Source organism: Diplotaxodon limnothrissa, linkage group LG2, assembly GCF_057381915.1.
Source record: "Diplotaxodon limnothrissa isolate DT_005_m linkage group LG2, D_limnothrissa_male_GT1.1, whole genome shotgun sequence".
NCBI lineage: Eukaryota > Metazoa > Chordata > Actinopteri > Cichliformes > Cichlidae > Diplotaxodon > Diplotaxodon limnothrissa.
The window spans coordinates 25838801-25982979 of record NC_140597.1 but is presented as its reverse complement, the minus strand read 5'-3'; the positions used below and the strand labels follow the sequence as shown (position 1 = coordinate 25982979).

General features: G+C 40.4%; 1 protein-coding gene across 2 annotated transcripts; it reads left to right on the top strand.

Moving 5' to 3' along the window:
- Positions 1-67224: 67224 nt before the first annotated feature.
- On the top strand, positions 67225-140010 carry gria1a (glutamate receptor, ionotropic, AMPA 1a). 2 transcript variants are annotated; one of them, XM_085369021.1, is made up of 16 exons: positions 67225-67312; positions 67465-67599; positions 87725-87964; positions 93111-93295; positions 98276-98329; positions 101600-101758; positions 102056-102223; positions 103142-103246; positions 104006-104113; positions 111484-111690; positions 112383-112828; positions 126113-126311; positions 127034-127281; positions 131005-131119; positions 137886-138020; positions 139843-140010. In XM_085369021.1, exons 1-16 carry the CDS (start codon positions 67225-67227, stop codon positions 140008-140010), a joined length of 2760 nt encoding a protein of 919 aa, XP_085225147.1. The 2 variants fall into 2 exon arrangements, with proteins under 2 accessions (XP_085225147.1, XP_085225143.1); XM_085369017.1 differs by lacking the exon at positions 131005-131119 and adding an exon at positions 130160-130274.
- Positions 140011-144179: the final 4169 nt, after the last annotated feature.

Here is a 144179-nt window from a genome sequence, read left to right as displayed (position 1 = left end):
TCAAAGTAGACACACACTCACAGTCACGCATACACCTCTCCATTTACGACTGCTATGCTTGACAGTACAGAGAACAAAGTTTTTCTTCTCTCATTTATGTCTTTTGTGTGGTTGTACATGATGACACCTTCATGAAGACTCTCGCGTAGTGTTCAAATGGTCTGACACTGAAAATGTCTTATTGTTTCATCAGCCCATTTACCTCACCTTCTAATGAAGCAGCTGGTAGACCTGTCACTTCTTCTTTGTATGAAATGTGTTTGCCTTGGTTAGTCTTTAATCTTCCCTCCTCCTTGTGCTCTCTTCTTCTGTTTCCCGCTTTTGATTTTAACAGGCCTAATAACAACCTTATCTCTTTCTGGGGGAGATCGTGGCTCAAGAGTTGGGAGTTCGCCTTGTAATCGGAAGGTTGCCGGTTCGAGCCTCGGCTTGGACAGTCTCGGTCGTTGTGTCCTTGGGCAAGACACTTCACCCGTTGCCTACTGGTGGTGGTCAGAGGGCCCGGTGGCGCCAGTGTCCGGCAGCCTCGCCTCTGTCAGTGCGCCCCAGGGTGGCTGTGGCTACAATGTAGCTTGCCATCACCAGTGTGTGAATGTGTGTGTGAATGGGTGGATGACTGGATATGTAAAGCGCTTTGGGGTCCTTAGGGACTAGTAAAGCACTATATAAATACAGGCCATTTACCATTTTCTTCCATGCAATTTATCCCCGTCTTCGCCCAGTGTGTGGGCAAACAGGCACAAGCACACAGCACGCTGCTTGGCATAGCTCGCTGACACGCGTTAATGAAGGTCAGCGGGCCACTTCATGCTCATGGTTGCTTCCACTGGGTGCTCACCTACCAGATACCCTCTTCACTTCTCCTCAGCCCTCAGACAGATCTTCTTGAAGACTCTGTGATGACTCCCTGCCTCATATTATCCTATCAGGTTAATATGAGCTGCAGCCACTAAGGAAATTCTTAACTTGATGCTAATAAGACAAGACACTATGAAATAAATGAGAACATTTTATTTTAGCTTTCATTTTTCGTTTGTCTTGTTGCAAATTCTAAGGGTGCTCTGCAGAGCAAGCTTGCCTATTAAAAATACATTTTAAATGGACTTTAGAAAGACTGATAAAAATTTAAGTACAGACGGACATTTAAAATTGGAAGATGCACCCATCTATCATAACAAACACTGACTCCAGTAGACATGCACTTTTAATTTATTCACATCTTACATGGAGAAATATTGGCATTCAAACTGACTTGAAATTAGAATTATTTCATGATGATGCACATTATAGTGGAAGTAAAGTGTCTTGAATTTATCATCAGTTTGGTAAGTGCACTGTAACGTAACTCTAACATAAAGGCCGTCTACTTGAACAACCAGTAGGAAAAAATTGCTGTTGTAGTGATTTTTTCACCAAAAATATCGATAGTTGTTTTTCTGTTGATAAAAGTAAAAATTAACGTTGAATCCTAATGTTAAAGCTGCTCCATACATACAGGGAGTGCAGAATTATTAGGCAAATGAGTATTTTGTCCACATCATCCTCTTCATGCATGTTGTCTTACTCCAAGCTGTATAGGCTTGAAAGCCTACTACCAATTAAGCATATTAGGTGATGTGCATCTCTGTAATGAGAAGGGGTGTGGTCTAATGACATCAACACCCTATATCAGCTGTGCATAATTATTAGGCAACATCCTTTCCTTTGGCAAAATGGGTCAAAAGAAGGACTTGACAGGCTCAGAAAAGTCAAAAATAGTGAGATATCTTGCAGAGGGATGCAGCAGTCTCAAAATTGCAAAGTTTCTGAAGCGTGATCATCGAACAATCAAGCGTTTCATTCAAAATAGTCAACAGGGTCGCAAGAAGCGTGTGGAAAAACCAAGGTGCAAAATAACTGCCCATGAACTGAGAAAAGTCAAGCGTGCAGCTGCCAAGATGCCACTTGCCACCAGTTTGGCCATATTTCAGAGCTGCAACATCACTGGAGTGCCCAAAAGCACAAGGTGTGCAATACTCAGAGACATGGCCAAGGTAAGAAAGGCTGAAAGACGACCACCACTGAACAAGACACACAAGCTGAAACGTCAAGACTGGGCCAAGAAATATCTCAAGACTGATTTTTCTAAGGTTTTATGGACTGATGAAATGAGAGTGAGTCTTGATGGGCCAGATGGATGGGCCCGTGGCTGGATTGGTAAAGGGCAGAGAGCTCCAGTCCGACTCAGACGCCAGCAAGGTGGAGGTGGAGTACTGGTTTGGGCTGGTATCATCAAAGATGAGCTTGTGGGGCCTTTTCGGGTTGAGGATGGAGTCAAGCTCAACTCCCAGTCCTACTGCCAGTTTCTGGAAGACACCTTCTTCAAGCAGTGGTACAGGAAGAAGTCTGCATCCTTCAAGAAAAACATGATTTTCATGCAGGACAATGCTCCATCACACGCGTCCAAGTACTCCACAGCGTGGCTGGCAAGAAAGGGTATAAAAGAAGAAAAACTAATGACATGGCCTCCTTGTTCACCTGATCTGAACCCCATTGAGAACCTGTGGTCCATCATCAAATGTGAGATTTACAAGGAGGGAAAACAGTACACCTCTCTGAACAGTGTCTGGGAGGCTGTGGTTGCTGCTGCACGCAATGTTGATGGTGAACAGATCAAAACACTGACAGAATCCATGGATGGCAGGCTTTTGAGTGTCCTTGCAAAGAAAGGTGGCTATATTGGTCGCTGATTTGTTTTTGTTTTGTTTTTGAATGTCAGAAATGTATATTTGTGAATGTGGAGATGTTATATTGGTTTCACTGGTAAAAATAAATAATTGAAATGGGTATATATTTGTTTTTTGTTAAGTTGATATCCCCCTAAAATAGCTAAAACTAAAAACTACTTCCAAAAACATTCAGCGTTGATATTAATGAGTTTTTTGGGATCATTGAGAACATGGTTGTTGTTCAATAATAAAATTATTCCTCAAAAATACAACTTGTCTAATAATTCTGCACTCCCTGTATAAGACAATAGGATACTCCATAGCTTGATATTCTTCCCATAAATTTAACATTTTTGAAAACACAGACTGCACAAACTGTGATGGTACTTGGTACTAATATGCTGTTATAACACTATTCATTAGTACAAGCGGGGTGCAATTTTCAAGGCCCCCCAGTCTACATGTCTCTGCCTCGGCTATATTATTTTTTTATCTGCTGTTATGGCCCTGTCCATAATCTGTTTTGGTGGCTGTTTTTGTCTGTGTCTTTAAGTCTTTGCAGGCCCCGGATTAGATGAGCTGACGGCTGCCGATTGGTCCGCTGATCATGTGGTCGCATTCAAAATCCATCACCAGCAGTTGTCCCGGGGCAGCCACTGACAGCAGCAGCAGACCTGACCCTGGCCTCCAAAACCTGTGACATTTGTGCCTGTGATTTTTGCGACTTTTCTCAGTTCTGTATATAGTGTGTACATTAGTTTTCATTGTAAATAGCACATTGTAAATAGCACTGGAACAGAAGGGGTGAGCTGCCTTATTGTTTTTCCTTGCACTGTTTTCTCCTGTTTATTTCAGTTAGGGAGTTAGGTGTAGCGCTTGTCTTTTGTTTGATGTTTGATTTCACATAGGGTTTTAGATAGCACCTCCTCCTGACTTAGCTTGTTTAGTTTGTTATTTTGGCCTTCGTTCACCCCGGAGCTTCATTTTTGCAGTGTAGAAAAATAAACCACCGTTCACTAAGAAATTGGTTTTCCCTCTGTGTATGGTTTTGGGGACCAGGGCGGGGCAGTCTTTTCAAACTTATGTTGCGTTCCTGTACCCCTAGACTGGGTCGTAACACTGCAGTGAGGATAAAAATTTATCCACCACCTTAATATTTAGTGTTGTACCTTGAACTGTGAACAGCACAATCAAATCAGGAACTGACTTTCACTTTCAGCCATCAAGATGACACTGCACAGAGAGGGATGATCCAGACCTCTTCTGTTCCAACTTTTCACTAAGCACCTGATGTTTCAGTGAAAACTACCATTAACTAAATAAAAAAGACGATTGACATCAAAATTCCTTACAAGCTGCAATGGACTATCAGTCCGGTTTAGCTACAGAAGCCAGTCAAGCACTTACAAAATCTTTTTTTTTTTTTTGCATAATTTTCCAGCAGTGTGACATCATCTCTTTTGACATTTTAACTAATGAAGTTTTTTTTGTTTGCTTTTTTTGTTTGTTTGTTTGTTTTTAATTCAGATTCTGAAACTAAAAGCTAACTAAAGATAAGCAAAAGAAGTTGGAATCTAATTTTGGGATGTGTACTGTAAGTCATGACTAGTTAAAAGTATGAATCTTACATGATGCAAAAAAGGAAAAAAAGTTTTTGGAGTTGAGCCTGTAATGAATTTAAAACTCAATAATCCAACTTTTGAGTGGAATTCATCACTGGGTTATGACTAGGCTATTCCTGCTTTTCTTTTCTTTTTTTTGCTTTGTCTTTCCAAGCCCCACTATCCACAATCTTGATGACACTATGTTGATACTCTACACATCAACAGAAAGGCTTTCCTAGGATGTACCTACTTTTTTACAAGATCCAATCAGACATTCAGCATAGAGTTTACACAACATCATGGGATTTCTTTCTATAGTAGTCTGACAAAGTCTCTTAGTATGCTGATATGATAAAAATCAGCATAAATATTGCACACAGTGCTAATTAAAACATTCTATTAACAATTTACATTTTCTTGAATTACAGCAAATCATTTAAGATCCCAGATTAATTTTGTATGTTTGGGACAGTTTTTAGATGTTTACATGGTCAGTTGGGCCAACAGTGAGGACAAGCAATGTGAAGAAACTACAGAAGGATTTTAGTCTAAGAAAAGCTTCACTATCTTATAACTAATAACTAATAACTAATAACTAATATCTTTATACAGATTTAAAAAATGGTCGTGGGTTAATCATCAGATAAATTTGGGAAACAAACAAATAATAATTAAAAACAGTATTATGAATGGAAAGGTCTCCAAAAAAAGCTTTTCCTTCACCCTATGTGATTATAGTAATTAGAGGATTATGGTCCATGACTGCTATAGCTTTTCTAATGCTTGCTATTCATTTAATTGGTACCCTGACAGTATAGATTTCACCATGCTTCAATGTAATCAGATGATGTTAATTCATTTATAGTGGTTTGGATGTGGCAGAATTGCTTTGTTCCCCTAATTGGTCTAATTCAGATGTAAATGGAGATATGGATAGTAATGAGTTCTCAATGGATTAATGGTCTGTCGCTACCACTAACTTGTTATTTGAGGATTATTGTTGCAGCAGGGAATGTCCCCTTTATTTTCTTCAACTGGGTCCTGCTCTGACTGGATAAAATTAAAAAAAAAAAAAAAAACCTCATAGAAGAAATCCTGTTACACTCTGCACATCCGAATTATACATACTGTAAGAATATTATTCACTTAAGGTTTTGAGACAGAGATTTGTAAGCTATTAACACAGCCTCGACCTTTCCTTTGCATCACATCACCTCAGGGAGAGGAGGTTGAATGGTGTGCGTTTGATTTAGCTACAGTGACAGCTCTGGATTCATGTACACTTCAAGGCTTTTCTAAAAGACAATACAGCATCTCTTAAAGCCTCAAGCTAAAGCATGATAGGTTGGTGCATAGCCCCATCCTCTCTTCTTCAATAAAGACTGTAGCTCACTGGAGACGAAGGGAATGAGATATCTTATTTCTTAAAAACAAACCTCAGTATACAATGACAGATTTTTTCCCCCCATTTTGGTGCTGTAAAAATTCACCACATGCTAAAGTATTCATCAGACTCCACCCAGATTTGTAATTTTCAGCAGTGTGCGAGAAGTGTTTGTTGCTCCCATGTGTTACTTCACCTAGAGACAGGCAAGCACGAAGCCTCGTGAGATAAGAATGATGAGATAGAAGAAGAAATGTATTAACTTAACAAATCAATAGTGCAGTACACCCTCCAGGAGAGACCCTAAAAAAGAATAATACTCAAAGGCAATAAGCATAGAGTACCCAGCCAACTTTAAAGCACTCACACACAAATGCCTCCTTGCACAAACACACAAGGCAGGAAAACTTACCTTGATGGTCCCACAGTAGCTGACTTTGAAAGCTACTGGCACAGTAAATCTGATGAAGCAGGCTGTGTTCGTATGTGAAATGGACGAGATCTGTTATTCCAGTGACAGCAAATTTTATTACAGGGGCAATGAGAGGAAGGGGAGATGACTACTTTGTACTAGTTTAGTTTCCAATAGGCTCTTTTCAGAATAGTTAAAGGAAAAAGCAGGACTGTGTGAGAAGTAAATACACCCACAGTCACACGATAGTCACACAATGGTCGACAATCAGATATGATTCATAATTCAGACAACTGTTTGCTATTTATTACTGATAAATCACCCTTAGCGTTGCTTATTTTAAGTGTTACCAAGTTAATCATTTAATTGTAGCTATGTCTGAAAAAATTCAAATGATGTTTTTTTTTTAGCTTTGATATTTAATGTAGGGAGAAACAGCACACCTGAAGTAATGTCACTTTGAATGGATTCTCTGTGATATTTTGGAAAGTAATTAAACTAAAAAAGTAAACTGATTTTTTCTTTTTTTTGTTTGTTTTTGAGAAAGTTCAGTAATTGCGGTGCATCACAATAGAAATGTCTAGATAGAGTTTTTCTTTTGCAATAAAAGCTTAGCACTTGAGTGATAGTTTGGGTTGCCAGAATCTATTTTTCCCCCTATTGTGTTTTTCTCATTAAAAACTATAACTGTGTGACTAAATAGATGTGTCAGTTAGAAGGTCCCGAAAGATAAAAACAGATCCTTAGTCGTAAGCACTTTGTGACTCTGAAAAATGAAGCAAAACAAAAGATTTTTCGCAAAGGAGGCTCTATAGAAAACCTTCAGTCAATAATTAAAAGTCGCTTTTGTGCATTCTTGTTTGCATTTTCCACGACCTCATGTAAATCAGGAACATTAGAAAAAAACAAAAAACAGGTTTATTATCTGTTTATTCTGAGTGGATTGAAGTGTGATGCAAATGATACAAATCCAGGTAGGAAGAGAAACTAAAATAGTTTCCATAATGCATTTTTCAAATTAACAATGTGGTGACTCTGTAATATTTTCTTAAATGAAACTGAAACTTTGATTATGCTAAGATCTGTTCAAAATACAATAATGATTTGGGGTTATTAAAATATTTCTTGGACTCATGGGGAGTTCTTGCTGTTGGCTAATTGAGTTGTTTTTGTTAGATATACGATATACTCACCGGCAACTTCATTAGCTATTCTGCTCAACTGCTCATTAATGCAACTATCAAATGAGCTAATCGTGTGGCAGCAACTTCATCCATTTAGTAAAGTTCAACCCAAGAGAATTGGAAATGTAGTAGAGCCATTTGCGTGAGATGGACTGGTCTGACTATTCCACCAAGGGTTGAAGAAGAGCATCTCTGAATACACATGTTGATCTTTAAAGCAGGTGGACTAGTTGAAGACACTGGGTGCCATTTCTATCAGCTAAGATCAGTCTCCAGATTAGGAAACTGAGGCTACAGATGGCACCAGTTCACGGGAATTTGTATTAAACACCATGAAGCATGGATCCACCCTGGCTTGTATCAGCATTTCAGGTTGGTGTAATGGATTAGAGAAAGTTTTTCCTTAGCAAATTTTGGAACCCTTAGCACTAACTGAGCATCGTTGGCATTGTTCAAACACCACAGCCTACCTGAGCATTGTTGCTGACCATGTCCATTCCCTTATGAACACAGCGTACTCATCTCCTGATGGATGCTTCCAGCTGAATGACACACCACAAAGCTCTTGTCACTCAAACTGGCTTCTTGAACATGACATGTCATCAAGAATGGAGCACCTTTGGGATGTGGTGAAATGAGAGATTTGCATAATAGTTCCCAGTGAGGTTTTAACTAAACGGAGTGAGTATATAATGCAGCTGTTTACTATCTGCCATAAAGTAATGTAAACAGCCACAGATGTTTTGTCAGGGGAGAAGGCTCAGCTCCGTGTCTTCTTGTGTTAACCTGAAACATTTTCAGCACCTTCACAGGACATGAACCCAAACAATGAATGCTGTTTCACTTTTTAACACATACTTAACTCGCCTGGGCTGCTGCCACTGCTGATTTTACAGAGCCTTCTCAGCCTCTGCAGTCCTATATGTCAACACTTTTAATTCTCTCCTGCTCAGCCTTGGGTCAGCTCTCTCATATAATCCATGGCCACCAAGAGTCTCGCTCCATAGAAGAGTGCTCTACACTTGTGTAATTACCCAGGATTTTTTTTTTCTATGTTCCCCTGTCTGTCTCATGGGGTCTCCCTCTGTAGCAAAAGGAACAATTAATTTTGGGTCACTGCTGTGGGGCATCTGGAAATTAAAACTGTCTCCCTTGGATTATTCCTGCTAAAATAAAACAGCTAGATTACTCCCTCAAGAATTTTTCTTCTCTCATTTCCCTAACCTCTAGTAGCCTTGATAATGGATGACCATCCCCTTGATAGTTTTTGAGGGGATATTCCTCTCATTAAAGTGTTTTGTTTTCTGTCAGTAGTTACATGGCTGAATCTAATATGTCATGGCTAACATGCTTAACAGAGTAAATAATTACCGGGGAATATCCAGAGTGTAGCCTGCCTCTCACCGAGTATCAGTCTCACAATGAGCAGGTGTTGTACATGAGTGTCTTCTAACCTTGGTCTTTTGTGAACCTTCACACAAATCAAGTCCATCTAAGCATGCTTGCCACATGTGAAATGTTATTCCCTGTTGCTTGATTTAGGCATTTCTGTTATTAGAAGCACAAAACTTTGTCATACAGGAACGGGTAAGAACCCTTAGTCATAGATAACAATAGCAGAGACACATGTCACGAGTCAAAATGAGGCTTCCCTGGCCCCAAATATCAGTTTAAACAACCTCTGCCACATATGCTAACTTTAATAGGGGAAAAAAATGTAGGGTTCCTCGTTTACTGTGGAAAAACCGAGAAAATATTATGTTCAAATTACCCATGGACCAAAACAATGCAAGAACAACAGAACTGGTCATCACCTAAAACTTTTTTGTGGGCAGCTGTGGTAGAACAGTTTGTCTACCAAATGTGAAGGTCAGTGGTTTGAGATATTGACGGAGTATTCTTGGGTAAAATAGTCAACCCTCAATTTCCCCGAATGTGTACATGATAGATAGAAAGCACTTAAGGCATAGAATAAAGTGCTGTATGAAAGTGTTTGTGTCGGGGGAATGACGCTTGTGTTAAAAAAAAGGGCTTTTAGTTAGAGTAGAAAAGTGCTATACACAGAACAGTCCAATTACTTTTCTTACCAACCCTTTAGACCAATACTCATATTACAGTTGGTAAATTTAAAGGAAATCATTAGATGTTTTTATACTCATAGATGCTTACTTATTTCTAAGGTCTTGCTATGGCTTACGGACGTTGTAATGCAAAGGCAAAAGCCAGATTAAAACCTGGTTTGTTGCAGCAGTTTATTGCACTGCATATATCACTGTCACATGCAAATCAATATTTTCTCTCCACAGCTCAGTGGAAGTGATGAGCGACTTTTGCATCATCAATTGTATTTAGACCTCAGCAGAGTTATCTAATAGCTTTAGAAATACTGACAAAAGAATGGACACTTTTGTCTAAATGACTAGTTAAAGCCATTAGTTGAGGCTCTTTCATTTAACATTCTGCTCAAACAGCCTTAAACCTATCGTGAGAGCAATTTCGGATTTTCTCTAGCATCAATTACCGGGCAGACGCTGTTTATCTTTTCCTTTAGTGTCTTTGGAAAGTATGGCATTAGGTAAGCAGGTAAACTGAGTGTATACCACAAGTATTGTTTGTCTGATTTAATTAGACTGATTGTGATGGCAAAGACACACTCCAAATTCTATTACCAGACCAGGAAAAGGGGAGGGGGGGGGGGGGGGGGGGTTACTCTGCATGACCCTGATGAAATATTTACTGGTGAGATTTACATGCTCCAAGGGGCAGCAGGCATCAGGATCAGGAGAAGACATGGGAAATGTTTCTAGAGGAGGCCCACAGATGTTAATCACCTCCACTTTTATACACTATTGAATAATGATAAATGACATGGGCAGTGCAGGGAAAGGAAGGAATGCAGACTGAAAATGGAAAAAATATAAATAGGTGGTAATCTACTTAAATTGCAGGTTTTTAAGTATAAACAAATTTAATAATCCCTATAATTATGCTAAAATAGCAGACTTAACAGACTGTAAATCTTACTGATGCAGAAATCAGCACAGTGATCCAGGTGTAACTTTGAATTAAGGGATATATCAGGAGTACAGTATGTAGGGTTTAGACTGCCTTCTGTAGACACAAAGGACAACTCTTGCCAAAAGCAATGGCATGGAGTCCGGCTTGTTAACAATGAAGAAAATGTCATACTCGTGCTTTTTTTGGGGTTCAATGATAAAAGAAACAATTCATCTGTAAGGGAAGAGAGCTTGAGTTTAGTTGACTGTTGGTGCACGTTGCGATTACAGCGCGATGCTTTGAACATTTAATTTCCTCGTCTTAGCAGCAATCATTCGCTTTAAAATGAGTATTGAAGCGCTGCCGCGTGAGGTGAAATCTTGATGCGTTGACAGTGCTTGAGACAAAGATAATGGAATTTGAGCTCAAAGGGGAAAATGTAAAAAAAATACCCAGATAAGTATTCCAATTTTCCTATCACACATTTAATTAAAAATCTTCAGTTTTGATGGTTCAGATGGATTTATGGCTTAAATGAGGGTAAGGTGGTGAACAAGGTCAGTCTCAACATTGAAGATCCATCATAAAAATCTCATTATAGAGCCATTCTTATTTAGGGAGGTTTTCTCTTACCCAAAGGAGGTGAACTACATGTTTCGACTGGCGATGATTAGATTCTCTGTGGGGGTTAAGGCTTAATGTGTGCGGATGTAAGTGAGAAAATGTGGGTGCACGTGTGCGTCAGTGGGATGTTGAGATGTTGAATATCTTTAAATGCGTGCGACTGAGACCGTCCTCGCCTTATGTGGTTCCCTAAAATAGAGGCTTGTTGTTGACATTGCTTATGCTGTTTTTTTATGCAATAAAAGATTCATGTTTAGAATGAAAGTCTGCAAATGCGCAAAATATTGCTAACTAAAAATTAGAACATAACTTAAGTATAAAGCACCTCAACAAGTTTTTCAAAGCAAGCAGTATTTTTAAAACCATCTTCTTCTTATATGCATCTATGCTGACAAGCTTTACTGTGGCTAAAAAGATAACAGAAGAAGAAATCCATTAAAACTTCTCACATGCCTTCTGCAGTTTAATCCCTTTTCTGTTGTCCATCTGTGTGCTCAATATGTCCCAAAGAGTTACCAAAATTCTTCACAGTATCCAAGATTGCAACAGCATGACACAGTGTATTTATCCATATTTTGGAAACACTATGAACATTTGTAACTCACCAAGCATAGAAGTGGATTATGCTGCAGCAGCAGTTTAAAACTTCCCCATGGATCTTTTATAGCTTTTTTTTCTTCACATTGTAAAAAGCATGTCATTTTTGGATTTTAGCTAAGTGAATTCAAGCCAGCTGCGTCGTGTCTGTTTTTCCAAGTGAGTGACACGTTCACAAAATTAAACAACCAATAAAGATCAGAGTGTTTCTTAGTCAGAATGATTTTGAAGCCAGTTCAGAATTTGTTACAGCCATGTAAGAGTAAAGTAACAGCAGCGTTTCCTTTGATCCATGCATGTTTTACAAAAGTGTCACAGATGGGAGGGCGACAATATGTAAGAGGGGGTTAGATGGGTATACAGAAATAAACAGTTGGATACACTGCCAGTCGGGGAAGCTGTTAGCACTCAAAAACACTTTGTTCATCCAGCTGTTTGCCTGTAAATGCATAGCCACGATCATATTTACATATTAATTTACATATTATGTGTCAGAGACATTGTGAGAAAGTTGTAGTTGTGTTAAAGTGCACTTGCTCATAAATAAAACAAGATTATTGTTTTTATAACTCATTGAATGGGACCAGTTTCTGCCCACTGATGTGTTCTAGGCTAATGCTAACAAGCTTGGCTATACAGTAGATAAAAATGACATGTTTTGAGACTTTAGACTTCTGTGATATCTGAATCTTGAAACCCAGTAAACATATAGATAAACTACAGCTACATATATGTCTACACCTCTTATCCAGATGGAAGGCAATGAAATTTAATGCTTCATTTATGCTAGCCTCCTCAAAATCAATACCAACAACCTAGTCGCAAAGATAAAAATAGCTGCTTGTGCCAACCATTGGACTGCACACAAGCAGAAACTCAAGTCAGACTTCAAAAAGACTTAACTGCCACTCTGATTCGTTTTAAATGGCAAACATACAGATATATTTTTTTCTCTTCTTCTCAGATGGTCTCTTAGATATGTTACTGTCATGCCAAAAAAGTCTTCCATAGCATGTTGAAAAGTGACTTCCTATAAACAAATTTGAATTAAATAAGCCGATTGTCTAGGAAATTTCCCAGGACAATGAGGCAATATTTAAAAGAATACTTTGGTACATTTTGGAGTTGATTATTTTGGTATCATCATAGTAAAACATGAAGAAATATCTGGTTTGTAATAGCTTAACAGTGAATCCTATATTTAGAATTTCACCTTAATTGCTGTGACTAGCCGGTGACCACAGCTAACCCCATCAGTTGCTTTCCTTAGATCTTGCTGCTTTACTCCTTGGCATTTGTCATACGCCCTAATGATTCTTCTCAACCCAGCAGTTACAATCCCACCTCTTCTGTCACTCCTTTCTAACTGACAGTGACCACATGTTGTCAGCCAGCAAGGGACTGTTAATGAACAAACTCCTGTTAGACCAATAACTATGCTAAACTAGCTCACCGCTTGGGAAGTGGTGAAAGGCAGGAATCTGCGAGTTGTTTCCCTCCCAGCCAATATCCCTCCTGGGGTGGGAGCCAGGGCTTTCATCGCATCCCAGGCTTCCTGCCAACCAAACAGTGAATAATTCACCACCTTCTGGAGGGATCAACTGTAACAAACTCTCTGCCTATACAAGCCATTGATGTCAACATATGACAAAACATCTCCATATTTTTAAATTCTTACTAGTTTCCACAACATTAAAAAAAATATATGCATTTAATTCATCATTATTTGCAGACTTTCAGTTTTTTAACACTAAAACCTTAATTGTTATTAAGCTATCTGTGCCGACATTTGCTCACACTTCTTTCAGTGAGTAAAAGATACCATTAGTTCATTCAACAGAGCTTAAAAACCTTGACTGTATTTAGTCAGTCCTGAAGCTACATAATTTTAACATTAGCTGTTTTTGACATGAACTTGCGACATAAGCCCTTTTCATGTTGGATAACATAGAAGTCGACACATACAAAAAAAGCTGTGAGAGAAAATAAAAGATGGGGGGGTGGAAATATATATAATTACTATGTCAGCACATAACCATATGCTCCTTGGCAGCATAAGGATGACATGCCAGAGATCTAGCGAGAAGAGAGTCAACACTGTGAGCCTCAGCAGTTGTGGCTGCAGGCAGTGGATGCAAACTTCTCTCTGTAAAGAACTCAGTGACCTTGCTGACTGTGGCTATAGTTTGGATTAAGAGTGGGCAAAAAAAATGGAAGGAAGTTAGGATGCCAGAATCAAACTACATAAAGTGACACAGCATTGTGAAAATCCTCCACACAGACAGATTTCATAGGAGCGCTGGGTGTAACATGATGAATGGGTTATGGATTACTGTTTTAGCAATGATCAATTCTGAGCTAGCATTCAACAAAAGAAAGATAAATGGAACTGGGAAAAAAGTAGCAGTACAAGAAAATAAGAGTCAAGACCCTTGTGCTGAATAACATTATGACAGAGCTGTGTTGTAGGGGTTGGTGGTCCTGCAGGTGCTATTCACCATTCCTGTTTAACCACAATTCTTCATGTTTAAAAATAATGTTTTGCACATTGTTGCGAGATAGCTGACATGTCTAAATACCGAGGCATAGATCCTTAGCAAGACTGTAAGAAACTCAGCAAATATATGTTTAATTTTCAGTCATTTTCTTCACTGAACAACAATATTATAATTGCCATACTTAACTACACAGCTTGGATTAAGTGGGAACTGCTGGTAGTGGAAATCTTCCCCACTTCATAATGTTATTTTATAAGTTTGTCTTGAAAACATTAGTAGCTGAAAGTCCTGTGAATTATGGCTCTGCCACTTCTCAAACCTCTTTATGCAAACTGGGAACACTTTGAAATTGTATTTTAGGAAATCAAAAGCCTTGAGTGAATTAAAAAATGTCCTCCCTTGGCTTTGCAACTAGGTCCTTCATTTATTTTTTATTATTGTGTGGGTTTTTATTTTTCACTTACATAAAAATAGACAATTAATGGCCAGCGGTGTAGTCAACACAAACAAATATACACCACTGAAAAGGCACAATATCTTTAAATGTAATTTTTAAATGGTATACTTGACAATGTTTCACTATAAAATTCCAGTAAAGAAATGAAGGACTTAAAATTGTTACGGGAAGTAATTAGCATGAGTTTGTTTATCATTCTAGCTCGGTTGCTACGGCGTGGTTTTATTTTTCTTCATAAAAAAATACCATAAAAATACCATAAAAAAACCTGTGTTAGCACAGAAATTACTCTGATTTTCAGAGTAATTCTCTGCCTTTTGTTTTAAATAATGCCTCGTGCAGAAAATCTGTAACACTTTAATCTTTAGAAAGAGTAAGTTACCACTTGCAACTACACAGACGGTTCAAAATTATTTTTGTACCTGCCAATATTATTAATACAAGAAAAAAGCTTGATCGCTAACTGGAAAATGTAAGCAAGGGTACACAGCAAATCCAGCATGTCCAAATTAACACTGTCGGATTTGATTTCAACACTATTAAAGTGTCTATATGGGTCCACACCAGAGAGTGTTAATTTAACTCTTTTTGGAGAGTTGGTACGTTAACTCTGATTTAGTGTTAAACACCAAATCTGTCTGGAGTTGATAATTTAACACTTGGTGTTAAGAGTTTATATATTAACTCTCAAAGAGTATTTTAGTTTAACTACGTAAGAGTTATCTTCTAATTCATTCTAAAAAGCGGGAATTTTACTGTTCTGAACTTCTAGAAATTTCTTTTGGAAATAAACATTTACTAAAAAGATGCAATGGTTTTTGAAAAACATTTATTCTGAACTGTGCACCACAATTTCAAAACATTTTCTGAAAGATGTAACAGTGTACATGTTCTCACTTTCATTAGAATTTTGTTTATCAAAAGGTCTGACATGGTAAATGCAAATAACAGCATCTCATCACTTATTTCTTCAATACAATATGCATGTCCTTCATTCATCCCTTTGTGGAACTTCAACGCACTTCTGCTCTCCCCCATATTCCATCTTCACAAGCATATCCTGTGTGGAGATCGAATAAAAATTAGTTGACACTAATTAACGGCACAAATAATCCAGTAAACAATTGCAGCACAGTAAAAAAAAAAAAGGAATCCTCTTTGAGCCATTACTTGTGTAAAGTATTTTCCCAAAAGACAAGGACACAGGCAACAGGTAATACTGAACTAAATGTAAAACCTCAACCTTTTTAATTTTTACCTAAACCGTGTGCACAAAACTCTGGAGGGATCTAAATGCTACCGTAGAATCCAGTCAGGACGTCAGCTACTGCTGTTTGCTCGTTTTTTTATTATTTTTTTTATGGGCGATCGTTTTCAGGCTTCAAGTAGCACCATTATACCAACATTTCACATTCTAGACATTGTTTTAGGTGTATTTGACCAAAAGTTTGACTGAAAATTCACATGCAAGCTTTTTTTCAAGGCTGTGGTATTTGCCCGCAAACAATACCTTTCAGCTAGCTAAAACAGAATATTATGCTATCAGCGAGCAACATGGCTAATGCCTTTCACACAGCTTTGTCTCAACTCCAAAGAGCCACAGAAGTAAAAGCTAATAACAATTGAAACAATCTTTGAAAAAATGACTTACCAAGCATGGCAAACAACTCAAATATGTAGCAAATGTTCTGAAACGGCTTCACTTCAGCTTCGATTGGAGCCGTGCTGGGGGCGGAGTCTGTGAATTTACTCTGTTGGTGTCATAGCCCCTCTAGGAGTTCAGAGTTAAGAGGTCAAGAGTTAATGTTTCCATTGTAACACCTCCAGATTTGACAGAGAAACACTCATTTTTAACACTCGATTTTAACTACTATCATTTTACACCTCAGAGTTACATTAAAAGAATGTGACTCTGCTTAGAGTAAAATTAACTCTACTTTTGCAAGGAGACTATTAACACCAAAAAATTTAACACTTTTGAATTTGCTGTGTATGTTTACTTATGTTTGGAAAAACATTAAATAGAAGACATCTAACTTGATCTACATTATAATCTGATATAAAAATGGCTATTAATTCTTCTAAGTTCACTGAGTAGATTTTGTATCAGTGCACAAAGTAAATTGAATTAGGTAGATCATATTATAAGTTTTCTTAAAAGCACACTCTTTAGCTTACCCTTGCCATTAGTGGTGCATTTTAGTTTCCTGTTGTCTGGATGCACTTTAGGATCCATGGCTGACTTCTTCCTGCACATTAATTTGTACCCCAAACATCTCCTGATATAGTTGCTCATCCTTTATTACTGATGATTCAGCCCGGGGCTATTTGTGTCCATCCTGTCCAACAATAAGTCATCTCTTATTGTCTATGCAGAAAACGAACCAGGGGTGCTTTAAATAAGTCCTTCCTTTCATAACGTAAGCACCATCATTCTGCTTGTTGAAACTGTCGCATAAACCATCAACCCCTTCATGCTCAACCCCCAAAAAAGAAACAATTTGTGTCCATTTCATACTTCTCACAATGCTAGACAGGGGAGGGTTCGATAACATCACATCTGTCCATGAACAGTGGTGAGGACCTTATAAACCTGAGCCAGACTCCCAGATAAATCAGCACCTAAATGTCAATATGGCCTTTGGAACATAGTATTTATAGCCAAGCTACGTCACAGGACCCACTCATACTCTGTCTGCAGCTGGCTCTCTGACCTTACTTTTCTCTGAACTTCATGGAAGCATTAGCAACGTGAACCCAGTTGTACGTAAAGACTCTTGTTTTCTTCTTTGTTATTCAAGCACCTTGATTTGTTGAGTGGAAAAAGGAAAAATGCCCTGCTAGCTCTCCATTTTCATGTGAATAAAAAAAATCTGTAAGCCTTAACTTTAACTAGCAATGATCAATTCTCCAGTTATTAACTAGGATGAACTATTTCTTTCTTAATTTTTTTTACTGTTTTTAAGGAGGTGCTGACTTTTGCAGTGATCCAAAGATTTGCTCACAAGTTGCTAATACTTTATATGGTCTAATGCAAGGGCCAATCCATGGAGACCTCTAATGAGGGGATGGGGGAACTCCAGGCTTCAAGAACCAGTGTCCTGCAGGTTTTAGATATCACTTTGGGTCAAAACACCTGAATCAAATGATTAGTTCATTACCGGGCCTCTGGAGAACTTAGAGCCTTTTAAATTTAGAGCCTATTGCATCAAGCTTTACATATAATTATAAAGCCTTTCTGTGATTGTTGTAGCTTAGGTTACATGATGGCTTGCTGTTTGCTTCCTTGGCTAATCTTAGGAGAGGAATGTGATTTTGTCAAAGTGTGAATGGACTACAGGTCATAAACAGCAGGTTTGAAACAGATCAGACGACAACTTTGAACCCTAAAACAGATTGAAAGGCCAATAAAGGTCAGAGCCATGTCTTTGTGTACTGAAAACAAATTATGTGTTTACCTCAGCTGTTTTACCACAGCTGGTTAAATTGTTTCCATGGTTAAGATTTTTTGAAAACAACATAATGTGGCCAAATTTGAGTGTGTGCTTGAAGAGCTTTGGCTGATCTAAACAGACCCCAGGGCCAACAGAAGTTTTCCCAGATGGGCTGCCTAAGGCTAAGAAAGAAAAGAGACGCTGCCTTGGCCAAGATGACCACAGAAACAAGCAAGGAGATTCATCATGCGTATGTGAGCAACAAGTGTAGCAAAGTGACACAGTCCTCCTAAAATATCTTTGTGACTCTGTGTAATATTGAGGGGGGCTTATCAGGAGTAAATCTAGACTTATATTTTTGCCCCTGAAAGTGTTATCGATACGTTTGTTTTATTGTAGTATACATAAGGGAAATGGAAATTTAACAATGAGCTGTTTCTCTTCTTTGCCATATTTTCCCTTACCATCATTCTAATACAGGTTCAATTTTATTTGTCTAAAGATTTTTCATATTCAGAACTGGCAAGACTATTTTTAATATTTGGCTTTATTGCTCTTGAGTGTAAGCAGTGTTTTGCATCTTCCACCTTTCTAGGTTCCCACTCATGAAAAGGTCTCCTCATCGTTGACTCTGATGATAACACACCTACTTCGTTAAGAGTGAGGCTATGGCACTGCTTGTCAGTCAGTTATTTTGACCCTATGAAAATGGGAGCAATGTATAAAAATGGTCGTAATTCCTAATGCATTATTTTTGTTAAACCCCTTGTATTAAAGATGAAAACTTGCCCTTAAATCACATCTTGATTGATTGATTCAGATCCACTCAGGTGGTGAAGAAGGGCAAAAATTACAAAAATCGTGGCACTGCCAGATACTTTGACGTCACTGTATACAGTACAGACTTGATAGGTTTATGTATGTAGGTTTGAAATGTCTGAAACTCTAATAAAATTAAATGAAAATAGATATGATTTTTTTCACCACCATTGGTCTTTGTCCACTGCGGAGCAAACACTGCACCTGACCCCTATGACACGTCCTGTGAGTTGTGGGCCTACAGGAGGATAGGCCAACGTTCCTTCTTCGGGCTGTGCCTGGTCAGGCCCCATGGGCTAAGGTTAAGCCACCAGGCCCTCATCCTCCCCAGGCCTACCCAGGGCGGGGGCCCGGTAACCCTATCCCAGGAAGGTTAAACTGTTCCCTTATGTTGTATTCATGGGGCCATTCTGAATTGCTCTTTGTCTGGTCCCTCATCCAAGACCAATTTGCCATGGGAGACCCTACCAGGAGGCAAAAAGCCCCCTGAAAACATAGCCCCTTGGATCCCTGGAACACACAAACCCCTCCACACAAACCAGGGTAGCAATTCATGGAGGGAATACAAGGAGCGGAAAGGATGGCTGGCCTCTTCTTTAGAGATAGGTTGAGAAGCTCAGCCATTCGGGAGGGGCTCAGAGTAGAGCTGCTACTCCTCCACATCGAAAGGAGCCATTTGAGGTGGTTTGGGCATCTGATAAGGATGCTTCCTAGGCACCTCCTGGGGGAGATGTTACGAGCATGTCCCACTGGGAGGAGGCCTCAGAGCAGACCCAGGACATGCTGGAGAGATTATATCTCTCGGTTGGTCTTGAAACACCCAGAAAAGCAAGAGGAGGTGACTGAGGAGAGGGAGGTCTGGGCTTCTGGGCTTCTGTGCTGCTGCCCCAGTGACCTGGCCCCGGATAAGTGGATGGATATGTTTAGGTTGAGTTAACATTACATCATAGACAAAAAGAAAAGACGAAACAAGGATGAGTGTAAATGACAAACTAGAAATAAGCATATTATGGAATGGAGTCAGTATTGATAAACCAACAGAAGATTGCATTATAAAAGCCTGATGGCTAACATGCCTCTCAGAGAAAATAGTGAAATGAGTAATAACCTAAAAAGAGAGGACATCCTTCATTTTAGTCCCTTGGCACGCGGAGATAGGAGATAAATCTTGTTAATGTTTCAGTATTCACTCAGGTTCAACATCTGTCTTGTGAGAAGCCCTATTCCCTGGGGAAATTGTATTCATATAGAAGTAGCTAGAGCACTGTGTTGATTTAGAAGAAGAAAGACATAGTTTGAGCTTGGACTTTTAAATACTCTTTTGTTCTAAACACAGAAAAAATTGTCAAAGAAAGAAAATCAAAGATCATGTACATTCAGACTCACAGTAGTTAATGAAAAAATCTTTTTTTTTTTCATGTTCATGGACACAAATTGTGTGTGTGTGTCAGCGAACATACATTTGTAAGGAATGCATTTCAGCAGGAAAAACATTTCATATCATGAGCACATCATTTTTGGAGACAAAATTACTTAAACTTCGGTCTCTGTCATTAATGTGTGAAGCTTTTGTGTCTTTTAATCACCTACATATGAGAATGATGAATTGTTGTGTTCAGGGACAAAAAAAAATCTATTTTGAGAAAGTTGGAAAAGACCCTGGAAATCCATATGCAGTTAGTATAATCATTAAATTAAACTTTGTTTCCAGTCTCGGGCAGGTTTGATTTACTTTAAAAAGTACTTTTCATTTTTACATCACAAAATTATTCAATCAAGTGAGATTTAAATTAAACATGGTTATAATTTTAATTGTGCAGTATTAAAATACTTGTTCTTTCTTCATTTCTTTGAATTTCTCACTTTATATCCAATGCTCAGAGTAACATAGTGGAATTACACACAAATGTAGTTTAACTGGTTGACTGATTATTTACTCTTGTACAAAGAAAATCAAATCTTTTGCCCGAGTAAAAGCTCTGTGTTTTGAAGTGAGTTGCCAGAAGCAACGTATTTAATAAGCGCTAAACTAAATAAATACACAAAAAGCCAAAATAATGAACTCTTATTAATAATTAATAATGCTTACACAGCCACACACATTCCAACAGTATCTGGTTAAAGACCACCCTTGATGAGTCTGACTCATAAAAAGGGCTAATTATTTACCTTGAACTCTGACTTACTGCATTGCTGGCTCTTGAATTGACAATAATGCAATTTAAAACCCCTTCAAAAGGTTATCTCACTTAACCCTGAAAAAAAAATCCACATTAGCTATCATTACAGTATATCAGCTTCACATAAAATTCTAACTGGTTGCTACTGACAGAAAATAAAATTGCAGTATGATACTGAGTAATATTCACAAACACTACAAAACAACGCTCTGGAAAAAATGTCAATTTCTTTCTCTCTATTTTCAGCTTTTGCTTCACCTTTGTTTCTTCTTTGTTGTGCCATTTCAATCTGATGGTATTTGGCTTTTTTTTTTTTTTTTTTTTTTTGCTGTAATCAAACACACAGATTCATCTCTGTCATCCTCAGACATGACCTAAATCAATTTCCCAGCACTCTCACATCATGGAGGGTCGCTGTCAGGGATGGCACCTTACAGCTGAGACACACCTATATCGATACACCTACACAGACACTTTCCATTTCATTCACATTCACCCACACGGTTGTTAAAGTACAGAGACGGGTACCTATCTATCCACATACACGCCACACACACACTCATACTGGTGATTCACCACATCACTGTTCTCTAATGTCTTACTTGCTTCATCTTTGCAACTTCCATTTGTCACTGCTGACAGGTCCTGGCAGCAACATCTATCCATCCTACCTTTATCCTTACTCTGTCAGCCCACACTGTTTCTCTCCACCGTGACCTCAGTTTCTTTCTTAACTTGGAGGAAGAATTGAGGCTAGTACACAAATGCCACACTGATGCAAGGCCAGGGTGGTGATACCAGTCATTGTGTTTAATCCCAACACGGGGCTTTGTGTTGAGCTGTAAGCCAAGCGTCCAGTCGGCTGTGATCAGTGGCGCAGAGGAAAGCGTGTGATGCATTAGCAAGGAGGACTCAGCATAGGATGGCACCTTGTTGAGAATCACTTAGACATGGTACCATGATTTGTGTCCGTGTGTGTAAGTGTGGTTTATAAGGGGCTATTGTGGCGCTTACAATACTGTGCAAAAGTATCGAGCCACCTCTCATTTCTGCATATTCTGCTAAGAAAAAGGGGAAATAAAAGATTTATTGAAAAGTACAAACATTAATGCAAATATAGTAAATCATTCAGAGTTCAATTCAGTTCTAATGAGCTTGAAGTCAATACTTGGTACAACTACCTTTATTCTTCAACACAGCTTGAACTCTCTTAGGAAAGCTTTCATGTCATTTTTTGAATATTTCTCCAGGTTTTTCTATCCAAGTATGCTTTTATTGTATTGGCTGTGTGTTGGGGATCATTGCCATCCTGAAAAATTACACTGTTGCCAACCAGAAGCTTTCCAGACAGTTTTACATGGTAGCTCAACATCTGATGGTACTTTGCTGTGTTCATAATTCCACCAATTTTGGCAAGATCGTCAACAACACTGACTAAGATGCAGCACAAACCATAGCAGAGATTTACAGATGTCTGTAGACAGTTGCATTTCTTTCCGGCGCACCTGCAGAAAGCAAAGATTTCAAATTTGCTTTCATCACTACAGAACACCTTTTACGGCTGATTTTTAATCTACTTCTTGCGTAATCATTTCCCTTCCTTAAGATATGGTTCTTGACAGAAACCCTTACCCTGAGACCATTTCTGATGAGGCTTTGGGAAATGGAAGGGCCAGCGGCCTCTCTCAGGTCCTGTACCAGGTCTTTTTTCCAATTTCTTCTGGAAGTGACTTTGATACTGTTCACCTGCTGTAGATATCTAGCAATTCTATTGTCCTCCACCTGTTTGGTTTCCTTAAATTTATGAAAAATAGTTCCCCAAGGAAACACGTTGTTAGTGTAAAACCACTCTTTTATAACTCTGTTGTCATTGGTTATCTTTCATAGATTCAACTATAGAGAAATGGGAACAAATTGTATGTTTACCAAACAAACTGCAAGTAACAAAGTGCCTAAAATACAGTTTAAAATTAATTTTCCACTAAGTTTACTTTTATGTGTAGACACAACACTGGTTTGTCCCTTAGGATTAAGACATTCCTCTGAAAATGGTAAAAGGACTGGACTGAAAATGAAATAAGAAAGCAGCAAACGCCCACGAAAAAAGAAAAGAACTGGAATTTGCAATCAACTCTGTCAATAGGTCACATTTAGAGGTGAGTTTTTAAATAGGCCGCCATCTTTTTCTAGACAGGAAATGCAGATCTGATGAATCATGACATTTTATACCAACATTCATAATCTAAAATGAGGAATCTAGTTGCATATTCATATTCCCTTTAGGTTAAGCAGTACCTTAACCCTTTAAACCGTAACTCGTCGCCAGTGATGGGTTAGAGTTTAAAGCACGGGCGAGCAACAGGCCTCGAGGGCCGGTGTCCTGCAGGTTTTAGATCTCACTCTGGGTCAACACACCTGAATCAAATGATTAGTTCATTACCAGGCCTCTGGAGAACTTCAAGACATGTTGAGGAGGTAATTAGGCCATTCAAATCAGCTGTGTTGGATCAAGGACACATCTAAAACCTGCAGGACACCGGCCCTCGAGGCCTGGAGTTGCCGACTCCTGCTTTAAATGGTAAATTAGGTTGGGGTTTAAAGGGTTAAATGATTTATTTGCTTTTAATCTACTACACATCATGAAAGCCATCATTTTACTTTGTCCCTTACGTCAGTCTCTGAATAACAAAACAGGACCTTTACTCTGTGTTAAGATTTAATTTTCAAATATTAGCACATTAAATGGATATGGTATCATTAGAATTGTCCTAAAGCATGGCAGGCCAACTCCAGGCCTCGAGTGCCAGTGTCCTGCAGGTTTTAGATGTGTCCTCGATCCAACACAGCTGATGAAATTTGCTAAACGACCTCCTCAACATGTCCTGAAGGTCTCCAGAGGCCTGGTAATAAACTAATCATTTGATTCAGGTGTGTTGACCCAGGGTGAGATCTAAAACCTGCAGGACACCGGCCCTCGAGGCCTGGACTTGGACACCCCTGATTTAGATCAAGCGTAGTAACTTTCAGGTGTGATGCAATCCAAGCAGTATGTCCATGTGCTTATGGCAACACAACAACAAGCACACGCCATGCTTTAGAGCAGAAAACATAACCACCCACTGCATGAACTGTTTTCAGAGCAGCTAGATAAATGAATTTGCATTTTAATGGGGGTACAATTATTTTTTTAAATGACTTTCAGCGCTTTAAAATACAAAGTTTTAATTTATAGATCCCATGAGTTGTACAAAGTCATTAAAGTATTTGTTAATTAATGCATTGTATGGCTAAATGAATGACCTTATTACCATAGCTGATTAGGTATAATATATCATGCTGATTATGCCCGCACATTAATAAGATCAAAATACCTTGTTAGGTTCATGTACAGGAGGTGCATGATCCTGGAGAAAATACTGTAAGCAGAAAGGGATTGTGTGAACAGATAGTGAAAGATGTTCAGTTATCTGCAGTCTGGACCAAAAGAGTAGTCCCTCTCTGCCAGCTCATCTATCTCTTCCTAGTTCTTCTGTTGTTTGCCCGACACTGCCACAAACAGTGTGTGTGTTTGTGGGAGTGTGTGTTTGTGTGTGTGTGTGTGTGTGTGTGCGCGCGCGCGCGCGCGCATTTGTGTGTCTCCACTGATCCAGCTAGACTTCTTATAATCAAATATTGATCTGCAGATCAAAAGCAGAAGGAGGTAAAGTTATGGCTTTACCTATACTCATTCCATAAGTCAGCATCATGGGCAAATAAAAAATGTAATAGTTCCTTTTTACTTTTTCCTAGTCAGCAAGATAACAGATGCTGTATTTTCCTTTCAAGTTTTAATTCCATGTTCAGGCCTTTCTTGGCTTTTGGGTCTCATCTTTATTGATGTATGTTTGATTATTTACTGCTCTCCATGGTTCTTTGCAAAGCTGGTGACAGTTGCTTTGTCTTGTGCCTTGCTAAGGTCCTTTTAAGTATACATGGAGGCAGTGTTGTGGTTATAGTTGCCCTCACAGCTTTGAACAGTTTCAAATGTGTGGCATCAAAATTCACTTCAGTAAGCCAGTGAGTCATCAGTGTGTGCTGAATGAAATCTGTCTACATGGCTTTTCAATTCTGCTCACGGTCATAATACTTGTCAACAGTGGGGCATTTAACAAAGGAGCCTTGCCTCTTTCTGACAGCAGGAACAACAACAGGGTACTATCTAGTCTTTCTGAACACACTGCCAGCCTGCTATGCAAATCAAATATATCATTTTTATATGAGAGCTGCTGCTTTTCAAATATATATGTCAGAGTTTTCATGTTGATTTGGATTGGACTGTGTGGCGTATAAAGGAAAAAGAAAAGCAAACATGTATTTAACCTGTCGAGGGATAGGCCACATGCAATGCAAAGTAGCGGCCAGTTATTGTGGTAATCGTGTTGACAGTTATTGATAGCGATGTGTTGAGGCATAGAAAAATCCATCAATCACATGTGACAGTAGTCATGGAGCATGGCTGAAAAACGCACAAGAATGAATGCATCTCATATCTTCAGATGCTGTTGGGCAGTGTGCTGTTTACCCTCTTTATTGCAAAATTGATCCTGTGACCCATGGAAGCTTTTTGGTACCAATCAACAGGAATCTCAGTTCTTGTTTTTTTGTGCTGATAGCCAGAAGTCTTGTAGCTCTGATGTCAAAAGTCTGTATTCTTTAGTGTCAACAAGAGAAAGGCATCGTGAAGAGAGCACAATTCAGATTCAAATTGATGATTCATCCCGATGTTTTTTTCCTCGTTGGCAAAGAGGCTGGCAATTTAAGTAAGCACATATTTGTACTTATTGTTTGTGTTTACAAACCTCAGATGGCTGGCAGATGAATTTCTCTCTGTGTGTATAGAGTCTCCTGTGTGGGAGAAGGATACACTTTTATCCTTGTTGTTAATGTAACAACAAGATTATCAAGAAGCGCTGTAGCATACTCGTGGCTCAGGCTGCCAATGCGGTCTGTCCCTCCACGTATGCTTTAAGATAAAAAAAAGTCACCAAACTCTATTCTACCTCACAATCCTCTCATCCCCTGTAAAGCTGTGCTCTGGAACAGTGATCAAGATAAGTCTGGCAATTTTACACAGCAACACTCCAGCAGAGCCACAGGAGGATACATTTTTACATGTTGTCTGACCAATGTTCTCCAAGGACTGAGAGCTGAGGAAACTAAAAGACATCTGTGAATTAAGTATGCAGTTCTCTTTAACTTATTAGCTGAGGTTCAGGTCTAGGTTTTTATACAACAATAATATAAAGCACACAAAGAGCTTTTGTGGTGTGAGTGATAGCTCTCAGAGCTATATTTGTAGTGGTGACCTTGATGTGAGACTATTATTCTCTATTGTGACTGGAGTATTTTAAAGGGCTCCAAAAGTTTTAATGCCTTAACATGCAACTGGTGCATGAAACCTTTCTCTTCAAAACCAGATGATGTGAAAATGCTGCCTCTTTATTATCAGCTTCTCCATTCATGGAATGGGACTTGTGTGCCTCATTGTATTGCATGGCAATAGACGTTCATGGGTAATTTCACACACTCATAAAAATGTTAATCTACAATGATAATACTGCAAATGGAGCTCAATAATTTGATGTGGCACAGTAAAACATCTTTGTCTGCTCAGCCTTCCCTTCTGTCAGTTGGTGCACTCCATTGCTGGTTGCGGTCTTTTTCTCTCCTGTTGTTATGTTCCCTTAAAAGAATGTTAAGGAAAATGCGTGAGGTTAATGTTTCCGGGTCCTGAACTGAGTCCCACCCCTCCCTGCTAATGGTGGCTGGTGTCCCTGTGTTTCATGTCACTGGCTGAAGTCTGAGTGTGGCAGCCAGTGGTTGCGCTCCAAGGCCTGTATAAGTTGCTTGAAGATACACTTTGGGGCCTTTGGCCATTTTTGTGTTTGTTAGAATGTCACATGTTTCTGGGGGCGCTGATAGCCTTGCTTTGTTTGCCTGTCTTTTTTCATTAGGCTTATGTTTCTGGCTAGCTTGATTTTGGTTGTACCCCACTTTGATTTGTCATTTGTTCTCTACCCTCTACGCTCCAGATTCATCAAATGGAAGCTTTTATGCAGAGTAACTTTAGGGGTTATTTAAGCTGTATATACAGGTTAGCCAGGCTCTAAACATTTGGCTTACAAGGGATGATGATCATAGAGAAATACTGTAAACACTCGAGGGCAGTCAAATAAATAAAATATTGTTTTCTACTAGTACATGCCTATGCTACAGACATTTAATCACAATGAGAAAAGTGTGAAACAATGCTTGATATATGTTGTTTATACGCTAAAAATCATCAATCAGGTCATTTTAGCCTGTTGCTAGATAGTTGCTTGGGAAGTTTCATCCAGCTTTTGTGAATATAAATTAGATGCGGTTGCTCTGAAATTTAAACTATATGACTCTCTTATAAGTTGCTAAATAAATAAAGGCACAAAACAGGTCATTTTAGTACATTGCCAGTCAAGTCAAGTCACTTTTTATATAGCACACTGAAACACAACAGGCTTTGATTAAAGTGCTGCACAATGAGTAAAATCTTTAAAAAAAAACAAACAAAAAAACAATGCAAATGATTGAAGAACAAATGTGCGAAGTTTGGATACTGAAGTCCTGATGGTCTAGGAGACATTTGTGGGTAAAGAAATAAAGACACAGACAGAGACACCGTGTAATATGATAAAAAAAAAAAAGTCCTTTATATTTGGATAATTTTTTAGAGACATTGAAAAGTCAGTGGACGATTATTGCATCGTTCATAGAGCAGTACAATGTACCTTTATGTGCAACATCTGCGATGTGGAATGTTCCGTGTCAAAGGGACCTAATGCTTTACTTCATCCAAAAGAAACAGTTCTCAAGCCCACCATATAAATATATGAGGGAAATAAAAACATGCAGCCATTTAATTTAGTTACACAGTTTCTACTGCATTAAGTTCCAGGTTACCCAGTGTAGTATATTTTTGGGCTACATCCAAATGTCATAATATATCTTAAATTTGGTCCATATAAGAGGTACCAATGGCTAAGTGATATTAACTTACTGTAGATTCACCTGGAGTTAATGTCATCAGTCAAAACCATATGTAGCCCAAACACTTGTATCTGAGTACTGTGTTTGAAGCTAGGTCAGTGGACCGATAGGGTATTCTGCATTATTTGTTCCTTTAGTGAGTTAATTCATTGTGACTCACAGCCACTGGCATCAAGTGAACAGCTCTATCGATTTACTTCCACAGAATAGCTTGACATAACTGAATTACCTAAGAGAATCTGTCCTCCCACTTTTAGACATTAGCAAGCACTGTTGTTTATGTTGAGCACACGGACAGCACAAGGCAGCAGCACATTATGTGGTGTAATAGACAATGAATTGGCCCACCAACAACATGCTTTCATTCCCTGTGTTTGTGTCTGTAGATGAGTCAAATAGACATAAAGTTCTGCAGAGACTGAAGGCTGAGAAGCACATCCAGTCTATCCAAATAATTTGGCATTGTTTTTAGTCACAAAGCACAACAACAGAGGTAAACCGCACCTCTTTGGATTACACAGTAATGAGCTAATCAGGTTTTCTCTTAATTAATTATTTATTGTGCTTTTTTGACATCTATGCAGAGATTTATTTTCATGACATTGCTGTCACAGTCAGTTATTCATTTAAATCACTGGTCCGTAAATGATAAATGAGCACAGGAACATACTGTAGAGCTACAAGTGAAAGAAAAGAAAAATGATGCTTCTCTGGTGATCTTGACTGCCACATTAGATGACAGAAGGTAAGTATTTACTATTGCTGAACATTAAAGGCAGCAAGAAGGTCTTGGGTTCAATTCTAGGAAGGGGTCATTGTGTGTTGAGGTTTCATGCACTCCCCGTGTCTGTGTGTTCTCTGTCTTCCTCCAAAGACATGCATGAGGTTAAGTTAACTCGTCATTTTAAATTGGCTGTAGCTGTAAATGTGATCATGAATGGTTGTCTTTCTCAATGTGTTAGTCCTGCGACACATTAGTGACCTGTCCATCTGTACTGGGTATAACCCGCCTCTCACCCTATGAAAGCTGGAAAAAGCTCCAAGAATATGACCCAAGAATAGTTTTGCTATTCTTGGATCATATGGTTCATCCATAAACTATGGACATGGATGAAGTCATTAGTCAGTGAGAAACTTTGAACTAGACAGTTGTGATACTGAAGAGATTATAAAGGGGGGAAGATGTTAGATGTTTTTCTGAATACCAAATTTTAATTTGACTCGGGGAATTATAGAAGTTGTATAGAAGGACGCACTATGACTAAGTTTAGCCACAGAGTTGGCAGTCTCGTCATTTGTATCTTTTTTAAGTTCTCATGCATTACTGTGGGTGAGCCCTCATGTCTGAGATTGACTGAATTGAAATCTTTTCGTCTGGCCAAATATTGTATGACATACTAAGATTGGCTGTGAGTCACCAAGCTGTCTTTCTTCCTGAGAGGTTGGATTGCATTGCTTAATGAAAGCTTCTCCAGAACTCGGTGTCTAGAGCAGCAGCATGCCATAGAGTCACAGGTGTGTGACCCTGGCATACAGCGGACTTGTAACTTTGGCTTTCAAAAGGAAGAAATTAAGACTCATTTTCTCAAGACAAAAGAGGAGACGTGTAAAAAGAAACAAAAATACAAAAGTCAAGAATTGGAAATATTTTGCAAGAGATGATTGATGAGAGAAAGGATGAAGGACAGACAATATAAATTTTATCTCCTTCAGTCTGCCAGTGGCTTGCAGAAGAGAAGTGAAGCTACAGGGTTAAAGAGGTGAGAAGTCTCCCATTGTGACAAGAGTGCGGCTATTATCACGCAACAGCCATGGGTATTAAATTGAGTTATTTCTACCACGTCCAGCTGCCAGCTGGAGATAAGCACTGTTTGGATGAACCTGTGAACTCACCAGCAACTCTTGGAACCTGTTCTTACCATGTTAATTGATGTATCCACCTTCAGCACTGCTGCCTCATAATAATGCAACAAAAGCGAATGGGCAAAATGTGATTTAAAGTCAAAGTGAATACTGTAATGTATTGGTAATGCATATTAGGATGCACTGAGAATTTAAAAAATACAGACACAAGGAAAGAATCAGGCCTCCAAGCATTTTTGTGTGGCAAAATTGAAGATAATTGAAGGGTTTTTATTACTCTTGGAAAAATCCATGTACTTTATATCTACTTAGTTGATGGGGCTGCTTACGGATTATATGTTTGCTAAAAGAGTATAATATATATACTCCTATATAAAAAGGATCAAAGGCAAGTCTGTGTTTTAACTGTTTAAACTGCAGATTCTGTTATTACATGATGTTGAACAAAATGTATACATACATGCTCATATTTAACACATTAAAGTGAGTTATACTGTCTTTATGTTAATTATGCTATGTGGAAATTTAAATTTTTTTACTCCATAAAAACATGCCAACAAATAAGTATCGTGCAAAAGTCTTGAGGCACACGTCAATCGTTTATAGTTTGCTTCAAAGGAGGGGGGGGGTATTTAAGCACTCAACATTGACCCAAGCATAAAAAAGAAACCTAACTCAAGGGATGGACCACATAACAGGCAACTTAGCAAAGAACTAATTTTAAATTGTATCTTTCAGCAGTATGTTAGAAGTGGACTGTCACAAAAACATATAATTTGTCCCCATTTCTCTAGCTGAATCCATGAAAAATGCCAAAGATAACACAGTTTGACAAGCATAAAACATAATTTTCAACCAACAAAGTGATTCCCAAAGAGCTATTAGCCAAAAACTTGGCATATCTTAGGAAGGTGTGCAGCGTATCCTTAAAATTGAGGAAACTGGACAAAACTGAAGAAAAGTAGAATAAAAGCTTACATGGATAGAAAAGCACGCGATGGTCATGGATTGGCCTCCCCAGCTCCAAATTATTGATGCATTGTGGGAAGCCAACATCCATCGATCCAACTATTCCTGAGGACTACTTAAAGAAATTATAAGAAAGCTTTGACTGTGTTGAAGAATAATTTTGGTAATACCAAATATTACCTTTCAATAGAATTTGAGAAACTCTGTTTTTGCCCTATATGTTATAAATTGGAACATGTTTCAATAAATCCCCGCACCTATTTCCCATTTCCCTACAAAAATATCGACACATTTAATTTTTTCGTTTAATACTGTATAAACAACAGTGTCTCCCTAATGCAGCTTGGGTAGTCTGTAAAAAAGATTTAATGAAAAATGTATGGTCAAAGTTACATTACTCATTACTATAGCAATGAATGACAGGACTGAATGATTTAGGTGCTAAATTCCAACAATATCAACACTGGGGCTGAGTCAACACAAGAATTGTGATACTGAACCATCTATAATCTCAATAGCAATATCGAATTTTCAGTTAATTTTTTTAAAATCTACTTTATATCCATCCAAAAGGTTTCGTATACTTGTGTTTACTAAGCTCTAAAGCATCACAGTTGATCTGCTAAACAGAGATGGGCAGTAACGCGTAATCTGATTACTTTTTTCAAGTAACGAGTAAAGTAAGGGATTATTATTGCAAAAACGGTAATTAGATTACTTTCCCGTAGGAACGCTGCGTTACTGCGTTACTAAAACCGTGAGTTTTTTGCGAGAATGTCTCATGACAGTGACGTAAGCGAGTGCGACGTTCGTGACAACAGCTGTGTGCAGATCAACAATGGATAATATATTGAGTGCGGGAGAGAGTATGAGGTGCAGCGTTTAAAGCGTGGAAGTACTGACCTTACTTTGAGTTTGATTCCATAAAAAGTGACAAAAACATTAGCGTCCGTTGTGCGTGGGAAGAAAACTTATTTTTACAGCGAAAAAAACCCCTAAACTTCCAAGCAAGCACCGAGAGCGCTACGACGTAATGGGAAATTCACAGAGGAACTCTCAGATTCTTCAACTGACCGCTGCGGCACACCTGCACCAGGGTAAACCTCCGCCTACCTCCTGCTTTACAGGTGAAACTAGAGCAACAGGACACTAGTCTTTGACTTTATTTATTTTCTGCTGTGTTTTACTTGCATCTATTTGAAAGACTGAGTGTAAACACACAAAAAAAAATATCTTTTATGTGCTGGAATGTGCAGAAAATAGGTTTAAATATTAAACAAATTTCTTCCAGTCAGAGAATGTTGCATATAATTAAATTTTTGCTTGATGCATGAAGTTAAACGATTAAAACTAATAAAACAAGTGTTAAAAAGAGACTTTTCCATTTGATTACATTTTGTATGATGGATTATGCAGAAAAAGTAGAATTGGGCTGAAATATCTATTGCTTTATCACCTATTCAGGTTGTAAATCGTGTTTTTAAAAAGTAACTAAGTAACAAAGTAATTAATTACTTTTTAAAATAAGTAATCAGTAAAATAACGGGATTACGTTTTTGTGGAAGTAATCAGTAACTAATTACTGATTACTTTTTCAAGTAACTTGACCAACACTGCTGCTAAATACACTATATGTTACATGTGCAGTGTTTCCATCTCTTAATTTTTTGGGATAATGGTGTGCTACTGCCTACTGCGCTCACTTCTCAGAGTTACTGGCCTGTAGCAAGCAATGTGGATTAACTTAGTCATTACATTTTACAGATATGGTTCAGTGGAGAGTCCTGCGCTTCATGATACAGAGAATATAAACTCAGTTGTAAGTAAATTTACATCTAATTAAGGGGGATTGATTGATTGATTGATTGATTGATTAATAGTTAGTTAATACATGTAACAGTGTATGCACTTATGTTTGTGATTATCGATTATTAAACGCCATAAAAATAGAAAAGTAAGTGGTTTCATATATCAAAGTAACACTATTTTAGTAAAATCCCTTTGGCCTCCACCTCAGAACGTATCCTTGAGTGTCTGTTACTTTAAAGGCTACATGGCTTTTTAAAATGTAATGAGGCATTTATCCTTTCTGCCCTGATTGGTGTTATATTTCCTTGAGTTAGGCTGCACTTGATTTTCAAACAGCCCCTTGTTAAAACGCTACACTCACTGGGTTATAACCTTCACTCCCTGCTGTCAGCCTTAGAAGACAGACATCAAAGTAACAGTTTTGTTTTTAATTTCCATTCTATTAAACACCCTCTTGATTGGCCCTGTACAACCAGCAATTACAGCCATGGCTTCAAATACTATTAACTATTTCATACTTGGTTAAGCCACAGGGAATAGGAATTTGTGAATATAGTTGGTAAGTAAAACAATTTAGGTCTCAGATCTGTAATGTGTGCATGTTTGAAATTATTCTTAAAATGGTTTGAGGAACAATGTTGCTTTTGAGGTTTGAGGCCAAGGCTAAGCCTCGGGATAAGCCAAGTCTAGATTGAGGATTTTCTTGAAAGCAAGCATAGCTATGAAGTTAGTAACCAAGGCTAGTTCAAATTAGAAGAGAGCAATTAGAAGCTAAAAATAAGACTCTAATGATTATAAGGTTGAGTTTCAGCACTAGCAACATTAAACTTATTTATGGGCCATCATCAGAAACACTACAGGGCCTAATAATATTTGGCAGTGATTTTTTGGCCTAAATGCTTGTTTTCTTGTTTTCCTCTGCACTTGAATAATATGCCAATAAAATGGTGTAAGTGTTGCTAAGCAATCTCTTGACCTTGATAAGGCAATGAGCCATGATGAGGGGCTAGAGGGGATTAAAACATCAGCTTATCTCAACAACTCACTACTGATGGTTTTCACAGAGCTAAGAAAGGAGGAAACAGAGAAAGGAACGCAAAAATAAACAAAAAAGTGTAAAAGGAAGCATAAAAAAATAAAAAAGAACACATCTGTGCATTTAAAAAGACAATGGAAAAACAAAGTCTGTGTCACTGCAAATGCTTCTTAGCAGTGTATTACACTTGCAATGTGCGATGTCAAACTTTGGGGAAAAAATAGAAGAGAAACAAAGAGAAAAGACTGAGGTATGCCAAATCACATAAAAAATAAACCGAGAATCAATGGCAACAGCTCTTCTGGAGTGACAATCCAAATTAGAATAAAAAAATAAAATGTGTCAATATGTATAGAGCGAATCAGAAAAGAAGTAAAACAGTGAGCATCTTCAGTCATGTGTAGGGGGCTGCAAAAGTTTGATGAATGTAATACCACATGAAATACAACTGACCCACATCTGATCTGATGATCACCAACACTCTGCCAATGCAGTATACATACTGTATATCTGGATAGAAAAACACACAATGGAACATTATGAGTTATGGACTGGCCTCACCAGAGTCCAGATTTCAACATTATTAAAACAGAGTGGGATAATCTTGACAAAACAGAATAAAAGGCATGTAACATCCACAAAGAGCTTTAACTGTCCTTAGAATTGTTAGAATTGTACAAACTCTGTGTAATCCTAGTCATGACATGTAACACTTGTGGTGCTTGAGATTTGTTTTTATTTATACTGAACAGAGTTTTGTCTTCGCCGACGCTGTGGAGCAGCTTTCCAGCAGACTCCACACACATCTCTTGCTCCAGGCCCCGGTGTCACTGAAGGGGTAAGAGTGTGATTACTGGATGCAATGCAGCTGTCCTACCACCCTCCCTGGCACTGCCCCTCAAGCCTGCTGCACCACCCCTCCCCTGCAGTGGAGTAATAGACTACACCTCATACCTTATTTACTGTTTTTCCATTTATGTTTGCACATTTCAATAAATCACTGCACTCCTTTCCCCCATTTTCTTAGCACAGTATAAAGAAACGTGGGGTAACTCAACATGTTTGCACACTACTCTGTGTAATAGCATTAATACATAATCGTTTTTAAGAGTTATTTATTTTGTTTTTTGTTTGTATATGTTTGCACGTTTCAATAAATTTCTGCAAGTATATCTCATTTTTCTAGCAGAGTATGAAAATGAGGGGTGCTCAAGGCTATTGCACAGCACTGTATGTGTGAAAGTGATTTTCAGGAGTGTCTTCCTAAGGCATTCAGCATGGGCATTTTCTGGGTTGAAGTCTAAAACCTTTTCATGGCTCTTTTTCTTAGGTATGAAAAATATATATTTATTGGATTGTGTTATTATGTATTATGTACTATTATGCAAGAAGGTCCTGAGTTCAATTCCACCATCAGGCCGGAGTCTTTCTGTGTGGAGTTTGCATGTTCACCCCGTGTTTGCGTGGGTTTCTTCCGGGTACTCTGGCTTCCTCCCACCGTCCAAAGACATGTAGTTTGTGGGGATAGGTTAATTGATTAATCCAAATTGCCCATAGGTGTGAATGTCTCTGCGTGTTAGCCCTGTGACAGACTGGTGACCTGTCCAGGATGTACTCCGCCTCTCGCCCCATGACAGCTGGGATAGGCTCCAGCGCCCCCTGCGACCCTGAAAATGATAAGCAGAAGAGCTGAAAAGGATGGATGGATGGATTATGTTAATTAGCATCAGTGTATAGTAGTTGAATTTCCAGTAAAATGGCACCTAATTTATCAACATGAGAATTTCTGGGAATACAAGAAGACTAGGAATCTAGAACTGAAAACTCTTATATATCCTTCTTTATTACCAATTCCAGTGGCTTAGACACTGAAAGCACAAAAGAGACTAGATTTAAATGAAGTGTAATACACCTATACAAGCGACCAATGACCCTTTCAAACTTGAGTGGCCTTCTGCTTTAGTAGCACTGTAGAAAAAGGAGTGGACTGAGGGCTGTTGGCGGACAAATTGATCTCTATAGGAGGGAGAGAAGCTGTAGCTGTAGCTTTTTTTCATTCAAGCTGTAAATTAAATGTTCAGAATATTAGGACTGTTTATCTGCTCAAGGGCTGAACACTCGACATAAGAACCTTCAGATTTAAAAGAAATAGATGTACTGAGAATTATTTAAATGTACTGACACTTTCTGGTGGTTTATAGTTAAACTACAGGGTGGGCCATTTGTATGGATACCCCTTTATAAAATGGGAATGGTTGGTGATATTAAAGTCCTGTTTGTGGCACATTAGTATATGTGAGGGGGCAAACTCCTCAAGATGGGTGGTGACCGTGGTGGCCATTTAGAAGTCGGCCATCTTGGATACAACTTTTGTTTTTTTAATAGGAAGAGGGCCATGTGACACACCAAACTTATTGGTAATGTCACAAGAAAAACAATGGTGTGCTTGGTTTCAACGTAACTTTATTCTTTCATGAGTTATTTACAAGTTTCTCTTTGTTCACAGCCATTGACATGTCGAAGAGGTTAACACGTGAGGAGCAGATCGAAATTGTGTTGATATCTGGTGAATGCAGTAACCGGGTCATTGCAGCAGATTTCAATGCAAGACACCCTACGAGACCACCCATCTCCCATGCTACAGTTAGCAAACTGCTTGCTAAGTTTCGTGAAACTGGTTCAGCGTTGGATATGCCAAAATGTGGACGCAAGAAAACTGTCACTAATGAAGAAACATCAGTGGCTGTCCTAGCTTCATTCAGCAAGAGCCCACAGCGTAGCACTCGCCGCATGTCACTGGGGAGTGGCATTAGTGGAACATCCCTTCAGCGGATATTAGCTACTCACAAATGGCACCCTTACAAACTCCAGCTACTGCAGCATCTCAACGAGGATGACCCAGATCGGCGCACAGAATTTGCCGAATGGGCAAAACAAAAACTGGAACAGGACCCTCAGCTCACGCAGAAGATTTTGTTCAGTGATGAGGCAAACTTTTATGTGAATGGTGAAGTTAATAAACAAAACCACCGCTATTGTTCTGACACTAATCCACATTGGATGGATCCCTCCAAGACTGTTGGAACAACAAAAGTGATGGTTTGGTGTGGTATATGGGGTACAATGATAGTGGGTCCATTCTTCATCAATGGAAACCTCAAAGCCACTGGATATTTGAAATGGCTACATGATGATGTGTTTCCCTCTTTATGCACTGACGCTGGCACGTTCCCTGAGTTTTCCAGCAAGATGGTGCACCACCACATTAAGATAAGATAAGATAAGATAAGATAGAACTTTATTAATCCCTCGGGTGGGTTCCTCTGGGAAATTCGACTTCCAAAAAGCACAGCAACGACCGAAGTTACAGTTACAGAATTGTTATATATATATATATATATATATATATATATATATATATATATATATATATATATATATATATATATATATATATATATATATATATATATATATATATACACACACACACACACACACACACACACACACACATATATAAATACAGAGACAAATATAAATAAAATATACAAAGGGGATAAATAGAATAAATAGGTCCGAGCATTCCTAGATGAACAGTTTCCTGGAAAGTGGATTGGTCGTCGTGGGCCAGTTGACTGGCCCCCAAGGTCTTGGACTTTTATCTTTGGGGTCATCTGAAGGCAATTGTCTATGGTGTGAAGATACGAGATGTGCATCACCTGAAACTACGGATACTGGATGCCTGTGCTGGCATTTCTCCTGCGGTGTTGCTTTCAGTGTGTGAAGAGTGGGAGAAGAGGATTGCATTGACAATCCAACACAATGGGCAGCACATTGAACACATTTTATAAGTGGTCAGAAACTTGTAAATAATTCATGAAAGAATAAAGTGACATTGAAACCAAGCACACCATTGTTTTTCTTGTGACATTACCTGTCACGGGCTGAAAGCAGGGACTCAAGCGCAGAGCAGGTTGATGTCTCAGAACACGATTTATTTACACACCCGTGCAATAATATATACAGTGACGGGAAATTCAGGGTTCCAGGGGATTAGGGGAAGGCACTCTCTCTCTCACGCTCGCTCACGTCCTCACACACGTTCGTACCGCGGGGAGGTCACAGGTCCGGGAAGATAAGCTGGAACAGGGAAAGGGAGAAATCACTCACAAATCACGAAGGCATAAAGGTGTAAGACCACGGGAGCTGGAAAGGTAGACTAACGTCAGTAGCGCAATCATCCCGCGATGAGAGGATCTGTGACCCAGCCTCAAATAGAAGACGGATAATCAGCTGATCGCCAACAGCTGTGAGAGCCAAGGGCGGGAGCCAGCTGTGAGCTCCGCCCAGGCAGAGAGATAGGGGGAGAAAGAGAAAAAAAACACAAGTGTAGCCTTGTGAGGCCGGCTGGGCAGGCACGGGGACCATGACAGTACCCCCCCCCTCAACGGGAGCCTCCCGGCGACCCACCAGGCTTACCTGGATGCCTGCGATGGAAGTCCCGAAGCATATTCCTGTCCAGAATAGCCGCCCGAGGCACCCAGGAACGTTCCTCTAGCCCGTAGCCCTCCCAATCCACCAGGTACTGAAAACCCCTGCCCCGGCGCCGGGAGTCCATGATGCGGGAGATGTCATAGACCAGCTGACCATCCACAAGCCGGGGGGGCGGCGGGGGCCTGGCAGGAGGACACAGCGGGCTGGAGAGCACCGGCTTGACCTGGGACACGTGGAAAACATTGTGAATCCGCATGGTACGAGGCAGCTTGAGGCGAACGGACACAGGGTTGACAATGGAGTCTATGGGAAAGGGGCCAATGAACTGAGGTGACAGCTTCTTAGACTCCGTCCGCAACGGCACAAAACGGGTAGACAGCCATACCTGTTGACCGATGGAGTATTCAGGGGCCGGTGTCCGGTGACGGTCAGCGAGGGCTTTGTTGCGCTCCTTAGTGCGGAGTAGAGCGGCCCGAGTAGCACGCCAGGCCCGGCGGCACCTGCGGAGGTGAGCCTGAACAGAGGGGACAGAGTGCGCACCTTCGACAGCTGGGAGCAGGGGTGGTTGGTAGCCCAGGGATGCCTCAAAGGGTGACCTGCCCGTGGCGGCGGAGGCGTGGCTGTTGTGGGCGTACTCGATCCATGGCAGCTGTTCACTCCAGGTTGATTGATTGTGGGAGGCAACACACCGGAGGGCAGCTTCCAACTCCTGGTTAGCCCGTTCGGACTGTCCGTTGCTCTGTGGGTGGAAACCGGAAGAGAGGCTGACCTTGGCCCCCAATGCGGTGCAAAACTCCTTCCATACTCGGGAAGTGAACTGTGGTCCCCTGTCCGAGACGATGTCCTCGGGGATCCCGTGGAGCCTGAACACATGTGAGGCGAGGAGCCGAGCCGTCTCCAGAGCCGTAGGGAGTTTAGGAAGGGCGACAAAGTGTGCGGCCTTAGAGAAACGGTCGATGATAGTTAGTATGGCGGTGTAACCTGCAGAAGGAGGCAGTCCAGTGATGAAGTCCAGCGCGATGTGTGACCATGGTCGAGCCGGCGTAGGGAGAGGTAGAAGATGGCCCGACGGAGGTTGGTTTGACCGCTTGTTCTGGGCGCAGGCGGGGCAGGCGGTCACAAACTCCCTGGCGTCCCTCGCCATGGTGGGCCACCAGAAGTAGCGTCGAAGGAAGGACAGGGTACGGAAGACCCCGGGGTGGCATGAGAAACGGGCAGTGTGAGCCCACTGGAGTACCTGGGAGCGGACCGCCGAGGGGACGAAGAGGCGGCCCGTTGGGCCGGTCCCAGGATCCGGTTCAGTCTCTTGTGCCTCCTGAATGAGGGATTCAATCTCCCAGGAAACGGCTCCAACCACCCAGGCCGCCGGCAGAACTGGTTCGGGTACCGACTCCTCCTCCGTGGTGGAAAACTGCCGGGACAGGGCATCCGGTTTCACGTTGCGAGATCCGGGCCTGTAGGTGATGGTGAAATCAAAGCGAGCGAAGAACAATGCCCACCTGGCTTGCCGAGAACTGAGGCGTCTGGCCGAACGGATGTACTCCAGGTTCTTGTGATCCGTCCAAACAATGAATGGGTGAGCAGCCCCCTCCAGCCAATGTCTCCATTCCTCCAAGGCGAGTTTTATGGCCAAGAGTTCCCGATCCCCGACGTTGTAATTGCTTTCTGCGGGTGAGAGACGGCGAGAGAAGAAAGCACACGGGTGAAGCTTACCGTCCTCCTGTTGTGAGAGAACCGCCCCCACCCCGGAGTCAGAAGCGTCGACCTCCACCACGAACTGCCTTGTGAGGTCCGGCTGCCGGAGGATGGGCGCTGAGGAAAACCTCTCCTTGAGCTGGACGAAGGCTCGCTGAGCGGCAGGGTCCCACAGAAAAGGAACCTTCGGAGAGGTGAGTCTAGTGAGAGGGAGAGAGATCTTACTGAAATCGCGAATGAATCTCCTGTAGAAATTAGCGAATCCCAGAAAACGTTGCAGTTGGCGGCGATTAGGAGGGACTGGCCATTCAACCACCGCACGCACCTTCTCAGGGTCGGTACGTAGATTTCCGTTCTCAACTATATAGCCCAGGAAAGCCACCGCAGGCGCGTGGAACACACACTTCTCCCCCTTCACAAACAGCCGGTTCTCCAAGAGGCGTTGCAGGACCTGTCTCACATGCACCTGATGCTCCGTGAGTGACTTAGAAAAAATGAGAATATCATCCAAGTACACAAAGACACAGCGATTAACAAAGTCACGAAGCACCTCGTTCACCATGGTCTGAAAAACAGCGGGAGCGTTGGTGAGGCCGAAGGGCATAACAAGGTACTCAAAGTGCCCCTGGTGAGTATTGAAGGCCGTCTTCCACTCATCCCCCTCCCGGATGCGAACCAGGTGGTAGGCGTTGCACAGGTCCAGCTTAGTAAAAACAGTCATGCCCTGGAGCAGCTCAAAAGCAGAGGAAAGCAGCGGCAAAGGATACTTGTTCTTGACAGTGATCAGATTAAGGCCCCGAAAGTCGATACACGGGCGCAACGAACCGTCCTTCTTGTCCACGAAGAAGAACCCAGCCGCAACCGGGGAGGAGGAGGGACGGATCAAGCCCGTAGCGAGCGACTCAGAGATGTAACGCTCCATAGCGACCCGCTCCGGCTGGGAGAGGCTGTACAGGCGGCTAGACGGCAACGGAGCCCCCGGAAGGAGATCGATAGCGCAGTCATACGGGCGGTGGGGGGGAAGGGACCGCGCCCGATCCTTGCAGAACACGCCACGCAAGTCATGATAGACCCGCGGAACCGCCGAAAGATCTGGGGGGTCGGACGGCGAACCAGAGGGCAGAAGCGGAATGGGCGCCGTGGCCGCCCGAAGGCAGGACATGTGACAATTAACACTCCAACCCAGGACGTCACCCTTCTCCCAGTCAATGTGCGGGTTATGGAGCACAAGCCAGGGGTGACTGAGAACCAGCGGAGTGAGTGGAGCCGTGAATGCAAAAAAACAAATCCTCTCCGTGTGATTGCCCGAGAGAGACAACGAAAGGAATTCCGAGACATGAGTGATATCGGGCAGGCGGTGACCAGAGAGCGCGTGCACGCGGAGAGGGCGTGACAAAGGCTCCAAAGCGATGTTCAGCTTGGCGGCGAGCGAGGTGTCAATAAAGTTCTGCTCAGCCCCAGAGTCAATGAGTACTGAAAGCGAGTGAAAAACAGATTGTACTTGAAGTTTGGCCGGTAAGAGAAGTCTGGGGAGAGGGTTTTTACTAGACAGATCGCCCACCAGCACCCTCTCAATCACTGGTGAGCGCGCCCTTTTGCCAGCGTCGGGCACGAGGAGACAGAATGACCCTTACGGCCACAATAGACGCACTCACCGGCGGCCAGACGGCGCTGGCGCTCTGCAGGCGTTAGCCGCGAGTGTCCAAGCTGCATGGGCTCCTCCTCATCACCGGCGTCAGAGTCGCGCGGCCCGCGGCCGGCTGGAGAGGCCCCGTGATAATCCAGTGATTCCTGTCCCGTCCGTGTGTGCACGTACTCTGTCATCCAGCCGAACGCACAGGGTCATAAGCGCGTCTAGGGAAGAAGGCAGTTCACGAAGCATCAGTTCTTTCTTTATGTCTTCGTTAACATTAGAAAGCAAAGTACTCTTTAAAGCCTCCTCCCCCCACTCTGTCTGTTCAGCTAAGGTGAAGAAGTCAATAGAGAAATCAGCCAAACTCCGCTTGCCTTGTTTGAGCGCGAGCAGGCGCTGGCCGGCTGTGAGCGTGGTGGATTTTCTATCGAAGACGCCTTTGAACTTATCCAAAAAGTCAGAATACGTTATGTCAGGGTTGGCGTGAAGCACAGCTTGAGCCCAAATCAGAGCCCGATCCTGGAGTAGTTGAACTATATATGCAATCTTAGCACCATCGTTAGCAAAAGCTTGCGGTTGCTGACGAAACTGAAGGGCACATTGAGTGAGGAAGCCAGCACATTTATCAATTTCTCCGGAGAAAGCTTTCGGTGTGGGTAGAAATCTGTTAGCTTGGGTAAGTGAAGAAGCAGGAGGTGTGGCACTCACTGCTGAGGCCGAGGCTTCCTGGAGAGGAGCGGCGGCAGGTGGAATTGCCGGCAGGGGTGTTCGTTGGGCCACAGCCTGCGTGAGAGCAGCGAGCTCGCCACGGAGATGAACAAACATCTGTTCGTGTCGCTCCAGCATTGCGGCCAGGGTGGCGAGAGTGGGAGTGGAGGCCGCCGAGTCTGCTGAGTCCATTTCCTGGCGGGATGATTCTGTCACGGGCTGAAAGCAGGGACTCAAGCGCAGAGCAGGTTGATGTCTCAGAACACGATTTATTTACACACCCGTGCAATAATATATACAGTGACGGGAAATTCAGGGTTCCAGGGGATTAGGGGAAGGCACTCTCTCTCTCACGCTCGCTCACGTCCTCACACACGTTCGTACCGCGGGGAGGTCACAGGTCCGGGAAGATAAGCTGGAACAGGGAAAGGGAGAAATCACTCACAAATCACGAAGGCATAAAGGTGTAAGACCACGGGAGCTGGAAAGGTAGACTAACGTCAGTAGCGCAATCATCCCGCGATGAGAGGATCTGTGACCCAGCCTCAAATAGAAGACGGATAATCAGCTGATCGCCAACAGCTGTGAGAGCCAAGGGCGGGAGCCAGCTGTGAGCTCCGCCCAGGCAGAGAGATAGGGGGAGAAAGAGAAAAAAAACACAAGTGTAGCCTTGTGAGGCCGGCTGGGCAGGCACGGGGACCATGACATTACCAATAAGTTTGATGTGTCACATGTCCCTCTTCCTATTGAAAAAACAAAAGTTGTATCCAAGATGGCCGACTTCTAAATGGCCACCACGGTCACCACCCATCTTGAGGAGTTTGCCCCCTCACATATACTAATGTGCCACAAACAGGACTTTAATATCACCAACCATTCCCATGTTATTACGGTGTATCCATATAAATGGCCCACCCTGTATACTAAACTTAGCAGTATAAATAGGGAATGAAGAAATCCTTCATACAGCTAAGTATCAGCATCATTACTCTACAACCAATGATTTAGAGAATTGTGCAATATTAGTAGGCATCATAAGCCAGGAGCATTCCACAAACAGGACACCAAAACAATCATATTAAACACTTTACCGCTGCTGAGACTAAAGCTGACCAAATATCATAAGCTCTTATAAAAAAATGCAATAATCTATGACTGCCATATCATAATAAACTAAAAGGTTATCCTACACCAAATAAAATGAATTGGAAATCAATTTTTAACTATTACTCCAATTTCCCTCATCTGCTAAATACGTCAGGGCTTTGGTAGGTAATTTGAATTAAACCTCCAATACTCTGTGAGACTGTGTAGGTTCTGAACATGCACATGGCTAAAAGTAACCAGTATACAGCTTGTGCAAGTGTGTAAAATATTTGACAGTCATGGAGTAAAGCAAGAAACTAAACTGATGTACTGTGAAGTTAAATTAAGAATAAATGCACATTTCTTGTTGCTTTCCCTTAAAATCATGTCCACATTACCACAAAACATTCATCCATCACTCTAGGAGGTGGTTGCGTATCAACAGAATGCTTGTGGTTGGCAAATGAAATAAAAGTGTAATTGATGAGTTTGCTGAGAGACAGTGGCGCAGGAATCTACAACATTTGCTCTTACAAACCCGCTGATAACATCTCTTGACTATTATCATATAACTAAGATAAGATAAGATAAGATAAGATAAGATAAGATAGAACTTTATTAATCCCTCGGGTGGGTTCCTCTGGGAAATTCGACTTCCAAAAAGCACAGCAACGACCGAAGTTACAGTTACAGAATTGTTATATATATATATATATATACACACACACACACACACACATATATAAATACAGAGACAAATATAAATAAAATATACAAAGGGGATAAATAGAATAAATAGGAATAAAAAATAAAAATACAAGTGAATTGCACATTTCAAGTATTGAGTCTATTGCACTGTTGACTATTTACAAAAAGTATTGCACAAGGTATTGTACAGTGAGGTGAAGAGGCACTACAGCTTAGTTGTTCCCCCCTCCTTTGTCCTCCTGTTTCCCCTCCCTCTCCCCTCCAGAGAGGAGTTAAACAGTTTGATGGCGTGTGGGACAAAGGAGTTTTTAAGTCTGTTAGTTCTTGTCTTGGGGAGAAGCAACCTGTCACTGAACAGACTCTTCTGATTGTTTATGGCCGTGTGCAGAGGATGCCCAGCATTGTTCATAATGTCCATCAGTTTCTTTAATGTCCTTTTCTCTGCCACTGTCACCAGAGTGTCCAGCTTCATGCCGACCACAGAGCTAGCCTTCCTGATCAGTTTCTCCAGCCTGGATGAGTCCCTCTTTGCTGTGCGACCTGTGAGACCATCAGTTTTATTCAAGCAACAGTGTTTTGTAGCTTCAAGACACAAACCATGAAAGATTTCTAGATGAAAATGGTTGTTGCACACTAAGTTATCTTTATGTCATCTGATGGGGACATACCTTAATTGACAATTTCTGCATATGTGGATTCATCTTATATACACGTATGGACACATTCAGCATTTCCTTATGTATGAAATGCTGTGTTTTTAATCCCATATTCTGCTTATACGTCCTCCCCTGGTTTGTGATTCTTTTCTTCTGAGGCCCAGTGATATTATCCATCAATAGTGTTCTTTATCCAAACTATACATGTAATGGTAGCACCAACCCCCAAGAGAAAAGGCAATGAAACAACCCCCCTCTGCAGCTTAAAAGAGAACTGTAGTTTCCATAGGAACAGCTATAAAAGCAATTAAATGCGATGTGCAAAAAAAGAGCTTGATGAGCCGTCATTTAGGAATGGCCCTCAAAATTCCATCTGAGATGCACCAAATCCTACGCATCACTCCCCACCTTTAATTTCCCCCTCTTCACTATTCGTGTCTCCTTTCCTCTCTTCAACAGATGATAGTTTAAAGCACGCTTTCTGCAATGAATCTCATCTTTACATCATAAGAGGCCCTATTCATCTTTTGATCAGCCAGTTTGCCTGAAGAAGAGATCGATGACACAATCTCGCTTTCCGAAAAGGAGAATGGGAAGATTAGGATGGGCCGGAGAGGCAAACACAAGGATGTGTTTAGGTGGAGGTTAGGAAGCAAAGGAGAAAATTGAAAGAGATAGTGGGAAGGGAAGGTCACAAGCAAATTGGACAATGAGGCGGACAGAGAAAGAGTGGGATCGCTGGAAGAGGAAAAAGGAGAAAGAGGGGAGATGTGTTGATCGGTGACCCTATTAGGGCTGTAGTCCTGGGCCCATTGCAGCTCATCTCCATAATGTTCCTCCTGGCCTCATTAAAGATGAGTAGAGGTGCTGGGAACATTCTGCCAGGCAATACAAGCGATACAATCTCCTCCTCCTTTCCTTCACCCTCTCACCTTATTCCACCGCTGCCTTCTATCTTCGATTCTCGGCTCTCGCACCCTCCAACCTCCCTCCAATCTGCGTATCAAAAACGCATAAGAGAGAGAAAGGAAACATCTGACAGTCTGCAGTCCTCTGCACCTCTCATCCATCATACATAAATGCTTCCCTCCCCTCCTTTCCACCACCGAGCTGCCACCCCCTCCTCATTTGTTAGTACATGTTCTGCCTCCCTTTCTCTCCCCTTCAGCATATCTCTGCCTGCTTTGGGCTAAAGCATGACTGCATGTCATCCACAGTTTAAAATACTACACATCTTTTCAGGAAGAAATAAATGGATTGCATCTCTATTTTTTGCCTATGTCAGTCGCTCTTCCTGATTGGCATAACGCAGCGCGACAACAGCTCTGGCACCAGCCTTAAAGGCCATCGCTAAATGGATAGCAAGTTGAAAAGAAATTCAATTAAAAAATCATTATTAACAAAAAAAATTGTGGACACCATCCAACAGCCTCCAGTCGGCGAAAATCTGTATCGCATCAAACACCAACCATCACGCTCCTCTCCTTTATTTCCTTTAGTCTCTTGACTTAGAGAATAATGGCTGCTGTGGCAATCAATAGATTTCCTCACAACTAATGTCACTCTCTGTTCTGTTCTCTCCCACACACCTCCTCACTTATTGAGGCTGGAAAGCGCAGCACAGATTTTTTTCTCATTTTCCGCTCACACACTCCATTTGTTTTTACATCTTTGTACTTCTCCCCATCTCTGGTCCTTTTTTTGCTCTCTCCAATTATGTTGCCCCCTCCCCTTCTTTCTCTGCTTCCCTCTCTATCTGTGACAGCTGTTGTTGCTTTGCTGTGTTTGCAGCCTACGCCTTATCTGGGCATGAATTCATTTAGCTGCCATTAGATGCCTCCCTGCCCAGAGCTCTTCTAAAGGGGGGGAACCCATTTAAACAGCATAATTCATAACACAGAGAACAGTGGTACAGATGGAGGAGTAATGTGCTTTAATGCTGTCTACTGTGAGTCAACAAATAGCTGGTCGTTAACATCCATATCAGTGCACGAGGGGGGGAAAGTAGATGCTTCAGTATTGTTATCATTTACATATAATGTTTTACAGTAAGCGCTGTGTTTCTGACATCAAAGTGTTCCCCCAGCAAAATGACACATTTCACTGGATTTGTGCTGAAATGTTGGGTCTTATTTTGCACCCACTGCCTACATATGCAAATTTTACTCAACTTTTAAACCTTTTATCCAACTTCCCTGGATTCTCTGGCTCTCATGCATGCTGTCAGCATATTTCTCAAATCACCTATCCAGCTTTGTGCACCATATGTCCTGAAATCTGCATGCCTTTTTCTAGACTCACCCCCATTATTTCTCCACCTTCTCCTCCCTTTTGTTCTTTCTTCCACCATATTAAAAGAGAGACAAGGAAAGTGGGTGAGACTACATACCCCAGTGATCGTGTTAGATGGAGAGGAACTTTTTCATGGCAATCAAGTGTTTAAAAGTTGCATGCAGAATTTCCCAAGGCTCGGTTTTTGGGCATCTTCTGTTTAACATTTGCATGTTCTGAGTGACTTAGATTGGGTATAGCCGCTAAATATTTTACTATATTTATCACCAGCATCTGTAGTTAAACAAAGATGAAACAAATAACACATTTTATGATTAACTGTAGTCAAATCAGTAAAAAAAAATCAAATCAATAGTATTCATTCATGCCTTCACACATTTCATGAGTAAGCTGTTATTTGTATTTCCCTCCTTTATCTTATTCTCTTGTTTTTATCCCCAGTAGGGATAACATTTGATCCCCAAACCCCTTCTGATTTTTAGTGCTGCATCTTGAAAGAGTCTACAGTGCAAAAACAATCAAATCATAAAATGGCTTTTACTTTCAATGCTGCAATCCTATGACAATAGAGATGACACCGTGTAGGGGGTGTTGATCAGGATCTGTTCTACTCCAACTTTCATTAAGCCACCGTGCCAGACTGAAAACTACTGTTATCGAAATAAAGGAGAAATCACAGTTTTTTCATAGCAGACCCATAATACAAATGTTTCAGCAAGTTGCCTCATTGTTGAAAACTCCATACAAAGGTGAGTTATGCAGCTCTTTCTTTCAAGTTGTTGAACTGCAGTTATGCACCAGGGCTGTCTGTGGTGGCGTGCTGCTTTTAGAAACTCTTCCTATGAAGGATGTCTCTGAAAAATTACATGCACGGTTTGTTGGCTTTGCAAGCAATGATGCAGCTGCTGTTTTGGGATGATAGAAAGAAGCAGCAATATACCCCTAACTATAAAGGGAGACTGTGTGGCGAGGGTGGCAGACTTTCATTTTTTGGGAGTCCACATGGAGGAGAACTTGTCCTGGAGCATAAATACCTCTGAGTTACTGAAGAAGGCCCAAAAGCGACTGTACTTCCTGAGAATTCTCAGGAAGAGTAATATCACACAAAGACTGATGGTGTCCTTCTACAGAGCTACCATTGAGAGTGTACTAACTTATGGCATAGGCATTTGTTACGGCAGCTCAGAGGAAAGCACTCCAAGGGGTTTTTAACACCGACCAAAAGATCAATGGCTGCCCTCTCCCAATGCTGAAGGATTTACATGAAAGCCGTTGCTTGAAAAAAATTCAGAACATCATTAAAGACACTTCTCACCCCGGCCATTCCCTGTTGAAACTGCTGCCCTCAGGCAGACGGTATAGGATTGTATAGGACAATCAAATGTTTCCTCATTTTTCCGAACTCGTAATATAGGGACGTGTTGGGTGGCCGAAAGCGTAATATACTGATGATTTGTCACCTAGCATAAAATGTTATGCTTTGGTAGCAGTGTTGGTCAAGTTACTTGAAAAAAGTAATCAGTAACTAATTACTGATTACTTCCACAAAAAAGTAATCCCGTTACTTTACTGATTACTTATTTTCAAAAGTAATTAATTACTTAGTTACTTAGTTACTTTTTAAAAACACGATTTACAACCTGAAGAGGTGATAAAGCGATAGATCTTTCAGCCCAATTCTACTTTTTCTGCATAATCCATCATACAAAATGTAATCAAATGGAAAAGTCTCTTTTTTTTAACTTGTTTTATCAGTTTTAATCTTTTAACGTCATGCATCAAGCAAAAATGTAATTATATGCAACATTCTCTGACTTGAATAAATTAGTTTAACATTTAAACCTATTTTCTGCACATTCCAGCACATAAAAGATTATTTTTTTTTGTGTGTTTACACTCAGTCTTTCAAATAGATGCAAGTAAAACACAGCAGAACATAAATAAAGTCAAAGACTCAGCGGTCCTGTTGCTCTATTTTCACCTGTAAAGCAGGACTGCGATAGGCGGAGGTTTACCCTGGTGCAGGTGTGCCACAGCGGTCAGTTGAAGAATCCGCGAGTTTCTCTGTGAATTTCCCATTAAGTCGTTGCGCTCTCGGTGCTTGCTCGGAAGTTTAGCAGTTTTTTTCGCTGTAAAAAGAAGTTTTCTTCCCACGCACAATGGACGCTAATGTTTTTGTCACTTTTTATGGAATCAAACTCAAAGTAAGGTCAGTACTTCCACGCTTTAAACGCTGCACGCTCATACTCTCTCCCACAATCGATATGTGATCCATTGTTGATCTGCACACAGCTGTTGCCACGAATGTCGCACTCGCTTACGTCACTGTCGTGAGACATTCTCGCAAAAAAATCACGGTTTTAGTAACGCAGTAACGCAGCGTTCCTACGGGAAAGTAACTGTAATCTAATTACCGTTTTTGCAATAGTAATCCCTTACTTTACTCATTACTTGAAAAAAGTAATCAGATTACAGTAACGCATTACGAGTAACGCGTTACTGCCCATCTCTGTTTGGTAGTGAGAACGTGGTGTGAAGTTAAACGGCACAGCAGGCCGAATAAGTGGAATGGGGATTTAATTCTGATGCATTAAACCATTTGTATTGTTGCTTTTCATTGCATCACCTGTGTCTGAAGAGAAAAACATGAAACCTAGAATACTGCATCTTATAACTTTTTTAAGTATATCATTAATATATTAAATATTCTTGGAAATGCTGCGTTTAAGTTCTGAACTTTACTTGAAGTTCATGTTTAATCCATTAACGTTACACTGACAGCAGTAATGACTACTCTAACAGGCATCAGGTTTTAATTTGACAAGCTGCTTAGTGTCTTGGTCGCTAAATGTTCATCCATGAGAACGTCTCTCCTTTCACATGGCGCTCTTCCACCCAGCTGCCAGAGACATAAAACCCTTTTGTCATATAAAATAACAGTTAAATGGACATACAACTTTCTATGTCATTCCCAACCCAAATCATGTTGTTCAAGAGCACTGTAGAAATAAGCTTGACTTACCTCACCTTTTTCCTTGATCTTCAGTATCACTGGTGAAACCATTAATAGTATGGTCACTTCCCATTTAAACCGAGTCATCTGATAACTTTGTCATCTCTGCTCAGCTCCTTTAATGTGTCTTCATATCATCTCAGGTCGACTCATACATATTAATTGGAAATCAAATTGAAGAAGCTCCTCTGATCCCCCTGTCACTTTTGCAGAGGTATTAATGGAAGCCATTAACCTGTTAACGACCAGCACGCTGTATTCATCATTTGCATTTTTTTTCCTAAATTGTGTTTGAGAGTTGGTGCATTGCCATTTTTTTAAATGAAAAGGGAGGCTTTTCATTTGCAAAAATGCTGATATTGTTATTTGTAATTTATTGTGAGTTACAAGTATAATCTGAGAATGCATCTGTATGTGGGTGTGGGATGTGTGTCTTGACAAAACCCTACACTTTTCTTTCTAGCAGGGAGGAAAAAAACGAAGCTGTTCTCCTCGGAGATTTGGCCCTAGTTGCTGTTGTCATCACTTCAAACTGCCGGGTCATTACTGCACCACAAGCAGCTTGCCTTAATGTCTTTTGACTTAACGCTAATGACTGGCTCCGCATCTGTCCCTGCGGGTAGGAGGGGAGACGGGAATGCTATGAAAAGTCATGCTAACTCTTATTTGCGACAATTAAGGCAGTAATTCACATTTCATCAGTTTTCTTAAAGTGCTTCCATGATGATAGTTTGGTTTTCATAATGAAAAAAAATTATGCCCCATTAGAGGGGAAGAGAGAAGACCTGAGGAGAAGAAAGTGAAGGAAACAAAAGGGACAAGGAATTAAAGGAACAAGGAAGTAGGGGAATGGAAGTGGGAATTTCAGCTGTAGAACTTTAACAGACCAACCAGATGAGAGGAGAGGTGAAGAGCAGAAAGGCGATGAGAGGGGAGAAAAGGAAAAGACAGGATTTTTTCAATCGTCTCCCTTCCTTACGTTCCTTTGTTCTCTCCTCCTCCTTTTTCCCCACTGTCACTCCTTTCCTCTTCTACTCCTTTTCCCCCACTCTATGTATGGTGTTGGATTATCCATGCATATTTAACATAGCTGCATCTTCAAAGCTATGAACTTATTCATTAGCATTTATAGTGCTAATGAAAGCGTGCAGAGTGCTAGTACCCTCGCTGTTTCCCTGCACTTATTCTCAGCTCTCTTCATCCAACCATACACCACCCTCTGCATATTGCCACCCTCCCACAGCACCTTTCTAAGACCCCTCTGTCTCCCTGTGTCTCTCTTTTTCATTGTTTTCAACACAAAATTCTATTACAGAAGGGACAGACTTAAAAAGTTTAAACAGGAAGATGTGGGAGAGGTAGAAAAATCCCACAGGGTTTTTCTTCCTTCATCACCCACTACCACTACTTCCACTCAGCATTGCTCTATTCATATTTCACCCTTCTCTTTCTCTCCTCTTTCCTTTTGGTGCTTGTCTGGCCTGATGTGGAGGGAGGAGGAGATGCAAGGAGTTCCCAAGGGTCAGGAATGTGTGTTCTTTCACATGTCCTCATTCTCACAGTCTCTTTTCTAATTCTTTCTTTCTCTTTTATCCTCTTGCTACACTTTCACAAAAAAGACAGCAAGTGAAAAGTCACTTGGCTAATTGGACAAAAAAAGAAAAAACAGTGGCCCTATCCATGTAAATCGCGCATGCACAACATTCTCAAATAAGCAATTTATCAATATTTTTGTCCCAAAACATATTTGCAACAAATTTGTATATTACAGCTGATCATCCGTATAAAGAAATGAACGCCTGGTTGTCTCAAATGTAAACACGAGTCTTTAAAATGATTACTACTGCTACTAATTATTATTTGTATTATTATTTACAGTTTCCCCAAACACAATATGGCACAAAATCATATGACACAAAATGATCAGAATCACAATTAAATAAAAAAAAAAAACAACTACATTTAAAGAAAACAAAATATAAATGAAAATTGTTCCTTAAATGTATTCCTTATGTCTTAGATTATGTCATCTTTCTCTAAAAATGACTTATTGTTGGATGGATATCACTTACAGTTTAATTTCTTAGCATCAGCACAGCTGTTGGAGAATCTGGGTTCTTTTTTTCATTGCAGTGAGTTTCTCGTCTCATCTGACAGATCACATGCACACGTTTTTTCTTTTTTTTTTCTTTTTCTTGTAGTCTGTTTGTTTCTTTTGTATCAGTTTTGATTGTTGTTTTACTACAGTTAGATTTTTTTATTACTCCACCAGAAACACTTTACAAAGCTGCACCCCTTTCCTGGCTTCCTCTTTGGAAACAATTGCATTTCTCCTGGTTTCTTGTCTCAGAGGTTCAAGCTTCTCTTTTGGAACACTGGCACTACTTTTTTCATGCACCATGAAGCAAACATGTTTCCTTATATAGAAAAATAAAGGCATGTCATCATGCAGATTGTATACAGATTGCACAAGCCTTCTGGCTCAGAATATTCTAATTTACAGTGGCAAGAGCAAAATAGGCCGGTGTTGCATAAATCTGATGGTAATTTTATGTTTATACTTGTTTTTCTGTATAGGGTAAAACATTTCCACACACATATTAATAAATGAGAGCAATATTCTCCTAATCCATTCCCTCCCACTCACTGAATGAAGTGAAAAGTGGGCGCCTTTTTCTCAGGGCCAAAACCAGCTCCTGGCTTTGTCTTTTCTCAGCCTCTGGTCTCAGTCTTGGTCTGTCTCCTCAGTGTGTTCCTTGCATAGGCCTTACCTGAATAAAGAAGCTTTAAAGACCAAGGCTATTGACTCAAAATGGGGGTGCATCTCTACACCGCCTCCAGCTACAGATCCATCACTCTCCCACACAAATCCACAGCAGCCCATGTAGGTCTCTGATTGACAGAGAGCAAGAGAAAGACCGAGAGTATACAGAAGCAATAAGGCCGGAACTGGAGAGAGTGATGAAGCCGCGGAGAGGAGGGAGAGAGAGGCAGACGCTGGAGATAGTGGGTGTTTTGGTGAAAAGACGGAGCCTGGAATGAGAGAGTTAATCTGCAGAGGAACAGATTGGCTTCCCGGGCCTCCTTCCTTGTCCTTCAAAGCAAAGCACAAATTCTGCAGTCTGATATACACACATACACACGTGCGCGTGCATACACACAAATACACACTCACAAACCACGCACAAAAGGAAAGAACTCCACATGGTGAACACTCAAGCATGCAGCTCATGCTGTGAATGTGTGGATGCAAAATTTACAGAGATGCAAATAGTAAGAGAAAATGATCGAATTCCACTCTTATGGATAGGTACGGATGTGGAGCTGCATACTGCCATTCAGTGGTCCATTTCTGGCCCTCAGACACTTGGGGTTGACCAGAGAATAGGGTTGGCAACTTGAAAGATATGGGTCAATAAAACACAAGGGACATTTTAGCTGAAAAGGAAATTGATTTCTCAGCAGCCAGAATGTGCTGTGACCTTCACAAACCTTTTTCTCATGACTTTATGAGGACTGAGCTTCATTTTGTCCTTGTTTGTTTCAAACAGGTCTGACTGCTGCAGCCGTGGCTCCATCAGCATTTCAGAGTACATTACATCAATATTCTAGACTCATAACCTTATTGAGGAGCTAAAATTGTTTCGACTGAAGTTAAAAACATGGCATTTGTATGCGTAGCCAGATAATCATGGACTTGGTTTACTTACAGTAACCAACTAGTAAGAAACCCATGATCATTAATAATTCAAAAGATTTCAGTTAGAATTTTTATGTGGAAAATATATTCATGATTTGAAATGAATGTTATGTTTCAACAGCTTAACGCAGGACACAGGAGGCAGGTTGCACGATATCCAAATGATAGAACAAAAATATAGGAACAGATCTAAGCAAACTGAGAACACTGGAAGCATGATGCAAGCAAGAAAGGTGAACTGAAAAGACACAAGTGGAAACAGTGTGAATTAACAATGGAAGCATGGTCAAGAACAGGTGAAAATAGTCAGGCACACACATAGGCTGGACAGTAAGCAGAGTTTTTATGTTACTCATAGTTTACTGTGTGACATCAGGAAATATGCTCTATAATAATCACTGTAAAGCTTTGTAATTTGTGCCGTGCTCGTGGGCTAAGCTCACATGCTGTCTTACAGTGACACCCTTCTTGTTGTGCATTCACCCTTGGCCTGGGGGATGCCCGATACTATGCCAGCTGTGTACCGTTGGTCACAGTGTTTGTTGCGATGGTGTTAGTTTTAATTAAAATATGACGTTTGGAAAATAAAGATTTGAACATGGCTCCTAAAATCTTCTTTTTTTCAGCCTTATAGTCAACAAATACTCTAAATTATTATAATTGCTATATTTTATACTATGTTTACATCATATCCAGTGCTGTCACCTTAGTTGGCACTCAAAAAGTCATGTTGCAGTGTTTATTTTGTTTTTTTGTTTGCAAGACATTAATCAGTTTTGGAAACTTTTAATTTACAGTAGAATATTTAAAAAAGAAAGCATTTTTCATTCTGTTGTGGAATATAAGCATTTACACCATGTAACTGCATTACACCATGTTAAAAATTTGTTATGTTACCTTATAGCATGACCTTCACAGAAAACGGACCATATTGCATATCTGTAATATTTATGCAAAGACTAAGACCCTACATAGTTAATCATGATATGTTTAACTATGTAGAGCATCCATAGTCACATCAAGCACACTCTACATATCTCATACACCCAAATTAAATGCAGATTAGCTTAGAGGAGCAATGTCTTGTGATCTCAAAGATGAAGTTGAATATTGTGTGAGCAAGCAATTGGCAACAGTGGAAAGGAAAAACTCATTTTTAACAGGAAGAATCCTCCAGCAGAACCAGGCTCAGAGAAAGGCAGTTGTTCGCCATGACTGGCTGGGGAAGGTCAAGAAAAGGTAAATATACTCGCTAAGCGTACCTACAACCTTCATTATTAACGCTGTTTTACCCAGATCTTTCAATCTAACGTTTAATCTTTGAAAGGGACGACAAATAGCTTGCCTGAGTTTATAATAAAGGAAATGATCAGTGAGCTACAGTACAGGTTATTCTTAGCTGTGGGAGTCACAAGAAAGAGGACATCCCAGTCCGCTTGTATTTGTAAATGCACTAGGTGCGTCAATGTGTGTGACCTGGTTTGCTGACCCAGTAACTGTGGGCACATTCACCTGTATTACTCACACTTCTCTGATTTCCACGTCTCGCGCTGCCCAACACCAGGCGGCTATCTATCGGGCTCACTACTGAATCATAACTCTGCATCCAAGCTGCAGGACACCTGGGAGCAAATGCTCTTTGACTATTGCTGTCAACAGTTCTGCAATGTGATCAAAGCAGAGCGATGCGCACTGCCAGAGAGTGGTTTCAGTGTTTAACAGGCAACAAGCAAATGTGATTTCTTTTTCCATGTGATTTCACTAAGAGTCAGGTTGTGGAGAATGTTGCTTCATAAAGTTTTCAGCTGAGAATAGGAGTGCTAAAGGTATGCGCCAGAGTTCAGACTTCATGAAATTCCTTTAGTTCTTCAGTTTTATTTACTGTGTTAAATCTCCTTTAGTCTCATCCACAACATCAGATCTGCCCTTTCCACCTTTGCTCCTCTTTCCAGTTTCCTCTGCGATAATAATGTCAGTCAGACTGCATCAGGTTGCCTTGGAGATCATTAGAGCTGCTGATTTAACATCTCGCAGCAACTTATGCAGAGGTACCATTAAAGGTTACGTTACTAACCTACACACACTAACAAATGTTCACACTGATTAGACTGGCACTGATTTCCCTGGACAAATATGCAATGCATGATTACTTTCACAGGAAGGCGATGCCATCTCTGTTGCCTGCAATGTATACTGAAACACGTGAGTCATGATATTAAACTTCGTGTCTGTATCCATGTGCGTATGAGACAGAGAGAAAGAAGGGAGCAGAGTGCTTATTCAAATGAACCTCAAAGGTTTCAAGGGGATTTCATGATTAGAAAATTAATTTAACTGCATTCAAATTCTTCCCATTTTTTAAAGATTTTTGAGGGCCTTGGTGAATGCAACTACTTAACATTCAGACCACTGATTCGGCAGCATGTAATAATAACGGTCAACTGTCAAAAAAAATAATTTAACATTTTCAAGACTGTATTCTCCCACCGGCTAAGTGACCACTAAAATTAACACATGCACTCGTTTTAGCCTGAAATGGCTATCCTATTAAAGGAGTTCACTATGAAACACAAGCTACTAAGCTTAAGATTGACTCAAGGCCCGTTAAGCATTCATTCTTCTTTAACTGTGCCTTTGAGTGTGTCCAATCTCATTTGAGCTGACCCTGGTAGCTGCTCAGAACATTAATTTGTTTTGATGGATCCTAAATGCTTATTAGCAAAGGCAGAATATTCACACAGAGACAGCAGCCTTGATATTCTAAATTATTAGGTAGTGAGGTAGTTACGTAACATATCCATTTGCGCTGTACAAATTTACTGCTGTTCGTAGACATTCACCTGAAACATATCTGCCGTCATTAAAATAATGTGCAGTAAACAGCTCTGTTTATTGACTTTTTTACTAATTAGTGTACCAGCAGATGGTGGAGTAAAAGGTATTAGTTTCTTCAGGTAGTGTGCAGTTAAGCAGTGTCTTTGTGTAAAGTTCCTAACTAGTTTGTGATATACATGTTTGGAGATTAAATAATGAGCCGTCTTTCTTTCTTGTCAGTATAACATACTGACAACATACTGCACATACAATGTGTAAACCCGACATTCATGTTCCTGATATTGTGCCAAATCTACTCAGGCTTAATCCCAACTGGAGACATTATAAGAGGGAATCATGGAATCAAACATAGAGCTGTTGTTCTGTGTCTCCAAACAAAAAGCCAGTCAACAACTGAACCAGGAAACATATACAGTCATGTGGAATATAAAGTATGTGTTTTGGCAGTGAGGTTAATGTACGCCTCATGAGGAATGATAAATAGCTGGTTTAGACTAGTGCGACTGATATACCAGCAGGGCAGATATATTAGCCAATATTAGCTGTTTGCTGATATATTGATATCTGCATTTAGAATGACAGGAGAAACACCCATTAACCATGTTATGAGTGTCAGTGTTATTTAGTTTGTCTACCAGACAGCACTCTGTTGTGTTGGCAACACACAGTCAGCTGATACAGGCATAGCATAAACCAGTAATCCACAACTTGTTAAGTAAAATAAATTACTATTTAAAATGTATTGTCATTTGATCTCATCAAGTACTCATAAATAACTAATAATAGATATTTAAAAAATCTGTTTATGCATCAAATGTCTAAAAGAAAAAAAGATACCAGCCGATGTGTCAGGGTTTAAAATTTAAAATCCAAAATCTGTTGGGTCTCCAGTTAAATTAATGAAAAAATCTGTGTTTGTTATTTCGCTTCATTTCCTTGTTTTGTACACACAGCACTCATCATCCATATTTCTTTATATAGAGTTTCTTCTGCAAAAGAAGAAAGCTGTAAAAAAAACAACAGATTTTTGGCTTTGATGGTTTTTCAACTCTAGAACATAGTTTGTCGAGAACCTTTTTAGTGGCCACTCAACACACTTGCTGCATATTAAATATCATATCTTAAGAGAAAACATTCTGGTTCTCACTCATTTCTAAGCTCTGTCTCTGTCCTTGGCAGGTTTTTAACTGACGTAAATGCAAGTCCAAACATTAGCACTGTGGCAGGACATTGAGACTCACAAGCATCAATGAACTCAAGCAACTATGGAAAATGATTCGTTCAACTTATTGCTGCTAAAACTGGTTCTATAAGCTACTGAATCATGGGGTGCACTCAGTTTTTCACACACAGCTTCTGCATTTTTGTTTCGTTTTTGTTAAATAAATTATGACACTGTTTAATGTGTCACGTGTGAGTGTGAATTTACCTCATTTTAGAACCAGGTAAATACCGGTTGATTTTTTTATATTGTCCTGATCTTCTTTTGAAACATGTCTGTAAGCTCCTCTAGTTGGGAGTGGGAAGTGAATGTATTTATTTATTGTTTTTCTTATTCATAATTTGAGTTAGCACAGTTCTTGTTCAGTACTCTGTTGAATGAGCTGTACAAAAAAAACCCATTAAAAACAAACAGAAGAAGCATCTCGGATGAGAGGTGAAACGTTTTCGAGCAACTTAAAAAAGTCCAGACCTGGATGACTGAGAACCTTCACAGACAAACAGAAGTAATGCCGTGCAATTCTTTGTAAGTCTTACTCGGAGACAAAGTGACCAACCTTTCAAGATTCTGCTAATCCTCCTTGGTAAATAACTAGCCATAGAAGTTATCAAGATGGTTGCTCATTGTCATGAACTTTGCCACCACTCACAAAACCCAAAACTGATGTGATTCCAACACCCTGTTGCCAGAAACCACAAGACAGTCCCATAATTCCCATTATCCACCATTGCCCTATAATATTAATAACTTGATATTGGCATCTTATGCAACAATCCAACATTAGTCATGCTTTAATATCTTATTTAAGTTTCTTCACATGTAAACAAACTTGTATTTAGGTGATTCTGCAGTGTTCTTTATTTACTACACATTACTCTCTTTAATCTACTTTCTGGGTTGTGTGATGTAAGTGATCAAGCTGTAAATGGATGTAGTAGAGATAACATGGACACACCATTTTTATGCTGAATTACTTCTGTGACCGTGATAACAATCCATAACTATTCTTTTTCCTCAAAGCTCACACTGAGCTCCTGTAAATCAAGAAGAGAACGCAGAGAGTGAAAATGATTTCTTAGCTAATCATAATGCAAAAAATCTGAATTTAAAATCTGTCTGATTAATCATCTGATACTCCTTCGAGCATTGTTCGGCAGCCCCAACCATGAATTTCCTCGTCGTCATCCTTCCTCCCGTCTGTACAGCTAGACAATGGTTACAAAAGCGCCTGGAGTCTGGTCTTATTGTAGAGCTCTATGTCCTCTATGAGTTCGTAGGTATTCACAATATTTCCATTTCCCCAGAGGGGATTAATCATGATGCGGGCTATTATAATTTGTTCCTCGAAATTTGTCATGTCTGTGTGTGGCGATGCTCGATGTTCTGGAACCGCACAAGTATCGACTCCATCAATCAGTATTACCACGGTAATGTTGTGAGAGCTCCACTTCCCCTGCGGCCAGTGGAGGGGAAAGGCAATTATGCAGGTACCATATGAGAGCGAGGGAGCTAGAGACAAAGTTAGTGAGAGAGAGCAAGAGAGCACCTGAATAGCAATAAACAGCAAAACAGGAGTGCATGTTTATTTCCCACACCACTTAATGTTTTTTCTCTTTGCACTGTATGCCTGATTGATAATTGGCATTATCTGATTGACTGTGTTCTTTTTGCATAAACAGCCTCTCTGGGTATACGAGGCTGAATGTTTCCAGTATTAAGCGTGGCCATCTGCAGTTCCTTTCCATAGTTTGGTAACTGAAAACTGCACTGGGGAAGGTATTAAAGCAGCACACTACTTTCTCCGTGGTGCAGCTCACTGACCACAATACACCTTGTTCCTGTGTGTTTATGTTGTCTTAGTGCAACCATTAGGTATCAGTGTGATACCTAATGCTTTTATTTTATTTCCTTAATTGCTGTTTAATGATGTCAGCTGTTATGAGAATGTATCTTAGAAACGTTAATATCATGAAAATGAATGAAAAGGTGTGTCTTTAAATATGACAGGTAACCTTGATCTTAGGTAAAATGTGTAAGTTCTGAGAAAATGTGCCCCAATATATGGAGTGTGAACATTTTCACCAATCTTCTCCTGTTAGAAAAGGCACGCTTCGTCTTTGGCATCCCTGGTAAATAAATTACCAGGGCAAGTAATTAAGCTACATGTCAATAACTCATGCCAATTAAAGTACAGAGCAGAAATCAGGTATGCATTGAGTCCAGGACAGTTTTCTTCCTATTGATTCTGTACTAATGCCAGGCAGTCGTCCAAGGCTGGTGTAGTTCCACAGTGTCTGTCAGTCAACAAGTGCCAAGCAAAAACCATTGGAATGCATTACTGTGTTCTGCGTGTGACGTGAGGTCCAATCAGTGTTTCACAACTGTTAGAATTCATTGGGAGAGACAATTTTCACATTAGCACTTTGTGAATTCTGTTCTACTGTGATTTTTTTTAAAAGGAAACAATCACACGCTTTATTTGTTTGCCTATTACGGATCTGTTTAATGTTTTCAAAGGCAAATAGGATGAAACATCTTGTGGGATTCATAAATGTCTTATGATAATCTAGATGTGCCTAAATTCATCTTCCTGTCTTTGCATACAGATGAGACCAGACGACTGGATTAACTGTTAAATCTTTATTTTGTTTATTTACAAAAAGAAAATATTCTACAGTTTTTGCCTCATGGAAATGTAAAATATGTTATGTTACTTATAAAATCCCACAATGTTTAAAAAATACTGTTTTTCAACATTAATTGTTAGACCATGTCAGGGACCAAGCAGTAAAGCATAAAGGACACAGGTGGTTTTAATTCAAAAAATGGGTTTTATTGACCCAAAAATATGAAAATATATTTAACAAAGCCAAAACTTAAACAGGCAGACCAATAAAAGAGGTCAACTCAATAGACTAAACTCAAGATAATAATTAACAGAACCTCAAACAACCATATGACAAACTGACCTGCTGAAATGACACACACGGGGGAAAACAAGATGGCTGCCATATAACCAACTAATACAAAACATTTAAACAAACATGAAACACCCCCCAGGCAATGAAGCATGTGGTGCAATCCAATTAGGCTGTCAGTAGTACTTCAGGTCTCCCAGCCCTTTGCCACACAGGAGGAGACACCAACCCCCAGGTAACTCAAACAAAGAAAGATGTATTAATATAACATAAAACAGAACTTTGACCTTGCAAGGTTAATATGTGTGCACGCCATATAAACATTGGAAGGTGTGATGGAAAAATGAATACATTTAATAAAGAAACAATATTGAACAATAAGTAGAATATTTTAAAGTAGTGACTGTAAATTAAACTAAAGTGAACAGCGGGTGGTGAGGTGTGGAGCTTACCATGTGTGGCATGCCATCACAGACCAATAAAAATGAAGAAACTGAAAACCCCACGTGTCTCATCATTTGTCAGCAAGACAAATGCTGTGATACAGAAACGCAGCACAACTGTTTTTATATATTAGATATTTTTTCTTTTGATTAAGAAAAGAAAAGTTTTGTTTAGTTCAAATAACAATAGCAACACAAAGTGCTTAAGAATGATTGAAGAAACATCAAAAATGTGGGCATGAATCAAGAATCAAATGAGGATGATGTCATTTGTTTATAAATAATAAGATAAAGTAATAAATAGGTTTGATATCAACAAAGTCCCATGCAGCACAATCGTCCCAGGCTTTCTTTGTATTTTGCATCCAAGAGCTTTCTTTCTTTCTTTCTTTCTTTCTTTCTTTCTTTCTTTCTTTCTTTCTTTCTTTCTTTCTTTCTTTCTTTAAGCCACTTAGAACTGACCTATGAATCATTCAAACATAAAATTGGTACCTAACCCAACAGACAACTTAGCAAAGAAGTAATTTTAAATGATATTTTAGACACTTGGTTACTAGCAGCCTGTTGCCAAAATCCATCATTTATTCCTTCTTTAGTGGAATCTACAAATTCTTTTTTGAAGATCACAGAGTTTGACAGGAATAAAACAGTATTTATACAAACACACACACAAACTAACTACAGCAAATGAACAGCATCTGAAAGTCATGCCCTTAAGAAATGAAAAAAAAAAAAATCCAGCAAAGACCTGACATATGACTTGAGAGATGCATGTGGCCCTTAAGGTGATCCACATACTCCTCCCTGAAGCCAAGGAGGGCCTCAGTGGAAGGGTGGCTGTCAAGAAGCCATTGTTAAGGAAGAAAAACAGGGAGAAAAGGATGAGGTATGCCACATTACACAAGAACTGGACTGAAAGTCAGCTGCAACAGGTCTTATGGAGTGATGAGTCCAATTTTGAAATTTTTGCTTCAAATTGTCAAAGTGTAGAGAGGATGTCAGGAGAGAGGTGACTATAGCTGCTGCATTGCAGCCAGTGGTCTTGTGGATCCTGTCAAAACTGATGAACTTATGAACTTTATTATTAATCCATCACACAACATCATCTGGAAACCTCTTGATTTCACCATGACAATGATCCCAAACACACTGCCAGTGCAGAAAATTCAAACATAATATCACCAGAACTCAAAATTATTAAAGCAGTGTGAGATCATCTTGACAAAATCCAGAGCAAAGGGCAGCCGACATCCAAAGAAGAGCTTTGAATTACCTTCAAGAAGCCTGGAGAACTATTCCGGAAGTCTACTTAAACAAATGACAAGCTTGCATTAGAAAGTTCAGGCTGTGTTGAAGAATAACGGTGGTGTTAGAATTGTAAAGACTCCGTTTTTGCCTTTTTGTACTGCATTACCATTTATGGTTGCATATTTTAGTAAATCACTGCAGTCATTTCTCCATTTTCCTAATGCAATATAAAGAAATGAGAGGTAACTCAAGATTTTTGCACATAATAGCATAATAGGTTTTGAGATTTCATTTAAAGTTATTTATTGTATCTAGTGTAATAATCTCATTTGGATAGCTGTTAGAGATGCCAATAATACAGAGTCAGTATCTCTAAATGTCTTCGTTCTACTCTTTATTTAATATTTTTAAAAAAAACAAAGTTAGAGGATCTCAGGAATCTAACCAATGTGCTAATAACTGCTAACACTAATCTGAAGGTAGGTAGCATGCAATGCTTTACCTTGGGTCTGCTGATGAGAACTGCCTTTGGAGAGCGGTGAAAACTTTAATCATCGTGAAAATGTGAAAAAGCTTTGGCCAAAAAAAGTCACCCAAAATAGAAAGAAAGTTTTTTCAAGCACTTTAACAAGACTTAGAAAAACACAAATATTGATTTGAGTTGAGTAGGTATTTATACACTGGCATTTATACAGCCAGTGATAAAATTATTATAGGAATATAATAGTCTGGCCATTTGCTTTCTCATACCTTACCGGTGTTTTTGCCCTCACTATCATTGGGTTCTGTGGTACCAGGAGAGAAGCAGGAGGTTGGCATTTTGATTGCTAACAACTACTCTTCAGCTCATTTGATATATTTGTTCCCTTATCTTTTCTGCAACATTACGTTTTATAGTTTTGCCAGCAGCCGTGTGACGCACACAAGTTCTCAACAGCACAAGAGTGGTAGCTCAATTATAGGAATAACATGCAGGGAATTTTTCCTTTTTTCTCTCTCTCCCTCCACACTCAAACTGGAGTGGAACCAGCAGATTTTGACAGATTAGGCCCATTATACTCTTCACATAGATTTCGATTAAAACCCTCCAGACAGACGCTCACATTATGATCTATGGTGAAGACGTCCTTAGGAACAAAAAAGACAGCGTATGTCCTTTTTTCTGTTACACAGACTCTGTCGAATGGTAATATTTTTAACCTCGAACAACAAGCGATTCCATCTGCGATAGTTACTCCTCTACTTAGCACCATAGAATATTTAGCCATTGCTTATAATGCTTTTTTAAGATCTCTTTGTATTACTTAAAAAAAGACTGCCTGGCACTGATCACACTCGGGGCACCGCAGGCAAACACATTGACACAAAGAGAACAGAAACACTGACATGAACACTGTGATGCAAGATGAATATTGTGCATAAATCAGGCATCTTCTTGGTCATACCCAGAGTTAAAAAAAAAAAAAAAAAAAAGTAGTGGAATGAATGCCTGCACAACCATCTATGTTTGAGGTAACCCCTTATCATTTTGATCAAAGACAAGGAAAATCAGCCATTCTGCCTGTATCTATATACAATTTATCACTCAGAAATTAGATAACCTTTCACTTCCTGCAATTCTATTTCTCAAGTGTTTCAAGCACAGCCAGAAGTAGTCAGCCACAGTCTTTTAAATAGAAAATGTTTCTCCTCAAATGGAAACACTGGAAATCTAATTCAAGCAAGCTTCTAATCTTCTAAATATAATTTTCTGGGAGCGATATGCCTGCTATTGTTATGGAAACAATAAGTAGCAAAATTGAGTTTAACTTAAGAAAGTAGCTGTACTTAGTTTGATAAATGGATACCTAATTTGCATAATTTGCCAAGAAAAAACACTTCATTTTCTAAACTACTGCCAGGGCATCACAGCATAATATGATTTACAATCCATCTCATGAGAACATTCCCAGTGTTGGTTAATATTTCAGTGTGTACAAAACAATACCTGACTTTAACAATGCATGGTCAAAGTCATAACCACTGTTGTACCAGTCCTGCACTATGTGTGTGTAAGTGTACTAGTGAATATTTCACACTCATTTATTTGTTATTAATAATAAACAGCACATCCTACTAACTACTCATTCATTATCGAATACTTGAACATTAGTTTCACTTTTTTGCTCCGTGTAGTAAAGAAAGTATCATACAAAGTGCCCAATATGTAATTCTTCATTTCTTCTGGAATACTTTACCTTTTATTTTTGTTCTTTATGTCCTGAAGTAAAGTGAGACAATTATTCTTCATAATTGTCACAAACATTTGCATTACCGTAAATGTGAGAAGCATTGACAGCTATGCTATGACAGCTAGCAAAGAATCTAGTGGTTAAGAAGATAGATTGGAGACTGGAAAATGGATAATCATCAATAAAATATCCATAATATACATAAAAACATTAACATTGCAATACAGTAATAATATCCTAATATACTAAAACATCAGCCAGTCAGTGTATAAAAATTCTAATACCATCTAGCAGGTCATCACATTGTTAGCAAAATATTACTCTGCTGTTACTAATTGTTTTGCCTCATAGGTATATGTTTGTTTACACATTTGTACCCCTAGTCTGTAGTCTGATTTTACCCAGTTACATGACTTTTAGTGTAATATTACTCAACTATAACTAATGTTAACACAATATGATTACTTGTACATTATCTTGGTAATTAAGTAATAATAGCTAGCCATATAACTTTGTATATAATTATATTATCATTCCCCCCTTGTCTCCAGCTTATTACCCCACTATTATCACAGTATTACCTGGCTGTAATAGAAAGTACTACCCATAAATGTTTGCATTCATTGTTTAACATTTGGGATGCAGGTGACTTGTGATGCAATGCGCGTATCTTAAGCTAAAAGATTTGATGTTTGATCGTTTTATCATAATATTGTTTGAATTTGGATTTTATTGTTTAAAAGTATTATATTTTGGTTATAATATAATGTAACATATTATAATATTAACTATTCATACATGAACTAAACTGGGTTTTATTACACACACAAACACACAAAAAAGAACTAATGTTGAAATAATCAATAATGAATGTGTAATTACTGCTTTGTGCTGCTCTGTGTTTGGATCACCTTAACTAGGAATGACTCACAAAGAAAGTTGCAGTATGAATAATTTATGGATAATAATGAACTAACCATTAGGTTACCTAATGATTCACTTATCTCTCAGCTGGTTCTTTTGCGAGATGTCATTGTCTATTGTATGGTCCTGGATAGGGAAGTAAGTGATGCTAAAAAAAAAGAGTGTGTATTGTATATGTGAAAAGTTAATTAATCCTAAATTACCAACCAAGCAAAGTTGACTCACCTCACTTTCAAACCTCTAATTGTTCCTCCTCCAAATGTCAGCGTTTTATTATAATGGTTTACAGTAACACGGTAATCAATGACAGCAAACGTCAGAGACTGTAATATGCTTCTGTAATTCTAACTATAGCCTACAGACAACATTGCTCCAGCTGAAAAAACACTTGTTAGCTGCATTGTCTTAGTACCCCATCAAAACACATATTATACACTAATACAGTGTCATCTTGTATTCATAACTGTACATACTGTAGAGCAGGCATGAAGTGATTTAACACGACTTCTTTAACAAAGTAAGGCTGTCAAAATAAAATGAAGTGCAAACAATGCTGAAAATGTCCTTTGTGGTTTTACGGAATATCATTTACAGAGTATCTTATAGAGTTATTATATGGCGAAGAAGATGAGAAAACAGCCTCACCAAAGTGTTCATTAGCAGCAGGACTTCTTTACCATGCCACATGAGCTTGATCAGTGCAAGGACTTAACACTGTTTTACGATGTTACATGCTGAAATATCTTTTAAATTTAGGGACTTAAGGAATAACCAGTCATGTCATTTTGGGCTTCCTTTCCTTGTTAGACTGTATTCTTTAAAAAGCAGACAGATATCAAATAAACTTAATTCTTATTCGCATTCACCCAATTTAAACTTCATTTCTTAAATCTTTGAAATACGCTTGTTTTTAGATGTTATATGGGTTATACATTTACTTTTTAATGTAAATCTACAGGCACAAAAATTATTACAAAATAAAAGTGACATTACAAAAACACTGTCTTGTCAGTGTTGATATATTTGCTCCACAACGAAACGAACGAATGTCTAAACCCCGTGCGTGTCTTGGGGGACCTGTGTGTGCGCTCCAAAGGCGCACACTGCAAAAAATATTTACCCGCAGGTCATTAGTCAAATAATGAGTGTGAAAATTTCCATTTTCTTTTCCAGCTGTAACATCCTCCTATCGAGTGACACATTGCTACTTGTTTCCTGTCCAAAGCAGCCTTTTTTAAGTAATGCTCGCTTCTGTCCTTGTGTCATTTCCTTTACTATTGCGCGCTGCCCAGACTTGTTGCAGTGACACTTGCTCTCGAAATATTTCTTTGAAAAGCCAAAATTTGCTCTATATATCAAATAACTGAAGTTATCTCGCTATATCTTATCTCGCTATATCGTGGAGGGGGGAAATCCTTGTTTAGGGTAAAAGGCAATTAAAATTGTCTTTAGGTTCAACAGTTTTTTAGGTTGTTGTTTTTTTTTCCAAAACGGGTTTATTTTTTGCAGTGCGGCTAATGCTGAAGTCATTCTCCGTCTCATACAGCAGCAACCAAGGACAAGAGAGCATCAGCAGTGAGAGGGAAAAGAAGAGAGAGAAAGGTGCCTCCTCTCGCCATTGCGATAATTGTCTCGCTGTTGAATCGATGTCGGTGCAAATGCTGCTCTAAGGGGAGGCAATAGGAGTGGAGGAGAAGCGGGGGGATTTAACTTCACACACGGACAAAACCTATGCTTGGATTTCGGCTCTTTTTCCCTTCGCCAATGCAAAAGGAAATATGCAGCGAAGCTTCACCATCCTCTACACCAGTTTACTGGGGATGTGCTTGGGTTCAAGCTCAAGTTTTCCAAGTAACATCAATATAGGTGAGAATGGCGCACACACATCGTCACCTTTTGTCTGAGAGAAAAAAACATCAACCTCTGATTCAACTTAAGTCGGTGTCTCTTTTTTAATTTTTTTCCTTTTCGTGTCCACTGTGTACTACATTAACTCCTCATTCTTTGCTTCTCAACAGGAGGATTGTTCCCAAGCGGATCCCACGAATATGAGGTTTTTCGGTTCGCCCTCTCTCACCACCAGGACATCCCCAAACTGGTGCCGCAGGTGGATATGGTCATGATGGGGAACAGCTTCTCCATGACATATGCCTGTAAGTATCTCAGTGGAAACTGATTACATACTAGTCCATGTAGTCCACCTATTGAACCTAAATCTTTAAATCCGTTTATTGACTTTGTAAAGAGCGCTTGCAACTCAATTTGTAAGAGAAGAGAAGAAGGAGGAAAAAAGCCTGTGTAGGCTGTAATTGCTTTTAATACAGGCCTACTGCAAAGCGTGTGTTCGTAGGTTATCTTATTAACTGTTGCGTGGGACCGCAAAGGACTTGTTTCCTCTACATGATTGCAGCGTGGTTTGCGCTCTGGGGAAGCCGCGGGGATTCGAAAGCAACCTATGCGACAGCGACAGCTTTCCTTCAGTCATGTAACAACAGGTTTTTTGTTTTTATGGCTCCTCGTATATGATTTTTAAAACGGCTGCCAATGATCCCAGAGCGCCTTATGCTTCTTTTATAAAGAAAACAAGGAGTCAGCGCAGATCATGGCTCTCCAAACAATGAGGAGGGTAAAAAAAAAATACTCCAAATGCATTTCTAATTAGCCACGGATCACAATCCGATTATCTTTTCCTGGCAGAACACAGACTATTAAACCCTCCCACCCTGAAAGCTTCACAAACACCAGCACACAAAATAAACGTTTTAACTTTTGGGACTTCACCCTCCTCCTTCTTTGTATTAATATGGATCTGGAACAGGCAGACGTATCCTCGGCTAACTCAAGTGAGAAACTGTGGCAGATTCTCTGACAATGGGATGCAGGATTTATGGTCATCAAGCAAGTTTAAAAGTCCTGCTGGTGAAACCCAATAGTCAGAGCAGTGTGAATGCTATTCTCCTGTTGGTGATAATGTGTGTCATTATGCCAGCACCAACAATTGCTCCGTGTCTGAGCTGTGCAAAAGAAATGTCAGTCTAAATTGTTTCATCTTTGTTAGCCCTGCTCTCATCCTTCCTTTGTATTCTGACACGATTTTGTCACCCTTGAGGCTCTTCAGCTGTGTTTTTCTCATTTCATCCTCGACTCCTCTGAATTTGCCCGTGGCTCACTCGCACTCTCTGTAGTGAAGTCGCACACTTCCAGGAGATACCCTTTGACAACCCTGTCTGTCTGTCTGGCAGGTGTGTGATACTGCTTCATCCACAGACATTTACTCCTACTCCCACTTTGAGTCGTTGCTTTTTCACTCTGAACCCTCCCCGCGATTCAAAAACCGGTCTTTATGACTTCCCTGCCGGAATGTATGCAGCAATGATATAAGTGAAGAGAAATTAATGTTGATTTATAAAGACACGAAATGCAAGTGTAATGGTATTCTGACTCAGAGTTTTAATGTAATGTGGTTGTAGTCGTTCTTATGAGATTCGGTTATGAGCTTAAAATTGGATTGGAAATAAAGCATTACTTGCAGCGGCACTCATGTAGATTTATAGACATCAGGTGCTGGCTGCTGCTGAAAGCTGAACACAACCACTGAAAGGACATTTACCCTCATCTGTCAGAGTCTAACAAAATATATCATTAAGCTTCATGCTGTGACTTGTTCTCAAGACCACACGCTTTATGAATCACAACCTATACAGAGACATCCATCTGCAGCGTGTCTTGTGGGAGATACTGCAAAACCTGCAAAGTCCACAGCAGATATTTCAACCATCATCCCCCTGAACTTCCCCCACCCTTCAGCCATTTAGGCCACAGAGCCAGGGAGCGCTGTGTAATGAAATGTAAACACACCCAAGATGCCCTCATTAAAGAGACTGTCCTCTGCTCAGAAGGGAGCGTGATGTAAAATATAGGAGGCAGGCTGCTGTTGAATGTTTGCAGATTTCTCCAGTGGATCAAACATGGATCCTATCGCAGTAGGGAGGCTGCTGCTGGTGGTGGTGGTGGTGTGGTACATTAACGTCTTTGTCACCGCGTGCAGCCAGTGGCGAGACATCAGCACAAAGAACAACTCAGATGGCTCTCGCCTGCCTTTTTTCTTAGATTTTCTCAGTCTTTTTTTTTGACTATTTTTGCCAGAATTGCTTCCAGAAACCATTTGATTATACATATTTTCTTAAAAATATATATATCTTAGATATCCACAGACATCCTACCAAGCAACACACATACCCAGAGCTTAACGTTTTTGGTAATTTGGTGCTAATAATTCAGTCAAGGGTCATTGCTATTATCCAACTTTTCCCAGAGGTTGATTAGATCTATTCTCTTTTAGCTGCAGATGATGCAAACAGACTTTCCTTTTCTTTTCTATCTACCCATCCTGTCCTGTCTTTGATGTTTAAATTTGACCCCCCTCCCACCTCCCATGTCATGCACATCATTGCAGTCCATGGGTATGATGATGGGCTACGGTACAAGCGTGTCAGAAAGATTTGCAGTGGAAGGAGATGACAAAAATGAAAATGACACCTCTTCCTGCTGTGTGTCACTTGCTCTCAAAAGTGTTTGGATGTGAAGGCTATAGAGACATGTTTGAGAAGAAAAAGGAAAGGCTCCGGGGCTTGTTTATAATGAGTCAGATGAGAAACGCAGCCTATTCCTGGATTTCCATTTTGTGTGGTAACGTGGAGGAATTTTGTTTGCGTGAATCTACATCTGGGTGCCCTTTCTATTTAGGATGTCTCGGGTGACTGACAGTTCACCTCTGTAAGCGTGCGACTGTGGGAATGTGCCCGGGGCTCTTGGGGTCCGTGAGTGTGAAAAGCAGAAGGGTGAATGGGCCCTTGTGCACGGGGATGAATGGAGCTCCGGATGAGGGTAATGCTCATCAGCTGGCTCTTATGACCAGCCACTTCCTCCAGAAGCAAGTCTACACAGCATCCACAAACACATGCTCTCTCTCTCTCACTCACACGCACACACACACGCACACACACACACGCACACACACACACAACACACACACACACACACACACACACACACACACACTCGCTGGCACCTGCCTAAAGAGCAAAGGAATAGGGGCGGGTGGCTGGAAGTAGGGCAAAGGTGACAGAGAAAATGAGAAGAGATAAAGAAAGCCATAAAACGCTGAATGTTATGGGCAAAGTGGTTCATTTTATTTCCTGCATGTGGAGTCATCGGGGTAGTAATAATAACGATGGCATCACTGTCTGCATAATGTGAGGCTAATTTGCATTTCTCTCCTCTTCCATCTTACGTTGACAGGCAAAAGCGAGTCAAAAAGTAACAGAATTAGCAATATTGCCTTTTTACTGCTGTGTTTTCACATTTCCAGTAAAAGTGCTTGCTGGACTGTTTCCTTGTATACGTTTGCATCGTTTAAAATAGCTGCCAGGGATGCTCAGCATAGATAGAGAATGTTAGTCACCCAACAGTTAGATATCACATTACCATAATCTGCTACTGGTTTATAATGCAGATGTCTCTGATTCACTAGCTTCATGTCAAAGTCTCTGCAGGCTCCCGCCTGTATGCTCTGTTTCTCACTTTGATGTGCGGTAAGACTTACAACTAATCTTTGGCTATTTTTGGTTAAAAATGTAAAAAGAAAAAAGAGGGCAAAAAATCAAATAAAAAATAAATGAATTAAAAACATTGCACTTAGCAGCAAAGCTAGACTGTGGAATTTCCAATAATATATGTTTTGCTTCAGCAGCACCTAACTTACATTTGATTTTGTGTCACGTTCAGCCATCTTGACAATAAACCTTTCTTTAGGACTAATTAGTGTTCATGGAAAACACGATATGCGTTGACAGTGTGATGTAGATAGCAGTATTTTCCCCAGCTCTCTGAGGGTCAGTTAAAAACCTAAAGAGAGTGTGAGTGTGAGGCGGCAATGATCAATGAAGTGAGCGCTCTGTGGTAGCCTGCCTAGCTGATCAATAGAGCGTAGATGGGGGTGTGGGTTTGGGGTGGTGGTGGTGGTTGAGAGAGAGAGGGGGGGGGGGGGGGGGGGGACTGGTCGTGTGCTGCTTGTAAATCACATAGTATCACATAGACAGTATCAGTGAGGATATGAGTTATGGGAAGAAACTAAACAGGTACTATACCGACATGGGTCGTGGAGTAACAGTCTGACATGTACATAATAAGGACTTACCAAACAAGCAAGTTTTAATTAACTGTAGCAACCACTCCTCAGAAAAAAAACATCAAAAATTGGTGATTTATTGTTTCTTTTATTGACTATTATTAGTTTATCCATAATCACTGGCTCCTCCACACCATTTCTTTGCCCTGTCTTTCTCCTATCACCCCGAACTGGTCATGGCAGGTGACTGCACCTCCCTGAGCATGGTTTGCTGGATGTTTCTTCCTGTTAAAAGGGAGTTTTTCCTTTCCACTTTTACCATTTGCTGGCTTAGAGGGGGTCATCTGATTGTTAGGGTTTCTCTGTATTGTTGCCTTACGATATAGTCGCACAACTGTTTATAGCTGTTGCTGTGACTTGGCACTATATCAATAAAACTGAACTAAAGTGGACTAAAACAAAAAGGAGGGCTGTTTTTGACTTCGTCTGGATAATTTCTTTTTATATGCCATAAGAAGTGAAAGCTTGTGAAATTTGTCACTATAGGAGCTTTAATGGAAGTGAGGCTGAGAGGTCTGGCATGGGAGGAAATATAGGGTGTCTGTCAGCCATAAAGAAAGCACGTCAAGGAAAACAAAAAGGAGAACTCTGAGTGTAGTAACCACTTCTAGTCACTGATTGAAATTTAGTGTGTGGTTTCACCGTTGTGCAGGTAAACATTTTTTGCCTCAGTGCAAAATGCAAAATATGGAAATGTAGATCAATATCTACCAAACATTTTGGCTTGTGACCCCTAAACTAAAAAAGCAAATTAAAAGAATTAAAGTCTAACATGTGATCCAGAACACTGGGGCTACAATCCCATGTCAAACCGCTTATATCAATAGGAGTTACGTTCCAGTAACCAAACTGGTGGACAAAATCCTTTACCTTGAGATAACTTTTGCCATCATGTTGTGTTTTCTCATGTGTATGCGCTGCCACATTTACATGGCTCAAGTTTTCCCCATCAGTGTAGTACCATGGTCTGACTATAAAAAAGAAATGTGTGCGAGCATGTGAGACTGCTTTCTGAAATCCTCTGTTCACACCCTTGCGCGCACACACAATAGCTAACAAGAGACAGAGCTTGAACAGATGCATTTAATGTATTATTCAATGCAGCACATCCAAAGCTATCACTCCGTGGAGTTATAAGCATAAATATGTAATAATAAGCCGACAGAAAAAAGAGAATTCAACCAACTCTGTTAAACACTATAATGCTTAGAAATGTTCAGCTTTCCATAGGAGAAACTTCAAAAAAGAAAAAGATGTCATCCTTCATTCTTTTCCATTTCTAGGTGCAAACCGACATGTTTCAGTTGGGGTGAAAGCAATGAGTGGAAGAGGGTGGTGGTGGGGGTGTAGGGAGTTAAGCTGCAATTTCAAGCCCGGTGGCTGGTGTCAGTGAAACTCTGGCTGGTTGTATTTGGGGGTTTGTTTTTTTTCCTGTTGTAGCAATTGTATCAGTCGTTGAGGTCCATCTGTGGTGACTGACTTCCACAGTGCATGCATGTTCAGAGGGATTACAGAGTATTCAATTTGCTATTGAAAATGGCAGACAAAAAGCAGATCACTTCTCCCTTTTGACTGTTTGGGACATCACAGTTATTTGTCAAGAAGAAAACAAAAGGAAAACAAATAAGAAAAAAAACTTGTGGCAGTTCTCTTGGGCTAGAGTCTGGCAGGTGCTGGTTTGATGAATGAGAAGACTCCGTTTTTTTGTTTTTTTTTTCTTGCTACAGAGCACCAGGGATAGAGAAAGACCCATAGCAATCAATGCAGATCAGCCAAAACCTCTCCCAGAGCAGCAGACTGATAGGATGCAGAGCAGGAGGGGGGTAGATTTTTTTCCCCATGTTCTGTGCGTGTGCGTGTGCGCTTTTGTTGCTTTGTACAAGGAAGACAGAGGGAATGTACACATGGGGCAGGGAGGGAAGAAGAGAGTAATGGCTGCGAAACAGAAAATAAGCAACTTGTCATTTAATATCTTCGCCCTCATGTGACTTTTTCTAAGAAAGACTTGCCACATGAAAGTGAACTGACCAGCCAGTTCTGTTGTGAAGACAAGACCACAGCCTTTATCACACATCTTATTTAGCCCAGAAACGCACACACATTACTGATGATTGTGTCCACTCTGTTTCAGTTTGTCCCCCTCATTGTCTTTCAAAACCAACTCCAAATCCTCCTCTGTATTCATGCAAGCTCACCAAGTATTTAAAAAAATCTGTCGCCTCTGGAGGTAATGGGAGCTGGGACGTGGAGGTCTGAGCTGAGACATCTGGGGCTGGCAATTAGAAAACAATGTGTTCGCGGATGAGGACCAGGATTTGTGTTGCAGGGTGGAGGGACGAGCGCCTGATGATGGCAGCTGTCATGTTTTTGCAGCAAAGACAGAAGCGGAGTCCCTCTTTTGTCATACAGTGCATTATAGGAGCCTCTGTGTACTGTAATGAGGAACAAAGCCTACAAGCATATTAAGCAGTGTCACACAATACAACTGCTGTTGTTGTTGGCACAGTTGCACAGATTACACAAAAGTGACACAAGAACTGCAACAGTTGTTAAAAGTCGCAGAAGCAGAAAAGGCAAGAAATGAAACAGAAAATCATGCATCATCACATATTTTGCCTTACAGCTTAGACTGTTGTGTATATTTCCTTATGTGTAGTCGCATTAACTTGTGTGGCTGAAGTGTTATAAATCAGACAGATAAATGCATTGCAATACTAGATTTAACTTTTTGCTAGCATAAATTAGCATTATAACTGATACCTGGATGGTCATCATGCCTGTCAGTCTTGGCTGTCAAACTTAGCCAAGCGTGAAAAACCCACAAGATAATGTAATTATAATTACGTATTAACATTACTAATTTTGATACTATGGATGTCAAACTTGATACTAAAATAAGTATCTAAATAAACAAATGACTCTAATAATTGCTACTGAAAATTACTGTTGGAATGGATATGCATTTGCAACATTATTGATGCAAGTATTGATATCCACACTGTCTTTGTCTCTTCCAGTTGACACACAGCTTTACACAGCAGACGGGCAGGCACATAGCCCCTCCCCTCACTAGCAGCTAAACACATGAAATGTGGTTGATATTCACAACGCTATTAACTATTAGCAATTATCCGATACAAATAACCATCTGTTATCATTATGTAGCAGCTAGCAGCTGTGACCAATAATAAGATTGTAACGGTAATGCTGGAGCTAGCGTTATATGTCCTGCACGTCTGTAACATTACAGTGTTAATTTAAAAGGATAAAAAAATTTGTGTATCTATCTATGTTTCTGTTAAAGTCTGAGATTTAATTCTGAGAAAAGACTACCAGCAATTAAATAGAAACATCTGCAGCACCATCTCAGAAAACATAGATAGATAGATGTGTAGAAGAGCATCATGAGAGATAGGTCCTTGATGAATAAGAACAACATGATACCACTATTAATATTGATATAAACGAGCCTCTAGAAACTGCCAAACAAAGGCTCACAGCTCAAGCCAGTAGGCTGAAGAGATATAGCAAGAGAAACAGAGGCCAAGAAAATAAATGCCTTGTTCTCCAAAGATCCGTTCAGGATGTACTCTCGCAGAGCTAGGTGGGTCTGCCTGCGTACTGCTGGAAGAACATCTGGGAGGAAAAGGTTCCATAATATCAAGTGACTAGTGGACCTAAGAGCACACCATGAAAGCCTGGCAGCACAAATAAGGGACTTGCTAACAGCAGGTACTCATCCACTACTGGCTAACACAGGGCAAAACAATCCCCACAAGCATACAGTATCGTCAAACTACTGTCCAATTACCTGTCTTGCCACAACATGGAAGATCCTCTCAGGCATCATAATATCCAAGCTGAGTGAAGACATGAGCACAGCTCAGAACAGCATTGGGAATAATACCAGAGGGTCAAAGCAGAAGCTGATGGTTGACAGAGCAGTACACCAGCCAAACTAACCTGAGCACCACATGGCTACACATAATCCTATAACTCTTGCCCCACACATGGATACAGGAGTGCTTTGGAGTATACAAGGCTAATAGTGTAATAATAGTGTAATAATAATGTAACATTCATCTAGAACTGTAAAGTGTGAATGATCATAATGTGTGGAATATACCAAGGTGATACGCTGTCCCCACTGCCATTTTGTCTTCAACCCCTTAAGTGAGCTCCTCACTAAGAGTTGATACAGATATACAGGGAGTGCAGAATTATTAGGCAAATGAGTATTTTGTCCACATCATCCTCTTCATGCATGTCGTCTTACTCCAAGCTGTATAGGCTCGAAAGCCTACTACCAATTAAGCATATTAGGTGATGTGCATCTCTGTAATGAGAAGGGGTGTGGTCTAATGACATCAACACCCTATATCAGGTGTGCATAATTATTAGGCAACGTCCTTTCCTTTGGCAAAATGGGTCAAAAGAAGGACTTGACAGGCTCAGAAAAGTCAAAAATAGTGAGATATCTTGCAGAGGGATGCAGCAGTCTCAAAATTGCAAAGCTTCTGAAGCGTGATCATCGAACAATCAAGCGTTTCATTCAAAATAGTCAACAGGGTCGCAAGAAGCGTGTGGAAAAACCAAGGCGCAAAATAACTGCCCATGAACTGAGAAAAGTCAAGCGTGCAGCTGCCAAGATGCCACTTGCCACCAGTTTGGCCATATTTCAGAGCTGCAACATCACTGGAGTGCCCAAAAGCACAAGGTGTGCAATACTCAGAGACATGGCCAAGGTAAGAAAGGCTGAAAGACGACCACCACTGAACAAGATGCACAAGCTGAAACGTCAAGACTGGGCCAAGAAATATCTCAAGACTGGTTTTTCTAAGGTTTTATGGACTGATGAAATGAGAGTGAGTCTTGATGGGCCAGATGGATGGGCCCGTGGCTGGATTGGTAAAGGGCAGAGAGCTCCAGTCCGACTCAGACGCCAGCAAGGTGGAGGTGGAGTACTGGTTTGGGCTGGTATCATCAAATATGAGCTTGTGGGGCCTTTTTGGGTTGAGGATGGAGTCAAGCTCAACTCTCAGTCCTACTGCCAGTTTCTGGAAGACACCTTCTTCAAGCAGTGGTACAGGAAGAAGTCTGCATCCTTCAAGAAAAACATGATTTTCATGCAGGACAATGCTCCATCACACGCGTCCAAGTACTCCACAGCGTGGCTGGCAAGAAAGGGTATAAAAGAAGAAAAACTAATGACATGGCCACCTTGTTCACCTGATCTGAACCCCATTGAGAACCTGTGGTCCATCATCAAATGTGAGATTTACAAGGAGGGAAAACAGTATTTAGTATTTATTTATTTATTGTCATTGTCAAGAACAATGAAATTGCGTTTGGGGCTTCCATACAACCCCAAAAAAAGAAGAAAATAATAAATACCCCTTAAAATCCAAGTGTACATATTTAACCCAGTGTGACTCCAATGCAATAAGACAATCCTTAGCAATAATGTTCGTAGAAATTCAGACAAAGACCTGAGAAACATGACAAAATACAACAATGCAACCCATTCAATATTATTGTACTGTGAGATATGATATCAGATATGATAGTTATCTATTTAAGAAAGAGGGGGGGGAGGGGCAGGAGGGGGAAGAGAATAAAGATATGATGCACCAATGCAGACCAGTTCATTGCTATTAAGAAGTTGGATATGGTTATTGTCCGTGAGAGGGGGGCAGAGAGTTCAGGAGCCTCACAGCCTGTGGATACAGGCTGTTGGCCAGTCTGGATGTTCTGGCCTGTATAGACCTGTACCTTCTCCCTGAGGGCAGCAGATGGAAAAGGTGGCGCGCAGGGTGATGTTGGTCCCGCAGGATACTGTGCACCCTCCTCAGACAGCGAGTGGGGAAGATATCCTCTCTGAACAGTGTCTGGGAGGCTGTGGTTGCTGCTGCACGCAATGTTGATGGTGAACAGATCAAAACACTGACAGAATCCATGGATGGCAGGCTTTTGAGTGTCCTTGCAAAGAAAGGTGGCTATATTGGTCGCTGATTTGTTTTTGTTTTGTTTTTGAATGTCAGAAACATATATTTGTGAATGTGGAGATGTTATATTGGTTTCACTGGTAAAAATAAATAATTGAAATGGGTATATATTTGTTTTTTGTTAAGTTGCCTAATAATTATGCACAGTAATAGTCACCTGCACACACAGATATCCCCCTAAAATAGCTAAAACTAAAAACAAACTAAAAACTACTTCCAAAAACATTCAGCTTTGATATTAATGACTTTTTTGGGTTCATTGAGAACATGGTTGTTGTTCAATAATAAAATTATTCCTCAAAAATACAACTTGCCTAATAATTCTGCACTCCCTGTAGAGTCAAGAGTGGAGTAGCCATAACCCACCTCCCGTACATGGATGACATCAAGCTGTAGGTGCAGTGCTGTCCTGGTAACAGCAAAGATACTGTGAAATACTCTCAAATTCCCAGGTGAGTTTGAGGAACACACATACCAACCTCTCAAGGAAAGTGAAAGGGAGATTTATATATATCTCACCCATCTATCCATCAATGGAAATTGATGGATAGATGGGCGAACTCCCAACTCTTGAGCCACAATCGCCCCATGGTATCAAATTTGAAGTATTTTCCTGAGTATCTGTAGCAAGTTTAAAATTCCAATATTGTGACTAACACACACAACCACAACTTTATATTTCGACAGTAATGACGTTACTTTATTTTTGTTAAGCACTGGAGTATCTCTAAATACTCGCGCATGAGCTGTCTAGCCTATACAAGCTCAAATTGCCATTTTACACAGGATTCACATGGTAACATCAGACACAGCCACCACAATTTCTAAAAAAACATTCAGGGACATTTTAAAAGTAATAACCAACACAACACCTTACTCTGTGTAACTCTGCAATGCCTCCGTTTGAGATGATGGAATGAGTTTTGAGGTGTTCAAAATTCTTCTGATGCCTGTTACTAGTCCTCAACCCCCCCACACACACTCAAATGCAAACGATCTCCTTATATTGCTCATGTTCAGCTGATTCCTTTTTACACTTTCAAATTAATTCCTTGCGCTTTTGCTTTTGTATTCTTGTGTTAATGATAGAACTCATCTGTCAAACCTGTGAGCCGCATACATTCTGTAGTGTAACTGCATGTGTACACAGTTCCTCAAACGCCTGAGACTAATCCACTCTACGGAGTTATCGATATCAAGATTTAAATACATCAGGGTAGCGGATTTAATCCATGAATTATCCATAGGTGCCTTGTCCTGTACTGTTATTGATTGTCTCTAGTATCTGCAAGTTGGAGTCAATGGCTCAATTAGTTAGCTGAGAAAAAACTGGCTATAACATTATTCATTTATCAAGCACTAACAGTCAAATGTTTGCTAGGTGTGTTTTTTTTTTTCAAATAAATACATTTTCTACTTTTGCAGCCCTAGATAGAAATGATTTTTTGCAGCGCTCATAAATTCTGCTCAGTGACCACAATCATTTCCCACGAGCTCGGCTGGAATCTGTTGAAGAAGGTTTTTAATTCATACAGAGGTTCCTAGTGAATTAGCTTGCAGGTTGTGAGTTTGGCTCTCCTTGCCCCTCATATCCACTTCCATCACTTCCCCTGTCAGAGAAATGAAAGCGTGTGAGCGGGACTGTCCCTCTGCACCTGTCGACACTGATACGCAGATGGGGAGATAATTGCGAAGGGATAATTGTTAAGGAGATAATTGGAGTTTCCATACCCCCTGACAGGAGCTGGTCTGGGCTATGTTTCTGACCCGTTGCCCAGGTAAGCATTTGTTCAGCAGGCGGCAGGGCTCCGCAGCAAACCAGATTGGAGACGTGGTGAGAAACAGTAAGAAGGAGAGACAATAGCTTGGCGTGAAAGGGTTAGAGAGTGAGACACCAGAAGAGAGAGAGATTTTCGGAGCGGAGGGGAGTGCTTTCACACCCTCGATTACCCATTTAATGAGGCGATGCGGTGCCATTGTTTTATTACTTAGAGGAAATAGGAGAGATCTAGATTTCACTGTGTGGTCCCTTTATTTCCCACTGCTAGGCTGGCATCTGTTCTCTTTGTTCGCAGCATTCTCCTTATCATTTCCTCTCACAGACACCCGTGCTTCTCTTTCTTTGCCTTCTGTCTGCTGTCACCTACATTTTCAAGACTCACTTCATTTTTTGCTCATCCTTATTAACCTTCCGTGGCCCCGTTTTCAACTAATATAAACTCTCATGAGTATCCAGTGCGCCCTGACTTACAGTCTAAGTCCTGTTTGGTTGTTCAACTGTTGGTCCCACATCTCCCCCAGAGTTCAGTGTCTTCCTCTCTGGATTTAGTCGATATTTTCCTTATTTTGCCCCCTTTCTTACTCCTTCAGCCACTCTTTTTTTATCCTCTATCTCAATTTTCCCTTTTTCTTTGTTGCAAAACACAATTTTATTGCTTTTGTTGAGGAAGTACATCTCTTTTGAGCTTGGGAAGGTAACGCTGTTTAACCTGGGAAACAACAAATCGCTGGAGCAACAAATTGCCGTCTGTCAAAAAACCAACGCCCTTTTTAAAACCTCTTGAACCAGTTTTGACTCCCTTAACTCTTAAGTATCGATTTTCTGGAACATACATGGATCAAAGAATTACCACTACAATGCGCTATGACTAAAAATACTCGTTGGCAGATTTTTCAGGATTTTTAAGGCGATGCAACTGAAAACTGCTTTGACAGCGAAACCCTCCTACGCAGTCATGTCTGGAGACTTTCATGCAGATCTGGGTTGGTGCTGTGTTTTGGTCCCCTGGGTCCCTGTCCTCTGCGCAGAAGGAGATTGATTGCACTGTGTGAGTCATGCTGTGTTGGAGGGCTCGCAGAGTAGGCCACCTCCACCCCATCACCTGGGGGGTTCTTTACAAGCACGATCTGTGTGTGATACGCTGTCTTGTCAAACCCAGTGAGACATTATTGTTATTTTTTATTTTTTTTATTGAAATATTTTTGAGCTAGCGCTTAACGTTTATGAAGGGGTATTGTTTTTTACCCTTAAAAGAAAAATCAGGTCTGAATGCTTGCATACAAATGTGCGGTCTGATTGAATCGGTTATTGACTTCTTTTGCTCGTCCTTTCATTAACATAGCTGATTAGCTCTCCTGAAGATGGATGAGACCAGAGGGACCACAACATGCTCTCTGTTTTTATTACATACATTATCTGGCAGTTATTAGCCATGGGTGGCTGAGTGGAGGATAACTGTGCGCCGAGCAGTGTCTGGTGTCAGATGTGTTTATCTCCCCTCAAAGTGCTCTGTGGTTGATTGAGTGACCCTTCACCCTTGTGAAGGTGGTGTATTTTGCTGCCTCATGTGACAGCTGCCTTCCTGCTGGTGTCATTCCACTCATGTTTCCAAAGGATACTTTAAACTAAGTGCAGAAAAGTACCAAACCCTAGGATTACCAGTGTAAGCCAGCAAAGAAAAGGAAGTTTACTTTTCTGAAAACAAAAAATTTAAAATGTTTTTTATATAGATTTTTCGTTATTTTGTGAGGAATTTAAGGCTTTCATTACAGAACCAGGTGCAGAAAAACGGGAAATGGTATCCAACTAGCCTCTCTGTTGCTTTAGCTACTAGGTTCATACCTACACTGCAACCAATACATTCACTTCTAAAAGGAAATGTTTGACAGCCTAGTGGATTGCTGCTGATTTTGTCCCCCCCTAAATTTTATATGAAGGCCTATAAAATCTATTACATGACAGTTCAAGAATCAAAAAAGTATCTTCGCTTCCAGTAATAAACAGTGTAAGAAAGATAAGAAAGACATCAACCTGCTAGAATCATTTGGGTAGTGACTGTGCAATGCTGTACATATCTCAACACTAGTTTTACCGCAGCCTAACACCTGCTGTTAGAAATGATAGAACTGGGATATTTGGTATTTCGTACTAAACAAAAAGTCCACAGGACAGTGATAAATTGTGCAGGTGCTTAGCAGGATTAGAACCTATTGTGGACACTGAAACTATACTTGAGGTTTTCAGTTATGTGATGTTGTTTTTACCTGACATAAATAGGACTATTGACAGATCATTCCACTGTCTCGAGTGTTGAGAACCACTTTGTATCACTTGGAAAAATAGGCCAAATAAGCAGTGTGTCCCAGGGCTAATTATAAAAGCGTCTCATTATCATCATCAGGATTTTATGTATAAAGACATTTTAAATGAAAATATATTTAAATATAAATGATCTGAGGATTTGATTTTGTGTTGATATGAACGATACATGTAGGAATCTTACCCGTAGTTGTCATTTTGGGGGGCAGGATTGGAAGCATAAGATCCACAAGAAACTTGACTTACCTTGAATTTTGCGTACCGTTTCTATAAAATGGTGCTACAGGTTCACAGCCGCTGGTCACTGTGCATTCATTCCTTTATAAAATGTAACTGTGCTGATTAATCAATCAAACCTTAATAGCTTCATTGGAACTACAGGAAATCTGCAGTTTTATATCCGTGCAGTAGTTTCGGAGCTCTTTTGTAACAGATCTCGATGTTCATCCCTTGATTTTATGATGTTGCTCCAGGGTTGTGAGGGGAAAAAATTAGACAGGACCTTTAAATTTCTCACACTGGGCATTTTTTGTTTCCTAATTTCTTATTTTTTTAATTTCCTTTTTCAAGAATTCATGAATAATTGAATAATGTGTTTGGTTTTCCTCTTTCTATAGGCTGAAAAGGGACTAGTTGGAAAATCGTGATGACGTAAAGGTGTAGGATTGGATGAGATGACTTTATGAATCAGTCTAGCAACAGTATGCTGAGCTAGAAGAAAGCTGGATTTAGCAGCTTGCAGCGCTCAGTCTTAGTCTAGTGATGCCCGCAGGAAAAATTCATGATTTCATAGCATTTGAAACAGATTTCTTTGAAGTTTCACAGTAAATAATTCACCGAACTGAGAACGGTATACAGTCGACCAGAGGATAAGATGAGCAACCAAATCGGATGTCCTATTTTATGGAGTCATCTGGCATGTCACTTCTCAGTAGTGAGGCTCTATCAAAAAAAACGATCTTTATGGATGACTGAACAAGAACTCTCCAATCAGTATGCTCCCTCCAGCTAAACCCAGCTTCCTGTTGCTGTGAAATTTCCTGTCTACCGCTGACCTTAATGTTGCACATTATAATAGCATGTATAACCCAAGGGAGGAAAATAGTAGATACGTGTGTCCCTCCTGTGTGTGTCTGCGTGTGTTTGTGATTCTGATACACATATCAGAATTTGTGGTTTGTCTATGGTCTCCGTAAACCTGTGAGTCCAGATTACATCAATTACTGATTTAGCATTAGGCACAGCACTCAAATGACATTTGTTATACAGTATTGATTCTTTCAAACCTGTTTGTGTGAAGCCCTAAAAATACATTTGTGAGGGCTCTTGGTACAATTCAATTCAGCTGCATTGATTTTTTTTTTCTTATTTATTTCTTTTTGGCATGTCAAGCAAACCCGGACTATTGAAAAAAAGAATCACATACACCCACACAAAGAAGCAATTTTTTAATAGCGCGTTTCTGTACACAGGTTAGGGAACAGCTGATGTGGAGCTGCTGGGAGGCAGGCATGTGCAAGGGCACCTTGACACCTCTGACTATATATATATATATATATATATATATATATATATATATATATATATATATATATATATATATATATATATATATATATATTTCCGGCGAATACTGACATATCCTTAAATGAATTTCTTTTGTTTTCCCAAAAATCTGTCGAATATATTTTTTTCCTATCCATCAAAACTAACAGGATGCTGTTTTAATACTTAAAGTGTACTTTTTTTAGCCATCAAGTCGTCTATCCATATTTCTATCGTAAACCGTTATGGTCACTATTAAGGAGGCACCTTTTCCAAACACCGGCCCAATAGCCCGTCAGATGCAGGAGCAACTGTCACAAACATCCCTCTTTCATGCAGCCAGCATAGACACGTCTGTCATTTAAAATTTGGCTCATGCTAAGCAGAAGAACAGCTGCAGGGCATAGGAAACAGAGAACAGGGAAGACGTGAGTGCGTGAGTTGTTTCTGACAGTTCCTCCTGTTGCGTGAGTATCAGCCCCTTTAGGAATTGAGTTTCTCTCACTCTCTTTCTCTCTTTCTTTCTCTCCTTTTTTCTGCCGCCCAAAGCTCTTTGGCCACAACAAATGCAAATCAACATCTTGTTCATTCATAAGAAAAGCCTGGTATGGATAAAAATGTCAGCTCGGTTCCAATGAGCTTTCCTGCAGCTGTATGCAGTAAACAATTAGTTGCTGACTTTTTGGACATTGTTATGGGTAATTGGTGGTAATGCATTTAAACTTAACTTTGTGGGGTTCTCACATATTTTTTTACAGTGCTGCCATCTTAGGGAGGAGCCACCAAAACAGGCAAATGATAGTCACTCATAATAATCAGGTTGATGAATTACATTCATTTAAAATGAAGCACAGTTACAGATAGGCACCATTAGACAATGTTAAGATTTCGATAGTAAACACACACAGGCCTAACTGTAAGAGTTAAGAGGTTAGTAATGAAACTCTCAGAGACTGATTGCAATCCGCTGTGTGTATGAGTTTATCAAATATCTGCTAACTCCCACATTTATCATTTATTTATCCCACAAAAAGAGAAAGTATAAAGAAATCACCAAGGCTGCTATCATACACCGCAGGTAATTTGTCACAGTTTTACAGTTAAATCATTTGTTACATGGATGCTCGGCTTATACACGGCTGTTGAAATATTATAATTTTAGCGTTTAGTGGTGGGCAGCCGATCAGGAGCACAGAGCTTTAAATTCTTTTAAACAGTTAACTTCACGAGCAAAAAGTCACAGATATTTCTCACTCGCATAGTATGATCCTTGGCACACAGGAGCTCACTGTCTAACTGCTTTTATGCCGACAAGGCCAAAATGGATGAAAAGGAAAGATGAAGCAGAGAGAAAAGTATCCTTTAGTGTTTTTGTTTTTTGTAGTTTAGTTACTTTTTCCAGATGTACCATCCTTCACAGTAAAAATTTTTACCATACCAGCCCCAGTGAAGATGACTGTGTAGCTCAGCCAGGGAGATTCAGAGAGACTAGTTTTTTAAAACGGGCACTGACAAAGTTATGAGTAAACACAAATCATTGTGATATCTGCTAGCTAAACTCACACACTGGTGGCCACTGACAGCTCAGAAAAAGCAATGGCTAGCTTTTATTGTGGCTAAAGAGTTCAGTCTCTTATTGGTGATGTGGTGGAGGAAATGCTACCAGTGTCAGCTTGATATGAAACGGGTTAAAGTTAATACATGGCATAGATGATAGGATATTCAATACTCTGACTGAAACTGCAAAACCTGATGTAAACAGTGTTCATTTTTGATAAGGCAAAAATATGTTAATGAGTAATTCTCTGTAGGTAAGGCTGTAATGTTTATTATCATTTGCAGTTGATTTTTAATGGCAGTAAACTTGTAAATTAACAAATTCCATTTTAATGACAATAATTTTCTGTTATTACAAGTTCATTTCTAATGGACCTCATAATGTAACAAGATCCATTTCAATAACAGTAAACTCTTCTTGTTTCATGCTTATTTTTAATGGCATAAATGTTTTAATGTTACAAATTTCCTTTTAATGGCAGTAATTTTGCAATTTTGGATGTTTTTTAATGTTATAATGTCACAAAACACTTCTAAAAGTAACATTATTATAAGGAAGTGTAACAAGTAGAACCTGAATTCTGGGTGCTGGTGTTTCTAAATTGCTCCCCCCGGCATTAATTTGTATGTATAGAGAGCCTGAGCTGAGCTAAGCTGGAGATGTTGGAACTGGGGTTATTTATATAATCAATAATAACAACCTTAAAAAAGGATAAATAGCTTCTAAATGAGAATCAGCAGAGCTTTACCTCGCAGTTATAGCAAGTCAGAATTTGTTGGGCATTATCCCTTTCTCGTTTTAAGTGATAATAAAAATGGGATGCAGTGAAGCCCTACTGTCTTTCATTATTTCAGAAATTATCTAAGGATTTTGCAAAACCAAGTCACTTTTGCAAATTTGCTAATTCCTCGAGGTGAAAACCCTAATTATGACAAAATGTCCAAACACTCCACAATTCCCACTCCATCTTACGAAAGTCCTTTAGCAGCTCTGAGCTACTGTAATCCCTGCCAGAGAAACAGACTGTTGCCAGGGCAACCCCAGTCCTGCCACCATGGCAGCTGTAACTGTGGCGAGGAGATACGCAGTGCCAGAGTGGACAGGTGTTGCCGGGGTCTTTGAGATCAGTTTAGGTCTCTCAGCCCTGCGTCCAGTGCCGTTACACATGTGGAGCAACACTAACGAGCTGCTCACACACAAACAGACTCAACATGCTACCGGTGTGTACTGCTATCAAGACTCGGACTGCTGAGCTACGCTAATGCTTATGTCGAATTAGACAGGCGCATGGTTGTCTTGCCAATTCGGAGCAGGAGGTCTCTGTCGCATGGTTTTTGTGTTTTTTTTTCCAAACGCACACACTGAAGTGATGAGAAATGACTCATATTCTGTGAAACATTGTAACCTGCTGTAGGGCAGAGTAATGGGGCACTGCACAAAAAGTCAAACAAGCTCCCGTTACCTTTTATTCAAGCAGAACATGGAGGACACCGCATCAAATTGGTCCTAGAAAATTGTAAGGGGATATATATAATGTGTGCTAGTGGAAAGCAGTAGCTGAGAGAGTGTCCATTTCTTAGCAAGAGCATGAAGAAAAGATAGTTCTGTTACTGAGTCAGTGTGGCGAGGCGCAAAATGTCTATTTCAGGGCTTGCTTTAAGTAGGGTGACTCACCAGGCTTTGGAGCACTAGAGGCTGCATATGTGTGTGCGTGTTCATGGCGTGTACGTGCGTGTATTTTTCTGTGATATCCCTGTTTTTTCTCCCACTCTCGGTTCCTCACTCTCCCTCTATCTCCGTCACACACACGTGCCTGACCGGAGGGTGCAGGTCTGTGACAGGTTAGGCATTTTGGGTATGGGCCATCCTCGCTCTCTGTCTTTCCCTCAGCTCCTAGCTGCAAGCTGGCCTTCGTGTGGGTACAGGCACCGTCTTCAATCTGTTTGGTAAATACTGAGATAAGTAAGGCCCACCCATCGCCATAGCAGAAAATAGCCCAGACCAGACCTGGAAGTGCAAAGATACCATGCTCTACTGAGAGCACGGTGAGGATATAAAGTGCCGAGAGAAGATCACGAACATAAATTAGCTATTTTAAGAATTTAGGGGGTGTGAAAGAAATCAGAGTGACAGACAGACAATGAGAGAGAGAAAAATGAAGGGACTGAGGGAGAAAGGCAAATGAGAGCTGGAAACCGCCTCCTGCTGCTAGTAAAATGTCAGTGGAACCCTGGGGATGCATTGATTAACCTCTCTACACCTAATCTGCCTCCACCACCTCCACCTTTCACTGAAGGCAAAACACACAGATTAATGCTATGCAGCTGGACCAGCAGATGAGCCCTGCATAAACATGCTATTGAGTACTAGTTAATAGCTCAGGCTCTAAAGACTTCACAGCACCCGGCATGCCACAGATATTTATTTCCTCTTTCTCTCTATCCTCCCACTTTAAAAACCAAAATTAAATCCAAACCATGGATTAAATTGATTTTAATTCAGACAAAATTCTGTTGTGGGATGTGGTTAGTTCAGTTTGACTAACCACATCCAGTGAAATGATTATTTTTTTCGATTAGCCTGATCGTTTCTCAATTTCCTGGATATTCATCTTACTATAACCTTAGACTCAGAAAAGCTTCAGACCTGCACACGATAGCTCTACAGGCTAATTACGATAATTGCCTATTGGACCATATCACTCTTATCCTACTAGCAAATGTAGGCAGGATGGCGACAAAGTTTAATTTGTCGCTTAATAGACGCTGTGTAACAGCAATGAAAAGATAATTGGATTGATGTTTTTGCTGATTTCATTGTTCAAAGGTTTAAAGACTAACACCCTGTATATCTGCTTGTTTTTCTGTTCTGTCCCTTGCAGTTTGCTCCCAGTTCTCCAAAGGTGTGTATGCCATCATTGGCCTGTATGACAGGAAGACAGTCAACATGCTCATGTCCTTCTGTGGAGCACTGCACGTCTGCTTTGTGACACCATCCTTCCCCATTGAAACAGCCAACCAATTTGTGATCCAGCTCAGGCCCGAGCTCCAGGATGCGCTGGTGGGAGTTATCGAACACTATGGATGGTCCAAGTTTGTCTACATGTACAGTTCCAACTCAGGTAGGAAAGCTGCTGGCTCTCTGTTTGACTTGATGTTTAGGCTTGCCTCCATCGTTACAAAAAAGAAGGATGTCAGAATCTGACGGTGGAATTTCTCTCATGAAAACGAGCATGCGTGCAGACGAAGACAGCCAGTACCAGTAGTTAGACCAGCCACCAGTTGTCATCTTTATATTGCCATGGCGACAGCAGCAGGGTCAATTTTAGCCATTGTGCAGCAACAAGCAGTCATCAGAACGCTTATTTTAGACCACCACTTTTTTACAGACAGGGAGCACCGAATAGAAATATTGACCTGCACTGACTATCAGATAAATCGCACAATGGTACGAAAGATTAAGCTTTTTATTGAGCGCTCCTCAACAGAGACCAGGGTTGCTGCAGTTCCTTTGTCCGTCCGATGAAAGAAAAAAAGGAGTGCTGTAGCATTTAAATTGAACATTTTAATGACACTCCTGCATAGTCAGACAAGAATAAAGTAGCACACCTGTCAGCCTCCTGCTTCTTCCTCTCCATCTCCCCCAGAGCCAAACAGCTATAGCTTTCCCCATAATGCCAGGCCATCTGTCCCAGGTGTTGTGGGTTTTGGAGCATGACCATGATTTGTGTATTTTTTGTGTATGCCCAAAAGCAGGCGCACTTCAATACATTTAGGCTGTATGACAGCGTATTGCAGCTTGTATCTGCTTATGTGTTTGACTTGTGTGTGACAAATAGCAGATTTAAGTCAGCTTTAAAAGACAGATGCCATTATGTCATTCCACACAGCACACAATCAAGCAGTGACAGTAGAGATTTCACAGCAGTCTTTGGCCTGTCAATGCATGATGACCGTAGCGGCCACACATGCCCCTCAGATTATTATTATTTTTTATCTTCTGTGATCCATTTATTAACTACTCACGAATTCTGCGTATGCCTGTGTGTGTGTGTATATTTGTGTCTGAGAGGGTCACCCCTGTGAGTAGTGGGATGGAGCCAGCAGAATCCATATCAGTCGTCTCTGTTGCTTGGATACTATACTGCAGTCACTCTTCCTACATGGTTATTTAAAGCCTTTAAAAGAAATCGTATTTAGTTTGATCAGTTTGTGTAGTATGGTATAGAGCAGCTGTGTTTGCCTCTTCTAAATGTTTCATCAAACTATGTTTTATTAGGTACACTGCATCAGTTAAGTTGACAGTGCCTTCAGGAGATGTTGTGAATTGGCACTATATAAATAAAACTATATTGAATTGAACTGAATTGAATTTTCTAGCATGAAACTCTCGTACACTCTACAGTGTATCTCTTGTAAGTTACAACAACATATTATGGTACAGTACAATTTAAAGTATAAGGTTTACCATAACCATACAAAACTATTTGTCATCATTTGTCTGTACTCTGTCTTAAAATTCATTATGAGGAACAAAGTGCAACCATATGTCGATAGTCTATGGACCCTAAACTCCGTGTCCTTTTTTTTGGAACTATAACAAGATCTCAGCTTTTGTAGGAATGTCCTCTACATGAAACAACACTGAGTATGAACACTGGCCAGAACCTTTACTTTGTTTCAGGAGCTTTGGCCACTTCTAGCTAAAGATTAACATAGCTTAACAGGGCTAGCCATCATAGCATAGGCTGTAGCGGTGAGCACTGTGTGTGAACTTTCTGTGAGGAGGAGCCACAGTGCATTTATTTCTGTGATTTTCTCTTATGACAACAAACAAACAAACAAACAAACAAACAAACAAACAAACAAACAAAAATGCTAGATTATTGTTGCCTACAATGACCCAGGACACAAAAACAAATTTTGTGAAGTTTCACTTCCTGGTTTAAAAAAGTCCAGTTATTGGCAAGGAATCAAAGTTTAAACACAGCATAGCTAAACATTAACATTTTAACACTATTAAATTGAGAATTTAAAAAAATACAGTATTTTACTGTAAAATTGGTGTGTTGCTCACTTAGTAGATGTACTTTCAGACCAGACTGTTACTGTGTAAACCTGCATTTTTCTGATTTAAAAGACCAAAAGCTCTCTAATTTCTAGTCTAATACATTCATATTCAATGTCTACCTATGTTAGCATTTTTCCAGTGTTTAATCCATTATCCAAAGCAGTCAAGGACATACAAATATATCACATGCATTATCACTCTCCTGCCACCTGAGAGGCTTTAGTATTTCCCCCCTTTTCTATTACCATTTGTCTTGCTCTCTTACAGCATCCCCTAATAAATGTGCCTATCATTTTTATTTTCAGAAGCCAAGAATGGGAAAACAAATTTGATAGCCCATTAAACCTATCATAAACAATATTCAGGAAATAGTTTGCTAAAGTGTTATTTTCTCTGTTCTTGATTGTCTGTTGCCCTGGTCGCCCATGTACTGCCTCTGGCCAAAAGGGTGCTTACGACAGCCAGATTCCATTATGATATCATTCTCTCTCAGTATGCCTTTGAGGGAACATTTTTGTGAGTTCTCCTGTCAGACTGACTTTGATTTAGAGGAGTGCATCAAGCACATTTAAAAATGCGAGAGGATATTTGAGGTAAATCAGTCGGTCAGTGAGGCAAGCAATCAATACATCTGTAACAAAACAAATGAAAAATAAAGAAAACATTAGAATCCATTAATGAGATTCAAACACTAATTTTAGCACACCTTAACTGCTAACCAGCTGTATTCCAAGGTAAAATCAGATTAAGAACTAAATAAGTATATTAGGTTTTTAAAAGAAATAGAAGAATTTAAAATAAATAGCAAAAGAATGAAAAGATGAAAATCAATTAACTTCTGGGTTCAATGTGTCCCAGTACTAAAAGTAGCTGCTAATGAAAATAATGAGTAAATTCACAGAGTTTCTCTTAAAGTCAGGATTATACAAAGATTTTACACAGTGGCTGTATGGAAATAGGTAAAGCTAGAAATGGTGTGACTTTTGGAGCTAGTGTAACTAAGTATTTAAATTTCCCACCATAATAACAGTGACTGCATAATAATAATAATAATAAATTGTGCATTTGCATGTGTGTCAACTCCAAATGCTGAGCTAAGATAATGTTTGTGGTCGATCTCATTTAAAATTCACTCACATCTTCCAGCCAACGCAATAACACTGAACTGTAAAAAAAAGAAAAAGAGCACAGCAGTGCAGCAGTGCAGCAGTGATGAGTTTGGTCGGTCCAGCTTTCATCAGCTGAGTGATCACACAAACAATTACAGCTCTTCCACGGTCTCGTATTATGATTCAGTTCATTTTATTTTTCACATCTCAGACTTGCAAAAGCATTCACAGACATGGCGAACTTCCCGGCGTTGTAGGTGTAATTTGTAAAAGCTGAATAATTTTCACTGTTAATAATTAAGCGCAAAGTATGCCAACATAATAAACTGGTAGGTCCGTGTTTTCAAATATTTCATAGACTAAAGTATGGCTTCAGATTTATGCAACTAACTTATTTATTACAATTTTATATTCATGTTTAAACCATTTCCAGAGTAAATTATATGATTAGGTCTGCCGATTTTGCCCATCATTTTCACTGAACCAAGCACAACCTTTGAGAGAATGAGTTATACCTGGCGACAGGGTCACCACCTTTCTGTCTTTTGAGCTGACTCAGTCTTAAGCTGGAACTCTTTGCTTATAGTTTTATTTACAGTTTTCTTTATAGTTTTTGATGAGCTCTCTGGGAGGATTATCATATTTGGGAACACGGGTCCTGGTTACAATGAGTGGTGCTGTCCATGGTGCTGAAACACTTACTACAGCTCGACTCCATTAAAGTACAGCCGGCCTTGTGACTTTATTCACAGCTCACTATCTCCTGTCTCCCCGTGCTCATCACTCTATCGTTCATCTTTCTGTTAAATGCGTCGGCACCATGAGGTAAAAAGGAATAGCCATGTACCAACCCCTCTGTATCAGTTCCATTCAGCATTCTCACATTCGTCTGGTTCCCTAATTTATTTACATGTGCTATATTGTGGTCATATATAGAGGTGAAACACCATCCATCTTTTTATTTCTTAATGACCTGTTGTCAAAAAAAGCAGCGTGAATTGCCTGGAGAGCAGCTGGTGCGCATTCTAATAAGACCAAGCAATCATCTTTCAGAGGCTGTGACTTCATTTCTCATTCTTCTTTTGACAGGGTCTGTGTTGTTGCTGCTGTTGCTGTTGTTGTGGGAAAGCCAGTATTTGCGTGCATTTATCGTAGAATATATGTGAACCGCGTGATGTACGGAACGAAGGAGTCTTTAACAGCGCTTGCCAGCTAAGTAACATAGAAGCAAACACAACTACGTCGTGTATCAGTTTGCAATTCTAAATTTTGTGATTGCTATAATTCATTTGGGTAATGGCTGCCAGTCTGCCGTGGGTGAAATTACTTTATTTACTCTGTGGAACAACTGCGGCTGCCAGCTTGAGAGGAATCTGATTGGTCTGCTGCCAGCAGCAAAGAAGTACAACAGTGACTCAGGTTGTAAATCAGAGCTCAAGATCAATGTGTTCCATAATCACCTTTTAAATCCTGTCTTAGCATGAGCCTTTAGCTTTTTGGCTGCTCTACCTGCTTCTCTGTGATGCTTGAATGAGTCAGCAGGGTATTGGTGACAGTGTAATTGAGTAGAGCCACCTGTAATTGGGGCTTGGAGGACTTAAAGCTTACTGTGAGTGTGTCGTCTAGCTGATTGTTTGTTACCATGAAAATGGTGATTATTTAGCCCGGCGGTGTGCGAGTTGGAAATGTGCACCTGTATATGTCAGTGTGCTTAATGGACTATCGCATTCGTTACACTTTATCACCAGAGCTACAAGGGAGATTCTGATGGATAAGCTTATCAGGGGCAGTTTGGGTTTCTGTGCAGCTTCTGTTTGGCTCACAAGTTGTCTTAATTTATCTTGCAGTTCATAATATAACTACACAAAGCATGAGGTTACCCCGCATGTAATTTATTTCGCATGCTGTCTAATAAGATGTAGACACTGTTGGATTGCTCCCAGTAGATGAATACCAACTAGTCATTCATCATCTTTGCAGAAGTTCTGTTACAGGTGCCCACACAGTTACCTCCAGAGCTTTCTTTGCGCATTTCAGTTATTCCGTACACTTGGCAAAAACACATGTTCTCATTTGCTTGTCTTCCAGGTCTGTCTGTGCTGCAGAAGGTTCTTGACACGGCAGCAGAGAGGAATTGGCTGGTGACCTCAGTCAATGTGGAGACCATATCGAGTAATGCCTTTGCGAAGGTGTTCCAGGATTTGGACAAGCGAAAGGAGGGCCAGATTATCATTGACTGTGAGACTGAGAGACTCAACAACATACTGCAAATGGTAAAAACATTCACTCTTTTTTATGTTTTCACAATGTATAATCAAATTTTAGCATAAAAACGTGGCCTCATAGCACAACAAAAGCATACAGCTGTTCTTTTAGACAGATGTCAAGCTAAGTATTAGTTATGTATGTGGCTTAAGTTTAAAAGAATTCGTCGGACATACAAAAAAGGCACAAACATTTCAGGACAAATTTATACACATTTTTATCAGATAAAGAAAGGAGGGGATATAAATTTAATGTGGTGGTTGGCTGTTGGTCTATTGTGATGTCTCGTCTGCTGGAGCATCAAGGACAGTAAAAGATAAATAACGCAGCTTTGGCATTTGAAGCCAGCAGTTCTCCCATGATAGGATCATCACTTTCTCACCTCCGCATTGTTAAAAGGAAAAGGATCCTATCATCGCAATTGACTGTTCACAGCCCCTTCCATCAAACACAGACTGTCCAACCATAGCTTAGCAACTGTAACTAGGCAGAGCAGGTCCCTTGAACTCCAGATTATATCACGAAGGCGGTGTCTCTTTGTTGTTACCTTTATAAAGGGTTATTAAAAACACAACAGGGAGATAATATGAAGAAAATGGTTCTGACTAATTATTCACAAAAACAGTAGTTTGGCTAAAGGAAGATATCACAGTAACCACCGCAGTTTACACATGATCCAGTACTAGGATGTTATGTTGGCAGTTTCCTTAGCAACTGCTAAAAATAGTGTTTAAAAATATGAAAAGTGAATGTTTATACGCTTGTAAGAATATTGTGATGGACACACACACTGTGTCATCACCCACTGGTTTTTGAAATGGCGTTTTTTGCAATTAGGTTGTTTGGAGCCATAAATGAATATAGCTGGATGAGAGGGAACAGCGCTACATTATGGGCTAATGCTAGCTAGCTTTATTAGCAAAGTCCACAGACAGCTGTATGGGTGCATTTCACCGACAGTAGCTACAGTTTGTTTTTCTCTTGTTTAAATCACTAATTTGTTAGTCGTGTAACCAAGAGAAAAAAGTTAGACTAGTGTAAAAGATCCTAAGAAAACATTTAAACTGAGTCCACATTACAGCAAATATGTTATGTGTGTTACAGGAGCAATATGAAATTGTCAATCGTGTTCCTTGTTCAATATTATTTGGAAGCCGCTGAAATGTGGGTCATTTTTTGTCCTTTATAAAGTTACAAACACACAGCATCAGATTAGATGGCAGAGTATGTCTAACCTTTGTGATACTAACAGCAGCCGCGTTGGTTTACGCTTGCTAGCATTCACATCCAGAACATGATTACACCTGGCTATGGATGCTTGGTTATGTTCCTGTTATTCTCCAGGTTTTATACATCAGTGCTAGTTAGGACAGCTGTCATCAGTTTATTTTTCCCCAGCTTGTTTCCACTGGTAGAAAGAACGTGAGTAGGGTGCTGGCTGTGTGTCAGGGCTGTAGCCCCAGGTAGTCGCCAGTGGTGTCATCTTTGAACCATCTTTGAGCGAGTAACTGCCTTTCTGCATTAATTAAAGAAAAATAATCCATTAAACAGACTATTATTTCTGACACAGACTAGCAAATTTGGCAAACATTCAAACATCTAGCTCATAGGTGTCAAACTCTGGCCCGCGGGCCACATTTGGCCCGCAGCCTGATTACATTTGGCCCGCAGCCTGATTACATTTGGCCCGCGAAGCCATACCAAATTACTATTAGAGCTGGCCTACTGGTATTATACAGCTAATATATATATTGTTTAGTATTAAGCTTTGCTTGTTCCATATTCAGTTTTTCAGCAAAATGTGTTTGAGTCCATAAGAAAAGATTCATTCTTATATCTGGAGGAATAAATATATTTCAATAACTATTAACGTTAGCCCGCAACTTTGTTCCAGTTTTGAATTTTGGCCCACTGTGTATTTGAGTTTGACACCCCTGATCTAGCTGACTAGTCAGGCTCATCCCTCATTTGGTTATTGGAATTAGCTCAAATGCAGCCTAGCAGACTGTGAACAGGCTTCCATAACAATGTTAATTCAACTCAATGTAGTTTTAGCTTTATAACGCCAAGTCAGTGGTGCTGTGAAGGTGCTGTTATGGTGTACAGTGTTTTACATTCAGCATTGTTAAAATCTGCTAAAAAGACCAGAACAGAACATTTTTATGCTGTATAGTTTCAAATTTTAATACTGAAGGGGATTAGTTGCTTTTGGAGACAGCCTCAGGTGACAGTTTAGCTCTTGAGATTTTAAGGGCAGATTATTAAGTGTTGTTAATAAGAAGCAGTAGATACATTAAACCAATAATTTAGGATACAACATCTACACTTTATTACTAAACTGTTACATTTCTACTATTTATTAGTCTTCCACATTAAACGTCACCTCTGTGGATGCCCTGCCACGGACAGTCTTTTATCATGCACATTATCATGAATGAAGTACTTAGGTTCAAGAGACCCTTTTCACAGGGTTCTCAGTTTAAAATGAGCAAACTGGAAACATTAAAATATATTTTTCATCTAACTCATGTACAGTTCCCGAGTTTAATTACCAGGCTGCTAAGAAAAGCTGTCTTTCAATCAGCAAAATCAGTGGTTGCTGACTCAAAATGAGCTGCTTTTATTCAACCGCTGCCTGAAACCAAGAACCCGTTATTTCAAAAACTTTTGTTCACTTTGTTGTTTTTTGTGGGGGGGGGGGGGGGGGGGGGGGGGGGGTTTACTGCCTTTTACAAGCAGGCATTCTGGCATAATATGAAGGCACCAAGGTGTAATTTGTTTTGCTTGCTGATTCCACGCATGTTATCAGTCTGACTGTCATAGTTCTTTATGTTTGTTCCAGAGAAGAAAAAAAAGTGCACACACATCCCCATCTGTATTTGTAGGCTATCACTGCTCTGTGTGAATGTTATTGATGGCCTGGTGTCTACAGTTAAGGTTATTGCATCAGTTCTCACCAGTTTACAGAAGCTGAGCCCGAGAAGTTCTCCATTCAGACAGCCACCATCAATCACCGACATCTGCTCCCTGCCTCCACGCTGCCCTGCCTGTGCACCCATCCAGCGAGAAACACATATATACACAACACCTCTGCTTGGTTTGCCCTTTAAACTCACAACTGATCGCATCTAATTCATCTCATACCGTACAGATATTGTCTTACAATACAGCCACTGACAGTATATCACACAAACCGAGTGTAGAGGCAGTTTCATAGAAAAGCCACCGCAGAGATGTTTCAGTGGGTTTGCCAACTGAGAGACAAAAAGGGTGACCTGCTCTTTTTAATAATAATAATAATGGATACTTTATTGATCCCCATGGGGAAATTACTTGTTTTTCTCTGCATTTGACCCATTCACTCTGTGAAGCAGTGGGCAGCCCACTAAGCAGGCGCCCGGGGAGCAGTGTGTAGGGACGGTACCTTGCTCAGGGGTACCTCAGGGTAGCCGTTAAGTGGATTTGAACCGCCGACCTTCCGATCATGGGGCGACCACTTTACCTACTGAGCTATCCCTGCCCCTATCCCTGAACTCTGAATGACTCTTAAAATCTGCATGCATAATTTAAAAAAAGCTACTCAAAGCCAAAACTTTTCCATTTGACAGTCCAGTGTGGCTGTGTGTTTCCCCCTGTTGTACGGTGTATTGGTGTCAGTACTGGTTCGTGTCTCTCCTCCCTCCTTCTTGTTTTTCCTTGCCTGAGGCTTGGCCGCAGGGCTCCCCTCGTGTTGAGGTCATCATTAATAACAAATGCCACCTTCTGTCATGACCTACGGCATCATTAGACGCACACGCGAACACCACACAAACAAATGAGTGCACTTTGCACTGTATACACAAAGCAAAATGCTTGCAAAGAGAAAGAGAAAGGAAAAACCATGTTTACCACACTGCCTGCATGGAGAGCATGAAGCAAACTTCATATCCACCGGGTTAAGGCTGTTATTAAGCTTTAAATTAATGCTGCTCACTTGACCTTATTTTATGCGACTGTTGTCAGGACACACACACACACACAACCAAATTTGCTGTAGCTATACACAACAGCAGACTCGTTATTTAGCCAAGAAAAAAAAATAATTTAGCCACCAGCTAAGCATGACATTTTTTTCTTTTTAATCATATACTTAATCTACATTTAGATTTAAGTAAAAGTGACGCTCGGTTTACCTGCTCCACTCATAATATAAATAAACCATCTCTTAAAGTGTCCTGGCCCTTTGTGATTGGCCGACCTGCGACGCCTGCAGTGAAAGAATTATGACAGCGCAGGCAGGACAGAGATGCAGAGTGTAAGCGTGGGAGAAGGGCTGGCACAGTTCATCACTAACAGCCTGCATTATTTCATGGTATTGTTAGACCTTGATGGAGCTCCAGGGAAGTAGAACTCTGTAAAATATTTAAATATCAGATCAAAGATCAAACCAGAGCTCACAAGGGAACAATACTGAGAGCAGAGAGAAGACTAGTAGGATTAGGAAGAGTCTGCCTCATGTCTTAAACTGTGTATATTTCTCCGTCTTTGCTTCTTTTTTTTAATATTTAATTTTTAAGTTGTTCCCTCTTCGGGTTATGTATCAAACTTTTCTGTTGATACATTTTGCTTGGTAGATATTGTGCCATTTTCTTTGGAACAAATATCTGCATAAAGACAGCAGTGCTGTAAGAACACTTCTTCCATAGCAGAACCATTCATCACTGGCAGGAAAGGGAGGAAAGGACATTCTTTGACTCCAGAACTGTCATTTTCTCAAAGCCAACATGTTCAAAGGCCAGTCCCTTTGCTCTGATTTCCTGTTAACCTACTTTCTGCCTGTCCTGCACAAGATCAAATGCTTTACACTGTCCTGTCTGTGGTGTGATGCCGAGAGAGTGTCATATCCTTCCTCGCACTTTCTCACACATGAATATATTCGAAACAACCTTGTGTGCTCGTGTGTGTGGCACGCATTTTTATTTTATGTCTCTTTTGTTCTTATCTTTCAGATTGTAGATCAAGGAAAGAATGCAAAGAGCTACCACTATATTCTGGCTAATCTGGTAAGAAAGACTATTTTCATTTTTTAAAATTTCTTAATAACCACCAATAACCAATTATATTTTGCTTCCAAGAAGCCAGATGTTCTTGTAATTTTTTAAGACGTCTTGAGCAATAGTTCTCTAGCATTTCCGAAGTTCTTTGGTTGCTTTTTCACCCATTTTCAGTCCACTTCCTGTACCTGACCATTTCCAAATATTTTTTTTAAGCCACAGTTAGCGCTTACCTATGAATCATCTAATCATATGTGCTGACACATAACAGACACTTTAGCAAAGAATCTATTTTAAATCAAGTCTTTCAACAGTTTATTACTAGCAGTCTGTCACAAAAACATGTCATTTGTTTCCATTTCTTTAGTTGAATCTACAAAAAATGCCAAAGATAAAACACTTTGACAAGCATAAAATAGTATTTTTCCTCCAACATGTTGATTCTTAAAGACTTACTAACTGAAAACTATCTGGACACTGTTTACTTTAAAAAGTTGAGGACAACAGAAGAAGTGGCGGGTCTTAAAAAATACTAACTATAGCAAATGAGCGGTATCCATTTCCTTAAAAAACAGGGGAACAAAACCAACAAAGACCTGACACAAGACCTGAGAGATGCCTTAGTTGGTCCATTTACTGTTCAATGGAGATTGATTGGAAATTATTTAAGTAGACGGGTTAACAACCATCCGTAAAACACAGTGGAAGCTCTATCATGATTTGGGGCTCCATTATAAATGCAGAAAAGTACCGTCAGATTTTGATGTAATATTATTTGGAAAGCATATGACTGGAAACAACGTAACATTTCAGCACAACAATGATCCCAAACACACTGCCAATGCAGTAAATCATACTTGGATATAAAAATACAGAATGGAATACAATCAGGCATGAAGACCACTTAAAATAAAGTTAAAAGAAAGCTTGTGTTAAAGAGTTCAGGTTCTGTTGAAGAATAAATGTTCATATATGTTGGCAGATTTCAGTAACTCACTGTGCCTATTTCTCATTTTCTAAGAGAAAGAGAGAAATCAGGGGTGGCTCAGGACTTTTTGCACGGCACTATTCTTCTCTGCATTCACACTTTATTTGAATTTATATAAATGTATGTAAATTGTATCTTTTGTCTTATATTTCATTTCATAACTGGATTCCAAACTTTCAGTAGTTTATTGCCAATTCAATAGTTGTGTTTACCCAATAGAATTGTCTGGTTTTACCCTCATTCCATCTGCAGCTCAGCTAAGTCAAATATCCTTTCACTGCCACAGCTATAGAAATCACAGCAACACAAGTGGGAGACTTGCGACAGTGACAGAAAGCTGTGCAGACTCACAGCAACAGAAAAAGGTCAGGCAGCCAGTGTATGAAAGCATACATCCATTAGCTCTCTTTGTCTGCTGCCTTTTCCTCGCCACACACATGTTAGACCCTGACAACACTCGATAAATGTGGCTAAATGAAAAGAAAACTGGCATCAACAGAAGCTGTGGTAATAACAACATTAATATGCAGATGCTGGCTTGAACAGTTTCTCACTGCTGGCGTTTTAGATTGACTCAATCTCCCTTGTCCAACCGGTTTGCCAGATTTAAATTTAAACGATAAAGCTTAGACGGTAATAACAGATGATATACAAAGTGGCCACAGTCATTTATAATGGGCCCGTTAAAATGTTGGACCAAAAAAACGGGGAAAAAAAGAAAGAAAATGACTTTATACGTCCTTGGACCTTTTAGTTAATTTACTTACCTCAGTGCACATGTGTGCTTGTGTGCGTTGATTCTGAGCACAGACTGAATTTCAGTAAGTACTTAAATTGTGGTTACAATTCTGTCGGGAACATCCCCCATCTACGTCCTGTGTTAGCAAAGGCTAGTTTCTATAGTAACCTCCTCAGCTGACTGCACAGCATTAGCTCATTCATGGAGCAGAAAAAAGACATAAGTCTGTCTGTTGAGCTGAGAAATATGGACACCTGGCAACACATACAGGTACATTAAGGGAAATGCGGCTGTTAAAGCAGACTGAATGCTGCCCCTCTTGGTTGCCCGCATATGTTTGGGGTATTTTTCTTCTTCTCTTAAATGAAAAAGGGCAAAATAACCAAAAAAAAACAATTCTAGATAACTTTAGGCTAGGGAACAGCAAGTCCTCTTTGTTTTTCTTCAGTTCTTTTGACTGTATGAAAATCAAAACACAGTAAACAAGCGCGAATTCGGAACGGATGTGATAAAAAGAGCCAAGGCTTCAAATGGCATGATAAAAAACAACAACAACATCAGAGCAGAGAAGAAAGAAAACGGATGGTACGCTGGAGACAATCCAGAGAGAGCCACCTTTTCTCCTCATCAATCAAAACTTTGCTTTTAAACCTCATACAAATCACAGACAAATCTTTTTTCCTCCTCTGTCTCCACTCCCACCCGATCCCTCTTGTCTACCTCCTCCTCTCCCCACGCTGACAGGAAGCCTGCTGAGAGACTGAAACTGTCTTTCCTACTTTCTACCTCTGAAAAACAGCCCTCTCCACATAATAGTTTTTTTTGGGGGGGGGATACAAGAAGGAAATACCATTACAGTAAATCGCTTCTTCCTCCATTCTTCTTTGCCTGAGGCTCGCCTTGCATTGTTCACAGTAGCCTATAAGGTTTTGATCCTGCTGTTGTTAACAGTAGCATATGAGGACTCCGTCTATCACAGATTAGTGCCGGACTGCTCCTTCCATGTAATGAGGTTTTCTATTTTCTTTCTCACTACTTCTGTCCCTCAGGAAAGACCTAAATGAAGTCTGCTCAATGGGATGATCTCCCTATGTAAAAATGAAAGATTTTTTTTCTTTATTAAGAAATTAAAACCTGAACTTGTGATGGCACAGTTAAAGCAGTACTTAAAATGTAATAAAGTTAGCTAAATTACCCAACCAGCGGCACCAAATGTTAGGTGCCCTGCTGCTGGTTCCAAAACCTTTTTGGACAGTGTTCTTACAAAATGCTCACCTGCTTGAAACCCTTTGATGCAGTTTTTAACAAGTTATGATAATTGATCCATTCATCCATCTGCTTATAAGCTAAACTGCTTATGAAGCTCAAAAGTAGAGGCGAGATCCATTTTACATGTGGGTTTTTTTCTTGTGACGCCTGGATAACCAGAACCCCTGTTTGCAATCCACTGCTGTAGAAGAACATATCAGCTGGATTTCACAGGGAGTTAACATATCCTCTGTACCTGTGTGAGTATGTGTGTGTAATCTGTTTCTGTCTGGTTTCCTCTCAGGGTTTTCTGGACATCGATCTGACAGATCTGAGGAAAGGCGGGGCAAACATAACCGGCTTTCAGCTCGTCAACAACTCAGAGCCGAGTGTGAGCCGCATCGTCCAGCAGTGGATGGAGTTTGATAATAAGGACTCCAAAGTGCCCAAGCCTGGACTCAAAGTACTACCCCTTAAATTTCTGAGTTACTTTCTTCTTCTTCCATAAGTCTCTAAGCCTAGTGTCTATATAATAGGTAACTCTTACCTGAATATGCTTTTTGGATTTTGGATTTCTGCTATAGCAATTATTTATCTATACCAAGTTGAGAGTGATACCATATCAAGGTATTTGTGTATTTACAGGCATAAGAAAGTAACCTAAAGTTTAAGTTATAGAAATGAAGTCTCTGATGTTTAAGCAAAGCGCTTCTAGTGTTTGTGACATGAAATGTAATTGAATTAAACTTGCTCTCTGCAGTACACAGGTGCTCTAACATATGACGGGGTGAAAGTCATGTCCACAGCCTTTCAGAATTTAAGGAGACAGAGGATAGACATATCTCGCAGGGGCAACGCTGGAGAATGCCTAGCCAACCCACCAGCTCCCTGGGGACAGGGCATAGACATCCAGAGAGCCCTGCAGCAGGTCTGCACACGTGGAGAGGAACACACTAATGCACACACGCATAAATACATAGATCCTCGTGCACACTCACACAATTTCTTGAGTGGCACATTGGCTAACAGCTCCTGAGTTTGGGCTGGCTGAACAAATTAGGTCTCATTCTGTCGTGTAAAGTTCACATTAAGTCATTGGAGAGCTCTCCAGTATCAAATGTGACATCATAGCTAATAAACACAACCTGCAGGCAATAACACTCGACTGTGATTATCATGAAATATGACATCAGCAATTGAGTTTAGAAATGTAATATTTGGCGATGAAAATGCTGGACTGGCTGTGAGACTCCTTAATGTCACAGAGACACACGAACGCCGACCTGCATGTGCATTGAGGAACACGGACAGTTATTTGGATTAAATTTAGAACGCTAATAAAAAAAAAGAAAATTTAAGTTCAAGCCATTCAACACCATTCACGCAAAATATGGAAATATAAAAACTGCTTTTGTGTTCATGAGGATTTACGTACAGTACAAGTGCTTGTGTGAGTGTGCTGCCCAAGGCGCTGTCTGCAGAGTGGCTGCGCAGAGGCCTGTTCCGAATCAGTCTCGCCATCTGCCTGCAGATAGACTGGAGATTGAAGCCGTTCGTGTTCGCTCAATTAATTCCATCACACAGCCAAGACAAACACGGTGCACTCTGCACACATACGTGCACACCGTCTGTCATTTATGTCCACAGTGACGCGCGGACACTCACAAATGAAAACGACACAAAACATGCGAGTTGCGCTTAGAATGCATGTCATGTTAGCATGATGTGCGAGTGCTTGCTCCTAGCACTGAAACGCTGGTTGAATATCACGTTACGGGGCAGCCGTACCAGCCAAGGAAGTGAGAGGATCTGAATTACTTATTCGATATCTTTGACTCCATTACAGGTCCGTATAGATGGATTGACTGGTCACATTCAGTTTAATGAGAAAGGCCGCAGAACCAACTACACTGTTAGTGTCATGGAACTGGCCCCCTCTGGACCCAAGAAGGTGAGCCTGAGGGTCCGATTTAAGATATTCATTCTTGCCCAAGGGCCCCCTTTCTAAAAAGACAATATGTATGCAGTCTTATTACATGTGTCTGACTAACCCTGTAGCTTATTTTAAAACCTTGTACTGTAGTCAAACGAGTGAATGCTCCAAAGAGCCAGTTTCTAATTTAAAAAGTTAAGATTCACATTTAACAAGAAATCTCCTACTACCTTCAGTGAAGTGTATGAGTAGCTTTTTACTCTCACACCTCACTGAGCAGCTCCCAAATGAGTACATCATTACTGCTGCAAATACCTTAAGGGTGAAAGGTAAATTAGAGACATGGATTTACCTTACTTCTTGGTATGTTTTCAGTCTTGCAAATGCAACTGAATGTTTATTTGAAATAGCAGGAAATTCATATTTTCCTCTTGCGCTGGAGAAGCTATCCAGTGAGGAGACTTAAGTACTTGAATTTATCTGAAATGCCTGATAAATTATACATTTTTATTAAATACAGCTCATCATTTCAATTAAATTTTGTGCACTCCACATACATGTCTCTTTTGGGATTTCAGTCATTCACAGTAAGAGCTGCTAAATCAGCTTGATAGGTCATTGAGCTGGACTTAAATATAAGCTGAAATATGATAAACTGCCTTTAAGCTCGAGTCTTTGAGTGGGAGTAAAAGTTATTTTTCTCTCATATAGTCAGTTTCACTTTAGGCAGTTAATTAAACACGGGCCCTACTTTGTGACACATTCTCCTTGCCTTAGGTCGGCTACTGGAATGAAGATGAGAAGTACGTGACCACAGCCAGCCTGAGAGGGAGCAACGAGACTTACCCACTGCTGAACAGAACTTACATAGTCACCACTATCTTGGTAAGTATGAGTTAAAAACAAAAAAACTCAAACAAACAGAGGTTAAGGGCTTTTTTTAGGGGACGAGGGTGTTTAATTTGAGAGACTGAAACAGATAAAGTAATAGTAACATATTTTCTATCATGGTAGAGTTCCTTAAATTTCACGACCCTGAAAGAATTCAGCAGGCGTCCGCAATTGTATCTTGCTCTCTTGTTTCTTTTCCCAGCTACATTTTCTAACTGCTCTCATTCTGACTGAAGCCTGCTCAGAATAACAATGAGTATCAGTATAACTTTATTGCTCCGTGTACATCTGAAGTGCAGAATCTCATGCCTGACATACAGTGTTGATGACTGTTAGAGTTGGTATAGTACACATTTATTGCACTTTTAAAAGCTCACAAAAGGTCAACATAATCTCTGTGGTAATGTCAACACACATAAAAAAAAACAGGCAGACTAGAAAGAACCAGCAGAAGTGTCTGTGCAGCATTAGAACTTCTCATGAAATAGACAAAGTAACTGTTATATATGAGGCTGTGGTATGTCAGTGCATCCTTTTAATTTTTATTTTTTTATTTTTTTTACCATAAATGTCATCATTAGGTCATCCAACATGTCTCAGGTTGTATTTATTGGCAGTAACACAAATGGTCTGCAAGTGAGGTCAGATTCGACCTAATCCATTCTTGTGACACGTATCATTATATTTTGTAATCATAGCTGATAATATCTGACTATAGTACAGTAGAGGATATTAAAGTTAGTACAATATATCCCTGGAGGTACAGGATGTTCTCAGTAGCTTGTCTATGAACTGGTTCCCTAATTTTTACTAGTGGTATATTTTTAAAGTGAAAATGTTTTTTTTTGCAGTGAAAAGTGGCTTTAATGGCTCTAATGTATATGTGAAAGGTATATGCACACCAGAATTAGAAATTAAGCAGCTTAACTTATATGTCATGTGAAAAAAAAAAGTTTTCACATGACTTTCTGCAGTCTTGTGAAAAAATACAACCTACATCAGCAAGTATGAGCATCTCTATGAAGGAAGACATTTTGGCAGTTTGCTGCTCTGGAGCTTTCAGGTGTATGTTAACACAATTCTGAGGAGGGAAGACACCAGCAATATCTAGAAACAATTGTTGCTGCCTATCAATCTGTGGAGGTTTATAAGACCATTTGCACACAGTTTGAAGTCAATCATTCAACAGTGAAAAAAAATATTGACAAGTTGGCATTCAGGACAGATTACCAATCCTCCCAGGAGTAGAAGTCGCAACAAACTCACCTCAAGATCAGACAGTGCGACGCGAAACTGAGAAACTGCAAAAATTTCCAGAGCGACATCTCAGACTCTGCAGGCCTCAGTTAGCATGTTAAATGTTGCAGTTCGTGACAGTACAACTAGAGGAAGGCTGAACAAGTATGGCTTGTTTTGAAGAGTTGACAGGAGAGACTCTTCTCTCTAAAAGGAACATGGCAGCATGTCTTAGATTGGTAAAGATCCATTTGAACAAACCACAAGGTTTCTGCAATGATTTCCTCTGGACAGATGTGACCAAAGTGGAGATGTTTGACCATAATGCACAGCACTATGTTTGTTACAAACTGAACACAGCATATAGGCACAAACACATCATACCTACAGTCAAGCAGTGTGGTGAAAGGAGTGATGATTTGTGCCTGTTTCACAGAGACAGGACCTAGAAGTCTTGCATGCTCTTTATAGCAAAGCATTCTAGAGTCAAATGTGAGGTCATCTCTCTGACAGTTAAAGCTTCGGCGAAATTGGGTCATTCAGCAGGACATTGTTCCCATGCACAGCAGCAAATGTACAACAGAAGAAGAATCAAGTAGTTCCAATGACCCAGTCAAAGTCCACACGTCAACCTGATTTAAATATTGTGGGGAGACCTAAGAGAGATGTGCTTAAACAAATGCTCACAAGTCTTTATGAACTAAAGCAAATTCATAAATAAGAGTGGGTGAAGATTCCTTCACAATGATGTGAGAGACTGATAAAGTCATAGAGAAAAATAGTAATTTAAAATTATGGTGGCGCTACCAGCTACTGAATCATGAGATGAGCCTCATTTTTCACAGGACTGTATAGAATCCTGTGAAAGCTTTCTTTTTTGCATACAATACATTACAGTTTTATTTATATAGCACATTTAAAAACCCGAAGGCACACCAAAGTGCTTCACAGTAATATGGAGAGTCAACATAAGTTAATAACAGGGTACAAATCGGGCACTAGCATAGACAGGATAGAGGCACTAACAGACCAGAAGAGTTAGATAAATACAAAATCCGCTGAGACAAAAACAGCAGTAAAATTAATAATAAAATAATACATTTTATAAAATTTTATAAAAGATTTAAAAGTTTAAAATTTAAAAGATTTAAAAGGGTATTAACTGGTGAGGAAAGCCAAGTCAAATAGATATTCTTTCAATCTTGAGTCCAAGGCTCGAATAGAAGCAGGGAGGCTGTTCCAAAGGTTGGGTGCAGCTGAAGCAAAGGCACGATCGCCTCTGGTCTTCAGTCTAAACTTAGGTTGGGCCAGGAGTAATTGACCTGATGATCTTAATGTACAGATTGAGGAGGTCAGTGAGGTAGCTGGGCGCAATGTTATCCAGGATTTTAAAAGTGAGTAGCAAGATTTTAAACTCAATGCGATATTTGATTGGTAACCAGTGTATATCAACAAGAGCCGGAGTAATAGGGTCAAATTTTCTAGTTCCAGTAAGAAGGCGAGCCGCAGCATTCTGAACGAGTTGCAGCCTTCGAAGAGAGAAGGCTTGGACACTACAGTAGAGAGAATTACAATAATCTAACCTGGAGGTCACAAAAGCGTGGATACGTTTTTCCAGGTCCCTGTGTGATATAATGCTTAGCTTTAGAAATCTGGCGCAGTTGAAAAAAAACAGATTTAACTACTGATGATACTTGTTTATCAAGCTTAAAGGAGCTATCCAAATAGACACCCAGGTTACGCATAGAATCAGAGAGAGTTAGCTAGGGGCCCCAGCAGGGCAACAGGCTGGTCTCGAGGAATATGGCTGTCGAACACCATAACTTCAGCTTTTTTCTCATTTAAAATGAGAGAATTATCTGACAGCCAATCTTTAACCTCTCTCAGGCAATCGTACAGGGAGTTCAGTGATGCTGACAAATCATCAGTCAGTTGACAAGAGATTTGAATGTCATCAGCGTAAAAGTGATAAGAAATATTGTATTTTTCAAATATGAAGCCCAAGGGTAGCATATACAAAGAGAATAATAAAGGGCCAATACAGACCCCTGGGGCACACCACAGCAGAGAGGGGCAACAGAGGAAGAGTATCCTCCCATCACAACAGAGAAGGATTTATCTGTGAGGTAAGAATTAAACTAGTTAAGGGCAGAACCCTTAATGCCTACAACATGCTCTAGCCTCCTCAAGAGTATATTATGATCAACCATGTCAGAGGCTGAAGACAGATCCAATAAAACTAAAACAGCAGGGCGACCAGAGTGAGCAAATACAAGAGGATCATTATAGACTCTTAGCAGGGCCGTTTCAGTGCTATGGTGTGGCTTAAAGCCAGACTGGTATTTGTCAGTGATATTATTTGCAACTAAGTAAGCCTGTATTTGGAGAAAGACGGCTTTCTCTAAAACTTTTGATAAAAACTGAAGTTTTGAGATTGGCCTATAATTGGCAGGGTCTTTCTGATCGCAATTACTTTTTTTAAGAACAGGGTGCACTACCGCATGTTTAAAAGCAGTCGGGACACAGCCCACTAACAATGATAAATTCATTAAAAATAAGATGCAAGGCCCAAATTCCTCAAAACTTTCCTTGATAATTCGGGATGGAAGGATATCATGCACAGAATTTGAGTTTCTCAATTGTTCAATTATTCCCTTAAGAGTGGGGAGTGATAACAGCTCAAAGTGAGAAAAGGTGGACATGCATCGTAAAACCGGAACAGGATTCAGCACAAGAGAGTGAGAGTGTGAAGCCTTCAGTAATAAAACTTTTCCACTAAAATGAATAAGAAATTGCTCACAGAGAGCCTGAGAGGCCGAGCTCGAAGAGTCCGGACAGGAATTTATCACTGAATTAAAAATTTTGAATATCATTCGCGGGTTGTGGCTATTAGTCTCAATAATATCTGATAGGAAAGCTGCTTTAGCTGCCTTTACAGAGTTCTGGTATAGAAAGACTGTATGACTGTGGGATTTTTGTGGGACACGCCTTCCTTCAGATGACTTCAGTGCTCACCAGATAAAAGATTCTTAGTGGAGCTGATGAAGGCAAGAAACAATGTAGAATAACAGAAAAGACATCAGTACACATCAACTTGTGCACTCTTTTTAGAGCCATTGGCTGCATATATAGACATCATTGCCAGTGAGAGGAGAAAAACTCTTCCAGTCAGCCTCCAAGTTGTAATTAAGATAAAGAAATTTTCAGAAGCCAACTATCTCTGCCACTTAGCAGATATAATTATGTTTAAACAAACTAGTGCAAAATGGCTGCAGTAGTCAGTTCAGCTTAAATGAAGCCCAAAGTGAACCCTAATGCAATCCATTCAGCTGCGAGAAAAGGAGATTGATAGCTTACATGGTTTTTTTGTACCCAGTTTTCAAGCCTTTAGGCTATTTTTCAGAAAAACAGAGTGCATAATCTCAGAGATTAGACATAGTTAACTAAACACATTCTTTGTTTGAAAGTAACTCTCCAACACTCCAGGAGAGAGAGGCCAGAGGGCAGCCACTTGGAGCTTGCCAAAAGGCACCTAAAGGACTCTCAAATATCGAGAAATAATTCTCTGTTCTGATGAAATAAAGATTGAATTCTGTGCCCTGAATGCAGTGCGTCATCGGCAACATCATGCTCTGGAGATGTTTTTTGGCAGTAAGAATAGGGAGTCTAGTCAGGGTCAAGGGAAAGATGAATGCAGCAACGTGTCCTTGATTATAACAAGCTCCAGAATGTTCTGGTTTAGCCCCAGTTTTCCAACAGGACAACGACCCTTTGCACACAGCCAAAGTAACAAAGGAGTGGCATCAGGACCACTCTGTGAATGTCCTAGAGTGTCACAGCCAGAGCCCAGACTTGAGATCTGAAAATGGCTGTGCACAGACGCTCCCCATCCAACCTGACATAGCTTGAGAGAAGATTGAAATATTGAGCCAGGGCTTTCAATACTTATGTAGTTGTTATATTTTAGTTTTCAAATTTTACTACATTTACAAGAATTTCAAGAAAACTTTGTCTTTATGGGGTAATATGTTTATAATTTGAGGTAAAAATGAATTGAATCCTTTGTGGAATGAGGCTGTAACATAACACAACGTGGAACATGTGAAGTGCCGGGAATACATTCTGCATGCATGTAGCTTCTGCCACTTCAGCTGTCTGCAGTACAACTGGAAGACCAGAGATCCTGTTAGAATCATTTTCACTGAAAAGCCAATCAAGTGGTTGTTGTAGTATTACTATAATAAGATTACTGAGTTAAATATAAGAAAGTAGCCACTAATGTAGCTGCAAAGGAAAATCCTGACATGTAGTCTATTGACATCTACTTTCGAAAGTATGCCTAAAATCCTTATTTAAACCCAAGAGTTGGAGTCTCCGGAGTAAGCCCCCAAAATAACTCTCTCTGACATAATCTCCTGTCAGTGTCCTTTTCTCCGGGAAGATAAATTAGTTTTCTGTCTTGGAAGCTAAGAGAAGAGATAAGGTGTGAGGAGCACAGGCGCAGGAGTTTTTACACCTTCTAACTTCTGTGCTCTCTGATTCGTTGCCTACGGGTGGGTGTTGTTTTGCTGCTGTGTTGATATCACATAGTTCTTCACTGTAGTCCCTGCTGTCCAAGCCTGTGCCCACAGACTAGGCCTGGAGATGTGGAGAAATGAGGCACAACTGGTTTAATGGGGCATCAAAGCTTCCTTTGCTGATGACTGCGGCTTTGCACTGAAATCAGACAAAGAGTGAAATGTGTCTAATCTTAGCATGCCTGATTTTTGTGTTATTGTCGCCTTTAGTGTGTATAACCCTTAAAATATATTGGGTAATGTCAGCACACAAGAGAAAATGATTGAATTTTTAAAATGTATTAAAAATATGAACTTCTACATGTGTAGTTGCATTTGTTCAGGTGCACAAGTGCTCTTGTGTGTATAAATGTGCAGCGAATGTGTCTGAGTATTGTATTTAATGTGGTTGAGTGACAGCAGATCTCAGTGGAGCTGTTCGAGGTCAATGTGATTCAGTCCTGGAGGACCTTTTGTATGCCTTGCCACATCTCCATGTGCACATTTGTACATGTGTGTGTGTATTTCTGTGTGTGTGTGTGTGTGTGTGTGTAGTGGGCATGGTCACAGTTGCGTGTGCCCTGTCTTTGTCTATGACTGCGTGCGCCAGTGCGTACACTGTGAAAGCGCTGCACGCCAGTCCTTTCTCTTCACTGCCTCCCCAGGGTGCCATTTGTCTACCAGCCTCAAGTTATGTGCAACAATGATTACCTTCACCTGGATCATAAAGAGCGGGAGAATGCAGATAGCTGTAACACATATAGGAAACCCTCTCCTCCCTACACCCCGCCTCCTTATCTAGACACTGGTGAACACGATGGAAGGATTTTCTAAGCTCAGCAGAAAACTCTCGCTTAAAACAGGAACACATAACAACTTGTGGGAATTGAGGCCTTCTTAGTGCTGCTGGACAATTTATACTGAGGCGACTTTAATTCTGTATGAAATACATATTTCTGAAAGTGGAGCCCCAGGTGTAGTGCCAGCTGCAGTTTCTCAGGCAAGTCAATCAGTGTGAGATGTGCAGTAGTCGATGTAACAAGAAGAACAATGTGGCCCTGGAGCAGAGGTTATCCTGGTTTCAGAGAGCTGTCAGCTTCATTGTCTTCATGCACGCACTTACACAGGTGCTCGTTTGAATCATACCTCATGTCTCTTCGGCTCTAACAATGCTGCCCAATTCCTGTTTTCTTGCTGCATGCTATGTGCTTTTCAGTGCACGATTCAGTCGCACTCATCCTACTTAGAGGGTCTTTGTGGATGAATTGCATACCTACCTTCAGGGAACAAAGCTAAAATAATGCCTTGTAGTTCCATTTAATTTTCTTTTCTTCTCAACCTTTAAACCTACAATTATATCTGGGGGCCAGTGCTTTTTTTTCCTTTTTTTTGCCCTAAGCCTCGGTTTAGAACAAGAGATAGCACTTCATTTTCAAAGTGCACACTAATTTCAGGGAAATCATTTCAGAAGCTGTTGAGTGAGTTCCTGTAAATGATTTTTAAAACTTTAGGAAAATAAAAAGAAACACATAAAAAATCTGTTTTTACTCATGGCTGCCCCACATCCAACAGGAGTCTCCATACGTGATGCTGAAGAAGAACCACGAACAGCTTGTGGGGAATGATAAGTACGAGGGCTACATCGTGGAGCTGGCTGCAGAGATAGCAAAGCATGTGGGCTACCAGTACAAACTGAAGATTGTCTCAGATGGCAAGTACGGAGCCCGAGATCCCGAAACCAAGATGTGGAATGGCATGGTCGGAGAGCTGGTGTATGGGGTGAGTCGGTGGAGCTTCTTCTAAGATTTTCTTTTTGTTTTCCCCACAGTCAAAGCTGGAAAATTAACTTTTAAATGTCTTTTGTGAATACTGATTATTGAAGGTCTTAACACATTGAAAACCGCACTGGCCCCAAGCCTGTTAAGGATGATTACCTATTTTGCTTTCTTTTTATTAGTATTCTGCGCTGCTTATTTAAATATAATTTTAATATGTTAGACTTTGGGCAAGGTTCACTTTGGAAGAAACAAATCCTTACAGTTTGCTGCTAGAATAATTTGTGATTATATGATTACTAAAGGTTCCTCTGAATTGCAATTTCGACAGTCTAACCACTTTGTTCTTCAGAAGTCTGAAATTGTGCTGTGTTTTTAATTTGACCTGGATCGTTACCGACTAACTTTTGCTGTGTGTACCAACTGTGCTGTGATGAGGGGGAGGAAGATAAAGACACCATCTTAAAACTGAAAGAACTGGTCTTTCTTTTGCTTTCTCGTTGTGCAATACACTTGGATAATGATCAAGAATACATTTATATCTAGACACGGTGTAGTGCACGTTGAGTGGTTGCGGTGATCCTCTCAGACCTTTGCTGCAAACAAGGAAACACAAGTATCATTCCACCTCAGAATTTCAATGAAATGCTACTTTATCCAGCACTGTTTACACCTGCCTTTGTGCTCTTTCCTCAGAAAGCAGACGTGGCTGTGGCTCCGCTCACTATCACCCTGGTCCGTGAAGAGGTGATTGACTTCTCCAAGCCCTTCATGTCTCTGGGTATCTCTATAATGATCAAGAAACCAACCAAATCCAAGCCTGGCGTGTTTTCCTTCCTGGACCCGCTGGCTTACGAGATCTGGATGTGCATTGTGTTTGCCTACATTGGCGTCAGCGTCGTCCTCTTCCTGGTCAGTCGATTCAGCCCGTACGAGTGGCACGCCGAAGACTACGAGGAGGGAGCCGAGCCGCAGACTCCCACCCAAGCGGCGGCTTCCAACGGGGTGCAGCAGGGCCAGACACCGACGCAGCAGAACACCACCCAGCAGAGTCCAGAGCAAACCAATGAATTTGGCATCTTCAATTCCCTTTGGTTTTCACTTGGCGCCTTCATGCAGCAAGGCTGTGATATTTCACCACGGTAAGAAGCTGAGGCCACAAATTTTGAAGCTTTATACTCCTCTGAGTCTCTGCTTTTATTTGTTGGTACACAAAGAGACATTCAGTACCACCTACGTGTAGTACATATCTATCTGCCACACCAACGCCTCAGCATGCTGACTTGCTTTCTTTTTCAGCTCACTTGAGTTTTGTTTATTGAGATTTTGTTGTGTTTTTCTTAGCCGTTTGTCATACAAAGAAGTGATAAAACTTTGATGAAGGGCAGAAGAGCCAGCTTATGATGTGGTCATGTTGCAGACTGTTGTGGTCTCATTCAGTTTCCAGATAATTCCCATAGTGCTAAAAACATGGCACAAATCTAGGACAGTCAAAACTGGTAGTCAGTAGAAAGCTTTAGTATTTTATAAAATTAAAAATTCCTGCCATTCTGCATCTCACAAGTGATTAGCCAGTCGGTTGTGCAAATATTAGAGCCTTAAGAAGCTGCTATGAAGGATCCTGGTGTGAGTATTGAGTGTTATATGTTGGCTTCCCTCAAGTGCTCTCATGAGCTGTGGTATGAAACCGTTCTCAAAAGGTCACCAATTAAAAATCTCATTAAGTGTCTGAAATTAGAGACACTGAGGTCGACTTTCTGAGCTCTCCAGAGGCGCTAACAGGGGGAGATGAGAAGATAATGTCAGTGTTATCACTGTAAGCTCTGAACTAGCAGAGACAGGTTAGGTCACTCGTAGACAGAGCTTCTTGTCTCTTTAAACATTAAGCTGCATATACATTATGTAGCAGCTACCGTGAAGTTGGAGATCCCAGCGCTCCGTCTTGAAAGTGTACTCGTAAGCATCGTTGCGTTCCATCTCGACTTCCTTCTTGTGGCAAATTAAAGGGTGTATTTTCACTTTGGCCTCACCCTGCACAAATAACAGAACGGAAAAAAACAAAACAACTTTGCAACCCACGAGCCTGCATGCGGCACATAGGTGCTCAGCAGTACATAATGTAGGTAGTGAATTCCTCCTCCCACAGGCCTTCATCTGACATTTACTGTTTTCTGCCTGCAGACTGTGCTGTGCTTCATGTGAGATGAAGCCTATTGTCCAAATGCTCTTCTCTTACAGGCAGAAAATGCATTTGGATTAACTATTGATTTTCTTGTATGCCACACAAAGAGAGAGGGCCAGGGAATGTCACGGTGCTTCCTTAAAATTGTCCCTTCCTTCTGTATGCACAGCCATCTTTGAGCTGTGTGTGTGGAATGGTGTGTACTTTGCAATTTAAAAAAACAAAATTAAGAGTATTTGCGAGGGGAGGAGCGAGGGGGGACGACCTCCGCGGATGCAAGACCTTTCATTGACTTCGGCTAAAAGGACAAAACAGGCCATTCCTCTCTACTTTCTTATGTTCTGTGTAAAATAGGTTTGAGGTGGAACCGAATTTCATTAGTGTTATTAGTGAGGTTGGGCTTTAAGGGCGCTTGTCCTCTAAGGACTTCAGTCAAATACCTCTCTTTGTTTTGGAGTGTCCTTTCAAGGTGAGTCTGAGTGTTCATTTTTGGTTCTTGGTAAAAGATTTTTTGGGGGGGGCGTCAGGGGAATTCACAGACTTTTTTTTTTCTAAAAAGAAAAAACTGCACATGTCACAGCGTGTGCAGCAGGACATGCTGTAGCGATCAGCATGGCCTGCTTGGTGTCTTGAAAAACCAACACAGTGAATGTTTCACCCCGCTGAATACTGGCCTGAAGGAAACATCTTCCCCTTGAAAATTTGGGTGACCTAGTTGCTCTAGTTAGCACAGTGCATATTCACACACACTGGTGCATGCTGATGTGTCTCCTAAAGCATTATGAGTTCTTCTGCTAGAGTTAAAGGACATACTGTACGGTTTGTCAGATGAAAGCAACAGTGCTTGTAACATCACAAATTCACAAGAACAGAGTATTACACAGCGTACGCAGTTTTACTTTTATCAAAAAAATTCTTTCTTGAGAAGGTTTTGTTCTTGTATGTAAGGTAGGGTTTGACCATCTTCTTTTTTTTTTCTTGCCTAGCTGCAGCCTGTCTTTCTTTTTCCACTTTATTCATAGACTGAATATGTCCTGTCAGTGTGAAAAAGGAAGCTAGTGCGGCTGTGCCTAAAACCTCCATACTTCTCTCTCCGGATTGCGAAAAGAAGGCGTATTACAGGGACGTCCTCAGTAAAAACTCTCTTAACAGTTTATATTCTAAGGCACTACCTTCAGGTCTTTTTCAATATGGCGTTATGTTCATTTTGTATGTTATGGTCCCATTTAGAGAGAAAGAGACAATAAAATAGAGTGTGCTTTAGAGCGAGGATACCTTGTCAGGCACAAGTCACTTTTTTAACATTTTGTATATTCAAAACTTTGCTAAAGTACAAAATAACACTTCTCACTCAGAATTGTGCGTGTATTTTTTGGAGCAATGTTATTGATGTCTTAGCAAATACCGCTTATGAAATCCTAGATACTCACTTGTTGGTTATTATGTAAGCACATATGTAAGCAGCACAGCCAATCAGCATTATCCTTGCCGATTGGCTGATCTTAGGTTAGTTTTTTTTAAAGCATCAACAATATTGATTTGTCTGATGTTGTAGCTCTAACTAGTTAATTAAGAACTTGTTAATTTGGTAGCAGCTGATATACAAAGTGACTATGTGGATATATATGACTATATGAAATAATATTTGACATAAAGCAGATTAGGGTCCGTATTGACATATTACATCACAGAGTTGCTGCAGCTGTGTTGGTTACACATCCATGATATAAGTGTGCTGTTTAACCACATTCCAAAGGTGATCTGTTGAACGGATATGATTTGTATGACTATGGAGGCCTTGTGAGCACAAGGAACACATTGTAATGTTAGCAATGATTTGAGCTTTTCGACACGGTGCGTTATCCTGCTGCAAGCAGCCATCAGAAGATGGGCTGTGGTCATAAAGTGATGGGCATCATCACCAACAATACTCAGTTTGGCTGTAGCCTCAGTTTCCGGTTCGTAGCTGACAGGAGGGGTACCTAGATCCTCTCCTGCATGGCTTGGTTTTAACAAGTTTAATAACAGAGTTGCTGTTCCCGTTCTATCAGCTCAAAGCAGTCTGGATATTCTCTTCTAACCTCTGACATCAACAAGGTATTTTCACCCAGAGAACTGCCGCTCAATGGATATTTTCTCTTTTTTTAGACCATGCTCTGTAAACCCTAGATGTGGTTATGAGAAAATTACAGTAGCTTTTGAAATACTCAGACGAACCCGTCGTCTTGACCACTTCTACATGCCTAAATGTAGGGTTGAAGATAGATAGATAGATAGATAGATAGATAGATAGATAGATAGATAGATAGATAGATAGATAGATAGATAGATAGATAGATAGATAGATAGATAGATAGATGGTTAATTAATATATTTCAGAATAAAACTACGTAAAAGACATTATGTTTCTGAATTTGCTGACATTTCCCAGTCAGTGCCTGTAAACCTCTCATCGCTGTGCCTTTATTACTAATAGGTGAGAACAGATTGTTCTAGAGGTGCATTCAGCTCTGTGGTAGGCAGCCTGAAGCACTTCTCTCTTCATACTTCTCCATTTAATCAGAGACAAAAGGCCAAGGAACAACACTGATGATCCACTCTGTCCTGGATTAATCAGTAGGCGTGTTTAATTTTCTCGTCAGCCTGTATCTGTGTGTGTGTGTGTAGCCTGGTTCTATTAAAAGCAAACACTTATTGCCATTTTCTTTGTCAGCGCTCTAATAGTAGGCTATCAGATTGGAACAGTCTACAGTGTACCTGTGCATCAAGGTGTACATGCAGCTCTGTTTCTCTGTGCACATGCATAGACTCACTTGTATTAATTTATGCTTCAAACTGATGCGATGCATTAATGCGTACAGTACGTGATTGTGTGTGTATTGGCCAAACTGCTCCCCCTGCTATTTATTCTGTGCAAGGCCATGTTTACTGTGCTCTTTCTAAATGTCAGCACTGTCAGTCAGGCCCTCCCATAAGCCCCAGTCTGTGCTGTTGGGCCCTTCTTGTGTTTATCTCTGCAGACAGGTGGATTCCAAGACTGACCCTCACCCTCACCACACACAAACACACACACAAACATAAACACCCAAAGAATTCTCCATTCATCTGTGCACCCGTTAACTTCCTCGTTCTTTACTTCTTCTCAGTCCTAGCATTCGCTAATAAACTCTGTTCTCCATTCTTCAGAGGTGAAAAACCCTCACCTCTCTCATCCTAAACAGTCGCACATCCATAAAATGTGAATAAAACACAGGGCTTTGGTTAACCCTGCAGTTGTCTGCCTTCTGCGAACAGATTCAAACTAGCTAATCGCATCAACATTGAGCTGTAGTATTGTTGCAAGGCTTGGCCCTCACTCTTCATATGAACCCTGCCAAAGTAATGGAGGCTTAAGTTAACGCATCGCAGGCGAAGTCAAAATCTCAACAGATGATCCAAATAATCCATGGAAGGCACGGAAATAATGAGCACTATACTTGTGTTACAGTGAAGAGCTAGTTTTTTCCTTGTACTATATTTTAAGCGCAGCAGGGAAGATGCAATGAGGGAAATATTGAGTGGATTTGAGTAAAAGAGCGTAGTGTTCTTCAGGTGAATGTGTTTGGATATGTTTAAGTCGGCATCTGTCGTCCGTGTCTCCTCATAGGTGCGCGTTTGTCTGAAATGCATGGCCCCGTGGAGTTCACTCTGGTCCTCAGGTGTCTGCGTTCCCTCCGTTATATGACTGTAGACTGAAATAAATCAGCCCTGTCACTCACACCCTTCCTGCCAGCAGCAATGTCTCAGGCTGGCGGTCAGAATCATTCAATAACGGATTGTATACGAGGCGTATAATGTAACCCCAGCAGGGTCAGTATTTATTTTTTTTGCTACTGCACTAAAAAGGAGAGTTTAAACACTCAGTTTTCTCAGGGAATTTTTGATTTCTCTGTTCTGCATTTCTCCAGCATTACGTGAAGCAAAAACATAACAGTCAAATTTTCAGATCAAGTACTATGTGTAACACAAGCATAGTGTTCATTATTTCCCTGCTTTCCGTGGATTATCTGGATCATCTGTTGAGATGCTGACTTTCTGCCGTCAATGTGTCAACTTAAGCCTCCATTACTTATTTGTTGACTTATGTAAGCACAGACAACTTTTATCAGAGTCTCATTGAAACCCGACCCAGATCGCAAACAATAATTGAAAATATGTTAAATCAAAGTTTTAGTGTCAACCTGAATTCTACCTTTGAGTCTTGATCATTTTTGCAGTTTAATACTGACACATTGTTGAATTTATGACTTCTAATCAACTGAACTTCTGTGGTATTTAAACTATAAAATCCACCACATTTCAATATAATTTCCCGGTCAGCTATAAATCTATGACTTTTCAACCTCATTGTCACCTGATCAACTATAGAAAGATCATCATCGATCAATTATATTATTGTGTTCTTTTAATGTCATTACTATTACATCGTCAGGTTTTAACATTGTTGTAACATTGACTCAACATTTATTTTGCATTGGGTCACTTTTTTCCAGAACATTTAGGATGTGATCACTTTATTTGTTTAGATATAGATACCCTATAGGTTTGTCTTCATTCCATTTTGAGAAGAGCTTTCAAAATGGCTCACGCTTCAAACTGAATATTGTACGTGTTCCTTTCCTCTTCCTTTCAACCCAAACACAGACTCACCCGCAGCACACTGCACTTGAAATTAAAGGTTTCCCACATAATGCAGGCACACCCATTATTTCTGACATGAAAGCTATTGTTCGGCTGCTAACCAAACCCTCAGTGACGAACCAGGTGAACTCTTGTGATCAAGGGAATTATTGATCTTGCACAGGGATCAAGCGGGATGTCACACTGTGTTTATTGTTGTTATTAATGTCGCGAGCACTGAGAAAATAGACTGTGTTACACGCCACCGAGTTACATAATTGTGGAATAAGTTAGCTGCTATAAAGCAGTTTTTTGGAGAGAGTGGGGGGGTGGGGGTTCAGGAAGGGATGATTTATTCATAAAGATACGGCTCGGTTTAGTTCACGGCACAACTTATGTTTTATTTATTCGGAGATCGCATGAAGGCAACTTTTTGATCTTACATGCATGCACACTCGCCAACAGAAACCACCGAGGCACACGCACGCACGAGCACACATACATTTCCACATGCAGAGAGGGCTTTTTTTTTCTTTTTGCTGTAATCAAGCTGTGACAGTATACGGATATATTTCTTGCAACCATGAATAATACACCGAGCTCGAGGCCACATGGGAAATCTACCTGGGCCAGTGTAAACACTGCCAGTTATTTGACTGGAAAGATGCGATGCTGTGAGGCTTATGAGAGGGCCTGCGAGTTGATGAGAGTTTTCTCTTTGTGATGGCAGGCCCACTCTACTATAGGGGTGGATGCCCTTATATATGTAGTGAGAGGAAAAAGAGTGAGAGGAGGAGGAGTGAGATGACTAAAATCTCTCTCAGCTCAGCTGTACTGTTTTGAGTGCAGAGTGTGTCACCATAGCAACCGTAAAGAGATTTTTTTTTTTTTTAAATCATAGCAGTTTCCCTTCAAGTCTCTCTGATGTGCAGAACTTCACTCAAATGCACACATACAGCATCTCCTTTTCTTTTTTCTTTTTTGTATTAATGCTCAGAAAGCCTGAACGCACTGTCAGTCCGCTTACACGCGTGTTGATGGCATTGATTTGCGGGAAACAGTTGTGATGTATTTGCCTGTTTTTCTAGCTGGAGTGACTAAGAGGCTTTGCGTATGTGTGTGGGCGCGGAGCTGAGCACTCTCACAGATTGCCAGAACTGTCTTTTCTCAGGTTACTTGAGGCTAAGACAGCAATCCGCAGCATCATTCAGCAAACAAGTGTGCGGACACAGATATAACGATTAGAGTTGCATCTCAATTATATCGATTCCCCTGCACCGGCAGCGTGCGGTGGCTGCAAGCTGAAGTTTTGTTTTGTTTTGCATTCACGCATGACCGCTCCAAAATGAGCCATATGTTGCAAAGCAGCCTGTTAACTTTACTGCTTCTTATTGAAAGAAACATGCATTAAATAATTACAAAGCGTTTGAAATCATAATGCTTTTGTCAGTGTTGTTTTGTTTTTTTCCCATAGTCTACTTGAATGAGTATAATTACAAGCTTGTGGTGTGTTTGCTTCAGGCTGGTTACATTACCATAATATTCTCTTTTCAGCTCAATGGCATGGTAATGCTGACCTTTAGATGGAGAGAGAAGCTTTAATAAATCATTATTTTTTGTGCTCCATGCTTAAAGCTCACATGTAGTTTGGCCTTGGAGATGAAAGTGCTCTCAAATAATACAGACCTAACAACTGGGAGGTCTTTGCAACAAAAGCGCAAGCACACAAAAGCAAAACCTGCGGCTTTGCAACAATATCGGCCGTAGTGTGTTACTGTTCCCCCGAGGCTCCTTTGGCAATATCAAGAACACACTAAAAGCATCAGACAAGTGTGCGTCTGTTGTCTTTCTGTGCACTAAAAGCATCGTGTGTGGCACATCAAGCCAAAGCTGCCACGTCTGCGCTGAGCTCTGAACCCGTGACCGGGGTCGTGCATGTGCTTTCTGCAACTGCAGCGACCTATATTGAGGCAGCTTTACATAAAAAAGTTCAGCACTCATAAATATACTATTCTGGTTCATTATCCCAGCATACCTGTGCAATTAGGCATGATTTGAGCCGCCTGTTTTTTGTTTGTTTTTTTTTAATTTGCTAAGGAGACTGTGGAGAAAGCTTAAATAAAATTTTATCAACCCATAACATTTACAAGCAGTGGAGGCATAGTTGGGGAAAAGGCTCATTAACAAAAGCCCTGTGATATACAGTAAGTGAGTAGAAGGACTCTTAAAGGAAATATAAGTAGAATCATTTAATCCTCCAAATAAAAGAATAAATTATGGAGTTATTATTTTTCTTCTTCTTCTCTAATTTCATTCAAATGTAATGCAGGCCATCATCCTGTGCCAGCACTGTGTGACAAACGCATCAAGTAAGGTATTAAAAATGATTCACCTCAGTTCTCACGGCCTGTTCAAACCTTCAGCTCCTTCAAAACAGAATACAAATAATGTTTACACACAACTCGGAATTATGACTGTAGAGCCCTGTGTGCTATATTATGCTAGAATAACTAATGGAGTAACCCTTGACTTGGTTGTTGCACCACACACACACGCACGGCCACTTTATCTTCTGCAGTCTCATTGTGTTGATTGAATAGTGGTCCTTTCTTCTTTATACCGCTTTCTTCATTTCCACGTCTAATGAGTTGTTTTTGCTAAGGATGTTTTTCGCAGTTCACCAGAGCAGGGGATGATTAGCTCAGATATAATCACTCTATCTCGGATTATATCTATATATATATTTCTGCTTAGTGGCACAATAACCTCACCAGTTCCACTTTGCTACTCTCTCACTCCCTTTTTGCCGTTTCTGTTGTTTCATGCCGTTGCATGTAAGAAGGCTCGCCTGTGGAAACACACTGGGAGTGGCCGTTCCCAGTCATTGAGAACATACGGCTACTAATTTAGAAGAAGGAAACAAGAAAAAAAAAGCTGCATATCAGAAAACTCCTGTACCATCCCTGATTTGTCTTAGAATCACACCATAATTAGAGACCATTTTCTTTCTCATTTAAACCTCTGTAATTCCTAATCCATTGTAATGTGGCCATTACTGGCTCATTTTTTACACTTGCTAAAGTCATTAGTCATTGCTAATTACCATATCGAAAAGAGGAGGCCAGCCAGGGGAATTCTAATGAGAGTTTAGCGCTATAGCAGATTCCCGGGGAACTGTGGGTGGAGATCGCGTAGGAAACGTCAAAGCCAGAGATCCGGTCTGCCGTGTGTAGCTTTTTAAGATGATTTTTTTCTGACAAGAGAGTTTAACATCTGCTTTCCAAAGGTAAATACTGTACGTGAGGTCACAGCCCAGTCCTCTTCCAACCACTGCAAGCCAAACCTGAGGGACCCCATCACTGTAAGCAAGAAGCTGATTTAGGGAATGCTAAACTTGGGTAGGTGTCGGGTGGTGAGTCCTGGTGGCCGAGGGGGCTTTAAGAAGCTGTGTAATCAGTGTTCCCGCAGACCTGGTGCAGTTCTTGATTGCATGACATGTTTTCTCTCCATCACTATGAAGCTGAAGCAAAACGCTCCAGGAAAGACTTTAGAAAAATACACAAACAGAACGAAAGGCTCATTTGGATTTGATACTGAATTTAACAACACCAATGAGACCTGTTTCCTTTTTCTGCTCCTAAAATACTTATTATATTATTTGGTTACTGTATTTTTTTATTTATTTAAATTTAATATTTAAGGTAATAGTGAGAGAAGCCAAAGAAGGTAAATAGATCTTTAAGGTTAAGAGAGTTTGGTAGGTAAGTGTGCGCTATATTTGCTCGATCACATGTCAGTGGCTGGACACTTTGATTGATCGTTTAATCATTTCAGCACTAACGATGTGCATACACACAAGTATTGTATTTTTGCCTGTGCCGCTGCGGTTGAGCCTGTGCTTCTGCTGCTGCTTCCATTAACATTCATTTTCTTCTCAATACAATAAAAAAAATTAAAGGCGGAGTGAATAATTGATTAATCGTTGCCTTAACATGACTATGAAATTACAGTGCTGCTCGGAAGATTTCCTTTACTGTAATAGGACAGCTTAGTTAATCTTTTATTGAGGCGCCAAGGTTGGCTGCTGTGCAATAATGTATGAGGGGCGGAAAGGAGGCTCAAAGGAAAGCAGTTCAAAAGGAAACAAACAGAGACAAACAGGTCTGTGTTTGCCAGTCACTTTGCTCAAATGGGGAGGACTGCTGCAAGAGGCCCAACACACACCCACTCACACTCTCACACACACACACTGAGGTGCACAAACGACCCTCACATCCACGCATGCACACACACAGCCCTTTTCTCTTCGTCCAAATGGTGACCCCTTTGTTCCCTTGCTCAGACACACACACACTCATGCCAGTAAACCATCCCCGGGAAGGCAGCAAATGCACATGTGGGTCATATGTGTGTTGTGTGTGCACGCACTTCTGTGTGTTTTCGTGCATACTTGAATTTGTCAGCATCAATGCCAAGGTGTAGGGTATTGTTGTCTCGGGCCAAACCCCTGTCACCACCCCTCCCCCCACCCCCCAATCGCATCCCTCTCAGCACATGAAGAGACAGGCAGGCGTGCACAGCGGAGATGGAGGGTGAACGGAGAGGAAAGGGAAAAGAGAGGAAGAGAGGAGGCGAGAGAAAGGAAAACGAAAGGAGAAAAAAAAAGGGCAACTGAGGGGGAAGGATTAGACAGCTGTTTACTGCCATCTCTGGTGGCAAGCAGCAGTCAAAGCTAAGGAGTTTGTCTGCCTCTGGTGGTACTATCCAGTTTACTTTTCATCTTCTATGCCATTTGCCCCCCCCCACACACACACACACACATTCCTCCTTCGTTTCACTTGTTTCAGCCTAGAATAACAGACTTAACTTCTTCTTTTCACAATAAAATGTGTGCCGTGTAGTTTGAACGCTAACATAAAGGATTGAAAATAACTTATTTCTACAAGGACTCTGAAATTCTTGAACATTATTTTCATCATTTCTGCTCTTTATCTCTATGTTGTCACGAATAATAGGAGATGGCCAGTTTTATAGTGGATCCCGGCAAAGCATAATCTAGAGCTTTCATTTATTTTAAAGAAAACAGCTGATTGGGAACATATTGGTGGAATATTAGATCTTGAATATATTTGTTAGCGGGCTTATTTGAGATTTGTACTTTCTTGTTTTATCAATTAATTTTTTAGACCGTACTGATCTGCCTTTTTAACCTATACAAATAGGAAATAGCAATACATTGCTCGAGATATAACACCTATTTAGTTAGACTTCTGGGATATTGATCTGGTCAGTTAAGTATCAGAGGGGGCTGTTAATCAGTTTAAGCTGCTTTGGCGTTGATGAAATTAACAACAGGTGCACTAGAGGGGCAACAATGAGACAACCCCCAAAACAGGAATGATTTACAGGTGGAGGACACTGACATTTTTCCCCCCTCCTCATCTTTTCTCACTGTTTTTCACTAGTTTTGCATTTAGCTAGTGTCAGTGTCACTACTGAGGTGATACCTGAAGCCCGCAGAGGTAGCATAGTTAGTCACACAATCAATACATGGCATTGCCAGATTCCAGATTTCTTGTGAAAATTCAAAAAGATCTTATAGGAATCATACAGACACTTCAGTAACCATAATGTGATGTATGGATGCTGGCTGGCTGGCTTGCTTCTTGACTAATGTATAAATGACAAAAGGGTTGTTCACTTCTATGAATATCACCTGAAGAACCTTAGCATATTATTGTAGGAGGATTATTTGCAGATGTGCAGAAAGTTATATAACTGTATCTCAATATTTGTGTGTATTGTGTATGTTAAATATATGAGTGTGTTGACATATCTGTAAATCATAAAAATAGGCATCCATCATCGCTTCCATTTTCTCCTGCTTATTTGGTAGCAGCAGTTTGAGTATAAATACCCAGACCTCCCTCTTCCACCTCCATTAGCTCTTCTAGGGTGACACTGAGGCATCCGTAAGCTGTACCTAGATATATCCCAAAATTCCCTCACAGTCGGACATGCCTAAAACAGCTCCATGCAAGCACATCAGCCAGCTGCTTTCAATGTGGAGGAACTGCAGCTCTCTATTTTGAGCCCCTCATGAATGACCACATTCCTCACCTTTTCTCAAAGGATAAGCCCAGATACCCTTCAGAGGAAGCTCATTGCTTTCTTGTATCCATAATTCTTTGGGTCACTACCCACACGCTGTGGCCACAAGTGAGGGTAGGAAAATAGATCAGCCGTTAAATGGACAGCTTTGCCTTCATGCTCAGCTTTCTCCCCATCAGGACAGACCGGGATAGCATCACATCTGCATCGCTGCAGACACTGCAGCAATCTGTCAGTCTTCCACGCCACTCTTCACCTCATGAATGAGACCCTGACATACTTGAACCTCTTCACTTGAAGGCAGCAACCCTGAGCGAGCAATCCGCCCTTTTCTGTCTGAGAACCATTGCCTCAGGTTGAGAGGGGGTTATTCTTGTCCCCAACTCACCTAGGTACAAGTGTGTGTATATATATATATATATATATATATATATATATATATATATATATATATATATATATATATATATAGAGCCCTGCATCACACAACACACATGCTGCGTGCACAAGATTTCACTGTGCAGTCAAAGTTTAACCTCACCTACACCCATATGATCTTTGAGCAGTGAGCAAGTCAAAACACACACACACCACACACACACAGACAGCCTCCCGACTGATTTTTCAAAGGCTCTGCAACCGTTCTGTGTTTGCTCTCGGCTCGCTCCATGGCTGCTCTTTCATCATCTGCCCGTCATCTGAAAAGCATCTTAAATGATTACGTTTCGGCTTCTCTCCCTGTCTCTTTTTTTCCCCTCCATACTTAATCTTGCCTTCATGTTCATGCTCCATTTGAGTCGTGGGTACAAAGGTGAATCACGAAAGCCTTTTATTTTTTGTTTCAGATTTGTGTCATTTTCACTGCAGAAGCTCTGCCACCCTGTGCCTCAGTGATTTTTTGGGAGGGGGTCTGATATGTAATGCAACATGATTTTTGCTGCTGCTGTTCAAACTGGGTTCTCTTGAGGTGAAGAGATACAAGGAAACGAACTGCACAGTGCAGGCATTTGAATTTGGCTTTTTTTTTTTATTGGAAGTGCAATTAGAGCAGTGGCTAAGTGTTCTTGTCTGCCTCTTAATCCCCAACAATTAATGTGTATGGCATAAACCATATTGGCGACTTTCTTAAAGTGAGATTAATTTGGCAGGGAGAAAGCTGAGTGGGCCTTTGTGGAGCTGGTTATCTTTCCTTAGCAGACCGGGGTATGATCTCCAAGCCTAGTGAAAAGAGGAATGATACAGTGAGTGTGATGTAATGTGGATCATTTGAATGGTGCGAACATCACCGGGTTCTTTTAGATAGCTCTTCTTGATTGCGTGCAGAATTTTCCATAAAGAGAAAGATGGATGCCACCTATTTATTTCTCCCCCACCTTAATGCAGAATTGGCTCTGTCTGTGAAAGATATGTGTGAACAGCATCTTTGCATACCTATTTTTGACAGACTAACAACATCCTGTCCTTCTCTTTTTAGCTCTCTGTCAGGCCGCATTGTTGGAGGCGTCTGGTGGTTCTTCACTCTCATCATCATCTCATCCTATACTGCGAATCTGGCTGCTTTCCTGACTGTGGAGAGGATGGTGTCTCCTATAGAGAGTGCCGAGGATCTGGCCAAGCAGACAGAGATTGCATATGGAACGCTGGATGCTGGCTCCACCAAAGAATTCTTCAGGGTGAGGAACAAAACCTGGCACACCCGGGGTTTAAACATTTTCATTGTGAGCTAGCGGCATTTGGGAAGTATAAGTTATTTTAAAGTGTTATAAGAGGACAGTAAATGTAGAATCACAAAAACACAGCTGTGGACTCTGCCAGCAATCTAACGGTGAGTAACTACTGACGAAGCAACACAGTATCACGGCAAAACGTGTAACAGACACGCCGGTCCACTGTGTCCATTTCACGCTTTGCCTCTCTAAAACGTGAAATGTACACGCTTACCAGCAGGGGGGGATAATATATTTAAAGGCACAAAGTCGGTAGTGACTTCCTGGACATTCCAGGGTCCTTAATCACCAGAAACCATTAAGCTAGGCAGCTAATGTGTACATACATGTAAATGTGTTACTAATGTCTGTTTAAACGCTTTCCTGTGAATTATTTTCACTCCCTGTGCTGGTAGTGCAGCAACGTCTGCGTGTGTGTCCATTTCATGTTTTGGAGAGGCAAAATGTGAAATGGACACGGTGGACCTGCGTCTGTTACACATTTTGCAGTGATATTGGGTTGGATGAAAAGAGCATAAATATTTAAATTGGGAGTAAAGTCCTGACATTTTTAAGGATTTTAACATTTACCTTTAACACTCTAAAGATAGATAATAAAGTATTTATATACTGACAGTCCCTTTCCCTGTACTTCTATCCCTTTTCTTATTAACATTTCTGGCTGTCAGAGGTCTAAGATCGCCGTGTTTGAGAAGATGTGGTCTTACATGAAGGCGGCCGACCCGTCTGTGTTTGTCAAAACGACAGACGAGGGTGTCATGAGAGTCAGGAAGTCCAAGGGCAAATATGCCTACCTGCTGGAGTCCACTATGAATGAGTACATAGAGCAGAGGAAACCCTGTGACACTATGAAGGTGGGAGGCAACCTGGACTCCAAAGGTTATGGAATTGCCACACCAAAGGGCTCCCATCTCAGGTAAACCTTTGCCACTGCAGTGGTTGGATAAAAGCCTTCATGTGCTTTTATTGGTGCCTGTGCATGAGCGTTACCCCTCACCTGTTTATTTGGAGGTCTGCATTTGCTCATTTATGAACATATTTATGTGCTTAGGTTGATTTTTTTTTTTGGTGCCATTTCATGCATTCTGAATGCTTTGTGCACGCACTACCAGATTAATTTATAAGTATAAATGCTCTGATCAGATATAGAAGGCATCTCATTATTGTCACGGTCATCCTCCAACTGTTTGCACATATTGCACTGGCATTTATAGCTCGATCCCTCCCATTTTCAATTCTGATCATCTTTATTTGTGTCTGCACATCTACGTACGCAGCTAGATTATTCCCAGCTGACTTGTGAGCACTAGCAGAAGTATAAAGCAGGACGATGAGATCTCTTATCCTCTTTAAGTAGCACTTTGCTTCCTTGATGCCTTCCAATTATATTTCAAACTCTCTTTATATTCTTCAAATCATCCCCCTTAAACACAAACACACACGCAAAAAATAGAAACGTGCCAATCATAAAAATCCGAGCCCCTAAAGCAATTTTACAACTTAAAGAATCCCGTATAGCTGCTTTACCACTTAAGCCAGAGCTCACACCTTGAATGTGAAGTCAGCAGAGTGGAATTTGTATTTTGCGACATTTAATGTGATAATTGACATAATGAAGGATAATTCATCCCGGATTTACTCCTGCCATCGATGTCCAAGAGCAACAGCTGTCATTTCACATTACATTAACACCTTAACCAACTTCCCATTTAAATTTCTCCCGCAACTACAGAGAGAGTGCAGAAGCTGGTGGCATCTGAAGCTTTTAATCTATTTCTAATAGGTCTCATTCATTTTAATGAAAGGAGCCATATGGGAAGATTTTATTCAAACTCGCTGCGGATTCATATGGGTTTCCTCCTTGGTTGACAGCCAGAGGTCAGAATGCTGAGTAGAACTGCTTCTAAAGCCTCGATCAGAAGCTCCTTTTTAAAATTTAATACAAATTAGATTCCGCAAATGAAGTTTAATGCTGCATGAACGATAAGACAAGAGGTTGATATAAATCTGCTTCAGAGTCATGTAGTCGGGATTGGCCCAGACCACAACATAGCAGTGGGACAGAGTGGTGAACAGCTAAGGGTGGCCCCCGTTTGATCTCGCTCTCTTTGTGTTAATTATTTACTTAGCGATGTACCTTATTCCCAAGTTGTCATTGTGGTCACAGATGTCTGATATGGAGTTCCATTAACAGATAACAAACATTTGCGATTGCATGAGTGGTATTAAAGCATGGCAAGTAGAATGACTCACGGATTTTTTTGGTTTTAAGGAGGAAATGTATTCAGCTCATCCGGAATGGGACATGAATGAGTTACCCATGAATTTAAAGAGCTGAGTCCAATCGCACCTGCAATGCATTGATAATGAATCAGTTTGCACGGACGACTGGATATTAGAGAAGCAATAATCTGACTCTTTTTTTCTCATCGTGTTTAAATTTCATAGAGTATCTGTGCAGAACTACAGAACTGATACCCGTTCCAATAGAAGTTCCTAATTAGACATTTATATACTGTCATTCTTTTTAGATTTTTGCATAAGTAGAGATTTCTTTTCTACACAGTAAATGAGACTAATAGCGCTGATAGCGCTAATATTGCATTGCAGGCCTGATTGAAAACAGAACTTTTGAGGAAAAAAAACCTAAAATAACTCTTCATTTTGCAGGAATGTCTTCAGAGATCACTTTCTTGTCAATTGCTCTGACGTTCTGTGTAAATTCTGATCTTCATTTCTGACATATACAATCTTCAGGGTCTGCACCATCCCGCTAACATTCAGTAACCTCCCTGACATCTGCTCACGCTGAACCAACCAAACCATGACTCTCCACAACATCCATGTCCACTTTAATTCTTCTCGTGACTTCTTTCTTTTTTCTCTGAGTCTGCCAGGCTAAGAAAGAATTTAGAGGTTTTACCAGCTCCAAAAAAACTGTCTTCCCTACAGCTGTGTGATGTCCTCCAGGTTGGGGGTAGAGACTCTTCTGTGTTCAGTGATGAGAAAGGCAGGATGCCGACAAACTAAATTGTTCCTGTGCAGAAGAATTGGTGCTGATTTGAGCAAAAAAAAAAGGCAATCACGTAAAGGCTGTAATCTTTACTTTTATATGCAAATTCTGATTGCAGATTCTGGCATTCTTGTGATTTGTGGATGGATAGTCTTTGTCCTCAACCTTGCAGCTTTAGGAAATACACAGTGACCAGAGAGAGACAGAGCTACCCATGGGGAGGTGCTTTGGGTGATGTGTCTGCAGTTGGTCAGGCAACATCTTTTTCAGCCAGTTAGAGAAATAAAGCTATCGTGAAAGTGATCGTAGCAGTTAAAACCGTCGAAGCTTCTGCTGGAATTTGTTTCTGCTGTTATTTATAAATTAATCAGTATCAGCTTCTATTCACAAGAATGCTGTTATGGCTTGAATATTGATAGGTTAGTTGCCATAGCAATTTGTATGCTAGTGCAGCTGAAAGGAAATTACCATCTGTAGTCAGACTTCCGCATCCAAAAGCATCTCCATTTATAGTGTTTGCTCTGCCTCTCTCTGAGGCAAGCCCCTCCTTGGTAAAACCCACTGTATTGGCACTCAGTGTTTAAGCCCCATTGCAGGTATGTGACTAACACGTGCATCCTAAAGCCAGCGCTCCTGCTTAACACCAGTAGCCAAACGCAGGAGTGCTTCCAATTCTAAGTCAGCATTTCATTATCACCACCACCACCACCATACGACCAATCTCTTTATATCTGTCCCATAGAGTGTCTCCTAATGGTTATCGTTTTATATTATTTTCAAGAAACCCAGTAAACCTGGCAGTGTTAAAACTGAACGAGCAGGGCCTCTTGGACAAATTGAAAAACAAGTGGTGGTACGACAAGGGAGAGTGCGGCAGCGGGGGCGGGGACTCCAAGGTCAGAGCCAGTTTGATAAACCCTGCGGGTAAACCCACCACCACTGAGAGTGGGAGGTGGGGTGGGAAGTGGGGGAAGGGGAACAGAGGGGTAACTGGCAGGCCTGCGCTGCACCACCACTCCAGCAACACTTAATCTCTCTGTGTGGTGTGGGGAAGAGCAAAGGGAAAGGACTGAGGGGGGTGATTGCTTGGCCGGCAGGGGATGAATTTGAAATCCATAGAGAGGGGAATTTTTGCATCATGTCTCCCTGCTCAAACAAAATAGCACTGATTTAAAATTGATCAGTGCTAATTAAAACGGCAAAGTTCTTTGTGTTGTGGCTCCCACGCATCCATTCTGGGACTATAAGTTTAGCTGTACAACATGGTTGATTTCGAATAGGAAAAGATCAAATTAAGAAAGCCTTGTGGCATAAGTGAGTGCAAGCAGTATGCCGGTTACCCCAAGTGATATAGTAATACACATCTACTGCCTTAGGGAGCAAACTAACCGAGCTAGATGGAGTATTAATTCATATCACTTTGATTGATGTTTCTAATGATGTTTCTGCAATATATTTGTGTGCACGTGGGTGTGGTTTGTGTGACATTTTTCTTTTGTTTTGTTTTTTTGACAACAAGCAAATCCAGGCATGTGTATCTATTTGCTGCTCTTTATGTCTCTGAATTAATAACATAAAATAACATGGTATAATATGTTATTTATGTTATTCCCTTATGGTTGGAAGAATCCCAGTAAACCTAGCGGTGTTGAAGCTCAATGAGCAAGCCGTCTTAGACAAACTGAAAAACAAATGGTGGTACGATAAAGGGGAGTGTGGCAGCAAGGACTCCGGAAGAAAGGTTAGTCTCCAACCCGAACCTGGCACCTCACAGCACCTCGCAGCACAACCCTCCTTTAATACTAGACCAGCCCAAAGTGTGCTGCACTTAGCAGCACTCCCCATGTGGCTCTGGCAGCTCTACTGTATTGGCCCAAATATAAGATGATGATTAAGGATAACTCTCACCTGTTTATGGTTGAAAAATGCATTAAAATAGACAAACAAAATTTTCTTATCAATGTTTTTCCATGTATCATTACCTTTAAAGAAGAATATAATAAATGTCAGTTCAGCCTGAAAGAATTGTTATTGCAATCTCTCTACAGAAACAAAATATTTGGATTTAATTACCTTAATTTTGAATTAATAGGAAACCAATAAAAATGCACAAATCAAAGTGAATGAAAGCCACTTTTTCTAAAGTTTATCTACTTCAGCTTTCACTCTGGAGAATGAATTCTAAACACTTTGCTACTATGTAAGTACACAGCGAAGAGATTGTTACATCTGTCCATCCATTCATTTTCTTCCAGCTAAACTGTTACATTTGTAGTTTAATAATATCTAACAATGTCTTCATGGGCTGTCCGTGATCAAAAGTGGCACCACTTGACCGCCTGTCCAATCCACTTCTACTGTAACATTAACATTAACCTTTGCCAGCAAAGAAAGATTGTACTATTTAAACTAAGCCTGTGCACATATATGAATGGCAAGGAAATGGCATGGTAATTTTAATGTCACAAAAGGGTCATAAAGTCTGCAGTGTGAGTCATTAGCATCGGTTCACAGCATTATCTATTAGACTTTTGCTCCACTTGCTCCACAAAAACATGACGTAAATGTTAATGTAAAGGTGTATCCAGGACAACAAGATGACTTCATTTTATGTGCATTAACTGATCAGATCTTTTTTAGACCATATGAAAATTCATTAGCTACACCATACAGACAAAAGTACTGGGCCACCATGAGCTGGAAACCCATACCATGAAGCTCCTGGCACACAGCGTTTGTGCTGATGTTAATGCTGCAGTTAAATAACTGCAGCATTACAGTTACATTACAGTTATGGATCTAGGAGGGATAAGATTTCATGAATGGACTTAGCCATGCAGTACCACACTGCATGGCTAGGTACTTGATTTTATACACCTGTTGCAAAGGTACTGAGAACAGGTGATTTCAAAGATTAAGAGGTGTGGCCCAATACTTTTGCAAATATTTTATGAATTCCTGTTTGGACTAGTTTTACAACAGTCATCAATTTATGATAATTATACTGACAGCTCCCCAGACTGCCATCAGAGACCACCTTGTGGTCTTGCTACTAAGTTTACTGGATTGATCAAAAGTTTTGTTTATTGCATAAAACACATTTGATTACCAAGGGAGAAATGAGCTTATTTTTGTTTGTTTCAAAATGTACATATTTTCACTTTGAAACAGGCCGGCTGGGGTGTTGATCAATACTAGTAGATATATGCCGAGGGATAATTTCAATCTCGCTTTCTCAGCAACACCAAAGCAAATGAACTCAATGCAGCTTACTGTGCAAGTGCATCGACAGTTCCATTATTCAAAGAAAAAAAAATCTGCTGTTTTGATTACGAAAAGTAAATCTTCAAATGTGAAATGACCCCCCCCCCACCACCACCACTTTGAAAAATGTACTTACCAGAAATACTGTCTTATAATTGGGCCAGTACTCTGGTGGTACTCTGCTGTTTATTTCTTCCTTCTGATGAGATTGTGTTGTCAGAGATTTATTGTTCGTTCCCAGTGTGTAAATAAACAATGTGTGGTGGATTAGCAAGGACTGTTAAAATTAATTGTTAAACATTTGGATCTGGGTAGAAGGAATCCTTATAAAACGGTTTGTCCAATCCTGCAAACAAATGTACACACACAAAGTGTTAGGATAACATTATATTTGTGCAGTAGATCAAATATGAATTACTCAAGCAGGCTTTTTGAACATAAATCTTTTTTGTCGAAAGGAATGAGAAACACAAAAGGGCATGAAGTGAGAAAGATGAAACATGAGCTATTGGCCCTTGCCTTTATATATTAGCCTTTATAATAATCCTGGCATAACGCTTTTAATTTAAGGTATGCATATATGGATGCCATGTCAATTCATATTAACCCGGAGTTGTATCAAGTCTGCCCACTGCTCTTGCATGCATTAGAATTTTGTTATCTACTGTAAAAAAAAAAAGGAGTTTCTCCCGACAGAAAAGCTTTAGCGCATTACTTCAGATACCTCTTTATGTACCTCTATGTGGCCCACTGAACTCTCCCATTGCTTGTACCGACAGTTCTATTGGTAGTTTATGCAGAAGTGTCAAACTATGTGCCATGAAGAGCTCAGTCTACAAGGAGCATGTTACAAACAAAATCACAGTAGTTACAAGGAGTTACATTTGAGGTTAGGCTTTCTGTAGAGTTCAGAGTGGAGCTGAAGCCTATCCCAGCCATAAACTGTATATAAACAATAGTGTGTTCAAGAAAAGTAAAGTAATTGCAGAAAAGCCATAAACCTGCATTCCCCCCAGCAGGAGACGTCTCCTCTGGTTGAAAACAGACCTTAGTAAAAACTGTTCTGATGGAATTATAGGTTCAGTCGATAGTTTGAAGTCATATTAAATACACCATTGTGATCCATTTGTCTTCTTAGATGCTTATATGCTAGTCATCGTCCAGGTGAATGATCAATCAGGGTATGCTACCTTTTTGTTGCAAGCCTATGTTCATCCAGTTCCTCTGTCAAATCCCCACCTCACTTGTACATTTGGTTTCAAAGACATAGCAAAAGTGGCAAACTTAAAGAGTCACAGTGGGACTTTGCTAAGCACTGGGTGCATTCATAGTGACATACAATTTTTATATCCAGTTTGACATTGGGTCAGGGACAGGGTTAAGATTCAACAGGTTGCTGGTGTCTCACAGACAGAGACTGCAATTACTCTAACAGCAAGGCACCCTGAAAACCCCCCACACACAATCAAACCCAGATGTGAGATGACAGCCACTGAACCACCTTGCCACCATACATATAACAGACTAATTAAAAGCCTTTATTGTAATATATGCACATATGTACTTAAATTAAGTGATCGAGTTTTTTTGCTTGATCGAATTCAGTGATTAGTTTGATGCTGCTCTCAGATCTGTATGCTAACAATGTAGCAAGAGCTAACAGCAGTTAAGCTAGCACTCTCTTTCCAAAGATAACAATCCTAGTAGCACCCAGAGGGATTTCAAACTAACCACATCATACTTTATTTGTTTTCTGTGGCCACAAAATAACCTGGAATGGTCCAGTGTTAATTATTTAGCATTATCTCTATACAGCATACTTGTAGTACTTATTCAGCTTTTTATTTCACTACACTGTAATCGTTTTCTTGAAAAACTCAGACTTTAACTACCCTCTGCGAGCATATTTATACTGTAGAGTGGTAAAACACTTTAGCTAGTCATTAGGGTTTTTTTTTTTTTGGGGGGGGGGGGGGGGGGTATGTATGTATGTATTACTGTAAGTGAGTAAGTGGTAAAATTTTCTTCCAGTTTTAATATAACAAAACTAATAAATTGGAAGACTTTCAAATTCAGCTGACTGAACACAAATTCAAGATTTAGTCTAGTGTGTTTGGGGAATAAAACAGCAGATTCAGTCCTCCGTAGCACATAGTTTGGCACACGTCACCTGTTATAGAGTATATCTACATATTTGGACAGACTTTAAACTCAGTTTTGCACTTTGGTTTAAAGTCAGTTTATCTGAGCAAACAAATTGATGCCTCAGTTTTATTTAGTTGCTAAAAACCACTCAACTTTCCATGTGTCTATTTGAGTGATAAAAAACATTCCCCACATAATTTCATGAAAAAGAATATTTAATATACAGAAAATATCAGTTTGGTAGGTTCACTAATTCAAGCCTTAATAATTAATGTCCTCTGTATATCATCAGCAGACACAGATGTAACGTTAGGGGCACTTGCAGCAGAGATAAACAAACCATAATATGAAATAATGTCAAACTAAAAACTTGTTTGTGCTGTTGTCACATGAATGCATGTGTTATGGGGCGTGTTTGTGTGTTTATCTATACCCATTTCCTCACAACAAAAAGTTATCATTTAAAAAGAAAACTGTAATTTGTATGTTTTTGACTTCACATTGTGTAAAATGTAAGTCAGTGTTAAATGCTATCTGGGGCCTGCCACACAAAGCGAGTCGCACATAGTCATGCACGCACTATCTTTATTCTGATTGGAAATTTGGGGTCAGATGCTGGAACATGACTTAATACGGTCTGGTGTTTACGCGAGGATGCACGTGCACTTAATCAGAGCGGAGTGACATGCAGAAGAAATGAAAATGTCACACATGCCTCAGTGGCTATCTTATTGTAGCACACGATTGATCAGCTACCTGCTGCGTCCCCACTCTTGGTTCTCGTGCATTTACGTCATAACAGAGAACGTGTGCAGGAAAAGAAAACGAGAAAGTGAACATTACGTGATGAAATTCTTCTTTCTGAGTGGTTTGTGAAGAGGCGTAATCAGTTCCACCTGCTTATTCTAAGCTTTTTCTTTATTCGGATTTTTCCTTAATAGAATCAGAATATTAGCCTCCATATAAAGAAAGCCTCTAATATGGTTAACATTAGTTAAAAGTTAAATTCGGTCCAGTAAAGAGTGGATAAACAGCAAAGTTTTGTTACAGAGCACATGCAAGAGGTGGGATTTCACGCAAACAGCCACTTACAATTTAATAAAAGTGTGAAATTTGACTTGACGTTCGCACAAAGTGGCAGGAAGTGAATTAGAGATACACGGCACTTGAAGGCAGGTAGAGTATGAAATACTATAAAAAGAATATACACTTGTGTAGGGTTATTAAACAGGGTTCAATATCATTGCTGACATTTTAATGTGCTATGTAAGTCTGTTTTGGGAAATAATAATTTTGCCTTCCTCTCTCATGAAGACAACAATAAATCCCAACTTAGTCTAAGACAGAGCATAATCTCAAAGTGTTTTATTATGATGTCTCTGTAAAGTTTGATTTCTTTTTTTTAACTTAAGGCTTTTTTCAGTTTGTCTGCTGTATATGATAGTGTCATCAGATGTTACAGTTTAGCCTCAAATGTTCTGTTCCTGTAGCGACAGAATAAGTAAGTTATGTAAATCTAAGCAGTCACTAAAAGCTCATCATTGTAGTTAACTTGCAACGGCAGATTTTGTTTGTGGCTTTTGGAAGTACTGGCTTTGAGAGAAGACTAGCTGCACTACAAATTATTCATGATATCCTTTTTATAGGGACAGGTGATAAAATGAGCCAAATGTTGAGGGAGCGTTCCTAAGCCCGATTCATGCTTAAGGATGTTTTGATGAATCATTGGAGCCTGCAGTGGGCATCAGTCTGTGCCAACATAAATTCACTCGGGCCTTTTGACTGGAACACCATTCTCTAACTTTGACTCATCATACCTTCAAACTGCCTTTTGAGTCCTACCTTCGCATGCCGAACATTTTTTTTTTTTGTAGTACCTCCCGTTTGTAAGGGCTTCTGTTTTGTAACCGCGCACACAACGATCTTTCAAATATTTATGAGTTAACTTTCTCAGAAAAGCAAAGTCACTGAACCAGTTTCACAGAATAACTCTGTGCCCTTTGCACTTATCGTTTTAACACTTGCAGTATTTACTGCTGCTGCTTGTATCATATAAGAAGGTCCCCCCTCCCCTCTTAGGTCTCCTCCCCAAGTTCACCAAGATAAGAAAGCCAAAGTTAGATCCAAAGTTAAAAACTGCTTTGTGAGCCAGGCCTCTGAAATATATTGTTATCCCTGCTATTTTCTTGTTGTGTGGTTATGTGTGTCTTAGCTTGTTGACTTTTATGTTAACTTGTCTTCATGTGCCTTAATAGTTGAGGCGTTTTCTTTACAATGTGGGTTTCTACTGGTTTGGATTAGTGTGGGTTAAACAGTACTGTGCAAAAAAATCTCGAGCCACCCTCATTTCTTAACATTTTATTTCCAAGAAACAAGATTATTGTTCAGACTTCCTGGCCAATGGTTCTTCAGGCTTTTTTGTTCCTTTCTTTCACTCATTTTCAATCTATTCCTAGTTCCTGAAGCTGCTGAACAGTGATCTATGAATGATTCAAGCATAAAAAGACACCAAAGTCCAGGGTTGAACCAATGTTTTGTCTACATATAACGGTCAGCTTATCAAAGAACTACTTTAGCCAAAACACATAATTTGTTTCCAATTCTTTACCTGAATCTACAAAAAATGTCAAATATAACACAGTTTGACAGGCAAAATTTTTTAAAAGTGATTCTCAAAACCTTGGAATATCTCGACATGCAGAAAAGAAAAGTAGATTATATTCCACTGTGCAATGTCATTTTTTTTTTCTTTTAGCATGATAATGATACCAAACACACTGCAAATGTAATATATATAGTATTTCAACGTGTGGTTCCACAAGTTTCAATAAATTATTGCACAATTTGTTCAGTTTTACTAAGAATATTGTAAAGAAGTCAGTGGTGGCTCAATATTTTTGTCTATAGTTGTCATTTTGCTGTACATGTACTCCATTTGAGTCGTTTCACTTATGATTTCTGTCTGTGAAACTAGTTTATAGCTAAATTTGTCTGTGTGTGTGAGAGAGAGCGAGAGAGAGAGAAAGAGTCCAATTATATGTCATATACTGCTGCCGCTATTGCCTCCTCACGACTTCTCTCCGCCCTCCTTCCCCCAGGACAAGACCAGCGCTCTGAGCCTCAGCAATGTGGCGGGAGTCTTCTACATCCTGATTGGAGGCCTGGGCCTGGCCATGCTGGTGGCACTGGTGGAGTTCTGCTACAAGTCCAGGACCGAGTCGCGCCGAATGAAGGTGTCCACCGCGCGAGCTGCTGCTGCCTCAGCCGCTCAGGCCTTTCACTGCTCAGCCTTAGACAGTGGTGCTAGCGCCCCCTACACAGAGCTGCAGAGCTACGGCCTGTACGCCAACAACACTGTTAAGATATAAGGGCAGAGCACAGCCACGGGGTAGGAAACGCTGTGATCAAGCCATGATGATGATGATGATGATGATGATGATGATGACATCTGCCTCCACACCCCCTCCCCGCCCATCTAACCGTGATCACAGTAGGGCCTCCCACGGCTTCCAGTGCAAACGCTCTCCTGTACTTCTCTCTACCTCTGCCGCTCCCTCACTCAGTCTTTATGTCACTGATCTCCTGCAGTGTTGTTCAATCACTTGATTCCAAAATTGCCCTTATGCCTGTTTCGTCACGTTCGAGAAGTAAGTTTTCAGAGCAGTTGCTTAGAGTTTCATGTGTTAATGTGGCAGGATTGTTAGCATGTAGCATTTTTTTAATGTAGTTAGTTTTTGCCTTTGAATTTACATGTAGATGGATTATTTGTCACTATATGTTGTTCTCTAACTAATATTTCCTTCTTGACTGTGTGGTTAAGTACACATGTTGCTTTTCGATGTCACACTGCACAATGTTCCTCACAGGCCTTTTGTTAAAACCCATTACTTAACCCATTACAATAATCTACCACAGCACAGGTATAAAGGCAATTTGAATCACAGTGGTACATCTATCTACTTCTGTCCCTCTGAGCAATTCTCTGCCCTACTCCTTCTTCTCTTTTTGCTGACTGTCTCGCTAACGCAGGCCCCATTGTGGTGAACATCGTTTATATGTATACCATAAGGCAGACGTCGTGCGGCTCGCATGTCTTCCATCACTGCTTTGACCTCGAAAAGTCTTAACTCAAACTGCTGTTATGTTCACAGATCTAAAATGTAGAACTTGTTGCTTTATACTTTACTGGTAGATGTGAGGTTTGGTCTTCAGCAGCTGTTAGTTATCAGCTTCGTGGATCAATTTACAACAAACAGCCTCTGATTTATTCTTCCAGCTTCAAAGCCCCCCCAGGGGGGCGCACTGATATCGTTTTCATGTAAACAAAAAAAAAGGCAGGCTGAATGCGAGGAGTGATCGTCTACATGAAATCTCTTATGTTTTAATCAGCCCACAAAGGGGCCACCTGATCAGTATGCTGAAGAGAATGGTGAGGAGCCTATTAGTCCAGCGGTGCCTTTATGCTGTTTGACTTGAAAGAAACAACACCGTTCCAATAAGAGGCCGGTATAATTCTCCAATCCCCGTGCAGCACTTACTGGTTGCTCCAGATCGCACTGGCTTTGCCCGATTTAATCAGCTATAGAATGCGGACAGATAGCATCACACATCATTAAGTCAGCATTCGAGCCCAGTGGCTTTTATTGCGCTAGACTGGAGAATGAAGCTAGTAAACCAATGAGTGAAGCCTCAGCTCCCTTCTCTCTGCCCTCCCTTCACTCGGCTCCTCCTGCTACAAATTGGTACATTTGATGCACAATGTCTGGTACCCCAATTTTAACACCGGCAAATATAACTGATAAGGAATGTTTAACAGTTTACTTGCTCCAGATTTTTTGGGTGTGCCTAACATTCAAAAAGGAACATAGGTACATGCAGCAGACTCTTTTGTGCGTGTATTAACGTAAAAAAAAAAAGACTTCTCTGCAGACATTATCTGTGTGCTGCTAGCTCAAACTGTTGCATTCACCGTTTTGATTACAAGATATCGCATGTGTGCACAAATACACCAAAATCTGATCTGTGGGCTAATTGCGATGTTTTTGCTTCCAACAGCAATCCATCAACGACGCCATGCACTGCTCCACCCTGACCAGGATGAGTGGCAACGGGAGCGGCGGAGAGAACGGACGAATCCTCACCCACGACTTCCCCAAGACCGTTCAGACACTGCCCTGCATGAGCCACACCGCCAGCATGGGACTGGGTGCCTCCGGCATGTGATCATCATATTACTGTGCTGGCGGCGAGGGGATAGGCAGGGTGGGGCAGAAGAAGAAGAGCACAGGACTCTAATAACCTCAAAAAAAACATAACAAAACCCATGGCTGTCCGGTTTGACCCATCTATTCTCCCGGTTTTCCCAACTTGAACAAAAACTTACTGCCAAAACGGACTCTTAAAAACCGCTCCTCGCAAATGATGAACAGAGAATCGCAACTTTTTTTTCTTTTTTTTAGTAAGTGGGTGTTTGAAAAATAGATATCGAAAAAAAGAAGGGAAACGTGCTGCAATAAAGAAGTCGTCAACTGGGCGTGTTTTTGGACTTTTTTTTTTTTTTTACCGTGTTCATTTATGTGGAGAAAAAAAAAGAGTTTTATTCTTCAGTGTGACGCCTGCGCTGTGCCATTTCGATGGAGCTGTTGACGTTAGTCTGCTTGTGCAATATCTTCACCTCCACTGCTGACCTTGTACTACCTAGATGTTTTCCGATGGCTGATGGATCATGTCTTTGCACAGATGTGGCAGAGGAGGACAAACACTTGTGACTGCTACGATGATATGATGTTGTTTTCGGGATGTCCCCACCTTCCTTCACTTTTACATTTATACTCCATTTTTGAAGGACTAAGTGCTCAGAGTAGCATAGCCAATTTTTGTGAGATAGTGGTTTACGCTAGATTGATAGCGCAGATTAGTTCGTCTCACGTATTTTTGATTTGACTTGTGTTTCGATGACGGTTAATGATGTTCAAATCAGAAGTTGTCCAGGCTACGACAAACAAGCATTGCTGCTAGACGTCATTGAGCACATCATGCCTTGTTAGGGTTGCCAACCGTCCCTTAAAATACGGAATCGTCCCGTATTTCGAAACAAAAGTACACGTCCCGTATTGAGCTAATAAGGGACGCACTTTGTCCCGTAATACAATGAGAATCAAAAGTAGTCTATAAATGTTAATGGAATTAACGCTTTGTTTGAAAACATAATTCCCAGCCCCTTTCCTGCTTTGTGACCAATGAGCTGACAGCACACTTATGACAATTCGAGTATGACAATTCAGATTACCGCTCATCTCATTGGTCGAGGAAAGGTCGCTTGCGGAGAAAATACCGGAAGACAACAGATGACCACAACAAGAAGCATGGCCAACAGGGAAACAAACGTCGACACTGCGGTGCAAGTCTCGGACGACAGTAAACCTAAAGCTGGGCAAACACTGTGCGATTTTTTCAGTCGCGTTATTCAGCTCCTGCTCAAACTGCACAATTGACTCGCAGGGGTTAGAAGTTTGCAGGTCACGATGCAGGGTCTCACACTATACCGCCCGATGCTCTGATGCGACCTGAGTGCTCACACTGTGCCTCCATAAAATGAAGGTTATAACAGAAAATCTGTCGCTCGCTCTCCCTCTCTGTCTTTCACTCACACAGACACACCACCACCATCAACTTTGCTAAATTGCTAATGAAAAACATGATCAGGCAGCTGTGATTGAGCAGCAATGTAAATCCAACTATTTTCACGGTTGTTGTGGTCGTGATAATTTTGTGAGGCCACATCGAAAAGACTCGGATGAGCTTTCCAAAGTTCTACAAGTTGTGCCTCCATCGCTTGTGTCCAGATCACACGCTGCACAGCCGCGCTGCTCCATCTTTTACACCAACGTTTACGTTTGCGCGTGAGCAGTGTGAGCGCCTGTGGTGACACCCTCACGAGCGATTGATGATCGGGAGCTGGTCGTGAGGTGTTAATCGCGTCTCGTTACCCCACGTATACTACACGATGCACGACGCACGATGAAGGCCAAAATCGGGCCGATCGCCAAATCGGTCGCACGACTCAAAAATCGGTTCAAAATGGGCCAAAAATCGCACAGTGTAAGCCCAGCATTACACTCACACAGACACACCACCACCATCAACTTTGCTAAATTGCTAATGAAAAACATTGATCAGGCAGCTGTGATTGAGCAGCAATGTAAATCCCACTATTTTCACTGTTGTTGTGGTCGTGATAATTTTGTGATGCCACATCGAAAAGGCTCGGATGAGCTTTCCAAAGTTACCCCACGTATACTACACGATGCACGATGAAGATCACTCAAAAATCGGCTCAAAATGGGCCTAAAACCACACAGTGTAAGCCCAGCATTAGAGCAGCAATGTTTGTTCCCCTCAGAGAAGGGGAAGAATGGGAAAAGGAAAACACCTGGCTGGAAAAAGTTAATATGGGCATGTGCAGTGAATATCAGCGCTATGTGGCCAGAAGTGTGATAATATAATTTATTTTGTGTAATAAACAACTGCAAGGATAGATGATTACAAATAGATGACTAATACATAAAAGTAATACATAGATGAATAATGATGATGAGTTAAGATGCGTAATCATGGGAACAAGCGGGTTTACAAACAGGAGCAGCTGATTAGCATTAGAAAAGCTGAAATAATACCTCAACTGAAGCCAATTGTACTAAATGCACTAAATGTGCACTGTTACAAGAATGTTTTTCTTTCTATTGTTTTCTATTATTTTAAGTTAAGCAGGACAGAGTTCTTTTAAAGAAAGATTTACTTATATTCTCAAAAGTTAAGCATGACAGGCTTCTGTTTAAGAAGGAGACCTGTTTTACTGTGTTAATGTTGTCATTTTTGAGCTAAAAATAAATGGCTAAATGATCATTTGTTTCACATGTGTTCATATCACAAAGAATAAACATCTACTTAAATCAAATTCAAGTCAAATGGTTAAAAAAATAATTTCACACACAAAAAAAGAGCTACCACACTGGGAAGGGTGAAGACAACTGGGTCGCCCGGCCCTGGCCACGAGGTGTCCCTTATTTATTTTTCAGGGAGTTGGCAACCCTATGCCTTGTCTTAGTGCCACATGACCATTCAAATGTGGAACATTGTACACAGATTGAGTTTGAGTACTTACATCGATCATCAAAGCAGTCATTGGGCACATTCATAAATGCTCACCTCAACCTACGTGAAAAAGAGAATGGAGATGACACAATGACACATTATCCTGTATGTACAATACTGAGTGACCTTAAACTGTATTCTGCTGTTGTGACATTTATAGCATAATCACTGATACACTGGACAGTCTTTTTGAAGACAAATTTAGAGTTTATCTACAGTTGTTGCAGCATTGATATGTTTTGTTCAGTACTGAGTGAAAAAGCCAGAAAGCCGGCTTCCTCGCTGTTGCTAGCTAGCACAGCAAGGAGGGGGTGCGATTGATACACTCGATGTGACTGACAGATTTGGAGTTAGTATTGCTATTGGAAGTCAAGGTTATGATGATCACTGCACTACTTGGCTCTCCCGAGTTCTCCCTTTCAGATCACATCAAGTATCAAGGAATCAGAGTGACAGGCCTGGGACATTAGAGGGCAGATGTGACAAAGGGCAGACATCCTAGGTTTGGCATTTAGGCCCTAAAGTAAGATTCCATACCAGAGCATTTCAGTACATTTAACATAAAACGACCGTCGGTGATGCACTTTGTATTTCTTGGGCCCATTTTGTCACACACCATGGTAATTTATATTCTTATGCATAAGTGGCCAACGGCAGAAAACAAACCTTTAGCTAATTCTGTGATTTAAAACGGAAAGATGATGTAACAGGAGGGAAAACGAGAAACACTGGCATGATTCTATAATTTTATTTTTTTCGTTTATTGACAATAATTCCAGAGATGCGACGATACCAACAATTTTCACTTTTGTTTTTTTTTTTCATTAGAACAATTTGAGTGTTTTGCTGCTGTCTGCACTAGTTTACTTGTTTTTTTATAGCCAGGAGAAATGTGTTGTCACATATTTCAGTATGAAGATGTTTTAATCAAAACGCGATGACAGTGTTGACCCCCGTCGCTCTCACAAGGCTCTGATCATCAATAAATCACAACGGGCCGAAACAGCTTTTGCTTAAATCCCATCTGACCTCAAACCAACATTTTACACACAAGTAAGATATTCATGAATATTCTCATGACAGTAGCAATTATAATAACAGCGCACATTTGTTTTCATGTATGAAAATAGTTTTCATATATGCAAACCAATGAATTGCCTCCAACCATGTACCAACAAATGACAGTCAGCTGTAATTTTTTTCCACAAAGTGCATCACATATTAAAACCTAATTTATA

Coding starts and splice junctions, on each gene's coding strand:
- gria1a (XM_085369021.1), top strand. CDS start 67,225: ATGCAGCGAAGCTTCACCATCCTCTACACCAGTTTACTGGGGATGTGC. Junction 93,296..98,275: donor TCAACAACATACTGCAAATG/GTAAAAACATTC, acceptor CTTATCTTTCAG/ATTGTAGATCAAGGAAAGAA. Junction 104,114..111,483: donor ACATAGTCACCACTATCTTG/GTAAGTATGAGT, acceptor CACATCCAACAG/GAGTCTCCATACGTGATGCT.